The sequence below is a fragment of the Sorex araneus genome, chromosome 1 (genome assembly GCF_027595985.1).
Source record: "Sorex araneus isolate mSorAra2 chromosome 1, mSorAra2.pri, whole genome shotgun sequence".
In the NCBI taxonomy this organism is placed as follows: domain Eukaryota; kingdom Metazoa; phylum Chordata; class Mammalia; order Eulipotyphla; family Soricidae; genus Sorex; species Sorex araneus.
The window spans coordinates 398,345,807-398,489,985 of record NC_073302.1 but is presented as its reverse complement, the minus strand read 5'-3'; positions in this window follow the sequence as shown (position 1 = coordinate 398,489,985).

Genomic DNA, 144,179 nt, shown 5'->3' with positions numbered 1-144,179 from the left:
TTAATTCATCTACCAAATCCTTTATTTGTGGCATTTCCTTTTGTAGATTTTTTATTTCTGCTCTCATTTCTTCCTGTAATTTCTCAGCTGTCTGTTGTATCATTTCTGTCAGGTCCTCCTTTAACTTGTCAATCTTTCCATTGAGTTCATTGAACAGCTTCAGGATTTCACTTCTGAATTCTTTTTTGGAGTGCTCAAGTTTGTAGAAAACATCTGTTGAGGCATCTGGACTCCTTTCATCATCCTGTCTTTGTGGTGGGGATTTGCGCTGTTTCTTCATGTTGTTGTGGTGGTTTGGAACAGGGACCTTCAAGGTCTGTATCCCTGTTCCCTCTTGTTGTGAAAAAGGATTGTGGATGGGCTCGGTCAATGGTGCTTGCCTTTTTATTTTCCCCTTCTAGAACATGGCCTCCTACTCAGATGTTCCTCTAATCCTTATGTGAAGCATTGTGTTTTATTGTCCTACTGTTTATGGATAGCTAGGATGGTACTCTTGGACATTGTATAGGTAATGAAGGCTGAGATGAAACAATATATTGACGAGTTTTAGGAGAATCGGCCACCGGCCTGTGCCAGAAGAGACAACGGCTGCGGCGCTTGGGGCTGGCATGCCGGCCACTAGGGCAGGGCGGCAGTCCGGGGTGGGGGAGAGATGGCTGGGGTGCTCGGGGTCCAAGGTGCAGGCTGGGACTCGAGTAGTGCGGGTCGAGGGATGTCACACACCCTACAATATATAAGCAAGATTATTATAGTTTTCAAAATGGGCATTAAAGGAAATAAACATGTTGATAGAAATGCAGTCATAAAAATGGACTTAAGGACTTAACATTTGTGTGGAGAGCTACAAGATGACTCAACAGTAATGTGAAATTATGAGAGAATAGCACCCTGTGCTTAAATGGCAGCAAATTTCAAGAATTAAAAGAAATCCACATGTTTAAAACCTAGATAAAGACAACTGTGGAAGAATCAGCATGAGCAAGTACCAGACATAAAATAGTATGGCTAACAATGGAGTCATGGGCCAAAGACAATTTGTGCATAATTTTGCAAAGGATTTATGAAAGTAACGAAAGACCTTATGGAAAATAGTGGTGGGTTGTCAAAAACTTAGTGAAATTTTTTTAAGTTGTTTTGGTAGCCACTGAAATAAATATCTCATAAAACTCAAGTGGCACATTGTGCAGATTAAACACAGGATTTTGTAAATGCACAGTGTGTGTTCTCCTACTTCAGCCAAATTTCCACCTTTTTACTCAATTTTCACAAGCTACCAGCATATTTTCAATGTAAATGCTTTGGAATTGTGAAGTGCAACTTAAGTTAGTATGTTCTATAGACTCCACTCTAATGATTGTGTTGCTCGCATAATAGAACACCAGTAATTTATTTCCTGATTAGCATCAATGGAAATTCGTCCCACAAACAATATCCTGTGTAGATCAGTCTTTGTGGTTCTTATTATGACCATAGGATACTGTTTACCAAACCCCTCCAAAAAAGGGTGGAGGGGGAACCACTGAAAGAAACAAGCAGAAAAGAAAAACAAACCAGGGAATTTTGAGTATAAGATTTATTACTCAAGGTCTGGATATTTGGGCTGTACAAGTGTCTTATATCAAGGTTTGCAGATAGAAAATAAGGAGAATGTGGGACTTAATATGCATATTTTTCAGGCTCCAAAGGTATCTAAGACTTAGAAAACTCAGTTTTATTGGCTAATTTAAATTATTGGTGTAGGTGGGAGTTAGGCATCAGAAAGGAAAAGTGGGGTCATTTAGCAGCCAATTATCTGGGTTACACAATATTTGCTGAATGAGAGGATTTGTGTGAATGGAGGTAGCTTAACTTCTTATCCTGTTGTTTTGCTTGTACTTGTGTAAAATAGTAAGAAATAGGATTATTAATATTGATATCTTCTGAAATTGGATGCGTTGGCTTAATTTGAAAGTTTAATGTCAGGGTCTTACTCTACATGGAGTCATAGTACTAGACAGAATGATCTGAGAAAATGTAATTAAGTCTTTGAATGGGGAATCAATAAAATGATTTTGTTATGTACGAGATTTGGAGAAAGGGTAAACGCACTTCATAAGTTTTGACCTTGTGATACTAAAAAAAAGATTTGATATGAAGTGTGGAGAGCCTCCACAAGACCCTGCTTCATAAACAACACCTGTTTCTTGTTAATTGCACCGTGCTTCGAAAACAACTCCTAATAAGGAAACAGGATGTCCTGTCACGCCCACAAGGTGTAACTAGCCTATCAGCTGCAGACACTTGGGCATAAACAAGCAGCGAGAGGTATATAAGGGGGGAAGTCACCTAGCTAGAGGTTGTCCCTCTCTCCTCCTCCTTTCTCCTTGTTCCTGTGTTTTTTCCGTTTCATGGAAAGTCCCTGAGTAAATTGTGGCAAAAAGGATCTCCGAGTTGCGTGTTTCTTCTCTGGTCAAAGCAGCGCGCGACAATGAAGTAAATATTAAAGGCTATTTTGAGGGGGCTTTTTGTATAAGAGATATCTGATAGCATGTAATCAAATCTGGAATTCAGAAGAGAGGTGGAAGTTATAAAGGTAGAAATAATATGGAGATAAGTTGAAGACTTAAGAACAGTTTAGGCTTTTTAAATGCCAGACCCTTATGATACCTACATTTACCCATTTATAGTAGCATTGCACTGTCGTCTTATTGTTTATCAATTTGCTTGAGTGGGCACCAGTAACATCTCCATTATGAGACTTGTTGTTACTGTTTTTGGCAGATCGAATATGCCATGGGTATCTTGCCAGACTCTGCCACGCAGGCAGGAATCTCTCAGTAGCTCTCGGGCTCTCCAAGAGGGACAGAGGAATCAAACCCAGGTTGGCCACATGCAAGGCAAATGCCTTACCCCCTCTGCTATCACTCCAGTCCACCCATTTATGGTACCATATACAAAACACAAAAGGAGAAGTAGAACTCTTTTTCTTTCAGACTAATTTAAACAACAGTATTAATTTCTATTTAAACGATAATTATTTGGAAAGAGTAACTTAATTTGGACTTTGAAAAAGTTTTAAAAACATCCATAACAAAACTGTTTTAAACATTGAATAAGAAAGGAATGAAGGAAAATGGCCAAAATCAAAGCGCTGGTATGCAAAGAGCAATTTTAAGGTGGAAAGAATTCTGGAGAATATCTTAAACAATAGTCTTGTCAGTTATATATAAATGATGCAGAGGATGGAGTGAAAATGAAACCCCAAAGTTCATAAACGCTTTTAAATATAACTCAAAAAGATTGATTACTCCAGGTCTTTCAATTTTCTATATGTGAGATGAAAGAGAGGTGGTCACACTGTAAATGGACTTTTCAGTAGAAAATGACAGCACACTCAGGGGGAAATGTTTATGATATATTTTTTAAATAATTGATTTTGATTTCTGAAGTGCTTTCTAGATGTCACACCAGGCTATAGGAGATTTATTAAATAAACTCAAATTCAAAATAAGCATCAGCAAGGCGAAAATGAAAATAAATGAGATGGAGCTGGTTGAAATTTAGGGTACAAAATGCAGCCAAAGTATTATTATCCAGCAATTTTTTAAATGCAATTATTGACCTGTTTCCCTACTTCTATGATTTTTCAAGATTTCTGCTATGTGCACTTTGATTCACAATCGTTTTATCCCTGTCCAATCCTTTAAAATTAATATTATTTCTAGTCAGAAATATTTAGGGAGTTGGATGTCAGCGATTTAACATCATGCAAGCTTCTTCCTGTGTGTTCACAAAATATTTGAGTGTGCACCGCGTGAGTTCAGTAGCCATGAACCGAAAGGAGGGATCAGGGCCACCAGGCTGGTTGGTGATCAGTCGCTGTTTTTTCCAATCTCTGTTCCCATTACAGATTCACGCTCTGCTCATCTGAGTCTCACACACCCCATCCAGTTTAACTCTCTCCAGCCAGTTTCACTTGCTCATGCATTTTTACTCTCTCCCATTCCAGGAGTACTCTGCCCCCATCCCTGTCACCCAGTGTTAGTTAAGAGCCCAACCTCCAAGTTTGGGGGTAGCAAATACACATAGGTGAGATAGTGAAATCAACATAGCGAAGCCCTTTCTTCAGGGGACTCTTCTTCTGAGACAAAGATCTCATCCTGCTAAGAAATCTGCTCAGGGGCAGAATATCACTTAAGGGAGTATTTCTCCTTTCCTCAGTCCATATCCACTTAAACAATCATCTTAAATTTACTTTTTTATAATCTTTCTAGTCATTTTGTATGAACACAATAAGAGATATATTAAACTTAAAAGGTGGCTCTCGGGGCTGGAGCGATAGCACAGCGGGTAGGGCATTTGTCTTGCATGCAGCTGACCCAGGTTGGATTCCCAGCATCCCATATGGTCTCCTGAGCACTGCCAGGCATAATTCCTGAGTGCAGAGCCAGGAGTGACTCCTGTGCATAGATGGGTGTGACCCAAAAAGCTTTAAAAAAAAGTGGCTCTCCTGGGGACATCTCACTACATATCCCAGACATCAGTCCTCAGGCCAGATTAGTCCTTCCCAGCTCCAGCAGAGTCCTTGTCCAGTCACTTCTTTTTGGGTCATGACAGAATTTGTCCATGACCATGCTCTTAATTTATTATAAGTTTTATGGCACGTGGTCTGCCTCTTTTCAATGCTAGGCTAGATGACAGTGTGTCCTGGGTCCATTCAATCCTTTCATTAGTATGCTCCTTTTGAGGTGCTAGGAACTAAGGGCAACTGAAGCTTAAGTCAAGTATGAAAGATGCCCAGGAGTAAATATTATTTGGAGTCAATTGAGTCCCAAGTTACAAAAGCATATCATTCAGTTAATGTGTCTTTATCTTCCTGTGTCTACACAAAACATCATATTGCTCTAAAGTAAACTTCAAAGGACATAAAAGAAAGAGAAATACAATCTTTCACTTACAAATACAAAATCCAGAGAACTCTGAAGACTCTACAAGTTACAGGTTCTGATAAGGGGAAATGAGTGATTAACATATAGAGGAAGCAGAGCACAAAGGAGAAATTAGAGATGAATACCAAGGAAATGAGAGTGCTTCAGGAGCATCATGATGGGTGTTATTTACTCAGTGAACCTAAGCTCCTTGCTGCAGAGGAGAAAGGGCAGAGGAGAGAGGACGAGAATGGACAAACCAAGACTAAACCTGAAATGTTCAGAACTGTAATCCAACACTTGTATGTCTCTGATTGTACAAAGTTAGGATTGAGCACATACATTTTCACTGTTTTGCTTTGACTATGTTGAGTCTTGCTTTAGGAAACCAAACCCTGGGTCAGAAAAGAGTATAGGGGTTATGCAATTGCCTTGAATATGGTTGACTCCAGACTCCATGTCCAGCACTCAGCACAGAGCCTAAGCACTTTGGGTGTGACACAATACAACCCTCCAAAAGATAAAAGAAAAAGCTGACCTCATTATTGACATTCACTGATCATTTTGAATAGAAGTACTTTCCTATAGAATTTACTCCCCCACTAAAGTTATGGAAACATTGAATCTAAACCTAGTTCTCATGACTTAATATTGCCATCTCAGCTTAACATTTGTTAGGTAGTCCAGGTAATTTGGGTTCAGATAAATGGTTGGATTCTTTTTAGTCTAAAAACATTTAAAATATCCCATTCCACGTGATTTTTGTACTAAATGTTATTTGTTTCTTACTTGAAAATCAGATTTAGTTGGCGTTTTATACTTTTATTTGATAAATCTGGGATTCCCCAATGGAGATCTTTCTGGCACCAAAAGTCTGCTTTTATTCCAGCTTATAACCTGGAGCTCACTTACCAGGCCAGTCAAGTTATCCAATAATCCTTGAGTTGTCATCGGTGTCACTGTGCTATGTCAAGAGACGTTTCTACTGGGAAATTCTCTGTTCATCTTTCCACCATAGTTTTCAGCTCATTCATAGAATCTTGGGTAATAACAAGTTTATGCCAAAAAATTTAAATTGTGATAAAAACTAGTCATAATAGTCTTTCCAATGTCGGAGATTCCTCTTAAATCAATAATTTGTTAAGGAATTTATCTGAAAGAGAGGAAAATGCATATGAATCACTGTAAGCCATGACTTTGGCTAAATTTTGCCTCCATTCCTCTACCTCCCCCAGCATATATGACAGGAACAAGAGGCATCACATTAGAATTTAAGAAAGCTGTGTGTAATCAGCAAAACAGGAATGTTATGACTGGGGATACTGCTCAGTGATTGAGCACTTGCCTTGCATATGTGAAGCCTTGTGGTCTATATCTGGCATGACTTCTATTTAGCAGTGTCAGTGTTTTATCTTGTCCATACCTTTGACTAATGTTTGTAAAGCAATTCACCTTTTCAGAATTTCATTTGTATTAGAGTAGTAAAGAACAAGTCAGAGGTCAACATAGTAGAATTACATAGCAACCGAGTTGTCTCATTAGCAGAAACGCTCCCAAAGTTGACACCATATAAATTTGAGGGGCTCTAATAGTTTTAAAGTTGGAAATCAGTCCTGGAGAATTAAAGTTAAATACTATCTGCATGTGACATCCTAACTTACTTTCAGTTACATTTTGTGGGACAATGTCCAGTGCCGTTGCTAAAATTGAAAACCATGGCCTAATGAATTTGTGTCATAATACTCATGAAGAATAAATTAGACAGTATATTACCTGCACATGCAAGAGAAAAGTCATTATATTTTGTTATGAAGTGAAAAAGAAGTAAGGCTGTGATTAATTTGGAAGAATGTACTCCTAATCTAAGACTATGCTTCTACAGTCATGGCCCAGTACCAGACAATTTCCACATGTCATTATCTAATCAGAGAGTGTTAGAAAACATCATTAATCAAAAGATGCCAAAAATATTTTCACTTTACTTCCAAACCTTATGAGAATACCTCTAACTGGAGTAATCTGTCTCCAGAATCATAACTGTAAGAGATTATGGTAAATGAGATTTTCAGTTTGGCTCTAAAACAAGACAGGCATTCTGAAGAAGGGTAGCGTGTGTTAAAGTATTATTCATGTGTAGTGTTTATTAAAGTGTTATTTCGTGTCCGTTGGCCAAGACTGGTCATTAAACTAAGATGTGCAGAATTAGACTAAAGGCCATTTTAGTCATTGTTGCAGACACAGACTTTGGAAATTAAGTAGTTCATATTCCAAAAGCACCCCTTGGGTGCCAACTCTAAACCAACACCCCGTTACACAAGAAATGAAGCATTCACTCAGGAATCCAGGGTGTGTGTGTGTGTGTGAGAGAGAGAGAGAGAGAGAGAGAGAAAGAGAGAGAGAGAGAGAAAGAGAGAGAAAGGAAAGTATGAGATTGATGACATGCTGTATGAAAATATGCATTGCTTGTGAGTCTACGCAAATAGCGATAATATGAATAGAAATGTAATTTTCAATCTTTTAATTTAACATTATTTTTGGAGCTACACCTCCACAATAGTGCTCATTCTTGGTGATTTTCCACTAGCCAGATCATACTGTCAGGTGTGACCCAATAGCCCTCACCTTCCAAAAATATTCATATTTTATTTTATATTTCATATTTTATTACAGTGTACCCTGGCAAATAGAATATGTTGCACACAAAGATCTAGAATACTGTTAATTTAAAGAAAAGAGCTATGTTAGTGATTAAATTAAAAGGTAATGGTGACTGGATAAAGAGCAATCTACCTCTTAATAAATCAAGTATGTTAAGACAGTGTATCCAAACTCTAATGTGTCTAAGTAGTCTCGATGAGCTGGAGTTACAGGGAGAGAAATCATTACTGAGCTTGCTATAAATTGGCTGTTTTCACACTAACAACAAGAAAGTTGTATGCACATAAAGAGAACTGCAACATTTCACATAAAGCTCCCTTAGAGAATTTTGTGAAATAGAAATCATATATATGTATGGACACAGAGAACTACCATTAGAAAACATCCAGAAAGCAAATAAAATACTTAAATATTAAACTCATTAAAACTTCAGATCATGAAGAACAACATATAAAGTCTAACATATAATTTGCCTGAGAAGTAGAATTAACATGTTCAACAGTGAAAGCTATTAAGACCCAAAAAACAAAAATGAAAAACATCAGAAGTATAGTGCTAATTTACAACATTCTATTATAGTATAGTGCTTTCAACTTTCTATTTAAAGGAACATAATGGCCACTTAATACCTTCCTCCGCAAACCACAATACCCAAAAGGAGAGAGAGAGAAAAAGGCAATGCCCTGCCACAGAGGCAGGGTGGAGTGCGGGGTAGACAGGGTGGGGGTGGTGGGAGTGATGCTGGGATCATTGGTGGTGGAAAATGGGCACTGGTGAGGGATGGGCACTCCATTGTATGACTGCAATGCAAGCACGAAAGTTTGTAAGTCTGTAACTGTACCTCATGCTGATTCACTAATAAAATTTTGTATTTTTAAAAAAGGAACAGGACCTAAATATGTAACAATAAGCAAAATAATTATATTAAGCAAAATGTAATAGAAAATTTCTATACATGCATAGAAGTGTGACATAATCAACTGGTGGAAGGGGAATTTCATGGGAAATGGAACAAAAAAAATAACAGAAAATGTAATTGGAGACATAGATTTATAGTTTTAAATGATAATATTAATTTATAAGCTATTACACATTCAAGAATTTGAAGCAAAATGGGAAGATACCAAATTAGTTGGAAAACCTTACAAAAGAAGTAAAAACTATTTACAAAATGAATATATAGGGGTAAATATCTTCAATATAATATTCAATTGTGATCCCAACTCTGTTGGAAAAATTAATGAATTTGAAGACTTGAAATAGAAACTATTTAATTGACATTCAGATAAATACATTTGAAGGGGAAAAAAAAGATAAATATACTAGAAAACACCAAGTGAATAACTATGGGGGTAATAGAAGACAAGAAAGATAAAGAAAAAAATGTAACAACTATTTGTTGACTGTGTTCTAAATATGATAAAAATAAAGCCCCCAAATTAAAAAAAATAAAGCCCCCAAGTTTAAAAAAATAGTTAACTAAAATTTTTTTAAAAAAACAACATTTTTATTAGTGACTTGAGAAAGTCAAAGAAAATTTGTCTACCTTCGAGCAGCTGGAGTTAAAAAATATGATATATTATGAAATCAGAGATTACAGTCCTCTGGTTTCCCATGAAACTAATACAACCTAGAAGAATATTCAATCACATCATTAAGCCATAAGCCATTGGAGGAAAACATGCATATCCTTCAACTTATAAGACAAAACATTTTTTAGACAAATTGATTTATTGCCCAAGAATCTGCACAATAAATAAAGACTCTTAGAGGAAAAGAAAAATGATACCAGATAGAAATTTAGGACTCTAAAATAAAGAATGTTAGAATACACATATGAGTAAATAAATGTACTTTATATTTTCTCATTTGTTATATTTTTTTAAATTCTCCTGTTCTCTTTTGTAACTCTTTTAAATTGAAAAAATTACTAATACGCTGTGGAATTGTGATACATGTATAAGTAAATCTTTGTCATGAATGAAAGCTTGTGAGAAATGAAAATATATTGAAATTTGCTTAACTTGCTCATGGAATAATACAGTATCATTTAAAGATAAATAACAAGCATAGAATAAAAAGAAAATAAATTAGGGCTGTAGCAATAGCAGAGTGGGTAGGGCATTTACCTTGCACGCAGCTGACCCAGGTTCAATTCCCAGAATCCCATATGTTCTCCTGAGCACCGCCAGGGGTAATTCCTGAGTGCAGAGACAGGAGTAACTCCTGAGCATCTCTGGGTGTGACCCAAAAAGCAAAAAAAAAAAAAAAAAAAGAAGAAGAAATTACATAGTATGAAAAGAAAATAAATAAAGTATATATAAGCTGAAGTGGAAAATCAGATATATTCTAAATACTTTACTAATGTAAATAAGACAGAAAAAGAGCAAGTCTTGTTAGAGAATAAACATGTGTGGACCAAGGCTGAGGACGTAATACATCGTTACTGATTTCTGATACCATATGCTCCAGGTCTGATACCACCAGGTATAGCCAAACTATCATCCTGGCCCTGGAACTTCATCCCACTCTCAGTGACTCACAATGAACAGCCGAACTTGAGATTGGAGAACTGCTGGGAGTGGCCCTTGGATCTCCCTGAGTACCTTCCACTAAAAATCAAACAAACAAGAGCAAAAGGAGAATAATTTTTTTAGGTATATCAAATCCTTGGTGTATGTGATTGTTTATGTCTAAGTTCACTTAAGCCTTCACTTTTTTTCTGAATTCAAAAACTTGAAATAACTGTGATTTTTTTATGAAAATGCACTTTTCATGCTGTTATTTTTCTGTTGTTTCATTTCCCGATTCCTACTATAATCAGTTTTATGCTGGAATAGCTCATTATTTTACTAAAATAGTTATCACTGGACTTAGAAAACCATTCTTTCTCTGCGGTCATTGTGAAATAATTTTATTTTTATTAAACTCTTAAAGAATGTAAGAAAGGAATACAGGTCCCCGAATGATTTTCCAAGCCCCTAACTAACCCAGTTGCAGTTTCAACCTCCTTAATGGTGTAATCTTAAACCTATAAATCTGAGTTCCTTAATTAACACAGGTGATGCAATCTGCCTGCTAGGACCACCTTGCCTTCCCCTGAGGGAAGTTGGCTTTACCTGAAAAAGCCTTTCCTTTAGCTAATAACCTAGTCCCACCCTCTTTCTACCCACATCTTTCCATTCCTTATCATTCTTGGCAGTTCCTTTCACTTTGTTAGAAGCTCTACTTCTCAATTCATGAATCCTTTATTTGTGTGTTTACTTAATGAAGCCATACGTGCATTTATTTATTCTCCAAAACTGTAACCGTGGACGTTCTGCCAAGCACATAGTTCTGATTCTATAGACAATATTCAGATTGTTCTTTAGTAGAAGTTTTACTTTGTGAATTCTAATGTAAATTTTATCACTGATCTTTGTGTTTCCAAGGGAGATTATAGATACTTTGATACGTCTATGTAAGGGAAGAGAGGAAAAATCAAAAAGTGATTGGTTCTTAGAAAGACCCAATTGATAGTCCCTCCCTCTGTGTTCTTTTCAAGATACTTTAAAGTGACATAGTTCTGGAGCAGCAGTAAACCTTTAATAAAGTCTATTATACCTCTACATCTTTGCTTTTAAAAAAAAAAAGGAAACATCACCAACTGTATTTAAAGCATCTTATTTTCCTTAAATACATTTTGAGCACTTCTGATGTCAGTGGGCCCCACAGGTGGCTTATGTGAAGCAGGGAAGAGAAAGATGATCACTTTCTCCTCATCTGCCTCTGCCACCCAAACCCAAGGTTACTAGGTTCTTGTCTTGCCTTGCAGGAAAGAATTTCAGGAGTAGACAAGCAGTGAAGTAAAATGGATTTTATTTGGAGGTTTTGAAGGTGGGGGGCGGGAGGGAAGAGAAAGTGGGAGAGACTGGAGAGTAACACACTTAAGAGAGAACCCAGGCTCCTCCAAGGCAGAGAGAGCCCCTACACATGTCCCAGTATTAGATACGAAAGCATACAAGTACACGTCTCAAGAGGGGAAAGGCGGGCAACCTATGTGGTCAGACTCTACATGTGCTCCGCCATGTGGGAACAAGCAGCACCTGAGCTTGGGCAGCATATCTGTGCCCTCCCTTTGTTCAAGGTGGCTTTTATAGGGTTTTTCCAAGCCCCTATATGGGGCTTTCTAGCTAGATAAAAGTCCATTGCTAGGGTTGTTGCTAAGTGAGTAGAGTTGGGTGTGGTCATCTTTGAAACTCCTTTTCTCAACCTTTGTTCCTGCTGGATCTTCTCTCGGAAGGTGGGTCCAGCCTTCTCTGGTCTGAGCTATCTGAGGGTTAATCAGATTAAAAGAAGGAATTGAAAGTTCTCCAGTAATTTCCTTTAGTCCCTTTCTGTAGGGAGAGGTCCAGTCTCCTCAGGGTCTGCTCATGGAGAAGGTCTAAACAGGTCTTGCTTTCTGTATCTGCAAGGTGGGACAGACTTAAGACTGGTGGCTTTATTCACTATCGCTATCATCCTGTTGATCTTCAATTTGCTCAAGCAGGCCCAGTAACGTCCCCATTCATCCTAGCCCTGAGATTTTAGCAGCCTCTCTTTACTGGTCCTTATCAACGGTGCCGCATTAGAGGCTCTTTCAGGGTCAGGAGAATGAGACCCATCATTCTTACTGTATTTGGCATATGAATATGTCACGGGGAGCTTGCCAGGCTCTCCCATGAGGACAGGAAGCTCTTGGTAGCTTGCCAGGTTCTCCGAAATGAAGAACAGGCTATAAGAGGTTATGAGGCTGCAAATGCAGACATGCGTTTCCGGGAGCATTGTTTTATAGTCTCTGAGTGTTGGCCATTGGTGACATTACATGGCACCGGGGACAGTTTGTGGGTGTGGCAACCTAGCTACTGGAAAATGGGGAATCTGGGTGGAAGAGGCCTAGTCCCAATCTGAGCAGGCTCAGAGATCTCAGCCCTGGGTCCTGCACACCTGGGTTCTTCTGCCTATTCCTTCATGCCTGAGGTTCATAGTGGCCTTGAGCATAGCTGTGGTTGGGTTCCAGAGGTCTTTGGCTGCCAGGGCTCTGCTCGGGGTGGGGAGGGAAAGTCGACCCACACCTCTGAGAGGCCTTAGTGAAGACAGTCAGGAGAGGGGGCAAGAGATTCTGGCTTTATTATTTCCCAGAAATTTACTGCCATTGCCTTAGGAGGGGGTCTTCCCTATGTGCCTGCCTGCCTACATCACTACCATTTATCAGTCTGGAAATGTCTTTTAAGATGAACTTGCAGATTTACTTCTCCATTGAACATTTTCTGTTTGTTGATTTTGTTTTTGCCCCACATTGTATTTGGCTTAAATTGGGGACCCATTTCATTCCTAGATTTTTGAAGAAACCAAATTTTAGATATTGAGCTGAAAATAGGGCCCCAGCTGCAAAAAAAAAGAAACCAAAATGATGAATGCCATGGAGTTGCCAAATAAATTGTTCCCCTTTCTGCAGAAACTTGACGTTATATTATTAACTGTTCTGATCAAACAAGAATAAGCATAAACTTGCTTTGTCCATTGAAAGAGAGAGAAAATTTTTATTCGTAGGCCTATATCAAGGAATAAGAAACAAATATGGAGAAAAATAGAGAATAGAGATTTTCTGAGGATTGACCCTCCTAGAAGTTTATGCTGTATCCAGTAGGCAGCTGTCCTACTGGAAGATTTAAAACAAAATAACAGTTTAGATTTGTTAGGGTTTTTTTTTTTTTTTTTTTTTGCTGTATCACTGTGGTAGCAGACTAAGTAGTTCTGGCAGGTAGAAGTAGAAGAAAGTTACAAATTAAGGATATGTGCTTAAAGAGAGTTATAACATTCTAGTTAAATATACTAATAGAATATATTTTATGAAGGGAAGAGTTGGGGGGGTAAGAGGAAGATAGAAAGAGAGATAGAGGGGGGTGGGAGTTGGGGGAGGATTTCTTTTATTATATACCATTTCTTGTTTTCTTTCATTGATCAAGAATGTTTTTTTTGTTTTCTGATTTTTTTGCTACATTTAACAATTCTAAAATTGATCATATTGTTTTAATAATTAAGTTTACATATTAGCATATGATGTCAAAAACTGTTTTTAACTACTAAATAAGTTGCATGTATCAGAGCTTTAATAAAAACTGAAGAGTTAAAACACATTTAAATCTAGTTTTCCCAAGCAAATGACTTGACCCCACGATATCCTAGTAAAGACCCCAGATACTTTAGAGACCAGAATTGAAAACCTATCTATGTAAATGAGGATAGGCATTTTACTGTATTATTTAAATTTCCTTATTTACACAAGCTAATATAATATAGCAGTCATCACAGATTGACATTTATTTAACAATTTTCTGATGACTGCATTTGCAATTCCTCTAAGCTTTTTTTGACCAAGTAATATAAAATTAATTTGTTTTGTGCCTGCAAGGGGGAAGACAAGGAGCAGGGAAGGAAACTGGGGACACTGGTGGAGGGAAGGTCACACTGGTGCTGGGACTGGTGTTGAAACATTGAAGGCCTGAAACAGATGTATTATGATGAACTTTGTAGGTCATGATGTTTAATAAACACAAATTTATATGTATACATGCATATAAGCACTTATACAAATATAGGGCAGGTTATAAAAGATAATAATTTGCATAGATAAATAAAAAACACCATTTAGTGACTGATAAAATTAATGGTAATTCTGATCCTCATTGTTACTGTATTTTATAATTTATTGATTAGGTGCTATGAGTTCAATCTAAAATAAAGCAAATATGAACCTATATATAAAATAGTATACAAAAAGTTTTCAGATATAAGAAAAAAATCTTAGATTTGAAGAAAATTGTGGATGCACATCAAGCTGATATTGCTGACTTAATTTTATATACTTTGGCCGAAATGTGCAGTTAGGGTAAGAGTGTTGGGGAAAGGAGAAAGATCTTGGGAAAGCTAAGGCTCATAAAAGGGATAAAGTTGCAGAGATCTGCCATGCAGCCCATTTGATAATTTTAAAATACCAAAAAAGCAATACCTTCATTTTAATTATTGTATCACTGTCATCCCATTGCTCATAGATTTTTCTCTAGTGGGCACCAGTAACATCTCCATTGTGAGACTTGTTGTTACTGTTTTTGGCATATCCAATACGCCACGGGCAGCTTGTCAGCCTCTACCATTCGGGCGATATACCCTCGGTAGCTTGCCGGGCTCTCCAAGAGGGGTGGAGGAATTGAACCTGGGTTGGCCACGTGCAAGGCAAACACCTTACCTGCTGCACTATCGCTCCAGCCCTTCATTTTAACATTAATATAAAAGTTAATGTTGAGAATTAGCAAAATTACATTCTTTTGAATGATAGTTTAGAATCATGGTTTTGAAAGTAGGATGGCAAAGAATGTTTAAAGAGGCACTCCAGTTGAGAAATAGATTATTGATTTGATATAAAAATTAAAGTAAAAGTTAGAGATACAAATAAATTTCATTTAAAAATATTAATATAATTCTTGAGCATCTATGTGTGCTGTCTGTTTCATATATTGGTAGCATGGCAATAAACTAGATAAGTTTCTATCTTCAAAGGAAATTATTATAGTAATAAAGATTAATAAAAATAAACAGCAAATAAATAACTTTTTGTGGCTAAAAGTAAAGTTTGGTCAAGGGACAGAAGTTGTAGAGGATATAGGAATTATATTCAAAAGAAGATAGGGACTTATTGACAACATGACATCTGAACCCTGAGAGAAGTAAGGAAATGAACAGTATTTTAATGAACAATTATTTGTATAATCATATACCTATAATATATATACATAATTATATTTACATTCTGAACATTCGGACTGATTCCAATTTGTCTGCTTTTTGTTTTTGTTTATTCAATGCCAGTACAGAATCCAGTTTTTATGTATATTTAAGGCACATATTTGCAACCAAGCTATATCCCTGGCCACATCAATTTGTATGCCTTAATGATATTCCTTTCTTCTTTCCTTCTTTCCTCCCATTCTTTCTTCTTTCCCTCTGTCAACAGATACTTTTTAATCACTTCCTAATCCAAATTTTGAATCTGCTGTAGCTGGCAGGAGATCTTTTGTTTTCTGTTACAATATTGCTGTTAGCTTCATTTTCCAAACTTTGCATGCTGTTCTAGATATATTTATCTTAATCATGATTCCTAGACATGAATAATAATTTATTATATTCCAAGAATGTGAAGTCTCTAAACTATGATATCATGGTATCAGTCATTTCTCATCTCCTCCATTAATTAACACACAGATATGTTTACTTTATATTAAACCATAGAGATATTGCTAGTTTCTTTCTAAGGATGTTCAGATTTTCAAAAGCATCTTGTAAAATCTCAAAAAAATTTAAATTACTTTTGTATTATCATAATGTTAAGTATTTATGAAAGCTCTTTAATATTTGATGAAGTATATAATTAATTTAGTTATATACTAGAAGCTATGCTTCTTTCTATATGAGTTTTTACTACAGCTAAGCCAGAACTAAATGTGACCGGTTTCACTTTGATGATTGAATGAAAAGTTGAAAATAATACTAAGTGTATTGTATTTTTCTTCCATAATTAAATGCTTTTGTTTTCATTTATTTTAAATTTTCTTCATTTATTAAATAACTGTGATTTACAAAATTGCTAATGGTTGAGTTTAGACAAAATTCTTCCAGTCTATGAGGATGGGGAAAATGTTCATTTCTTATATCTTTCTCTATATATTTCAACATTTTCTTCATAGTGATGCATGACTATATATATGGTGAAAGAGTGGCTTCTAGACATTAAGTAGCCATTTAATTTATCTTCATAAAATGCCACGCCTCTATTCTGCTGGAACAGTGTTCCCCTCTCCACACTTAATTTCCACATTATAGTAAGTATCATTGCGTCATGATGTTTTTCTTCTCTTAAATTTTATTGGAATATTTTAATATCGTGAATTTTAATTTTCTGTCCGAGATATTTTTACAAGTGACATATAAGAAGTAAAAGAAAAAGTTACAAAATAAACAAAAGTATCGACCTCTTTAAAATAAAGACTAAAACTTAGAAGATTTTCAATAGTGCAATTAATTTTGCACTTAAAAAATATTAATAGCCCAGAGAGCTCAATGAGCTGGAAAACATACTTTGTATAATAGAGGTAATGATTTATTCCATGACATTTTTTGGATCCCCAGGTAACTCTCTGAGGGATCCTGCCAAGCACAGAACAGGAAGTAGCCCCTGAGCACCACTGAGTGTGGCCCCTCAAATAATATTGCATTACAATTAAATCAGAATTATACATAATGGTATATATGTCTAGGTAGTACATGTCATGGTAGTATATATTACTTAGGTATAATATTACAGTGAAAATATTAAAATATTCATCAGTTATTTTTAGAAAATCTAATTTTAAAAACATGCATAGACCACCTAGTCATACGTAAGTCTAGTAACTTAAATACCTTTTAGTAATTGTCAGAATTATCTTTTCATGATCTTAATAAATATTTTTTATTTCTAATAACTTTTTATTTCTATCAAAATTGTACTACAGTATATCCAGATGTGAGCATTATATTAAAATAGCAGAAATTGAGGCAAATAAAAGATAGTACAGGGATTAGGCCACTTCTTTTCACACAAATGAACCCTGGTTTGATTCCCTAATGCATTATGTAGTCTGAGCACTTTCAGGAGTAATCACGAAGCACAGATCCAGGATTAAGCCATGAACTCTGCCAATTTTGTCCTCAGTTTCCACCCACCTACCCAAAATAAAATAGTAGTAAGCTGCATTTTTTAATACTTGATCTTTTCAGGGAAGTATGTGTGTAATTGTAAAACAAAATAAATAAATAAAAAAAAAAAAAGAGAAAAGAACTGAACTGGAAACCAAGTTTCAGAACTCAACACACCATCCCAGTATTTTTGGTTGTGCAGTTACTCTGGCTTTTAAGTCCTTAACATGAACTGTTCTAGATGACTTTAAGAACCTTCTAATCCTAGTAGAGTCATTATTTTCACACTGGTTTTCCACTGACCTGCGTGCACATGTGCACGCACATGCACACACACGCACACATGCATTCACACACGCGCACACACACACACGTACACACACACTAGCGCCATGCATTTTTAAATTTTATTGAATCACCATGTGGAAAGTTACAAAGCTTTCAGGCTTAAGTCTCAGTTATACAATGCTCAAACACCCATCCCTTCACCAGTGCACATATTCCACCACCAAGAACCAGAGTAAACCTCCCCCTCACCCCCCCAGCCCTCCACCCCACCTGTGTAGCTGATAAGTATCAATTACTTTCTCTTTACTTTGATTTCATTCAATTTTTCAACAAAAAACTCACTATTTTTGTTTGGAGTTTGCCCCCCAAAGTCGGACCTCCTGAAAAAGAAGTATTTGATAATTGGTTTTCCATTGCTGAGAATGAAGAGATATGAGGTCGTGTGGCCACATTAGCGGCCGTGAGATTTTGGATTTCTGTATTTTAGTATTTTAGTAACTAAGTCCAGAGAAATTTCTGCCAGAATTTGCATCATTGCAACCTCTCTTCTACTTTGTATTCTACATATGAATGCATTCTTTCTATGTCTGTCTCTTTCTTTCTGACTCATTTCACTCAACATGATACTTTCCATGTTGATTCACTTATATGCAAATTTTATGACTCCATGTTTTCTAACAGCTGCATAGTATTCCATTGTGTATATGTACCAAAGTTTCTTTAACCAGTCATCTGTTTTTGGGGCACTCGGTTTTTTCCAGATTGTGGCTATTGTAAGCTCATTCAGCTTTATGAATTTAAATTTTTATTTATTCTCTAGATAACTCATTCAGTCTTTTGTTCACAAATATCTTAAAAATCTACAGTATACTTTCATAAAAAAGATATTGGGCATACTGTATAAGCAAAACATAGTCCCTTCCTTCACAACACAGGTTTCTTAAAAGTTTTTTTGAATACATATCTCCCAAATTTGCTTATAGTTTCTTACTGACAATACTTAGATTTGTTCATCACTGCAAATCTCTGGAACCCCTGGCCTCTGAACAATTCTTGTTCTAAGACTGTGATGCGCCTAATTTTTCCTTGTTTCTGGTGCTAAAATAGAGGATCTAGAGACCAAGGAGCTAGATAACAAACAAAAACTTGTTTTGTATATACCATGGCTGTTGCTCCTGTCTGCAGTGCCCTACTCATCCCTACAAGTATTTTTTGCATTAGCCTTGCACTAGTCATCCTCCTAATCTTGTTATTTAATTATAATATGCACTGTAGCACTGCTATCCTGTTGTTCATCTATTTGCTTGAGCAGGCACCAGTAAGGTCTCCACTGTGAGACTTCTTGGTACTGTTTTTAGCATATCAAATATGCACGGGTAGCTTGCCAGGCTCTGCCATGCAGGCGGGATACTCTCAATAGCTTACTGGGCTCTCTGAGAGGGATGGAGGAATCAAACCCGGGTCTGCCACGTGCAAGCAAGGCTAACAAACTCCCTACCCCACTGTGCTATCACTCCAGTCCATTATATTATGACTGAGGTGAATTTTCAAATATGACTTTCACTCAGGTGTATCACAGAAAAAAATTGTTTGTATCCCAACAACTATAGTTTCAGTAGTCTACCAAAATTGTATTATTCCACCCAAATTAACCTTTCTTAAATAGATGGCTAGACCTAGACAAATGTTCTCTAAACAATAGATGCTGATTCCAGTTAATTCTGAAAAGTAGAGTGTGATGATTTCTATAATCAAGCATGCCAGAGGCTTATCTCTGTACCAGACAAAAAAGCAAGAGTTTAGCACTTTACAAAACAGAAAATAATTCAATAAGGTGGAACATCTGGATTCAACTTGAACTGAACTTTCTAAACTTCAAACAAATGGCGTTTATGGCATTGTTCAACAGATTCCTAAATAAAATTAAACTTACTTGTTCTCCTGGGGATTGGTTATTTAAGATTCATATTTAAGATATTTTATGACTCAGAAGCAGTGATATTTGAAAATAATAGCAATATCATTTTATATGCGCATATGCACACATGATATTAGTTAGCACTCTGCTATAAGACTCAGTCGCAGGGCTTATCAATGTACTTTGAAACTGCTATTTATTTTTTTATTTTGCTCCTGAATTTTATCTAGATGGGGATAGGCAGGGACTGTAATTTTATTTTCATTCAATATTTTATCTCCACAGCTATTAATTCACAAAAATTTGCAGTCTACTTAAGCTAAATAAATATACAATCAGACTCAAAAATTTTGCTCCTAGGTATGCACCCAAACTAACTGCATGAATAATTGCATAGATTTATTGCATAGGCTGATATATTTGTACAAAAATGTTTCCAAGTAGACAATGTTCAATAAATAATTTTAGTGTGATTTAATGAACCCATATGTTTGATTAATGACAAAATACTAGCAGAAATGTTAAATTTGTGGATTTTTGAGTACTATTCAAAACTTTGCTGATAAAAATTACTGCCGTTTATTTAAAATTTTTGTTGGGTAGCCAAACCTCATCAACAGCTCAATGCTACAGCCTAAGGATATAGTTCTGCTTGTGTCCTATTGTGCCAAGGATTACCTTGACCACCTTGCCAAGTTTGGACCTCCAGGACCACACCCATTGGTGCACAGGGTCCACCAAAGCTGTATCTGCTGATACTCTAGTATGTATTTGTTGTTACTCTAGTATGTATTTGTTGTTAGAGACGGAACTGGGATTGGCAGTATTCAAGGCATGTGTCGTTATTGCTGTATCATCTATTTGGTCTAAACTTTAAAATTTTAATATAGAAAATTTGAGTATATCGAAATCCTCTGCAAGTTGTATTGTGGATTCATCACCAGGATCTCACCATTCTACAAGGAAGTGATCATTGATGTAAAGAGAGGGGTGTGGCAAGGTGATACCATTTCACCGAAACTCTTCAGTGCCGCCCTTGAGAACATCATGCAACAACTGGAATGAGAAGGAATAGGAGTGAAGATAGACGGTGGGCAATTACACCACCTCTGCTTCGCTGATGATATCATTCTCATAATGCCAAACATTAGCCAAGTGGCACAAATGCTGGCCGACTTCGACCTCGAGTGTGGAAAGGTCGGATTGCAGCTGAATCTCAACATGAAAATGTTCATGAAAAACGAACTGGTCCCTGAACCTCCATTTGCTCTCAATGGAATGAACATCTCCAAATGCAGCAGCTATGTGTACCTGGGTCGAGAAATCAACATGAGGAATGACTTGGTGCCAGAACTGCGCACGAGGAAGAGAGCAGCGTGGAATACATTCAGGAGCGTCGAAGAGGTGGTTAAGAGAACAAAGAACCTCCGACTCTGGGCACATCTTTTCTATTCCACCATTCTTCCTGCACTAACATATGCCTCAGAGACCTAGGCCCTACGCAAACAAGATGAGAATGCTATTAGAGTATCCCAAAGAGGAATTGAAAGAGCTATGCTGGGAATATCATGTCTCACTCAACTGAGAGAAGGAATCCGGAGTTCTGACCTCCATCGATGGTCAAAAATCAGGGATACTGTCTCATTTGCCAAGGCATCAAAAATCAGATGGGCCGATCATATAATGTGATTCAGAGAAAACCGCTGGACTAGGGCTGTTACTGAGTGGATTCCATGGGACGTCAGAAGACCTCGTGGCCGCCCTCCAACTAGATGGTCAAATTTCTTTGTCAAATCTCTGAATGAACAATTTGAGGCTCTTTCTGTTCCTGGAGCAAGCAGGTATCATTGGGCTACACTAGCTCGCGACAGGGACTAATGGAGATGTTACTGACGCCCGCTCGAGCAAATCGAAGATCAACGGGACTACAAGTGATACAAGTGAATATAGAAAATTTAATGAATTTGAAAGAATTTTTTGAATTTAATTTGAATATTTAGTCGTAATATGTCAATACTATAAATACAGACATATAATCTGTTATTTTAGGAAGATATTCAATCTTAACTCACTTTTGAAATAAAATTACTTGTTATTGCTCACCAGCTCAATACTTGTCTGTTAGCTCTTTTAATTAGAAAAGCAGAGTTCACCTAAAATATCATTTGTGTTGGACTGGAAAGATAATATAGGTAGGGCTTGCTTTGTATGCAGTCAACCTGGGTTTGAAACTCAGCATCTCATGTGGTCCCACAGGAGCTACTAAGTAATTCCTGAATACAGAGCCAGGAGCAACACCTGAGCTTTCCCTCTAAGAAAAAAAAAATTTTTAAATAACTTTTTGTGTGTCTTGGCTATCAGAATGAAAAAAAACTAGCATAATTAAAAGTAAAACAGTTAATAAAAAAAGTCTTGCTTTCAGCAGTAACCAATTATTTTCTTAAAATTTTCCTTAAATATTTCTAATTATGTTCCTACCTATATCTGTGCTTCAAACTATATTAGTGTTCACTCCTAGAATTTCTCTCTCATATTATGATTATATTAGTCAATTTTTATTTTGCTCATAAAATTATTTCTATTCTGAGATATCAATAGCTAGCGAATGCTAAGTAAGATTTATTTTAAGTTATGCAAAACTTATCTAAATAATTTCAGTGCAGAGGATTTTGTTAGCTTTACCAATCTCACTTTCATATCCCTTAGTTTTTATTTAGTGTACACTTGGGATATATTAATAGTGAAGTTGGTGGGCCCCCATGCATGACTTATGTGAGACAGTGAGGAGAGAGATGGTCATTTTCTCCTGATCCTCCTCTGTCACGCTAGGACAGGATGTGAAGGCTAGGACTGATAAAGTCTGTGATGAGCCCCTGCAAGGGACGAACCTGGAGCCCTGCCAACCTTACCAGCTGCTCGTCAAGCCACACCTGACATCTGCTTGGTCTTCTGGGCTAGGAGTTACTCCCCACCACCCGATTTCTTGTGGAGCCTCAGACTCAGACTGGAGTGAGGAATTGCTCTTTGTCCAAAGGGAAGTCAGTCCCAGGCCTTACCCAGGGTTTCCAGGTGCTTTGTCCTATCTCACAGAAAAGAATTTCTGTGAGGTAGAAGAAACAAGCTGTGAAGTAGAAGAGATTTTATTTGGAGGGTTTTCGGAAGCAGAAGGAGGGAGAGAGAGTAACGCACTCCAGAGTGAACGTGGCGGAGAGAGGAGCCATATACATCTCAAGAGATGGGATGCGGTTGACAGGTGCTCAGGTGCCACTTGTGCTAGGCCAAGTAGGCTCGGTGGCATATGCTCACCCTTCTTTTGTTCCAGGTGGCTTTCATAGGTTCTTCCCCAAGCTACCCCCTGTGGGGCTTCTAGCCAAGTTTTCATTGCTAGGGTGATTGTGAAGGAAGGTAGAGTTGGGATGACCTTCCTTGAAATTCCTTTTCCTGACCTTTCTTCCTGTTGGATCTTCTCTTGGAGGGGTGGGTTCAGCTTTCTCTATTCTGGGCTAGCTCCAGGTGAAGGTCTTATCTGGTACTTGTTGCTATAACCTCAGATGACAGCCTTAGGGCTAGGTGGTTTTACTACTCCCTAAGAATTCCATTGCCCTGGGGCGAGGGCGGGTGTGGGGCTTCCCTAATCTACCTGCTTACATCAGTAGGTGTTACTCTGTTGATAAAATAAACTAAACTAGGAACCAGGAATGTGACTCAGTAGTAGAGTGCCTACTGTGCATGAATTTGTTCTTCCAGATCCAGGCACACGGACCAGGACAACAAAGATAAGGGAAGTGGAAAGTAGATTTTTTTGAGAAAAAGCTATTATTTCATTGTTTTAAATTAAACACACATTGAAGACAAAGCATATACATAAAGCAAATCATAATTGAAAAATTGGTTAAGCTTTCAAAAGAAGAATAATCTGTCATTTGAATGCCAAACAAATCAAGAAATAAAATGTTAAGTCACACTCATCAAAGATTACAATTATCCTAACTAACCACAAAGTAGACATCTTGTTTTAAAATTTAAGATGAGTAGAATTATCCATGTAAGCCAGTAAGCTTTATTTTGTGTCTGGTTTACATATTTCAGCATTTTGAATTTCATCCCTTCTGGCATATATACAAACAATTTAATTACTTTAATAATTTATAGGATTCAGACTACATCAATGAAGATGTGTATATCAAATAAATGCATTACAGTATTATTAAATAATTCAATAAATTTAAACTTAAAGCTTTGTAAGTTATCATGGCATATTTATTAGATTGTTGAAAATAGAATTATCATATTGGGGGTTGGTATGAAGGTGGAGCATCTAACAATCTCACAAACTATTGGGACTTGAAATAGTATCACCACTTTGGAAAATATTTTGGCAAGTGCTTAATAATTGAGTATAAGTATGCCATTGGATGTAGTAATTCCAATATTAAAAATGTACCCAAGAGAAACTTATGTTCTTGAGAAAACATCTACAGTGTGATAGAAGATTTATTCATGTGAGTTCCCACTGATAGCAAATCAAATGCCCTTCAGAAATGAAGTGGGCAGACAAGTTTTGCTGCTGTGTTAGTAATCTACAAAGAAATTTTTAAAACTTATTTTACATTTGTTATCTACTATAAACTGGGAGCCTTAAATGCAAAAATTAAGACCAATGGAACAGGGCTGAATATCCTTACACACAGCCTCAAATATACGATCATCTAATCTTTGATAAGGGAGCAAGAAATGTGAAGTGGAGCAAGGAAAGTCTCTTTAACAAATGGTGCTGGCAGAACTGGACATCTGCATGCAAAAAAAATGGGCTCAGACCTCTACCTAACACCATGCAAAAAAGTCAGATCAAAACGGATTAAAGGGGCTAGAGCTATAGCACAGCAGGTAGGGTGTTTGCCTTGCATGCGGCCAACCCAGGTTCGATTCCCAGCATCCCATATGGTCCCCTGAGCACCATCAGGGGTCATTCCTTAGTACAGAGCCAGGAGTAACCCCTGAGCATAGCCAGGTGTGACCTCCCCCCAAAAATGGCTTAAAGACCTCAACATCAGACCAGAATCCATAAAGTACAATCCTGACAAGGTAGGCAAAACCCTCCACGACATTGAAGTTAAAGGTATCTCCAAAGGTGACACTTTACTGACCAAGCAAGTGGAAACAGAGATAAACAAATAAGACTATCTTAAACTAAGAATTTTATGCACCTCAAAAAATATAGTGACCAGAATACAAAAACAGTCTACAGAATGGGAAAGGATATTCACCAATTACCTATCTGATAAGGGGTCGATATCAAGGATGTACAATGCACTGGTTGAACTCTACATGAAGAAAACATCCAACTCCATCAGAAAATGGAGACATAAATTGAACAAAAACTTTCGCAAAGAAGAAATCCAAATGGCCAAAAAGGCACAAAATGGCCAAATAAGACTCTTCATCACTAATCATCAGGGAGATGCAGATCAAAACAATGAGATATCATCTCACACCACAGAGACTAGCCCACATCCAAAAAGAACAAAAGCAACTAGTGTAGGCGAGGATGTGGGAAGAAAGGGACTCTCCTTCACTTCTAGTGGGAATGCTGACTGGTTCAACCCTTTTGGAAAACAATATCGACACAACTCAAAAAATTAGAAATTGGGCTCCCATTTGACACAGCAATACCACTTCTGGGAATATACTCCAGAGATGCAATAATAGTAGAAATGACATCTGCATTTATATGTTCATTGCAACACTGTTTACAATAGCCAGAATCTGGATAAAACCCGAGTGCCCGAGACCAGATGACTGGTTTAACTGTAATGATTTTAATATAATGATTTAACTGTTATCCCGTTGCTCATCGATTTGTTCAAGCGGGCACCAGTAACGTCTTTCATTGTGAGACTTATTGTTACTGTTTTTGGCATATACACTACGCCACGGGTAGCTTGCCAGGCGATACTCTCGGTAGCTTGCTGGACTATGCTAGGGGGGCGGAGCAATCGAACAGGGGTCAGCCACGTGAAAGGCGAATGCCCTACCACTGTGCTATCACTCCAGACTGGTTAAAGAAAAAAAGAGAATGTGATTTTTCTTACCTTAACTTTAGATAAAGGAGAGCTAATGGATTTTTATTATTTTCTTATTGTAATGTGTATTTTCTGTTTTCCATTTACTTTCTTCATTTATTTCTCAATTGTTAGACTGATACTCCTTTGAACTAGAGGCAATAAAGGGACAGTGGTGAGGGGTCTTGTGCTCTTTGATAGTTGTGCAATGCAGTAACTTTTTACATCAGTACCGTAATCTTTAATGCTTTTAACACAATAGTTACTCTTGTAACTATGTTATACATACTACAATAAAATTAATTATAAACATTAGAAAATAAAAGTCATTGTGCCAGGATTCCTCCAATTTAACAAGTTAAATTTGATAACCTATAATATTGTTCCATGAGTTCATCTGATTACTTTATAGTAACCTGATTAGCAACTATTTATGATCAAGTGTTGAAACTATAAAGCTTTAGAAACATTATTCTACTAATTTTATTTTTATGCCCATACATTTCCAAGTGCTAATAAGTGATTGAGATGAACTTGGCTGAACAAGCCTCCTGAATTTTATTGATTCTTTGCCAAGTGGCAAAGCCAACTGACATGTATAAAACAGAGTTAACGGGAAATGGAAAAGTCAAGAAATGCCAAGAAAGGTTGATTCAGCTTCAAAAGCATTTTCTAAGAAAGCTGCAGAAGGAAAGTGGCAAAATTAAAACAAGAGTTTATTGCTTTAGAAATTTCAAAATACTGAGCTGAGAAAAGGATATGAAACTTAAGTTTAAATTAAGAAGTTGAAGTCATTTTGATCATTACTGTTGAAAAATAGAACATTTGTTTTCCTCTCTCTTCTCCAAAGGACTGGAGAAATTGCAGGAAACTTTAGGGTGACTCAACTTAATTTATTCTTTCCAAGAGTGATTTATAACACTTTTCCTCAGAATACTCTATATAACGTTCCTTTATAAGTTTAGGGGGAAATGATAAGAATATTCTTGAAAAAAATGCATTCTTTTCCATCTCATATCCCATTAGTTTGTTTTTGACTATAAAGAAGCATATAACTTCACTGTGTTTTTATATTGATAAATAATACATTTAACCACATTAATAGTATTGTATAATATTTATATATTCTTATTTACATATTCCATAACTTTCAACAAATATGCTAAATAGCATGGCTAGGATAAGCATTTTGACTGTACATTTTAGAAATATTAGTTGTTTCAAAAAAGAAATATCAGGAACTCTTGTAATTTTTAAAAGAGATCATTATGCAATTCATATAAAATATTACACATTTCTATTCATAGAAATGGGGTAAATATTTGGACATAAACGTTTTACTATAAAGCTATATTTATATTGAATTAAAATGCCAGTTCTGTACAGTATAGATTAAATTCTCTGCCACAAATATGGCTTTAAAATCAAGGTTTACTTCTTTGGAAAACAATAAAAAGAGAATTTGATGTAATTCCAAGCAGGTTTGCTGCTTAACTTTTCCAGATCTCAGAGCATTATAAATACATATTTGTGTCTCCAAATGGAGACAAGCCAGGAAGAGGTGAAATACTGTTTATGATTTTGGTTCCCATTGTCTCAAGATACACAAAACATTGGTTGGTTGATGAGGGAGTTTCACATTACTTGAAATTATTGTAGAATATATTTCTATGACAAAAACCACTCATAGTATTGTTCTCAGGAAATGCATTCCATCTGAAATGGAGAAAGAAACTACCTTTTTCATTCATCTGATATTCCAATATTACACTTGATACAAGTAATTATTTGAAAATATAAATTCTAGTTAATCATTCAGCATCAAAATAGCTGTCTCAAGTTTAAATCTGTTTTATTTTATTCTTAATGTTGCACTTATGTCAAGGCAACAAAATGAAAAATTTTTCAGTCAGAACATATTTGTTTCCACCTCCAGGAAACAATATTACATATTGTTACTTCAAAATGAATATTGAAATGGCTTATATAATTTATTGTGATATGAAATGTGAACTAACTCTTGGAAATGTTGAATGTTTTACTCTTTTACTACCATTTAAAGTATATTATTTGGGGGCTAGAATGATGGTACAGCCGATAGGGCGTTTGCCTTGCACGAGGCCAACCTGGGTTTGATTCCCAGCATCCCATATCGTACCCCACACACCGCCAGGAGTAATTCCTGAGTGTAAAGCCAGGAGTAACCCCTGTGCACTGCCGGGTGTGACCCAAAATAAATAATAAATAAATAAAGTATATTATTTCATGTCAGTTTTATACTACTGTTAGGTTAGAGTATTGTTTAATAAAACATTTTAATAAAATGTGCATATATTCCAGCACCAAGAATCATATTTAATTTTATTTCAAAGAAAATGTAGATAGTAGTACAATAGAGAGAATGGAATAGGGGAAGGATAGGAGAACTTCCTGGAGTCAACTATTTTTCTTGTTCATCTTTTTCTTTATCAAAATGATTATAGATTTGTATATATTTTGTGCTACTCATTTATACTCTCTATAGTTTAGAAACTATATGTTTGATCTTTTTTTTTATTAATTTATTTATTTTTAATTCGTGAATCACCCTGAGGGCACATTTACAGATTTATACACTTTTGTGCTTATGCTTCCCTCATACAAAGTTCGGGAACCCATCCCTTCACCAGTGCCCATTCTCCACCACCAGTAAACCCAGCATCCCTCCCACCCTCCCCAATCCCATCTCCCCCCACCCCACCCTGCCACTGTGGCAGGGCATTCCCTTCTGTTCTCTCTCTCTAATTAGCTGTTGTGGTTTGCAATAAAGGTGTTGAGTGGCCACTGTGCTCAGTCTCTAGCCCTCATTCAGCCCGCAACTCCCTTCCCCCATATGGCCTTCGACTACATTATAGTTGGTGATCCCTTCTCTGAGTTGCCCTTTCCCCAGAATGTGAGGCCAGCCTCCAAGCCATGGAGTCAACCTCCTAGTACTTATTTCTACAATTCTTGGGTGTTAGTCTCCCACTCTGTTATTCTATATACCCTAGATGAGTGCAATCTTTCTATGTCTGTCTCTCTCTTTCTGACTCATTTCACTCAGCATGAAACTTTTCATGCCCATCCACTTAAATACAAAATTTGTGACCTCCTTTTTTCTGACAGCTGCATAGTATTCCATTGTATAGATGTACCAAAGTTTCCTCAGCCAGTCATCCGTTCTAGGGCATTCGGGTTTTTTCCAGATTCTGGCTATTGTAAATAGTGCTGCGATGAACATACATGTGCAGATGTTGTTTCGATTATACTTTTTTGCCTCTCTGGGATATATTCCCAGCAGTGGTATTGCTGGGTCAAATGGGAGCTCAACCTCTAATTTTTTGAGAGTCGTCCATATTGTTTTCCAGAAGGGCTGAACCAGTCGGCATTCCCACCAGCAGTGTAGAAGGGTCCCTTTCTCCCCACATCCTCTCCAACAGCGGTTGCTTTTGTTCTTTTGGATGTGTGCTAGTCTCTGTGGTGTGAGGTGGTATCTCGTGGTTGTTTTGATCTGCATCTCTCTGATGATTAGTGATCTTTTAATTTAGTCAATACAATTATAAAAACCTGGTATACCCCCCCCAAAAAAAAAGGGGCTGGAGCAATAGCACAGTGGGTAGGGCGTTTGCCTTGCACGCGGCCGACCCGGGTTCGATTCCCAGCATCCCATATGGTCCCCTGAGCACCGCCAGGGGGTAATTCCTGAGTGCAGAGCCAGGAGTAACCCCTGTGCATCGCCAGGTGTGACCAAAAAAAAGAAAACAAAAACCTGGTATATACACATCTTAAGTATACTGTATGACAGCATATAGTGTCAGGTCTGAGAGACTATGACATGATGGATTGGACTTTTCTCCTTTGCTAGTTACCCATGTTCTGTCACTCCTTAGGAGTTATATTAAATGCTACAATAGAAGACTTGGGTTTGTTTTCCCTTGCAGTCAAGGAGCAAATATGAATCTCCCAATCTAGAAAACAGTATGACTGTATCATTGTCACTGTCACTGTCATCCCATTGTTTATCGATTTGCTCGAGCAGGTGCCAGTAACATCTTCATTCATCCCAGTCCTAGGATTTTAGCAGGCTCCCTTTACTTGTCCTTCTCAATGATGCCTCATTGAAAGCTCTTTTAGGGTCAGGGGAATGATACCCATCATTGTTACTGGTTTTGCCATATCGAATATGCCACAGGGAGCTTGCCAGACTCTACTGTGCAGGCAGGATACTCTCAGAGCTTGCCGGGTTCTCCGAGGTCGAACAGCCAAGAATGTGGCAGTGAGTTTCCAGGAGCTTTGTTTTTGAGTCTCTGGATCTTGGCTGTTGATGAGATTACATTGGGAGGGGGGCAAGTTTGTGGGTGTTACTTCCAAGCTACTGGAAAAAGGGGGATCTGGGTGGAGGAGTCCTAGTCCCCATCTGAGCAGGCTTCGAGATTTCAGGTCCTAGGTCCTGCACACCTGGGTTCCTTTGCCCGTTCCTTTATGCGTGAGGCTCATCTGAATGTGTGGAGAGGGGCTTGATCATGGTTGTAGCTGGGTTCCAGAGATCTTCAGCTGCCAGGGCTCTGCTCAGGGCAGGGAGGGAAACTCAACCCGCCCCACTCTGAGGGGCCCCGTGAAGATAGCCAGGCGGGGAGAGGGGGGGCAAGAGACTCTGTCTTTGGGCTTAGTCACTTTAATTGTCAACGGCAGACTATACTATACTTTTCCTTACAATTCATGTTTATTTGTTATATCTTTATCTAATGTTCCTTGAGATACACCCAGATGTTAGCAATTGGATATCATCAATTTTAGACTTGTCTGATTTCTCTCTTTGTAAAAGCTTCAGAAAAAGAAAAAATGTTTTAAAGTTAGAATTTTTAAGACTGCATTCATGTATCTCTTAAAAATATATGTAGAATGGCTTCAATTTCTATGGTTTGTTTTGTGTTCTTTTAGCTTAGATTTTTTTGTTGTTGAAACTGATATCTATTTCTATAATTCAGTAGTTTTTACTACAAGAAATTTATTTCATTTAATCAGTATTTCTATAAGCACAATGTCCTTTTCTGTCTCTATTTGTTATATTTCAAGTTTATTGCCCAAGTATCTTGCCATTCTTTTGACATGGCTTTTTTTCTGTTAGATTTTTATTTATTTATTTATTTATTTATTTATTTATTTATTTATTTATTTATTGAATCACCATGTGGAAAGTTACAAAGCTTTCAGGCTTAAGTCTCAGTTACTTGAATAATGCTTGAACACCCATCCCTTCACCAGTGCATATATTCCACCACCAAGAACCATGGTAAACCTCCCCCCCATCTCCCTGCCCCCCAAACCCCCACCCCGCCTGTGTAGCTGATAAATTTCACTTTACTTTCTCTTTACTTTGATTACATACAAAAAAAAAAACCTCACTATTATTGTTTGGAGTTTTCCCCCCCTAGAGTCAGACCTGCTGGATTTTAAATAGTCTCCCATATTTGTTTCCAGGATCAATAGCAGAGCAATAGGGCGTTCTCCTGTCACACGGCTGACCCATGTTCGATTCCTCCGCCCCTCTCAGAGAGCCCGGCAAGCTACCGAGAGTATCACGCCCGCATGGCAGAGCCTGGCAAGCTGACCATGGCATATTGGATATGCTAAAAACAGTAACAATAAGTCTCACAATAAAGTGTGTTACTGGTACCTGCTCAAACAAATCGATGAGCAACAGGATGACAGTGACAGTGACAGTGATCTTAGAGGTTAAAGTTTGGTGGGGAAAAGAAACAGTATCTTTCTCTTTTATTATATAATGAGTTTGTTGCATAGTTTTGACAAAAATATAGTGATCAAATACAGATTATTTAAATATTGAATAAATGCATATTGAAATGTAATTGCCCAACTGATGAACTGATGTATTGCCAAGTAATATATGTTTTTAAGTTTATAGTATATAATTTATAAATAATGTTTTCATAAACTTTTATTATGTGTCTATGTATATTGGAAGGTTTAATAATTTAACAGTAGTTATAATTAGAATAATGCTAATGTTATAAAATTATTCATTCCTTTAATTTGACTAAAGGATTTATATAGTTTTGTTTATTTGTTTCGGGGGCACATCTAGCTGTGTTCAGGGCTTACTCCTGGTTCTATGTTCAGGGATCACTTTTAGTGGTGCACAGTGGATTATACATTGTGCCAGGAACAAACCTAGGTCAGCCACGTGCAAGACAAATGCCTTGTGCAGTTGCTCTGGCCCTGGAATTATTTCTGGTTATCTAAATAATGTAGGCTCTTATATGGTAGATAGTTTAAAGATTTTTTTTCTAAACTTTTCTTTTAGTTGTACAAATCTCAACTCTTGTATTTATGTCTTAATGCATGATGAGTTGATTTTATTGCATTTTCTCTAAACCAAAGGTCCAATTTAATTTTTAAAAATATATGCATCTATCTTTTTTCTAGCATAATTTGTTTTAGAGATATTTGTCTCCACACTCTTTTCAAAGACCAGTTGATCATTTATGTGAGGCTTTATTCTTGGGCTCTCTAACTATAACAATGCCTTTAATGTCAGAACTGAGCTGCTTTCATTACACTTTGTAATTTTTTTTAGAGTCAGGTAATATAAGGCCTTTTGTTTTGTTTTTTTTCTTACGCTTGATCTGGCTATCTAGATCTTTTCCAGTTTTATTTAAATCGTGTTATTCTTTTGTCTATCTTCACAAAAAAGAAATCATTATTCACTTGATGGAAATAGCAATGAGTCTATTTCACAACAGGTAGTAGGCATATTTTCACAAATTAAGCCTTCCATTCCATATACACAGGAAGTCTTTGTGTTCATATCACCTTTTATTTCTTGCATAATATTTGAGTTGTTTTCAAGTGTATAATTATTTCATATCCCCTTTAAGTTTATTCTCTCAGTATTTTATTATTTTTATACTACAGTAGTGGTATCTTTTATCCCTCTTATTTTATATTTTTAAAATTTATTCAAATTGTTCATTTGTCTTAAGAATGATTTATTATTTATTGTCACCAAAAACAGACAACAAAAGCAAAAGGAAAAAGAAAATAGGAATATAGCAAACTGCAAAGCACCTGCACAGCGAAAGAAGCAATGCGTAGAATTAAAATGTAAATTATGGACAGAAGAAAACATATTCAATCATATATTTGTATATTTATTTTTTAATGTTCCTATCTCTCGGTTTGCTGTTTGCATTAATAATCTCCCCACCTCCTCCCCAATGCACATATCCTACACACACACACACACACACACACACACACACACACACACACACACACACACACACTCCTACTCTTTGTTAACTGGCAACTACTGGTTAGAAACTCACTCCAGAGCCATGTTAAAAGGCAGCTCTGTGCCCTCTTCCTGCTGTAACTCTAACTGCAGGCACCTTCCTCCATTGTAAAAATCATCTGCCAGGCGGCCAGTTGAGAGCCCTGGCGGCTCTCCCCGTTGGCCGGCTGGGGTTTGGGGGATGGGTCCTGGGCCACTCACCCTACTGGGGCGACCCAGACCATAGAGCAGATAAAAGAGGAAACGAGGGACAAGCTGGTTGATTGATCAGTTGTCGTTTTTTCCATTCTCTCTATGCGCCTGTTCCAGTTTCTCTGAGCTCCCCATTTTTCCTCTCTCCTTTGTCTCCCCCAGAACTCTTCCTCCCTAGCTCCTCATTCCTCCATCCCAGCTCTCTTAATTCTGCCCCTTTCCTTCACTAGTCTCCCCACTCCTACTTGACTCTCTCCACCTCACCCTCTGGGTCCATGCTGTACCCAGTCTGGTAGCAAAATCAACATAAGAAAGTCCTTCCTGAGGGCCCACCTGGTTCAAAGGAAACACCACTGGGGGTATTCCTCTACTCCTAGCATCTTAATTAACATCTTAATATTAGTTATTTTTGTATGAGCACAGTAAGAGATACATTGAGGCTTGTAGGGCAGCTCTCCTGGGAACATTTTGCCACAGACTCAGACTACTGTGCTCAGGCCATATTAATCATTCCTAACCCAAGCAGGGTCCAAATCTAGTTATTACTTTTTGAATCATGACAGCATTTGTCCATGACCAAACTCTTAACTTATAGTTAAGCTTTAGGGAGTTTGGCCAGCCCCACCTCAATGCCAGGGTAGCATATAACTCACCGCTTGCCCTGGTTCCGTCCCATCCCTCCTCAGGACACTATCTTTGGGGGTGCTAGGAAATAAGGGCAGCTGAGGCTTAGATCAAGAGAACAGATGCCCAGGAGGAAAATATCATGTAGAGTCAAATGACTCCCAGGTTTCAAAAGCATAGCATATACCACTGTCTTCCTGTGTGCATACAAAAGGACATGGCTCTGAATAAACTATGCAAAAGACTCAAGGAGAACAGAAAAACAATATTTACAAGTCAACAGAACACAAAGAAAGAAGTTACAAATAAGCACAGAGGAAAGGGAGCACTGTAATAGGAACAACCCAATAAACCTAAACTACCTGAGGCTATATTATCTTACACTCCAATCTTTTTTTTTCTTTTTGGGTCACACCAAGCAATGCACTGGCTCTGCAATCAGGAATTACCCCTGGTGGTGCTCGGGGAACCATATGGGATGCTGGGAATTTAACCCGAGTTGGCCACATGCAAGGCAAACGCCCTACCCACTTTGCTATTGCTCCAGCCCCTAAAATTTAGTTCTTTTCATAAAAATTTTAACTACCAACCTGTAGTTTTTTTTTCCCACATACATAAACACTTCCCTGTATTTTTTTCAGTAAGTTCACCTTCTTGATATTTTTCACTACACTACAACTACCTACCTTTTATTTATATATCCCACTCCTTATTTTATATACCCCATTGCTACCAGAGCGGGGAGAAAGGACGGCAAAGTTTAAATTTAAAAAAAGAACTCCCAGAATGACCACCAACTGGGAACTCTTTGGCACTATTGCTGCAATGTGGAAAGATGCTGTCATTGACAACATGGACGAGGAATATGATTGACTGGTTAAGCACCTCCATGACCTCAGGAGAAAGGCCTAGAGTAGTAAAGCACAAACAAACGCCTGTCTTCGGAAACTCTTGAGCTCATTCACCAACGTGGTTTGGCATGAGCCTCATGTAATCACAACTTAATGTCTGAGCTTGCAAAGCTGTGCAGAGAAGCCATAAAGGAAGACCTCAAAGAGAGAAGAGCAGCAGTGTTGGCCGATACAGCAGAAGCTGGGAAAAGTATCCGCAACACCCGTCTGTCCTTCGCTAACTACAAGACCAAGATGACTGCCCTCCGATGTCCTGATGGATCTATCACATCTTCCAGATGGGCAATGGAGAGGATTATTCATGACTTCTGCTCGACTCTCTTTGACAGCCACGTCCACCTGCCCAGATAACAAATTCCATAGGATGGACATGTCCTTCCCAACTTTCTCCCACTCTTCAGTGCCACCCTCGAGAACATCATGCAATGACTGGAATGGGAAGGAATGGGAGTGAAGATAGATGGTTGGCAACTACACCACCTACACTTTGCTGATGACATCGTTCTAATAACACCAAACATTAGCCAAACAGTACAAATGCTGGCCAACTTCGACTGCAAGTGTGGAAAGGTTGGCTTGCAGCTGAATCTCACCGACAATGTTCATGAAAACAAACTTGTCCCTGACATTACATTTGCACTCAATGGAACGAATATCTCCAAATGCAGCAATTATGTGTACCTGGGTCGAACTCTCAACAGGAGGAATGACTTGGCTCCAGAAGTGGGCAGGAGGAAGAGAGCAGTGTGGAACACCTTCAAGAGTGTCGAAGAAGTTGTTCAGAGGATGAAGAACCTCCGGCTCTGGGCACATCTTTTCAACTCCGCTGTTCTTCCTGCACTAACTTCCCTCAGAGACCTGGGCCCTACACAAACAGGATGAGAACCCTTTTTGGGTATCCCAAAGAGGAATTGAAAGAGCTCTGCTTGGAATATCACAGTTCACTCAAGTGAGAGAAGGAATCCAGCGTTCCAACCTCCAGCAATGAAGAATCAGGAATGCTGTCTTGTTTGCCAAGGCATCAAAAATCAGTTGCGATTTAGAGATGACTGCTGGACTAGAGCTGTTATCAACTAGATTCCATGGGATGTCAAAAGACTGTGTGGCCACCCACCTATGAGATGGTCAGACTTCTTAGTCATAACCCTGAATGAACAGTTTGAGACTCTTCGCATTCCTGGAGCTAACAGATACCATTGGACTACCTTAGCACGAAATAGGGACAAATGGAGACGTTACTGGTGCCTGCTCGAACAAATCGAAGATCAATGGGATGACAAGTGATACAAGTGATCCCACTCTAGAGAGGACCACATACGCCAAAATAACCTGTGGCATCTTTTTATCTGAATAGCAAGTCCCTTTGACTATTTGTTACCTGACTTTCAATACCTTTCAATACTGATTATTCCTGTTTTTGTCTTGAGTACTTCTTTTTTCCTGACTTCATTGCTATCTTAATTTTTACTTTTCTGACCACCTGTTGAGAAGTTCCTTCTTAATTTCCTGTATACTCTATTTCAACTTAACATCATTTGAAATTGTACGTGTTCACTTTAAAGTTCCCCCTATGCTTTGAGGTATCATTTATAGACCCTACTGTTAGGTTTCCCCTGGAAAACTGCCTAAACAACTGTTTTTATTTCTATACTGGGCATACAGGTAACTTTTATACTCCAGAAGGCAGCCTGTCCAACACTGAACACAGCTTTCCAATGAGCAAACATCAGTGACAGCCAATAAAGAGAACCTGCATTTAAATTGTTGTCCAGGTTTAGCACCTTGGTACCAACTTTTTTCCTTCTCTTTTCTTTACTACAAAATTAATTCAATAAACTACTGTTTTTTGTAATCAAAAGACTAATATCTCAAAAATATCTAAAATAAACCAAATTTTTCTATTCGTAGTGAACACATTATCTAGGTAGTCTCTTTGCTTCTAGCTTTTTGTAACTATTGCTTATGTTTGCTTCTATTTTTATTACTCACTTCCCCAAAATGAGAGATGATTTAGCTTAATAACTGTCTATTTGAATTGTGTATGAATCTAAGAAAAATGCTTTAAATTTTCTTTTTGTCAAGATTAAGAACAACGTTCATATTAGAGTTTATAGGTTAATAACTACCTATTTGTATTATAAATTTTCAGATTTATGAAGTTTCCCAATTGTTCAACAGTATTTCAATACCTCATTTTACATCAAATTTATGTCATACTTCCATGTACCTAGTAATTCCTTTTGTACAAATTACCTCAATCATCTCAAATTGTCCTTAATTTATTAATATTTAATATTTTTGTTTTAGCTATAAATAATTTCCTCTAGGATAACTACATTTTCTTTGCAAATTTTAATTTATTACTTTTTATTCCCTTACTAATATGTTACTGAGCTTCACAATTATCTTCTGAATCCTGTTTTATCTTCTTTATGCTTCTTAAATTTGGATATGAGCTATATAGCACAATCAAGTAATTAGCACATCAGAATAAAACTCCTTTAAATCCCTTCAGAATGCTCCCCACACATTGGTATAAAACTCCATGTTCAAAAATCTTTGAATCATCTTTGAGTTCTCCTTCTCTTTCACTATCCATCAGTGGTGACGATGTCTTTATATTATTTTCAATAAATATATATGGTAGCTTTCAGGCCTAGTTTCCTGGTCCAAGTCACAAGGAATAATGATTTGTTGTCTTTGTGTGGATGACTGAAAACATAGTCAGCCTCTTCCCTACTTCTGCCCTTGTACCTGGCACACATTCCTCAACATAGTAAATAGAATTGTGCTTTAAAATCCAAGTCAGGGATTAGATCAATAGTACAGCAGGAAAGTATTTTGCCTTGGACATGGCCACCTGGGTTCAATTCCAGCACTCTCACATGGTCCCCCCAGCTCATGAGGAGCGATCCTTGAGTATAGAACCAGAAGTAAGCTCTGAGCACTACCAGGTTTGGTCCAAAAATAACAACAAAAATCCGAGTCATAATAGGACAGACTACTCTCCAGTACTTTCTCATTGATAATTTGACCTTGTATCTCTCTTTCTCTGTCTGTCTGTCTGTCCCTTTCTTTTATCCTCTCTGCCACCCCCCTCTAGTCCCCACCCACTTCGAACTCACACCTTTGATCCCATTTACTTGCTTTTCTATCTGACAAAAAAGCACTCCTTCCAACTGTCTTCATTGACTTTTTTAACCTTCAGGATTTGATCTAAGTTTCACTATTTTCTGTGTGACTTTTACTCACAATTATATTTAAAATGGCACTAGCTTAATTTTTGACTGCCTATTAACCTTTCTACATGCTATTTTCCTGCTTAGTACTTAGCACTTTTTTCACTAGTCTACATTCTACTCTTTATTTCTCTCCTCTCACAAGACTCTAAAGTCTAGGAAGAAAATGGATTGTGCCAGATTTGGGGACTCTTTTTCCTGGTGGGGGATGGGGGAGTGAAAGACTTTATTTAACAATAATATGAAATCAGTAAACATTAATGACAAGAATAACATATTATACAAGTACAAATATACTTAATTATATATTACTATATTACCTACCATGTAGGCACTTCAGATAAAAATAGAAAAAAAAATTAAGAGGTTTATTTTAATAATTAGGTGGATGGAGATGCTGAACCAGTTGATCATATTCCTTGTCTATGTTGTCAAGGACGGCATCTTCCCATGTTGCTGCAATAGTGCCAAAGAGCTCCCAGTTATGGTTATTCTGGGAGTTGTCTTCTTAGACTTAAATTTTGAAGACTTTTCTTTCTGCTCTGTGAAGTAGAATCTTGCATGAAGGAGATGGTGGTTCGATCCCATTTGGAATTTGGGGACAAGAGCAACAGTGGTCAGGCAAAACCTTCAGTTGAATATGATGTGATCAATTTCATTGTGAAACTGTCCACTGGGAGACTCCCATGTCCAGTGTTTAGATTCGGCCTTCTGGAACTGTGAGTTACCATGGATGGTCTTGGTCGACATGATGAATTCAGATAGTCTCTCAGCCTGATTGTTCCATTCTAGGCCATGTGTCCCAATGTGAAGTTCTTTGGGCGACCTTCTCGGACCTATCTTGGCAGTAAAATCACCAACAATGATCTTGTAGAAGGTGTGGCCTTCTTTATAGAACTTCTCCAGTTCCATGTAGAACCTCTCAATTTCTTTTTCATCGTAGTTGGCAGTTGGTGTGTAGATGATGAAGATAGAAACTGCAGGCAGTGAGCCACATCTATTCAAGCGTAATCGTCCGATTTGGGTTGTTAGGCCTTTGAATGAATCGATGGTCATGGCCAAGTTTGTGTTGACAAGGACATCAACACCACCAACGCCTCTGTTATCGCATGTTCAGAGGAATAATTCTCCAGTGTCGAAAATGGCGTGATGAGATTGATGTCTCCTCATTTCGGTCAGACCAATGATGTCATACTTGATCTTCTGCGCTTGCACCATCAGGTCCTCGATTGATGCTTCTGATGCCAGTGACCCTGCGTTGAAAATACAGACAATCATCTTAGTCTTTCTTCGTTTTGGCAGTCTAGTTCGTCCCCAAGATTGTTTCAGCCTCTCTTTGCTCATCTTTCTTAACACTGCCATATTGGGGGCTCTTTCGGTGACAGGTGAATGAGGCCAATGGTTGTTACTGTTGTTGGCATATCGAATATGAGACGGGTAGCTTGCTAGGCTCTGCTGTTCGGGCTCAATACTCTCGGTAGCTTGCTGGGCTATCTGAGAGGGAAGGAGGCTTTTAGGGCGGCCTCCAATCGCACTTAGAGGTGTTACCATGGTTCACACTAAATTTGAACCCTATCAAATATTGTATGTAAATAATAGGAATTAAGTGTTTTATGGTGTGTCCCGTGGCCTCCATGTCCATGTGAAGAATGCCGAGAGTGAGAAAGCCACAAATAGACGCCTGTCTTCGGAAACTCTCGAGCTAATTTGTCGCGAGCCTCGGGCAATCACAAACTAATGTTCTAGCTCACAAAGCTGTGCAGAGATGTGATAAAGGAAGACCTCAAAGAGAGAAGGGCAGCAGTGTTGGCCAGTGCAGCAGAAGCTTGGAAAAGTATTCACAACGCTCACCTGTCCTTCACCAACTACAAGACCAAGATGACTGCCCTCTGACGTCCCGATGGATCTATCGCATCCTCCAGAAGGGCAATGGAGAAAATTATTCACAATTTCTACTCGGATCTCTTTGACAGCCATGTCCACCTGCCCACATACCAAATTCCGCAGGATGGATATGTCGTTCCTAAAGTTCTCCCTTCTGAAATCCAACACACCATTTCGCTGGTAAAGAACAGCACCTGGTCCAGACAAGGTCAGACCCGTACACCTGAAGAATCTGCCACCAGTACTCATCAATACACTGGCCCGACTCTTCACACGCTACCTGTCTGAATGCAAGGTTCCATCCCAGTGGAAAACCAGTAGGACCGTTCTGTTGTACAAGAAGGGAGACATCCACGACATCTGCAATTATCACCAATCTGCCTGTAGTCTGTTGTCTACAAGCTGTTCACTTGTGTCATCCTGAATAGAATAGGCAGAACACTAGACGAAGGACAACCATGTGAGAAAGCCGGGTTCTGTAGAGGACTCAGCATGATAGACCATATCTACACAGTGACCAAATTCATTGAAGTTTTGCGAGAGTTCAAGATGCTGCTCTCTCTAACGTTCATCAACTTAAAGAAGGCCTTCGATTCTGTTGAGACTGAGGCGGTCATCGAAGCCCTGGCCAAACAGGGCGTTCAAACTTAGTATATTGAAATCCTCCGCAAGCTGTATTGTGGATTCACTACCAGGATCTCATCATTCTACAAGGAAGTGATCATTGATATAAAGAGAGGGGTGCGGCAAGGTCAAAAATCAGGGTTGCTGTCTCGTTTGCCAAGGCATCAAAAATCAGATGGGCTGGTCATGTAATGCGATTCAGAGACGACCATTGGACTAGAGCTGTTACCTACTGGATCCCACAGAATATCAGAAGACCTCGTGGCCGCCCACCAACTAGATGGTCAGATTTTTCCGTCAAATCTCTGAGTGAATGATTTGAGGCTCTTTCTGTTCCTAGAGCGAACAGGTATCATTGGGCTACACTAGCTCACGACAGGAACAAATGGAGATATTACTGGTGCCCGCTCGAGCAAATCAAAGATCAACGGGACTACAAGTGATACAAGTGTGATACAAGTGAATTAGGTGGATAATAAGGTATGTAAGAAGGCACTACACCCAAAATCTGAAAGACATATGACTTTCATGTATATATAAATATATATAAAATAATATATATTAATATATATGCATCAATATACACACATATATTATCACTAACTAAATAAGTCTTTCCTCTATAATAAGGAGGAAAGCACATAAATAAAATTTAAGATTCACATGCAGATACACAAAAGAAGGATCAAAAAATGTTGCCAAAAAGAGGGAGAGAAAATGAACAGGCAATTCTCTAATGTAAAAAACTAAAGCACGCCAAGAGGCGTGTGCACTCTCGGGCTCTCCAGCTGGCTCTGTCTCACCACCCGCGTTCGGTGTCCTGGAACCGCTGTGTATGGGCTGGATCGGGACGGTTGTTGGCCACGGACAGGTGAAGGAAGAACAGGACCAAGCTGGTTACTGATTAGTTACCGTTTATTCAATCTTCCCTCTTTCTCATCCAGCACTCCCAGCTCTGTCCTCTCTCTGGATTTACTCCAGCCTCTCTCTCTATCTCTCTCCTCCCCTTTTCCTCTCTTGCCCTTGCCCCTAGGTTACACACTGCCAGGTAGCAAAATCAACATAACAAAGCCCTTCCTGAGGGCTGTCAGGTTCAAAGGGAATACAACCTAGGGGCATTCCAAAGTCCTTCCTGACTGCCAGTAGGCAAGATACCTCTTAAGGGTTTTTTTTTTTCCCTCTCCTTCTTCCAAACACTCATTAAAATCTCAGTATTCGTTATTTTGTATGGACATAGCAAGAGACACATTGAAGCTTGCAAGGCAGCTCTCCTGGCAACATCTTGCCACAGACTCAGACCACAGCACTCAGGCCAGATTAATCATTCCTCACACTAGAAGGGTCCAAATCTAGTTATCACTGTTTGGATCATGATAACATTTGTCCATGATCAAGCTCTTAACTTATTAAGTATTAGGCACTTTGGCCAGGCCCATCTCGAAGCCAGGGTAGCACACAACTCACTGCTTGCCCTGGGTCTGTCTTGTCCCTCAATGGGGCCCTGCTTTTGGGGGTGCTAGGAAGTAAGGGCAACTGAGGCTTAGGTCGAGAGAACAGATGCCCAGGAGGAAAATACCATGTAGAGTCAAATGACTCCCAGGTTACAAAAGCATGGCATTTGCTATGTCTTCCTGTGTCCATACAAAAAGGAAATGGCTCTGAATAAACTATGCAAAAGACTCAAGGAGAAGAGAAAAACAATATTTAAAAATCAACAGAACACTAAGAAAGAAGCTACAAATAATCACAGAGGAATGGGAGCACTGTGACGGGAGTAACCCAATAAACCTAAACTACCTGAGGCTATGTTATCCTACACTCTAAGAAAGACATACAGCTGATCAAAAGACACATGAAAATTTGTTCATCATTTGGAGAAATCCAAATCAAGATAATGAAAAGATACCATCTCGGGCAAAGGAGAATTGCATATATCAAAAATAATGGAAACAATCTGTGATGGTGGAAGTCTAGTGCAAAAGGGAATCACATCCACTGCTGGTATGGATGTTTTCTGGTTCAGCCCCTATGGAAATATTATGGTGATTTCTCAGTAACCTAAGAATTGAGCTAAAATAAGACTTAGAAATCCCAATTTTTTGTCTTCCCTCAGGAAACAAAAACATCCATTCAAAAGCACGTATGCACACCATTATTCATTACAACACATAGTACAATGGCTTAGGTATGGAATCAACCTATGTGCCAAATGTTAGAGAGTGGATTATGAAGATGTGGTATACATACACAACAAAATGTTAAGAAACTGCAAGGAAAGATGAGATCATAACTGGTAATGGATTGAAATGGTAGTCTCATGTAAGTGAACTGAGTCAGAAGACGGTGAAACAAGACTACCTGGATGCGGGAATGCAATCAGTAATAAGGAAATGCCTAGATCAGTCTTGTTCCCAGAATATAAAGAGGAGAAGGATAGAAATGGAAAGAAATTGTGTGTTTGTGTGTGGTGGGGGGCGGGGTTTAGGAGAGGGGAAGAACAAAAAGAGATGGATAGAAAGTAACAGGGAACATGGGTCAAAGGAACTGAGTATATTGTGGTGTTGAGCTATAAATCCAAACCACAAAGACAACCACTGAAAGCATAAGATTCAAATTTCAAAAAGCAAACTTGGAAAAAAAATGCACCTGCCAAAGTGTCTGGGGGGGAATGGGTAGGCGTTTACCTGTGGACGGGTGGAGGGTTGTTTTCGCTGGTGGTGGGATTGGTGCTAGAACATCACATGCCTAAAACTCAACTATGAATAACTTTTTATATGTGTTTTAATACATTTTTAAGAAAATATTTGAGATTTATTTATGTTTTATATAAATTTTATTGGGTCACCGTGAGATACAGTTACAAACTTCCATAATTACATTTCAGTCATACAATGCTCGAGCACCCATTCTTTCACCAGTGCACATTTTCCACTGGGACATTGTTCCCAATGTCCCTCCTGCCACCCCCATCTCATCCCATCCCCTGCCTCTGTGACAGGTACATTCCTTCTCTCTCTAATTTTGTGCTCTATGATTTGCAATATAAATACTAAGAGGTCATCATGTTTGGTCCTTAGTCTATTTTTAGCACATATCTTCCATCCCAAGAGATCCCTCCAATCATCATTTTCTTAGTGGTCTCTTCTCCATCCAACTGCCTTTTCCCCTAGCACGTGAGGGATCCTCTTGGCCCTTAGAAAGATTTGAGATTTAGAGGTGAGAAATTATACAGTGTCCTTGAGTTGGCTTTATTTTTTTTAAGAAGAAGTCAAAGCATTGTTTGATGAAATATTTAAGGAACATTGCAATGATAAAAAAACATTTGATCAATATTCTATTAATGAAAATAATCAGGTTGTAAAGAACATGGGGCAAGCAGTAATAAAAATATCGATAATTTTCCAATATAGGGGAAATATGAAAATAAGTGTCATGCATAAATAATACAAAAAATGTTATGGCTACTCAGACCATGAACATTTAGAAATAAATGCTATTTTAAGGATTCAAGATGAAATCATAAGTATACAAAATTCTGACTTCACATACTAATGCTGCATAGCGATATTGAGTGCTTTGAGAAGAAATAAGCTTTAGATTGTTTAGGACACCCAGTCACACTTGCTTAATGCCCAGTGTGCTAGGCAGTGAGATTGTTTTTTCAATATATCCTTCCTTGTAAGGATATATAAGATATATCGATAGCCAAACTAAATAACGTAGCTTGCCAGGCTCTGCCGTGCAGGTGAAATACTCTCTGTAACTTGCCAGGCTGTCTGAAAGGGACAGAGGTATCAGACCCAGGTTGACCTCATGCAAGACAAGTGCCCTGCCCACTGTATAAAATTACTGGTATTGTATTACAAAGAGTTACAAAATGGGAACATTTCTTCCCCTAAGCATTGACACCTAATGCAATTAGGTGTAATGGATGAATCCAACCTGTAATTTGAGGAAAACTTGAATATAGCCAATTCAGTAAGAGCTTAATGAAGGATGAAAGGAAGACTGAAAATGCAGTTAATAGAAAATTAAGTTGAAATTTTTAAGTCAATTATATAATATTATTTTATAAATATAAAAATGAAAAGGACCCTCTTTATTTATTTGTAATAAAATACCTTGTAAATTATGTGAAGTCAATAGAATATGCTGATATTAGTTAAAAGTCTCCTTTAAAAACTTTGTGGCACATGCATTTTAACTTTAGCATATCTTTCTGATAACTAAAATCATGTGAATTTAATCTATATTAATGTAAAGATTAAAATCTATGAACATTGAGTGTTTTCTATCAGATAAATTGTTATTTTCATTAATCTTATTTTGTTTTTCTCCATAAGTCTCAATAAAGCACCTGGAATAATTTGGTAGCATTTTCTTTAAAACATGTACGGTTACATAGGATACTGTATCAAATGGAAGGGCCATTTAAAATGTAATATGCAAATATTTAAGAAGCTTTGCTTTTTAAAATAAAAATATACACATTCATAATATGAGACAGTTGCTAATAAGACAGTTCTAGTAACAATTTATACTCCACACATGAAATCTTTCAGTGGCAACTGGCAAAGTCTTGTTTCATTCTTATTATAAGATGTGCTCTGCCAACTTTCTTCTGTACCAGCTGCTGTACAATGTTGTCAACCACATGCTCTTAGAGCTGCAATATGTCTTTAGGACACAGAGTCGTAAGGCTGATATTGTATCTGTGAAATCTCAATTTTAGTCTCCATTGCTAATTTCTTGTCCTGGCAGAAGTAAAGGTAGCTGCAGATAAACCAGTGTAAATAAAGTTATTTAACAATGACTTTAAAACAATATCAAATATTGTATTAAACAATGAGTGCTTCATTATTAATGGAATCAGAAAGGTGTGGCAAGACATTAAAGGGAGGTATAAAATGAATGTGCTTTCATTTGGTTTTTAGCATAGCAGGTAAGGTGTTTGCCTTGCATATGGCTGACCAGGGTTTGATTGCTTCATCCCTCTTTGAGAGCCCGGCAAATTAACGAGAGTATCCCGCCTGCACAGCAGAGGCTGGCAAGCTTCCTGTGGTGTATTCAATATGCTAAAAACAGTAACAACAAGTCTCACAATAGTGACATTACTGGTGCCCACTTGAGCAAATCAATGAACAATAGGAAGACAGTGCTACAGTGCTACAGTGTTATGCATATGAAAGAGCAATCACTTTCATCTTCCTTCTCATCCATAGTACAGAGAAGTACATACAGATAGTGCATATGTCATTCAGTTGGCTCTACATCATATAAGTTTAAAGAACAAGTAGCATTAGTGTAAGATAAGCACAAAGGTATTGGCACCTCAGTATGGAAATATGATCTTATATTAACCTAGGTCTTTAAAAAACTTTGTGTTTTACATCTGATCCTTTGTCAAATAGCCATGAAAATATTATGTGTGACAAGTATATTTTTTCATGCCTTTTAACTTTATTTTTATTGAAGTCACATTGGTGTACAAGATTGCAGATGTTTTAGGACCACAATTTCACAGCTCTTAAAAATGTGCGTTTCTGGGGGCTGGAGCGATAGCACAGCTGGGAGGGCGTTTGCCTTGCATGTGGCCGAACCTGGTTCGATTCCCAGCATCCCATATGGTACCCTGAGGACCGCCAGGAGTAATTCCTAAGTGCAGAGCCAGGAGTAACCACTGTGCATCACCAGGTGTGACCCAAAAAGAAAAAAAAAATGTGCGTTTCTATTCCATGACACCCTCCTCCATATTCCCAACCATTGAATCCACTCTGCCTAAAGAAAATTTGCTTCAAATAATCTAAAAAGTTAAAAATAAATTGTCAAGTAATATGCAAATAAAAATTATTGTAAGAAAGAACTCAGTACCAGCATGGTATTAACTGAAATTTATTGATTCTTTTATTTAGACTTATTTATTTATTTAGGGCAGTCCTCCTGGTGCTTAAGGAACTGTGCAATGTGTGGGATTGACCTCGGGATTCTAGGCTGCTAAGCATGCTGTCCAGCCCCTCAAGCCCTCTTGCAGGCCCTGAGATGCACTTTCAGTACAAAAGCCTAGATGTGTTTAAATGCATTTTCTGTGACAATATTAACGAAAAGTAAATGCTAGTAGAGAGTCTGGCTGGAGCGATAGCACAGCGGGTAGGGCGTTTGCCTTGCACTCAGCAGACCTGGGTTCGATTCCTCCACCCTGGGAGAGCCCAGCAAGCTACCAAGTGTATCTCACCCACAAGGCAGAGCCTGGCAAGCTACCCATGGAGTATTGGATATGATGAAAACAGTAACAAAAAGTCTCACAATGGAGATGTTACTGGCGCCCGCTTGAGCAAATTGATGAGCAACGGGGATGATAGTGACAATGATACAGGGATACAGTAGACAGTCCACATGACATTTATGGATATTATTTCTCTATAAATAATGAAAATCTTATGTTAAATTCCAACCCTGAAAATGGTATGTATGACCCTGAAGCCTGTCATGGAGGCAAAGCAGTGGAATAGCAGTAAGAAGCTGCTTTTCTTTCTTTCTTTCTTTCTTTCTTTATTTATTTCTTTCCTTCTTTCTTTCTTTCTTTCCTTCTTTCTTTCTTTCTTTCTTTCTTTTTTCTTTTTTTTAGGGCTAAAAAATTTTAATTCTCTTAGTATAATAGCATGAAGATAACAAGGAAAGAATTGATAAACTTCAAAATAAGGAGTCCCATATATATTTATACACACATACATATATATATGTATATATATATATACACACATATATATCTTGCTTCTTTTAAGGGACTTTTCTTTTCTTTTTATAGAGGTTGTTTAAATATTTCTTTCAATGCCCATTTAGTGGAGATTAATTCTTTTAATTGGTAAAAAAGCTCCCTTTTTCCTCCAAATCTCAGTGATAACCTAGTTGGGTAGAATCTTCTTTATTGAGGTCTTTTCCATTCGGCACTTCATATACATCATCACACTCCCTTCTGACCTGTGCAGTTTCTGCTGCCCGCATTCTGTTCACTTTTTTCCCCCTCACAAATCTGCTGTAAGTCTTATGAGGAGATTAATATATGAATCTTGGCTTTTCTTTTACTACTCTTAGAAATATGTCTTTATTTGCCATTTTAAATATAATGTACTTGGTAATTAGTTCTGTTTTGGATTATTTCATTTGGAACAATGAAATTCCTGACTCTGAGTGTCTAATTCCTTCTTATTCTGGAACATTTGAAGCTACTTCAATTACAAATTCTGTCCCTTTATTCCTCTAAGATACAACGTTGTTTACCCTGATGCTACCCTGTAGAGTTCTTTTTTTTTTTTGTATTTTTTATTTTTTAATTAGTAAGTCACAGTGAGGGTACAGTTACAGATTCAAACATTTTGTGCTTGTTTTTCCCTCATTCAGTGTAAGAAGCTGCTTTTCAAATTAACGTTTTCTGCTCTGAATCTTTTGTCTATACAGGAAAAAGAAATATTTGTGTGTGTGTGTGTGCACTGTGTCAATAAGGCTTAAAACAACCAAATGACACAACAAAATAAACTCATTCATATCTGATCCACTAAAAACAAGATGGAGTAAAGAATATCATGTTAAGTATGGAAAATATTACCACAAACTGGATAAATTCCTGAAAACCAGGCCATTTTCTCATCTGGCTCAATGGTCAGAAAACTGTTCCAAGTGTAGCACTCAATCCTCCTAGCCCACCAACTTCTTATAAACCACGCTTTATAAATAGGTCTCATGAATGAGAGAAGAACCAGACTTTTTGTCAATGCGTTTGCCATCAGGACAACTTCAATTCTTTTTAGTTATTTATAATTTCAGCTTGTTTCAAATATCTCTCTGCCCACATTCTGTTCACTTTTTTCCCCCTCACAAAATTATTAAAATACTTCATTATGCTGGCAGCTCACTTTTAAACTGAGAACTTTCTAACAATGGTTTTATAAAAATTTGGCCAGACTTTCCAGTTTCACTGACTTAGTTCATGTAAACATATTTCTCTGTCTCTGTCTCTCTCTCTTTTTAAAGTAATCATGGTCATGTCAATTACATTGGGATTTATTTATAATTATAGTACCTCTATGTATATTTTATTACTTTTTTGTTCTTTTAAAGATATACTAAAAACAAACAAACAAAAACATGTCAACAACTAAATTTTCTCTGGTTGTTGATGATTAGTTAAGGAATGGACTAATATAATGAAACATTTAGTAACATTGATTTTAAACAACATATATAGCCAATTTGTTGACTAAGACTACTATTAAATCTCATTTTCCTTTGTTTTTGGACCCTTTAAAAATACAAAAGTTGGAAAGAAATGGGGGCCAATGATAAAAACATTTTAGAGCTGACAGTTGCATGCCATATGCCATGATTCTCTTACAAATGGAACAGTATTTAGATTTAAAGTCAGTTGAAGACTGCAATTTTTTAACACAGACATTCAAGTAGTAGCTTATGCATGTTGGAGAAAAATAAGTCTAAAATAGAGTGTATTTGACGTATGTAAACTCGAACCAAAATTACTTTTTTTGCCGTGAGTCCTAACATGATGGGAATAATCATGGCAATTAAAGTCAAAAGCAAAGTATTTATATTCCTTCTTCTACCTACTAGGCCATTAGATAAATTCCTGTCTTATATCTACTTACTTTCTAAACATTTTTCAGTGCATCCTTAGAATCAGTTTAGGACCTCAATGTTTTTTCTTATAAGCATTCCCTATAGGACTGTGCATCTTTCAATCCCTGAGAATGGTACCCTAGGGCTGGTCAGGTACAACCTAGACAGACATATGCAATATGTCTCTATTCTTATTTAATCTATTCCCCAATAGTCCTCTGATCACTCATTATAGTTAATTTTTAAGTAAAAATTATGTTATATGTATATAAATATAGTATGTATTTTAGTATACATAATATATATTTTTGCATATGTATTATACTAGTGCTGATATATTTTATTAAATATTATATATCTAATAATAGATACTATATTGTAGGATAACATGGGAGTTGTCCTTTTAGCCTTGCCACAGGGAACTTGGTATACCTTAAAGCAATGTCCTTTCTGTGTGGACACAGGAAGACTGTTAATATTATGCTTTGTAACTTGGGAGCTGAATGACTCCAATAATATTTACTCCTGGGCATATGCTTTCTCGACTCAGTTGCCCTTAGTTCCTAGCACCCCAAAAGCAGGGTCCCAACAAGGGACAGAATTAACCCAGGGCAAGCTGTGAGCTACCCTGGCATCGAAATAGGCCAGGCTAAAGCGCCACAATATTCAAATATAAGTTGAGAACATGGTCATAGACAAATGCTGTCACGATCCAAAAGTAACGATGAGACTAGGACCCTGCTGGGGTTAGGAAAACTAACCTGATCTGAGGACTGTGGTCTAGAAAACACAGTGAGATGTCTTCAGAAAGAACCAAATTTTAAATTTGATACATCTCTCATTGTTCTCATACATAATAACATTGCTAGAAATATTTGGAGTTGATTTACTACAACTATTTAAGTGGATTACTAGCTGAGGAAGGAAAAGGGGACATACCCTGACACACCCTTGTTTGGACCCCATCCTTGAGCAGATTTCCTAGTATCTGGAGTAATCTCTTTAGATGAGATTTTGTCTTTGAGGAGTGATCTTAGCTCTCTGTGTTGATTTGCTAATGTCAACCCACCTTTGAGTCACTGCCCTATGTGATTGCTACATAAAGTAAGACTGTGAGGGGAAAGGGACAGAGAAGGAGACAGCAGAGACAGAAGAGGAGACAGCAGAGACAGAAGAAGATACAGAAGATGCAAGAGAAGGAGCCAGAAGAGACAGAAGAAGAGGCAGCAGGACACAGACAGAAGAAGACACAAAAAGGTGAAGACACAGAAGTCAGGGAGAAAGACAGAGGCAGAAGCAGCTGAGAAGACACAGAAGCAGAGAGAGAAGACACAGAAGCAAGAGAGAAGACACAGAAGCAGAGACGAAGAGAGATCGAAAGATACCAGAGGAGAAACTACAGAGACAGAAACAGAGACAGAGAGAAAGACAGAAGAGAGCACAACGACACACACAGAAGCAGAGCACAAGGAGGAGCCATCCTGATCCAGTCTATACACAGCAGTTCGAGAACACTGAACGCTAGCAGCGCACGCACACTCGAAAGAGAACTGCCCTGAGATCCCGCGAACAACAGAACACAACACACACATCTCCCCCTCTCCCGCTTGTGAGCCTTTGTAATTTCTTACACTATATATCGTTATATATACATAGACATATAAAATATATATCTAATATAAAATATTGTCCTTATACAATATAGTTCTTATTACTTCCTATTGGCTAGTTAATCCCATCTACAGGACACATTTTATTCTCTGAGCTTAGCAAACCACTTTGAATCTCTAAATATATTTTTAGCCTTAATAGTCCATTTCACACCATGTAAAATGTCAGTTGTACTCTTGTCCACCCCAAAAATATATTTTTTGTTCAAAACTTTAGTTTTCATCTTATGATATACCTTTATTTTCCTTACCCAACACTAAAGGTGATCACTCAATCTCTTTTTTCAATTTTTTAATTTTTCAATTTTTTAATTTTTTAAATGAATCACTGTGAAGTACAATTACAACTTACAAGCTTTCGTGCTTACATTTCAGTCATACAATAATCAAGTATCTATCCCTTCACCAGTGCCCATTCTCCATCACCAATGATCCCAGTATCCCTCCCAACACCCCCACCCCATCCCTCACCTCACCCCGCCTCTGTGGCAAGACATTCCCTTTTGATCTCTTTCTCTCCTTATGGGTGTTGTGGTTTGCAATAGATGTATTGAGAGGCCATCATTCGGTCTATAATCTACTTTTAGCACACATCTCCCATTCTGAGCGTGCCTTCCAAGAACCCCATACTTGGTGGTCCCTTCTCTATCTGAGCTTCCCTCTCCCCCAGCATATAAGGCTGGCTTTCGTTGTGTAGATGTACCACAGTTTCTTTAACCAGTCATCTGTTCTCGGGTACTTGGGTATTTTCCAGATTCTGGCTATTGTAAACAGTCCTGCAATGAACAAACAAGTGCAAGTGTCATTTCTACTATACCTTTTTTGCATCTCCGAGGTATATTCCCAGAAGTGGTATTGCTGGGTCAAATGGGAGCTCAATTTCTAATTTTTTGAGAATTGTCTATACTGTTTTCCAAACAGGTTGAACTAGTTGACATTCCCACTAACATTGAAGGAGAATCCCTTTCTCCTCAAATCCTTGCCAATATTGGTTGTTTTAGTTCTTTTGGAAATGTACCAGTCTCTGTGGTTTGAGATGATATCTTATTGTGGTTTTGATCTGCATCTCCCTGATGATTAGTAATGAGGAGCATTTTCTCATGTGCCTTTTGGCCATTTGGATTTCTTCTTTGAGAAAGTTTCTGTTCATTTCATCGCCCCATTTTCTGATGGGGTTGGGTGTTTTCTTCTTGTAGAGTTCAACCAGTACATTGTATATCCTTGATATCAACCACTTATCAGATGGGTATGGCTGACATATCCCTTCCCATTCTGTAGATTGTTTTTGTATTTTGGTCACTGTATCGTATCTTTAGCCTACTTCTCCCTCTAGGAGAAACTGGCAATCTTCTGCGAGTTTCCTGCCCACATGGGACAGCCTTGCAAGCTCCCCATGGTGTATTCATATGCAAAGTCCAATAACAAGCTGGATCTCATTCCCCTGACCCTGAAGAGCCCCCAGTGCAACATCCTTAGGAGGGCCAAGTTGAAATAGACTTCTAAGATCTCAGGGAAAAGACGAAATGAGATGTTACTGAGCCCACCCAAGAAATCGGTGATTAACGGGAGATTGTGATTGTGATTGTGTGTGTGTGATTGTATCTTTTGAGGTGCAGAAGCTTCTTAGTTTAAGACAGTTACATTTGTTTATCTCTGTTTCCACTTGCTTAGTCAGCTGACTGTTATCTTTGAAGATACCTTTAGCTTCAATGTCATGGACGGTTTTGCCAACCTTGTCTTGAATGGATTCTGGTCTGATGTTGAGGTCTTTAATCCGTTTTGATCTGACTTTTGTGCATGTTGTTAGTAGAGATATGAGGCATTTTTTTGCTTGTAGCTGTCCAGTTTTTCCAGCACCATTTGTTAAAGAGGCTTTCCTTGCTCCACTTCACATTTCTTGCTCCCTTATCAAAGATTAGATGATCATATTTTTGTGGGTTTGTTATCACTACTCTTTGCTGTATTCCTATAATGCTCCTTCTTCAGCACACTATCATAAACACTCCCACTGTGCTTTATTGAATACATTTTTCCTGCTAAAGGGTGAGTTTCTTGAAGCAGAGTAAGTATATTTCATCTTCAGATTTTTTTTATATTAAAGAATCATCCATATATATAATAGTCTTATAATATAATTTTGCTTGAAGGGTTTTTATTTGTAAAGCTATATAACTGAGTTTTTATTCATAATATCTATTCCAACACCAAGGAAGATTTGTTTATATTAAATGAACACAAATTTATATTAAATGATCTTATTTTGCCATTTAGTAATATTAATAAATTTTTGCTTCTTGAAACAGTTTCCCATTATACTTTATTAGATAAATGATTTATAATGTATATCTTTCTGTGTAAAAGATAAAACCTTCATTGAAGATAATAGTTTTCAAAGTTATTGTACTCATTTATCCAATTGATGAATAATTTCTTAAATCTGAAATGTTTAAATCTAAATTGAAAGTTGATTTAATCGTTTATGATTCTATAACTTTTATACTACACTTTGATGTGAATATAACAAATTACCTTTAGGGCTTTATGGGTAAAGCCAAAAGAGTCTCTTGCCCTCGAGCCTGGCTGTCTTCCCCAGGGCCCCTTGGAGGGGGTGGGCCTCAGCTTTCCTCCCCACCCCGAACAGAGCTCCCTCGGCTGAAGACCTCCAGGGCCTAGCCACAGCCATGCTCAAGACCCCTGTCCACATATTTGGACGAGCCTCATGCATGAGGGAATCGGCAGAAGAATCCAGGTGTGTGGGACCCGAGACTGAGACCTCCAAGCCTGCTCGGATCGGTACTGGGCCTTTTCTGCCCAGATTCCCCATTTTCCAGTAACTAGGTGGTCACACCCAGGAACTGTCCCCAGTGCCACGTAATCCCACCAATGGCCAACATCCAGAGATCATAACACTAAACTCCCGGAAGCACATGCAACATCTTTTAACCTAGTTGTCCCTCTAGGAGAACCTGGCAAGCTACTGTGATTGTCCTGTCCACATGGGAGAGCCTCAAAAACTCCCTGTGACATATTTATATGCCAAAACCAGTACCAATGATGGATCTCATTCCCCTGACCCTGAAAAAGCCTCCAATTCGGCACCATTGGAAAGGATGTGTAAAGAGAGACTTTTAAAATCTCAGGGCTAGGACGAATGAAGAGGTTACTGAGACCGCTCAAGAAATTCAATGATCAACGGGATGATGATGATGATGATGATGATGATGATGATGATGATGATGATGATAACAAATTACCACAACTATTTGTCTTTAACAACAAATATTTGTTGTCTAACAGTTCTTGAAGCTACAATCCAAGATCAGGGTATCAGCAGAATAGGTTTTTTGTGAAGGCCTTTAGAGACAATCTGTTCCATGTCTCTTCACACATCTAGTAGTTTACTGGTTGCCTATGATGCTACTTGACTTGTAGGAAAAAACCTATCTCTGTATTCATATTCAAATGGTATTCTCCCTGTATGTATATCTGTAGATTCTCCCCTTTTTACAAGTGCAATGGTTTATTTGGGTTAGAGCCTGCCTACTTTGATGACCTCATTTTAGCTGAATCATCTCTATAGAGATCTTGTCACTAGATAAGATCTCAACACTGAGACAGGAGGGCATTAATATATCAACTTTGAATTGGGGAGGACCCAATTCTACCCAGAAAGTCATTGGTTAGTAAAAAATTTTGAAGTATTTGAAGTAGAAGACAATGAATGACAACAAAACATTTTTACCTTAAGAAGCAATTCATTTTCCAGGAAAGAATATGTGTTTGACAAATCCCAGGTGAGTATCTTTGGGTTATTTTTCTACAACTTTTCCAAATGGTACCCACCTATAAGTACTAATTGCATTTTCTATATTGCAAAATTATTTGATAATATGCAAACTAGCATTTCACAAATAACTATCATTTGTATCACTTGTCATCCTGTTGCTCATCGATTTGCTCGAGCGGGCACCAGTTACAAATAACTTTAACTACATATAAATTTTAAGTAGTATGGTAAAGACAATTAAAAGGTAGAATGACAAGGTCTCATCAGTTTTTGATTAAAGGTTTTGTTATACAATAAACAGTTATTTTAATTTTATACAAATTAAAGCATATTTATCAATATATGCATATTAACCAAATCCTTATTTTCCATTGGAGATAATTAGCATTTCAAATATTTGACAAAATGAAATGTTCCATAATTTTGTTTTTCTCTTATACTTCTATTATCTTTATCCCATGTTTGTATTAAACTATTATTTTCAAAATCAATATTTTCTCATTTACATGCTAATTGGGATATAGAATAATATTCCTCTAATTTCAAAAGTAGAATAATTTGATATAGTTTTAAAGTCATATCAAATTAATTCTAAAAAACACATGAAAAGAACAATTTCAATGAGATTAAAACATGTATCAAAACATACATTTTTATCTCTATGTGTGCAAGTATTTTGTATTTCTTTTGGTTATGTTGCTTAACATTCAGTGAAAAATAAAACTTGAGGATGAGTATGGAAAGCCATGAAAATTATCAGCATTAATTTAACTTATGTTTATTTGTAAGGATTAATATATACATGTGAAAACTGACACATTTTAAGTAGAAGTAAGAGTCTCCTATCTATAGATCCTAGCATATGCTTGGATTAGACATATATTTAGAATATAAATGCTGTAGACTCTAAGGTACATCTCAAAACTATGTGTAGTAAGAAAAGAACAGTTTTGAAATATTACATTTAAAATAGACTCATTCTTCATGTTATTCATAGCTCTGCATATATGATTAAAAGTTACTTAATACTTATGGTTTCAAGGGTAGCCAGGCTGAAGACAAAAGAAAAGGGGGAAATTAGTAATGCTTCTCTTGTCTTCATTTAATTTTCTAAGAGATTTAATCTCAGAATTTGGGCATTATTCTTTATTTTTTAAATACTTCTCCAAAATATTCTTTATTTTGACTATTGGGAGTTTATTTTGTTCTCAGATGGTGTTACCCTTCAATCCTGTGTGCTTACATTAATTCATATTTTCTGTTGAATTTTTGCGTATCATAATATTTTTAATTTTAAAACTAGTTTTTTTAAAAAGTGTCTTGCTTCTGTTTGCACATATAAACATAAAGACATATTCCTTGTTTTTTTTTATGAAGTGCTAAACCACCAATTCACACAGTAAATTACTTATTTACTTCTTTCTATCTCTGTCTCTGTCTGTCTGTCTCTATCTCTGTCTCTCTCTCTGTCTCTCTGTCTCTGTCTGCCTCTCTGCCTCTCTGTCTCTGTCTGCCTCTGTCTGTCTGTCTGTCTCTCTGTCTTTCTCTCTCCCTCCCAGTTTTGGGGCATTATAGTTTGTAATTCAGGTACTGAGAGGTTATCATATTTGTTTCTTTACCTGTTTTCAGCATGCAGTTCTTTATTCAGAGTGATCATTTCCAACTATCTTTGTCAGAAGGTGGTCCCTTCTCTATCCCAACTGCCTTCTTCCCCAGCATTTGAGGTAGACTTTCAACAGTGGGCCAATCCTCCTGACCCTTGTTTCCACTGTCCTTGTGTATTGGTCTCATGTTAAGTACTTTTTCTATCCCACAAATGAGTGTAATGATTCTATATCTATCCTTATCCTCCTGACTCATTTCATTCAGCATGATATTCTCTTTGTCCATCCAAGTAGGAAAGTGCCAGCCATAGAGACAGGTTGAGGGAAGAGTGGCAGTAGGAAAAATAGGGATATTGTTGGTGGGAAATATACACTGGTGGAGGGATGGGTTTGGAAAACACTGTATGACTAAAAGCTGACCATGATTAGCTTTACAATTTTTTATCTCACAGTGACTAAATAAAAAATATTAAAAAAAAATAAAACAAGGATTAATTATGGAAAAAATAGATATTTACTGTGAAGGTGGACAGTTTAAATTAATTCATTTCACTTTCATTTTTTGTGGTCTACTTATTTATATAAAAACTTTTAGAAAGACCATGAAGCCATCCTGATATCTGTATCAATTTTAACTGTGAAATATTCATAAAGTTGTTTTAGGAAAAAGCGGCTATAGTATTTTGAACAGAATGTGTCTGGATTTATGTGTTAAATTTATAGACCATATGCCTACAACATAGGCTTTTTTAATTAGGTAGATTTTTCCTCCTTTGATGAAGTTTGGGACATATACAGTAGGAAAATATTTTATTAATTTGGATTTCATGTGTTTCTGGTGTGACTCTGAATTGTTTACTTACCAGCATTTAGCAACATTTGGAAGAGCCTTTCTTTATGCCTTAGCTGGAAGTCATCTGGGGGCGCGGGGGATGGGAAAGCTCAAGTGATCATATGTCTGCCTGAGAGGATATTTATCCTTATCTAATTGCCATGTGCTGTTTTCTCTACTTGGCATTCCTGCAAAAGACTGCACTGGCATCAAAAGGCAATTATTTCTTAGTGCTAGGGTTTTAGGAGATTTCCACTGCCACATCACAAAGAGACACACAACCCCCCAGTCAGCACAATGTTTCACAGCACTAAGTGGACTAATATGGTAGCCTGCAGGACTCCTGGCCCTTGGCATCAGGAGAGTTTCCAATATTTTGAAAAGCAATTTACAAATATCACTACCTCTAGTCTTGAATTTCTGTTTTGAAAAAATCCTTTAAAATATCACTCAAATTCTGCTTTAAATGTTACGAATGTCCATGCTGTTTTATATTCTATGAAGCTTTAAGATTTAAAAAAAGCCAATTAAGCCACCTATTTTACTTTCCATTGCATTGTATATGTCATATTTTGACTCATAGAACCAGAACTTAGTAAATAAAGGCATATGTGTACATATAATCTTAATAATAGTATTTATTTTGTAGAAGAAACAAAAGCATCAAAAACTAAAAAATTTATTCTGTTGGTCATATCCAGTCACGACAAATAGCATTAAAACTGATATTTCCTGTCTGTTAACTGTAAAGCTGTTATCGATGAATAAATATCCTGGGTACTTGAACAATTTCAGTGTAACTTCATTAAAGATGAAAAATGATCAAGAGGAGCCAGATTAATAGGACAGTGTGGAGGGCATTTGCCTTGAATGTGGCTGACACAGTTCCAATTCCTGGCACTCCGTATGGTCCCTTGAGCCTCACCACAAGTGAGTCCCTGAGCTCAGAGCCAGGAGAAAGTCCCGAGGGCAGTCAGATGTGGCCCCCCATAAAAAACAAAGGTGCCTAACAGGATGTTTTAATTAAAACATGTTTTGTTTTCCATAATGGCAGACTTGTGTGTTTAGTTTATAGATAGATAATATGCATATAATATAGACCTTCCAATTGTGAAGGTTTTTGCAATGAAGTGAGTGTTGTCCTCCTTTGTCAAATTTTCAATCAATTTTATTCATAACTTAAAGTGCTTTTAAAATAAAAAACACAAGTTATACTACTGTTCATTATAGCTTTTTATACATGCATCATTCCAGTACCACACCCATCACTACATACCCACTTCCATTTACCAGAGTCCTAAGCGCCCCTCCCAGACATCCTTCCTCACATGAAAGCTCAGTTCTGTGGACAAAAATCTCCAGTTTCAATTGCAGGGCCATTTGTTTTCCCCTATATTTCTTTATATCCTTCATATGAGAGATCAAGAGACATTGTGTGTGTATGTGGTGGAAGGGACAGGGTGTTGACACCTACACAGATAAGGATGAATATAGTTAAACTGGATTCACATCAAATTTTAAATCAATGATAAGTTGATCATTTTTTTCTAAATTCTATTTCTTTTACAATGGGTATATAATTTTAAAGAATTAATAGTATAAAAAATTCTATTCTGATGAAATGAAACACAGGCAAATAGGATTGTAGAAGACTGAGAAAAAGCCCTTCACAGTAGGTAATCAGACTGACCATTTCAGTTTCTCCTAAAAGATTAACTGTATAACCTATTGTCTGAAATTTACATAACTAAGTTTTCAATTCTGGCATCTAAAACATTACGGTAAATTTTTTTTTATACTTGAATCTTATTGTGATAATCATCATATCTTTCCTGTCATAAATGACAGGTTTGCTTTATTCTTTGTCCTCTTGATGAGCATATAAGAAATTTACTTTATATTACATGGTCTAAATAATAGAAGAATGACAAATAGAATTATTAGAAAATAAATCTGTAAAAGTCAATTTGTTAAAATTAATTTCTATGTTTTTAACCTTTTATAAGGTCAACCATATGCACCATTAGTGGGTACTACATTCAATGCCACATGATGGGAAGTTTCTCACGTTCCTGTTTTTATTTTATTTATTTATTTATTTTTGCTTTTTGGGTCACACTCAGTGATTCACAGGTGTTACTCCTGGCTTTGCACCAGGCAGTGCTCAGGGGACCATATAGGATGCTGGGAATTGATCCCAGATTGGCTGCGTGCAAGGCAAATGCCCTACCCGCTGTACTATCACTCCAGCTCCTCTCTCTCCCACTCCTATCAGGTCCTTTAAAGAAGCTCTTTTAACACTTCTTGAGGAACTGGTTTCAAGGCTAGGAATTCCTTGATGTTGCCTATCCATGAGTCTCTGTGCAGTTCCTTCAAATCTGAATGATAATCTAGCTGGATAGAATATTCTTGGTGAGTGTTCAGTATCTGTTGATATACTTTCTCAACAAATTACATTTTGCTCACACTCTGTGAGGACAGGAGAGAATACAGAGAGCAATATCCAGCTAATTCTTCACCCCTTCCCAGGTAATTTACTATAAAAACTCAACTCCAGCACAAGAACCCTAGAAAAACAATGGGAAAAACAGGTAGAAAAGGACCAAACTCGATGAGTGAAAACAGTACCATTGAAGACATATGTAATACGTAATGAGGCAATTCTCAGACAGTATCTTTAATGACACTAGGTTGAGAATATTCAATAAGTTCAAAGAAATGATAGCACAGAAAAGCACAAGAAAGTATTAGAGTCGAAATGATAGGAATTTGTAGAAATAATAAACATGATAGGTGATATGAAAAAAGTAAATAGAAGCTCTTAACAGCAGAGTAACAGAAGCTGAACAAAAGATTGAGAAGCTCCAAGATATGATGGAGAAAAATGGGAAAGAGTCTGAAAAGTTATAAATATCTTACTAGACAACTATGGGATGAGTTCAAGAGGAACATCCTAAGTGTCGCTGGGGTGCTTGAAGAACAGGAAGGCAAATGTGAAGAAAAGAGTTAAAGGAATCATTAATAAGAACTTCCTAGAATTGAGGATTACAGGCATCAATCTCCAAGAGGCCAGATGGGTCCCATGAAAACTGCAGGACACATTATACACAAAACAACAAATTCTAAAGATAAAAACAGAATATTGAAAGCATGAAGATAAAAAATGGAGCTTACATACAAAAGAAAGCCCAGAAGACATAGAGCGGATCTATCAAATGAGACTCTACATGCAAGAATTTTGAATTACTTTCTCTCTTTTTGAATACTTAACTTTGTGACCACTCCCTTACTATTTCATTACCCCTCAGGAAGTTGTTAGTCTCATTGATTCTTCCTCCCCAATTGGTTTATATGTTGCTGTTTATTGCTCTCATACCACAACTGGTATAGTATCCATATAATCAACAAAGCCCTTGTATCATCAGATTAATTTTTTATTTGACCTAAGTAGGTTCTCCTTTTTTCCCATCATCCCATACTTTTTTGGCAGACTACTCAAATGTGGCAGCTTGTCAGTCCTTTGCCAAAACCTTCATTGTTCTTTCAATGCTAACTGGGTACTCTTATAGTGAATACAAGGTTTTACCTCAAACTATGTGTCTTAGTGTATATACAACTAATACTGACCACACTGGTAATTTCAGTGACAACAATTTATATTCAGTTTCTTCATATGTAACTTGAATTTTCATCATACTTCAGTTTGAAATGAAGTTTCTCACTCTGACCAATAATATAAAAACTGAGTCATCAAGCATACTGAGAAGTCTTCTTAGACAGTCTTCCATCCACTGTCTTCTAACTTAAAAAGAATTCATGTCATATAACATTGATTTAGCAAATATTATCATTTTAATCTAGGTATACAATCAGCATTTATATTAAAATTTAAGAACCCAATTTTCAAATCTTTATTTGAAAAATTATTTGAAAAATTATCTATAAGACTTTATTCGTGCTGACTTAAAATTAGTAATTTTAAGTAATATAAGTAGTCATTTTAAAATTACAAAAAACTTGGTGATATTTGAAATCTTTCTGCGGCAATTTCTTCATCAGAGAATTACTAGAAAAAAATTACATAAGTGCTTACCAACCTGAATCTTCAAAGTAATTTATGCTCAGCAAATGTTGGAGTTATTGCTATTGTCATTACTATTATGTTGATGTTAACACATTTTTTTACATTTTTTATTAGTGAATAACTATGAGGTACAGTTACAGACTTACAACTTTTCATGCTTGTGTTTCAATTATAGAATGCTCGAGTACCCATCCCTCCACCAGTGCCCATTATCCACCACTGATGATCCCAGTATTCCTCCCACCCCCACATGTTCTTTTTATAAGTTAAATTTTAATGATTTCCATTAGCCTTGTGGAGTTCAATAAAAACTTAGAAAATGGTCAAACATAAATGTTACATATTATGAAATTTTATTAATTGAGCTTATTTTAAAATAGTATTTAATTTTTTAATTTAGCATTTAACATAGAGCACATTATTGCATAAGTACATTGATATTGTAAGACGTACATAGTTCATGTCAAAAAGCATAATATGAGCAGGTATAAGATATCCCTCTGCCCTTCAATCTTCTTTTATAATTTAGTCATTATCTTTCCACAGATTTAAATAGGAAATGTTTGTGATCCCTTATGTCTTTATCTTTCATCTACTTCCTTCCCTGTAACCCTTTGCAAATCACATTTATCATTCAAATAATCATCACTCTGTAAAATCGAAGACCTGAGATATATAGGGAAAGTGACTCATATTTATTCCCATTGTTTCTCTACTCTGTCCACCTAGACTTTGATTGCCTTTTAGCTTTCCTCCCAGATACTTAGAAACCACTAAAATAACTTACATATTATTCTTTTAAATTGTTTGCATTTAATAAAATCTTAATGCATAATTAATATATACTTAAAACATACTTAATACATAATTTACAATAAAATATATGAATTACTTTTAATTATGTTACCAGAAATTTCTATAGTCCATATAGTACTCTTGCAAAAATTATAAATATACCCTTCTTCAAGTAAAAGTAAATAAATATAGAAAAACATATTTAAAATCACTGTATCACTGTCATCCCATTGTTCATCGATGTGCTTGAGCTGGTGCCAGTAACATCTACATTCTTTCTAGCCCTGAGATTTTAGCAGCCTCTCTTTACTTGTCCTTCCCAATGGTGCCACATTGAAGGCTTTTTCGGGGCCAGGGGAATGAGACCCATCATTGTTACTGTTTTTGGCATGTGGAATATGCCATAGGGAGCTTGCCAGGCTCTGCCATGCAGGCAGGATACTCTCAGTAGCTTGCCAGTTCCTCTGAGAAGGAGAACTAAACAATGAGAGTTAAAGTAAGATAACTTAATTCAAAACAATATCAAGCAACATAATATGTTTATACCAAAAGCTTTCTAGAGCTCATATATGATCAGACATGCCAATACACAATACCCCAAGTACTGCACACACATCTTATTTACTCTTACTATATGAAATAAATATCATGTTTATTTACATGGTATGAAGCAGAAGTGACTTTAGGTATGTTCAGAGTATGGCACAGTCAGTGATGTGATCTAATCTAATTGTGCTGGTGAATCTTTGGTCTCATGTTCTACGGAGTTTACATTTGATTATGGATACAACATGGAATTACAAGGTAGTTTTCAACATCTCATTTGTAAGTTTTGAGATTATTCACAAGAACTTGAGTTCTTACACCATTTGAATAAATCTAGGATGTGAAGAGACTTGGTACAATATCATCATCCTCATAGCTGTAATGCTATTGTATAGGGAATATCATAAATACTCAATAGGAAGAACTTTTATATTACTCTTCTATATCTATACGATATCAGGACAAAATTTAAACAATTTGTGGTATTTGAACTCTTACTTGATGGTTTGATCCCTGTGTATATCCACACCCTCACCCCTGCAACCCTTACATACCAAGAAAGTTCCAGTCATCAGGCATTTTGCAGATTACAAGGATTGATATAAAACAGTGTGGTAAGATGATACTGTATCGATAAAATCCCATCTCTGTCATATACTTGCTATGTGACTTTAATCACTTAACTTAAGTTTTGTTTTAGTTTAATTTCACGGAATTCATTATAGTTCTTATGCTTGTTTAAATTCAGCATATTTCTTCTTGTTAGAATATAAATTATATCCTTTGCCTAGTTGAAAATTCCTTATATTGAATATTGTATGTTGTATGAATACTGATAATGCAATATGAAAAATAGTGAGGACCCATAAAACAATCTCACTTTAAATATGGTGGTAGTTCAAAGAAGTGAAGGTGATAAAAGATAGATATTTAATTGAAACGTATCCTAGAAGGCAGTAGATGCTGAAGTAAATAACCATGTAACAAGAGCTTTCTTGTTATATAAAAATATACAGAAATGGATAACTATAGGACTCATAAAGAGAAAGAGATGATTATTTTTCACTCAATCAAATATGAAGAAATAATTGAAAACATTAATTACATAAAAGCTGAAGTTTCTAGTTTAACATTTTCTGACTTCATTCTGTGGATGGGTAGTATAGTTTATTTTTTTGTGATTTTTATACATTTTATTTTCATACAGATAATATTCAAACACCCACACCACCAGTGAGCATCTTCCTACCACAACAAGAGGGAAGTGTGTGAAGGTTGTTGTATTTCATTCTGGGGCCATTTAAGCCCATATATAAGAGAATACAAACAAGTATGTTAAAACCAAACACATGTGTGCTACTTTAGGTACAACAGTGGGCTAGAGTATAAGAGGTCACTTGGACACGAATGCGGCTACGCAAAGAGCACTACATGGCTCTCTTTCCGGAGCTTTATTTTATAGTCTCTGGGTTTTGGCCATTGATGAGATTACATGGTGCTGTCAGGGGGCAGTTCATGGGTGTTACTGCCAAACTACTGGAAAACAGGGGATCTAGGTGGAGGAGGCCCAGTCCCCATTTGAGCAGGCTGTAGATCTCAGTTACGGGTCCCACATACCTGGATTCCTCAGCTGGTTCCTTCATGGGTGAGGCTTGTCTGAGCATGTGGACAGTGGCCTTGAGTATGGCTGCGGCTGGGTTCTAGAGGTTTTTGGTTGCCAGGCTCTGCTTAAGGCTGGGAGGGAAACTCAACCCAACACCCCCTCCAAGGTGCCCTAGTGAAGACAGCCTGGCACGGGGGCAGGACATTCTGCTGGTCATATAGTTTCATATGAAAAAGATAGGCATGACCAGAATTGTACTTGAGTAAATTATATATGTGGTAGTGATAAGTAAAATAAATGAAAATGCCACCTAACCTGCCTACTTAAAAATTTTCTTCAGGAGAATGCTGTGACTTTGTTAGTATCACAGTCCCATCTGTCATACAGAGAGAGAGATAGAGAGACAGAGACAGAGACAAAGAGAAAGAGAGAATTGCCAATTCTATAAATAAGCTATTTTAGGTAGTGTCTCTTTTAATGTTAATTATATTAGCATTAAAAATTAATAAATTAATATTTGCTTAATTGACACAATTATTAGTAAATATTCATTATCATTATTGTTATACATCATAGTTCTCTATTTTCTTCCCTAATTTTACTATCACTGACTTTCTTTAGTTTCTTGTGCCTTTAGAGGGACTGGTGTACTAACTTCCTTACCAATTTCCTTCAGAGTTCCATTTATCCTTCATCAGATTTTAAGGCCAATAAGTTGATGCTATCTTTGTATTCTCTTTATTTTTATGTCTCCACATTCTATTTGACAGATGTTTTTCTTATCTTCCCTCCAAAACATCACTATCACTATCACTATTATCCCATTGATCATCGATTTGCTCTAGCAGGCCCAGTAATGTCTCCGTTTGTCCTAGCCCTAAGATTTTAGCAGCCTCTCTTTACTTGTCCTTTCCAACACTGGCGCATTAGAGGCTCTTTTAGGGTCAGGAGAATGAGACCCATCATTGTTACTGTATTTGGCATATGAATACGCCACAGGGAGCTTGCCAGGGTCTCCAGTGTGGGCAGGAAGCTATCGGTAGCTTGCCAGTTTCTCCGAGAGGGAGAACTAAGCTTGGTTTTATAGTTTCTGAATGTTGGCCATTGATGGGATTACACAATGGGCAGTTTGTGGATGTGACTACCTAGCTACTGGAAAATGAGGGATCTGGGCATAAGAGGCCCAGTCCCAATCCGAGCAGGCTTGGAGATCTCAGCCTCGAATCCCGCACACCTGGTTTCCTCTGCCCATTCCTTCATGCGTGAGGCTCGTCCAAGCATGTGGAGAGTGGCCTGGAGCACTGTTGCGGCTGGGTTCCTGAGGTCTTTGGCTGCCAGGACTCTTCTCAGGGCAGTGAGGGAGACTCAACCCACCCACTCCGAGGGGTCCTGGTGAAGACAGCCAGGCGTGAGGGCAAGAGACTCTGTGTCACTCTCTTCTGGGAGTTTGTTTTTACAGTCTCTGGATGTTAGTTGTTGATGGGATTACACAGAGCCAGGGGTAACCCCATCAGCAACTGGGTGTGTTTACCAAGCTACTGGAAAATGGGGGCCCTGAGCAAAAGAGGCCCAGTCCCGATCTGAGCAGGCTTGGAGATCTCAGCCCCAGGTCCCACACACCTGGGCTCCTCTGTCGGTTCCATCGTGTGTGAGGCTCGTCCAAGCTTGTGGAGAGTGGCCTTGAGTATGGCTGTGGTTGGGTTCCAAGGTCTTCGGCTGCCAAAACATATCTGTAATTATTGCTTATCTCACAACTTCCTTCAGGACCTATTTAACTTGCTCCTAAATCATCTCTGTTTTATCTCTGTTTTATGTTCTCAACACAAAAGCCATCGTATTTTTGTAAGTCACAAATAAGATCACATTATGACTGTGCAAGTGCAAATGTTTCACAGTTACTCACAATAAAGTACTTACAATGGGCAACAGCATCTGCTAATACCCTAGTCATTTCCACCCCAAACAACTTGTTTGCCACCCTTCCTTACCCCTCCTTAGAGCATCTGTACTTACAATAACCTCCTTGTTTCTCAACTGTAGAACAAGGTTTTCCCCCTCATCTGAAGGCCCATGTTTTGACAGTTCTCTCTGCCACGAATGATACTAAATTTGTTTCTATTTCTTTTTTGCCATTTTGAAAATATTAAAATTTCAACCAAATCTGACTGTAACTACTGTGTAAACTCATCTTCTACATATCACATTTTTATATACTCTGAAATCTGTTTACTTCACATAGTTAATTTAATTATCTCTTCATATAAAGTCATGATAAGAATTTTTCTTATTTTGATCATTTATAAATTCTAAATCCTAAGGGATACCCTAGCACAAAGTAGGATCTTAGATAAATAAACTTTTATTAAGTTAACCGCTAATTTAGGGATTTTTCCCCCATGCTTTACAGTGATAAGAGTAAGAGATTTTTTTAGGAAGTAATAGATTCCCATTATAGGAAATTCAACCTGGCATATCATTAATGGTTGAATAAATTTATTTATTTTTGCAAGTCTAATATCAAAAAGATAATTGGGAACTAGAGAAATAGTATAGCTGGCAAGACACTTGCCTTGCCTGTGGCCAACCTGAGTTCAATCCCTGGCACTCTGTATACTTCCTAATGGAAAAAAGGAATGAAAGTAGAAAGAGCCAACTATGAACAAATATCTAGCAAATAAATGGACTGATCCTCAAAGAGAATGACCAAGGTCAAGATATAGAGCATGGCATGAGGTCAGAAGAGAGGCTAGATTCAGGCTGTGGAAATCACTCTAGACATTGCTTTATTTCAAGTGATTTTTGTTTCATGAAAACAAATCTTTAGTTTTACTTGGGTATAAATATGTTTTATTTTGAAACAGGTATACTTATTTTTCTTGTTAGAATATCTTCTGACATTTTCTTAACTTCTGAAGCCAATATACTTTAAATAGTTCTTCGTTAGCTAAATTCACTTTTCTATATCAGAATATGTCAGATACAATTCTTTATCTGATATTTTCTGCCCATATATAGTATAAAATATTTTACTCTGTATGGCTACTTTTCTGAGGTTGCAAAAGACGAATAATTCCTTAAAAGTGTGTTTGTAAAACTTCTAGAAGTAAAATGGAAAACCACAGAAAATTTTGAAGGTTGAGTTGAAAAGAAAATATAGTAGCTTGTTGAAAGGCAGTTAGCAAAATGATGAGGTGAAATGTATAAAAACAAAACAAAACCAAGAATTCTTTTCAGACCCAGAAAGTTGTAGTAGTTAAGATCTCATCAGCTGTAACTTAAAGAGGGAATAATTCAGTTAAGGTAAAATAAATAGTTATAAAAATAAAAGGAAAATTGTAAGTCTCTTCAATCATTTACTTTCAAAGCATATTGACCTTTTGTCTCTTGTTCTTTTCAAATATAACTCAATCAAGTGCTTTTAAACACACTTTGAAATGAGCTTTCATTCTCAATATCATTAACTATAAAAGATGAATACAATTTTAAAAAATATTGCAATGAAGACTTTATTTTCTAGAAACATCTTAAATTTTAGAATGCTTATATCCAGTTATTTTTAAATCTGTGACTTATTTCTTTAAAAATAAAGTTAATGGGGGGCTGGAGTGATAGCACAGCGGGTAGGGCATTTGCCTTGTACTCGGCCGACCCAGGTTTGATTCCCAGCATCCCTTATGGTCCCCTGAGCAGCGCCAGGGGTAATTCCTGAGTGCAGAGCCAGGAGTGACCCCTGTGCACCGCTGGGTGTGACCCAAAAAGCAAAAAAATTAAAAAAAATAAAAAATAAATAAAATTAATGGAGCCAGAGTGATAGAAGGTGGAGCACTTGCCTTGCACACAGCTGATCCAGATCCAATCCCCAGTATCCCATATGGTCCCCAGGCATCTCCAGGAGTGATCCCTGAGTGCAGAGCCACAAATAAGCCCTGAACACTGCTGGGTGTGACTCAAAAAATAAAAATAGAAAAAAAAAGCTTATATCTTTTAGATTTTGCTATAAAGTTTTTAAGAAAAGTTCCTGTTCCTATTTTTCATTAAATATTTCTTGATGGCATCCAAGAAAGAAAAGAATAGACAAACTACAAGAATTCAGATAAAATGTCTACTATTCTCACTAGTTTTTCTAAGATGCACATATACTTCAGCACAACTAGAATAATATACAAATTATACATATATACGCACATACACATATATGTTTATATAACAAAATACCTAGACATATTTAGAAAGTAAAGATAAATCTACAAAACATACCTTGAAATCTATTATGGTAATCTTTATTCTGTTAGTTTAGATGTATTTCTTTACTACATTAAAAGAAAATTTTTGATTTAATATCTTTCACATTTTTCTTGAATTCTAAAACTAAAACTACTTTTACTCATGTTTGACAAAATGTGAGTTTGTGTGTATGTGTGTGTATGCTTGTGTGTGTGTGTGTGTGTGTGTGTGTGTATGAGGGGCGGGGTGCTGCTGTGGCCTCAAACATATAAGGGAAGTGTCCTGAGGATGAACCACATCCCCAACCCCAAAGTCCTAATGGTAACAATAGTTTAGTGTTAAGGAGTTAAGGAAGGGGAATAGTTAGATAGTGGAGTGACTTCACCATTTATTGAATTACTTTACCCCTTATGTCGTTGATTGATTGATGTTTCTAATGTGTATTAATTTGTTACCTTAAATATCACTGTATCACTGTCATCCTGTTTGTTGATTTACCAGTAACATCTCTATTCCTCCCAGCCCTGATATTTTAGCAGCTTCTCCTCAGGGTCAGGGGAATGAGACCTATTGTTAATGATTTTGGCATATTGGATATGCCACAGGCAGCTTACCAGGCTCTGCCCATGCGGGCAGGATACTCTCAGTAGCTTGCCGGGTTCTCCGAGAGGTATGTATGAACTCCATCAAATATGGTGTGATGATTATGGAAAATGGGTAGGAAGTGTCTTATAATGTGGCTTTGTGGCCACACGGTCTGGAAAGTGGCCTGGAGCGTGGTGGCAGTTGGGTAGTGGAGGTTGGCTACCGGGACTGGGTCCCTTGGGGCAGGGAGGGTTCTCACTCACCCCCCTCTGGGGTGCCCCAAGTGATAACAGCTTGGCTCGGAGTCTGTTGGCATGGCTATGGGGCCTCATTTTATGCTCCCTTCTGGAAGGAGCAGCCGTAGAGATCTGGAGGGTGGCCGATGAGGAGATTATCTGGTGCCAGCAGGGTGTGGCTTATGTGTGTGATTCCTGGATCACTGGAGATTGGTGGGATAGCAGGCAGAGGATCTCTGCTTCTGGGTCCTGTTGATTCCGGACTCCAAAGTCACAAAGTTCCACGTTATCTGGGTTCTGTGGGTCCTCATTTATGCTTGAGACTCGGTCAAAGCATCTAGAGAGTGGCCTGGAGCTGGCAGCTGTTGGATAGTGGAGGTCGGCTGCCGGGACTGGGTCCCTTGGAGCGGGAAGCGTTCTCACCAGCCCCCCTCTGGGGTGGCCCAAGTGAAAACAGCCTGGTGCGGAGTTCCTTAATATAAGTAAAGTTATTCACTATACAAAATATATGCACTTTTATAGCATATTCATTTTTAATTGTGAAAATCTAGAAGCAACCAATATGTCCTTTGGTATTTATATGAGTGGATAATTAGCTATTATATTTATTATTCTGTTTTAAATACATTTTATCTATCAAACCATGTGAAGATATGGAGAACATTTGCATGAATATTACCAAGTAAAAGAAGCAAAGAAGCAATCTTCAAATATCACATTTTGTATGATTCAATTATGGTAGTCTGAAGGGCAAAAATATAAACATTATTAAAGTATTCAGTAGTTTCTAGATCTTATTGTGGACATAGTGAACAAACAGAGGATTTTTAGTACAATGAAACTATTCACACATATGATACTTCATTGAAAGATATATGCCAGTTCTATTTCTTTAAACCCACAAAAGCAGTAACCCACCAAGAGGGAACCCTAGATTAACGATGGATTATGGATTCATGTAGGTTCATTATCTATAGCAAATATATCAATGTGGATGTTTAGGAAAAGGAGGCTATAAATGACAGGGAGGGGTTGTATAGAAATTTATGCAAGTTGCTTTCAATGAGGTATGAACCTAATACTGTTCTTTCAAATAGTCATTAGGTACCTGAGAAATACCACAGTAGGTAAGGAACTTGGCTTTCATGTGGCTGGATCCAATTCAGTTCTTTACAACACGTATGATTTTTCAGTACTGCTGGGAGTGATACAAGAGCACAGAGTCAGGAATAAGCCCTAAAAGTACTGCTGGATGGGGCCCCAACACCACTGAATAAAATTAAAATAAAATAGTCTTTAAGTGAGAAAACAAAACATCTTTTGATATTAATGTGATGTAAAGATATTTAATCTTTTGCTGAATATAAAACCATCATTAAAGATATGAATTTAAAGATAAAAAAAAGCAGTCTGAGGAAAAATTATAATTTACAGTTTCTTAAAATGGCATCAACAATGGCATACATGTTTGTCAGTCTACGCAATGATTAAATCCCCAAAGAAAGAAACCTCTTTACTGGGGTTGATTCTTGTTGGAATGTGTGGAAATACATTATAAAGACTTCATGGGGATTTTATGACAATAATAATGGGATAATCAAATGAAATTCAAGATTGTTCCAATAAACACACAGTAGATCTGGCCTCTGTACAGAAAATAAATGTTTCTGGCATCTACAATTAGATTTTTTTAACATAGAATTTTACTTTGACATATAACCATGACTGATCAGATAAATGTAGACTTTTTTTGCAGTTATAAAAAATATGTCATAATTTATACATTGGATTAGAAGAAGCTTAATATTTTTTTGTATTCTATGCTTATATTCTGCTGTAATTCTCATCCTGAGTAACATTCCAGAGAGCCTTAAAACTTTTAGCAACTGAAAGCTTTCCATTTCAATTTTACCTTTTTCCACTATGAAGTGAAAGACTGAAAATTATTTCATTGTAATTAGTGCTCTGGTTATACATAATTTTTATCATTTTCTGATGTTAAGCAAATGTGGGTTAGTATCAGTGTTCCAAATCTTGCCCAGTTATATCCCTGTAATAGTGAGTTTTACTAGGTGATGTAATGTATACTAATCCTATTTACTCATACTTCACCATGTCATAAAACACTGAAGTTAAGAATTTTCTAAGTATAAATGTTGACCACTCCTTAGAGACTTCCTGTGTGGGGTTTGAAATCTGTTTTCTCTTCAGAGGACAATTAATGCTCTTCTTGTTACTGGTATTCTCTCTAACCCTTTAGCTCTACTGTCTCTTCTTTGAAGATACACTAATTTGTTTAGACTGGTTTTTAGAAAGAAAGCCTGGGTTCATGTGTGAGCAAATTTTCAACCTCCTGGTTACTCTTGAAATCAAGGCAAGTTTTATCTTAAAAGTTTCCACAAACAAGGGGTATACTTCTAAAAATGCCTGTACTGGAAGAGAGGTGCTTCAGATAAAATAATTTTTCATTATAATTCAGGGACAAAGTTACAATATTATTTAAGTTTATAACATTGGTATACAAAGGAGGGAAAAAAAGAGAGAGAAAACATGAATTCTGTTGAAAACAAAAGCTACAGGAAAAAAAATAAAGAGAAAATAAATATTGAAATCTGTTGAATACATATACTCTCTTTAAGGGCTACCTTAAATAATGGGAATTAGTTATGAGTGTATTTTTATCTCACCAGGTAAGAAGGGGCAAATTTGAATGACTGTTACGATTGTGCACATAAGGAAGCATATAAACTTAAGTAGGAACACTTTTATGAGAACTAGTTAGTTTTCAGTCAGTTAAAGTCACTGAACAAGTGTCAGTTAAAGTTAATGAACAAATATAGTTACTAAACTTGGGTAGTATCTATGTATTTTATACCTGTGAGCAAATATTCCATCATTAAGTAAATATGTGTTGAACTTCCTTAACAAGGAGGATAAGCAAACAAGGATTTTAGAGTCTGTAACTACTATAAAACTATGTTAATTTGTCATTTTAATCAAATCACTGTTACATTTAGCTCATTCATTTGTAAAATCCCTTGTAGCATCTTCTGTTCATTAATAAAGGAATCCCTTAAAATAATCTTATTTTTAAAATAAGAAAATCCAGAGTGGAATTCTTTGAAATAGGGAAATCCAGAGTGGAAGTCTTCTACCACATCTACATGGATTAATTTTGTGGGAGGCACTGTTAGAAAGGCAGGAACTATGACTTGTGAGCACTTGAGTAATCCTGAGTAATTTCCTCACCTGCAAATCAAAGAGGTATAATGAATCTGAGTTACTGACATATCTCTCACTTTGTGATTTGTTAGCAGCATGGTAGCCCATTCTTATTCCTGAGATATATTCTCACAGAGGCATTAGGATTGTATTTTAAAATCCCTTAGTATTTCAAATTGTATTCACTTTTATACAAATATTCATTCCCGAGTCACTTCTGGTCAGTCCCATTTTTTCAAAGCTTGTGACATGGTAGAGAAAAAATAAATAAGCAACTAATTTCTAACTTCACAAAAATATATTTTACTCTATAATTTTGTGATTTAAACAAGATTTTTTTTGCAAGCTGACCAACCTTCACTTAATCTTAGTTTTTCGTAAGACTCTCCTGATCTAAAAACTATCTTTTTCATTGGCAATATTTTTTTTGGACTTTGAATTTATCTACATGACAATATTGGAAACAAGCTATCAAATTCAACAAAATGTTGAGTATAATAGAAGAGAGTTTATTTGCTCTTATCCATGAAGCTGGTGTACAACTCAAAACCGAAACCGATAAGCAGGTTAAAGGGTCCAACAATTAACTTTTCATTTAGTTTTAGTGTGGTCAGATTTGCAATTCTCCGGCCCCTTCCTTTCTCTTTATTGTTGCTGCACAATGTTTGGGTTCACACATTTGGTTGTGAAGTTTGCACAATTAATCGCAAGGTTCACATGTAAAAATTGCACCTATTAGCTTATGATGCAAACATACTCTTAGTTGCACAGAGCCAAAGTAGGGGAGTGCCTGAGATAAAAATTCAAGCCTCATCCCTGGGCCCCAGAAACTTATCAATAGTTATTTTGTATTTCAAACCTTTAATCTGATCCTTTCATAAGAAGCTTTCACATTAACATAGCTGACATTCTTATCTAAAATCCAGGAAGCCCTTGGGAGAGTAAAGGCTAAGTAAAACCATGTTAAGGAAACTACATCTTCCTCTTGAACATAACCAAACATCTAAAGAATTTTATTTAAATAACCTGCTCAAAATCTCATCTATTTGAAGTTTGATTTTGTTGGTTTTTAACCCAAGCTCAAAGTTATATATTTGATATATTTGATTGCTCAAAGTTGCTATCAAATTCTTTTGTCTGTTTTAATTTACTATTTTACCTTTAGTTTTCTAAGTACCCACAATACATTCAATTTTCAAGACTCTTCATTTTGAACAAATGGATGTACAAAGACTAGCATAGTAAATGTACTTGCATTTAATAGAAGTTGGTTCTTGATGATCTCTTTGCAAATATGTAGTTGGCAGTCCTCCAAGAAAGAGAGATAATTCTAAATTGTGTTGTGCTTTATATTTCAATGTGTCTTCTAATTAGATCTAATTAGCCAAAAGGCTCCAAATTTTAAGATGTCTCCAAGCTGAATGAATAAAACATTTTCAAGATAGATATCTATGATATGAATTCACTACAGCAAGACCTGGTAGTGGAGCTTATTTTAAAGCTTCCAACGAGTTATGTTTAAAGTGAGCTTTAAAATAGCTACAGCCATTCTATAACATATTACTTAGAAGCTTTTAGTATTTATTCTTTTAGAAAACGTTGTGAATGCTACCAAAAAAAAAAAAAAAAGAAAATGGGATGAAAATCAACATCATATGCTTGCAAGTGATTAACATAAATACCTGGCCCAGAAAAGTAAGACATATTTAAAGTTTCTGAAGTAGATGTCACTAGGTCCTATTTTTCAAGAAGACTGTGATTCATAAAGTTATTGCTTCCCCTACTCAGGGAATATAAAATATATATGTAAAATGCTCGACAGGTAATCTTCCCCCTACCCCCAACCCCCAATGCAAACTGGAAATTAAATGGAAATTAGATAGAAAAAAAATAGTTTTGGACACCTGCATAGCATTTCTACATCTGAAGACGATGTGAATTTCAGTTGCTTTCAAAACTATGTCATTCTTTTTGTTATGATATAAGTTATAAAGACACTGAACATGTTAAAATAACTTTTTTTTCCGGTTTTTTTTTTTTTTTTTTTTGGCCACACCTGAGAGTGCTCCTGGCTCTGCACTCAAGGATTACTTCTGGAGGTGTTTGGGAAACAAAATGGGATCCCAGGGATTGAACCTGAGTCAGCCACACGCAAGGCAACCATCCTACCCTACCCACAGTACTACTTCTCTGGTTCCAGAATGTTAAAATAACTTCAAATAATATAATTTGAATCAACAGTTTTTGAAAGCTGCTTGTAAGAAAGTCTCATGGATTTTTGAATAACTAAATCTACTTCCATATTTTTAGGAGGAGGAAATAATCTGAAATGCAGATTTGTATACAAAAATATGTTATAGTAATACATTATAATATCCTGTTGAGCATGTTGTTTTTCTATAGGTTTTAAGTGGCTTAGTGTAAACAGTATTCAGAGGCTGATTACTGCTTCGCTCTACCCCTATTTTAAAAACAGGAGCAATCTCAGCAGTGCTGGTGTTTGGGGATAGCAGGATCTGACTACCCGAGCAATGCTCCTACACGTGATGAGAGCCTGGTAATTCAGGGCTCATGCTAGCAGTGCTCATAGGAGACAGGGGCCACTGGAGTCACCTCAGTACTTCTCAGGGCCATTTGGTCAAGGGGATCAAATTGTTTCATTCCATGGGCTATTGTTTCTTTTGAGGTGCAGAATCTTCTTAGTTTAATGTAATTCCATTTGTTTATCTTTGTTTCCACTTTCCTACTAAGTGGTGTTTCATCTTTGAAGACGCCCTTAGCCCCAATATCATGGAGGTTCTACCTATGTTTTCCCCCTTATGGACTCAGGTCTGATATTGAGGTCTTTAATTCATTTTCATCTGACTTTTATGGATGTGGGGAGAAAGGGACTCTCATTCATTGTTGCTGGTAATGCCAACTGGACTGGCCTGTTTAGAAAAGAATATGGGCATTCCTCAAAATACTAGAAGTGAGCTTCCATATAACCCAGCAATACCACTCTGGTCTGTCTGCAGCCATCAGGAAAAATGAAGTCCTAAAATTTGCTTATACACGGATGGACATGGAGAAGCCAAGTTAAATGAGTCAGAATGAGAAGGACAGACATAGAATAATTGCACTCATTTGTGGGGTATACAAAACACAGTATGAGACTATTACTCACGGACAATAGAAGTGAAAGCCAGGAGAACTGGACCATGGTTGGGAGCTTGTCAGAAGTGGGGGGGAAGGGGAGAGGGCAGTTAGGATAGAAAATGGATCACTATGACAATGACAATTGGAAAAGATTATTCTGGACAAGAATTGAGTGCTAAAAGTAAGCAAAGGGATACGCACGATAACCTAATAGTACCTGTACCACAAACCATAGTGACCAAAAGGAAAGAGAGAGAAAGAGAAGAAAATTGTCTGCCATAAGAGGCAGACTAGGGTTGGGGAGGGCTGAAGGAGGGAAATTGGGGACATTGGTGGTGGGAACTGTACACGGGTGAGGAGATGGGTGTTGATACACTGTATGAGTGAAACTCAGTCATGGACAACTTTGTTTATCTCACAGGGATTTAATTAAGAAAGAAATTTTAGGTGGGGGTCGAATCAAACTTAAAGGCTTGATACATCCAAGCAGGTGTTCCACCACTTGAGCTTGCTATTTTTAGAAAACATACAAACATACAGAGCAAAACCTAATGTCTACCACTATTAATACCTCACGTCAATTTTGAATAGTAATCAGGGGGGCCGAGATATGAATCCAGTTCAACCTACATTTATGCATTTAAGGGTGAGATTTCAGAATATGGTTTATATAAGTGGAAAACCAGAGGCAGTTTACATGCCCAGTAATAAAAGAAAGTTTAAGTATCACGTAACTACAAATATAAGGTCGATGATAAGAAAGAAAAACACTTAAAAATAGTAATATAGTTAAGTGCCATGGAAAGATAATATAAATTTAGGGATATTGAAGCAAACTCAACATAATATATATGCATATATATGCATAATATAAGAATAATTTGATATATAGCTTTGACAGATTTTGCCAAGGGTTAATAAAAATTAGCTTGCAATTTGTTTTAATTATTCCCAATATATTACTAGTCCAAAAATATTATTTTGATATTCTGAAAATAAAGATAAACCATTTGGCCATTTTTTGTCATTGCTATTTATTGATTTAAGAATTCTTCACCTTTTATCCAAGCTGCTTAAAACTGAATATGTGAGCAGAGCACGCCTCCTAGTGGCCACCATGGTTAGTAAATTCTCTGTCTTTTTTCCCCATGAGGAACCTTAATGACTTTTATTTGCTCTTTAATGGTTATGGGAAGGAATTAGGTGTCAGTATGGCAGGTTGGGTAACAAGTTTTTAATTAGTATTTGAATTTTTAGGAACCAATACCCTTCAGGGGAGCAATTTTAAATGAAATCAATTCACTTAATTATGAATGTTTAGCCATAATCTAAACTCTAGTTCCTATCTTTGACTGTGATTTAATACAATTGCATTGTTTCTGAAACCCAGTCTGTCTTTGAAAATCAAAATTATAAATATAATTATGAAAGCCAAGAAATGAAACAGAAAGTTATTCTTTTAAAACAATATAACTGGTTAATAAATTCTTACATATTTTGAATAAAATTACAAAACCTTAATGTTTGCCCTTATATTCTACTATATTAGACATTATTGAAGTAAGGAGAGACATATAGATAGCACACTTGTAGTTAGAAAAATAGAACATTTTAAAAATACAAATGCTTTACAGATTTGAATTAAAATATACTATAGCACTGCACTGTTGCACTATCGTCCCGTTGTTCATCGATTTGCTTGAACAGGCGACAGTAATGTCTCCATGGTGAGACTTGTTGTTACTGTTGTTGGCATATCGAATATGCCACAGGTACAGGCTCTTCTCTGGGGCCAGGATACTCTCAGTAGCTTGACAGGGTCTCTGAGAAGGATGGAAGAATCAAACCCGGGTCGGCTGTGTACAAGGCAAATGCCCTACCCACTGTGCTATTGCTCCAGTCCAAAATATACAAAATATTATATTATATAATATAATAATCCATTAGGAGTCAATAATCTTTGGGAGTTTTGAAGTCTGATTTCAGGTGTTAGTCCTAACATCAAGTTGGTCGATAATTTAACCAATAATACCTGTCTTGAGTTTAACAATTTTTGTTTTTATTAGTGACTGTTTATTTCAGGGAGTTAGATTTAACTGATGCCAAGAACACAATACAAAAGGGAAAATTGATAACTGTTAGTAAAATATTTTTATTTTACTCCATTTCTATTTCATTTACTCCATTTCCACTTACATTCTAACAAAGCTATTTGTGTTTTTCAAATTAATAGTAATATCTAGATGAAGAACACTAAATGTCTTTTCTAAAATGAGTTTTTGAACCTTTAGGGTAAATGCCAAGAAGTGGAATTTCTGGGTAAATTGGAAGTGACTTGCACTTCAAAAAACTAGAACTGAAGGTTCATCTCACAGTTTTCTGAACATTTATTTTGTTTTCCCAAAATGGCTGGACCATCAACATCAGTGAAATAAGAGTCCCTTTTTCTCCACAGTCATGCCAGCACTGGTTCTTACTGTTTGATGTGATGTGTGGCAGTTTCACTGATGTGAGATGATATCTTATCATTGTTTTGATTTGCATTTTTCTGATGAATACTGATGCAGAAATTTTTTTTGTATGTCTTTTTGACATTTGTCTGTAAGGAAGTTTTGTTCATCTCTTTCTTAATTTTTAACAGTTATTTTTTTTGTAAAGTTCTACCAAAGCTAATATATCATAGACAACAATTTCTAATCAGATGAGTGATGGGCAAATGTTCTCTTCCAGTTTGTGGACTTTTTGTTCTGCACAACATTTCTTTTGTGGTGCAGAATCTTCTTAATTTTTTATAGTGTCACATGTTTTTGTTTTTGTTTTCTGTTTGCTTGGTTGACACAGAATCTTCTGCCTCTTTGCCAGACTTTCTCCACCCAGACTCCTCGGAGGGGGGTGGGTTGAGTTTCGCTCTCCACACATTCGTTCAGACAAGCCTCACACATGAAGGAACTGGCAGAGGAACTCAGCTGTGCGGGACCCAGGGCTGAGATCTCCAAGCCTGCTCAGATTGGAACTAGGCCTTCTTCACCCAGACCCCCCATTTTCCAGTAGTTTGGCAGCCACACCCACAAACTGCCCCCAGTGCCATGTAATTCCACCAACGGCCAAAATCCAGAGACTCTTAAGACCAAGCTCCCGGAAGCTCGGACATCTAATAGCCTTGTTCTCCTTCTTAGAGAATCTGATAAGCTACCAAGAGTTTATTGCCTGCATGGGAAAGCTTTGCAAGCTCTTCATGGTGCAATCATATCCAAAATACAGTAAAAGATGTATACATACCTCTTGAAGAGCCTGGCAAGCTTCCAAGAGTATCCGGCCTGCACAGGAGAGCCTGGCAAGTTTCCAGGCTGGTGTATTCAATATGCCAAAAACAGTAACAATAGGTCTCATTTCCCTGACCCTGAAAGAGCCTCCAATCGTTGGGAGAGACAAGGAAGGAGAAGCTGTAAAATCCCAGGACTGAATGTAATAGAGACATTACTGGTGCCCGCTCAAGTAAATCGATGAACAACGGGATGACAGTGACAGTGTGATACAGTTTTCTTGGTCAATGGCATAGAATTATTGAAGATATCTCTAGATTTATTGTCATGAATGGGCTGGAACGATAGCACATCGGGTAGGGCGTTTGCCTTGCACACAGCTGACCTGAGTTTGATTCCTCCGCCCCTCTTGGAGAGCCCGGCAGCTACTGAGAGTATCTCACCTGCATGGCGGAGCCTGGCAAGCTACCCATAGTGTATTCAATATGCCAAACACAGTAACAACTAGTCTCACAATGGAGACATTACTGGTGCCTGCTAGAGTGAATCGATGAGCTGACAGTGACAGTGACAGTGATTGTCATGAACTGCTCCATATTTTCCTCGATCTAATTTATGGATTCAGGTCTCATATCATGGTCTCTAATCCATTTTGACTTAACTTATGTGCATAGTGTTAGAAAGGTATAAGAATTTATTTATTTATTCTGGATTGTGATGACTAGTTTTCTTAACACCCCTTATTGAATATTCTTTTCTTGCTCTTTTTACTAAATATTTTCTGCCCATGTACCAAATGATCTGTCTCTGGACTCAGTTCCATTCCAGTGGTCTGAAAGACTGTCCTTATTCCAGTACCGCATTGTTTTGATCATTGCATCTTTCCAGCATAGTTTTAAATTGGGGGAAAATAAGCCTTCCATCTACATTGGCCTTTGGCCTTTGGCCGCTTGGGCTGTTACTGCTGAATATCAATATCAGTAACATTTGATCTTTGTCCTATTCTTATTGAATTTTGAATCTTGCTGTTTAAGAAGAAAGATACCACAAGTAAAAGAGAGGAGTGACATTATTAAAAAGTTTATATCTTATTTTGAGAAATAATGCCTGGAATATGAAAACAGAAGAAAGTATTCCATGCAAAGGGAATTAATTATGCAATATATCAAACTATGGATTATGATGTCTGTAAGTAAATAAGATCAGCTAAATCTTCATGTTGGTGCAAGAAAGCATACTGGGGGTGGGATGTGATCAGGGGTGAAGAAACAAAGTGTCCAAAGACTTACATTTTTATGTGTAAAAACTGGGGCTGGAGAAATAGCATAGAAGGTATGGTGTTTGCCTTGCAACAGTTAGCCCAGGTTCAATTACCAGCACCCATCACCCATATAGTTCATCAAACCCTACCAGGAGTGACCTCAGCACTACCAGGTGTGACCCAAAAAGCATAACGTTAAATAAATAAGTAGAAGTGATTCATCAAAAATTTCAGATACAGCAGTGGATTAAAATTATATTGTATTCTTAGTACTATTTTTGAAGGAATTGGTCCAATTACTTGGTCAATAAGATGGAAAAAGACAGAATTATAGAATTAGAATGGGATTATGAGGAACAACGATCAAGAAAACGTTCAGGAAATTAAATGTGCACGTCGATGTAAAGGAAGAAACTAAATTCAGAAGTGACAGAGTGATATACTTAAGTGGAAAATAACTTTAGGGAGTAAACTTCATTCAGAATTTTCTTGGGATAAAAGAAAATACTAAGTGCTGGGTAGATAGTTTGCCAGGTAAGGCACTTAGCTTGAGTGTGTCTGACTCAAGTTTGATTCCAGCACCATGCCTGCCAGGAGTGATCCCTGAGTGCAGAGCCAGGAGTAAGCTCTGAGCAGAGCACATGTAGTCGTAGTCTTAAAACAAAAATAAATAAAATGATAAGAAAAATATGTTTTGAGAAGAAGCATTATAGATGCTGCTAAAAACCAGAGGAAAGAATAAGAAACATGTGAAATAACAAAGATATTAATGATTTTTTTTCAGAGTATAGGACTGACATATTCTCTGAGACTAACCTATATTGCCAGTAATAGGCATTTTTTTCTCCTCCTTCTATCCTTCTTCCTTCCCACCTTACTTTCCTTTTCCTCCCTTCCTTTCTCCCTCCCTCCCTTCCTCCCTTCCTTTCTCCCTTCCTCCCTTCCTCACTTCCTTTTTTCCATACTTCCCTGCAGTGTAAGATAAGAGCATGACACTCTGGAAAAGAGGAAACAAGGATCTTTTTTGTGGGGTGGGGGGTCACACCCAACATTGCACAGGGGTTACTCCTGGCTCATGCACTCAGGAATTACTCCTGGTGGTGCTTGGGGGACGATATGAAATGCTGGAAATAGAACCCGGATTGGCCGCATCCAAGGCAAACGCCCTACCCGCCGTGCTATGGCTCCAAGGGTTCTCTTTTCTTCACATACACACCAGAAATTTATTATTTCTTGTCATCTTTCTTATGGCCATTCTACCCAGTGTGGGACAGTATTGCGTTATGGTTTTAATTTGAATTTCCTTAATGACTACTGATGCTGTGCATCTTTTCATGAACCTGTTGGCCTTGGTTGTATCTTTTTTGGAATAATAACTATTCAGGTCTTTTTACCCATTTAAAACTTTCATTAGTTATTTTCTATTCAGCTATACATTTAAATATATTCAGTTATATTTTTAAATTTAAATTTTGAATTTTGTAATACATTTAGGCTGCACTACCTCATATATATAGTACTTTTTTTCTATTACAAAGGTTGTTTCTTCATTTTGTTAAAAGACCATTTTGAAGGGCAGAATAATTTTGCTTATGGTTCCAAATGTTCGCTTTTTATTTTGTTCTATTTCTTTCAGGTGCCATGTCAAAAATATTATTACTGACATCCATATCAAAGAGCTTTATTCCTATGCTCTCTTCCCAGAGTTAATAGTTTGAGCTTTTATATTTAATTAAACTTATTTTGAGTTCATTTTTGTGATTGATGTAAATTATTGGTCTATTTTCATTTTTTGTATGTGAATATTTTATTATCTGAGCACTAGTAGGAGAAAAATCTGCAATTTCTCCATTGAGTATACTTGGCTCCCTTGTCAAATATAATGTTTTCTTTGGTTTATTTCTGGAATTTGTTCCATTTATTATAATATGGCCTATACCATATTATCCTTATGAATATCATTCTATAATATATAAATTTATAATTTATAACTTTGAATTCTGTCATTCACTTTGTCTCTGTCATCCTGTTGCTCATCGATTTGTTTGAGTGGGCACCCGTAACATCTCCATTTTGAGACTTGTTGTTACTGTTTTTGGCATATTGAATACGCTACGGATAGCTTGCCAGGCTCTGCTGTGTGGGCGAGATACTTTCGGTAGCTTGCTAGGCTCTCCGAGAGGGGAGAGGGGCAGAGGAATTGAACCCGGGTCAGCTGCATACAAGGCAAATGCACTAGCGCTGTGCTATTACTCCAGACTCAAGAAAATACTAGGCAAAGCATATAAAGTATCTAATATCACAGCCGAATAAAATACATTCCTTTTATTCATAGATTTTTATCTGCTCTACATATGAGATATAGAGAATCATAAAGCCAAATATTCCAAATGAAATGTGAGTTTTAAAAAGGAACTATACATAATTTCAACATCTTTTAAATTCCATCAATAAATAAGTTCTTTGGGCAATATTTACCTTAAAAAATGTATTAGGTCATTACATACCTTTGAACTATATTGAGAGCATCTTTATTTAATCCATCATACTATTTCAGAGCCTGGATATTGAAAATATGTGCATAATAAATTAAATATGACTAAGATGTTAAGCATTTATTCTTTAAAAAGTGATCTAACACATGCATTGTAAGAGGAGTCTGCTGGTCTTAATTCTTCCTGAGTCCTCTTCTGTTGAAATCCTTTCTGTCAAAATGAAGATATACAACTGTATATAGCTAGAAAAATTGTGTTATGGAAGCAGTTTTTGATTAGCATCATAACTTCGAAAAAACTTTCTTACATAATCCAACCTGAGACAATAGTCTACTCTTGAACCAAAGATTATTAATACTGACAAAATTTCTTATTAAGCCCATCAGCCCCATATGATCATCAATGTGCTCAAACTCCATATCCTTTTTTAACCTTTAGCTCTCATTACAGCGCTGTTGACTTTTTTTTAATCTTTAAAAAAAAATTTTTTTAAAGATAATATTTTAAAGATAATATTTTTATCTTTAAATTTTTAAAAAAGAAAATCACTTTCCATGATTGCAGCTGTTCTCTAGAGTCAGTCCATCAATAAGATATCATATAATGAAGAAGAAGGCAATTCAGTTTTAAGTCTGATTGAAATCTTCCTTGTATTTCAATCTGTAACATTACATTTGGATTTAATTACTTAATAGTTTAACGAGCTTGAAGGATTCCTCAACTAAGTCGGATGCTCTGTAAAGGATGTTCAGAAAAGGTTGCTAACTTCTCCTTTTGCCTTTCTACTCTCTCCTTTTTTGGTTCTCCACTCTGTATGAATTCTAGCCAGGGACAAACTCCTTAGATTTAAAACTCTCTTTTCTTTAATTCAGGCTTTGTTTAGTTTCTTCCTCTGGCACTGGGAGCTGAAATTCCAGAGAGCTTCGAGGATGTAGGGCTGCCCTTGTGCGCCTCACTCCCCTCAGGCATCAGTGTCCCTACTGCCTGTTTGTTCATTGTGTCAGGCCACAGTCGTATGATATATTTTGTCTCATTCTTCTGTATTTTAAAGCTGGAAAGTAAAAACCAGCCTTGGCTACTCCATTGTGAACAGCAATAAATTGAAAACAGACATGGTTTTACTCTAGTAACTAGCTTAATGTCACCAGTGATTCTAAGACAGCACAGATTGTACATATTACAAACTCTGACTATGTGTAAATATTAAATAAAGGAAAGAAAACAAAAGTAATATTCCAAGGCTATTTCCCTTATGTTTTATTGCAAGTGTTAAACCTTAAATAATATACAATAAATAAAGGCTGTAAGGATAAACAAAAAATCAGTCTAACTAGCAGAAATTGAAAAGTAGAGAGGAAGGAGATGACAGAAAGTAAAACATATAGATTTCTTCATTGCTCATTGTAGGGATTCAACCAATATTGTGTAAATAGTTGAAACTTGAGTCCACTATATCATCTAGTGATTAATTTAACAGTTCTTATGTATGGGGTTGCACACCAACTGAAAGTGCTCAGGGCTTAAGCCTGGTGAATATAGTTGCTCAGGGATTACTCTTAATACAGTGCTGGGGGACCATGTGCATTATCAGGGATTGAACTGGAATTGGTCCCTTATCAGCAAGAGCCTAAACCCCTGTATTATCTCTCTAATTTATTCACTGTATCAATGTATCACTGTCATCCTATTGTTCATCGATTTGCTCGAGCGGATGCCAGTAACATCTTCATTTGTCCTGGTCTTGTGACAGGGTCAGAAACATACTCAGATATTCGGGGTGATATGCTAATTTATTTAAGTCTTTAGTGGATACTCTAGTAAAACTCAGTTTTAAAATCGTACCCTGGGAATTCAAAGAAAAGACAAAGTCAACTGAAGTTTTATATTTATTATGCATTATTAAGTATGAATTTATATTATTGTCATAATGTAATATTATTTCCTAGAAATCAAATATTAACACAATTCATACTCCTTCTGAATAAACTTAAGTTTAGCTCCCAATTTCAGTTACTTGACCCTCTAACACAGATGAATTCTCAGGAGAGTTTTTAAACAACCAACCTAATATCAGTGTTAAAGAAGTCCTCAGTAGCTACAGAAGATAAGACTTATTGGAGTTCAATCTTAATCTCTATTTGAAAGAAGTTCTCATTTTCCTTGCATTACTTCATGTGTGAGTGTGTGTGTGTGTGTGTGTAACATAACATCCCTCTTTTCACAATCTTTCATAATATTTGCTAACTTATCTCCAGTGAGGCTGGTATTAAGAATTTCCACATGCATAAACTTTACAGTTTTCAGATAATTTAAACAATGGCTACAGGAAATAGTGTGAAAAAATAGGTCACTCATCTATGAAAATAATTTAATGAGCTAATAATTTAAAAAGCCATTCTTTTTTTTTTTTTTGCTTTTTTTGGGTCACACCTGGAAATGCACAGGGGTTATTCCTGGCTCTACACCCAGGAATCACTCCTGGCAGTGCTCAGGGGACCATACGGGATGCTGGGGATCGAACCTGGGTTGGCCACGTGCAAGGCAAACACCCTACCGGATGTGTTAGCCCTCCAGGCCCTAACTAGCTATTCTTATCATTTGTTCTTACTTTTAATCACTAGTCAACATCATCCTTAAAACATGGTGGTCACCAAGAGGTCAAATAAATAGGGTTCTTCAAACTCTTCAAATCTTCAGCACTATCAAGTGCTGTGACTAACTGAATGAATTCTTTCTCATAGTTAAAACAGTCATGTTACATTGTAGTATTGTAGAATAGAAAACATCTAATTAATTTCTGCTCTCTTCTTAGGAGGCCTTAGAAATAGGAAAGATTTATGGAACCACCTTGTAACTTAAATGAATCTTCTCATATTCAGACTTTGGTTTTGAATTAATTTTTTTTTCCGTGTGCAGAAGTCAGTTGGATGATTTTTTTTAAAAAAGGATTTATGTATTGATTTTAAGAAATGTTTAATAATTCTCCAGCAGCTTTGTTTAATTCAGCACAACATACATATGAAAAATAGATCTTGCATTTAGATGACAGTAATTTGTAAATAAGAATGTCATATTCAGGGTACAGAGAGATAGCCTGTGTCGCATGACTGACATGCATGGATCCTGGATTTAGTCCCAGCGCCCAGCAGCGCTGGGGGTCACCTTAGAGCCACAGTAGGGGTCTGTGTCCCAGGAGAGAAGGGATGAAATTTCATACTTATATTTTGAATAATTGCCACATATATCCATCACTTTTATTCAAAATAAATATTTCATTTATCTTTTTTTTTTCTTTTTAGTTTTTTGGTTATTTTTTTGTGGGCACATCTGGCAGTGCTTAGGCTTTAAGCTTCTGGCTCTGAGTTTAGGAGTTATTCTTAGTGCAACTCATTCTGGGGGACCATATTTGGTGCCAGAGATTAAAATAAGGTTGGTTGTATGCAAGGCAAAGTACCTTACCCTGTAGTATATCTTCAGTCCTGTTCTTTAGATCTTTTTATATAATTGCTGAGAATATAACTTGGAATATAACTTGGAAGCATTTTTTAAATGAATCTTTATTTTTATTTATTCATTTATTTTGGGTTTGGGGCCACACCATGCCGTGCTCAGGTCTTATCCCTGCCTCTGTTCTCTGGAATCACTCCTGTTGGGTTCAAGGGACCATATGGGATGCCAGAGATCAAACCCAAGTCAGCTATATGCAAGGCAAATGCCTTACCTTACCTGATGCACTACTTTTTTCTAAACCAAAATGTAAGTTTCCCAAAAGAAAAAAGGGTGTGATGGGCCTGCACAGGCAGGATACTTGAACATTCAGTGGCTGAGAGCCGCTTCCCCAGCCGGTCCACGGTGGCAGTTGATGACCGGAGGACTGGGGGAATGGAGAAACAGGAATCTGACTGGGGGCTGGTGGGTAGTTGGTTTATTTCTCTTTCTTCCCTGGCATAGTCTGATCTCTCTCCTCATGGTGCAGCCATAGTCATCATTTTGATTGTAGTCCCAGTTATCAGAGTTCCATCATCCTAGTCTCCTCATAGACCTCAAAGTCCTCTCCTTCCTTATATCCTCTTCCTCATCTCAACATAGTCTCTTAGTCCTCTACTTCCAGTCACTGTTGTCATCTGGTTCTCCTTCAGGTCTCAAAGTCTCCAAAGTCTCAGTTCTCCTCCTTGTCTTTGACGTCTTGTCTTTGACCTTCTCGTCATCCTCAATGTCTAGTCCTTAGCATCTAGTCTTCAGCATCTAGTCGCCAATGTCTTCAACATCTCGGACACCTCTTACCCCTTACAGCATAGTTATATAGAAATCATGAAGGGTGGGGATACAAAGGTGGAATTGAACATCATCATAACAAAGAGATGTAGGCGGAGGTGTTCCCGGCGCACCTTCCGCCCAGAGATGAACCGAGAGCCGCGGCACGAGAAGCAGAGCCTCCGCGCCTACTAACTGTGATCCTGAGGTCTCCTAACCCATTTTGGCACCAGAGCTGATGCTTGAGCCATGCATTTTGACTGTGAACTGAACTACAACCTCGTGCAGCCCGGGGAGGGATTTTTTTCCCTCTCCACCCCATTTTTCTGAGCGAAAATGTCGGCAGCGGCAGCAGCCACGCGGTGAGAGCCACCCTCTAAGACCCCTCCACCAGGAGGTAGGACTTTCTTTAGTGACGTAGCCTGTAGGTGGTCCTGGGAGGGGAGGTGTTCCCGGCGCGCCTTCCGCCCAGAGATGAACCAAGAGCCGCGGCACGAGAAGCAGAGCCTCCGCGCCTACTGACTGTGATTCTGAGGTCTCCTAACCCATTTTGGCACCAGAGCGGATTCTTGCAGCCATCCATTTTGACTGTGAACTGAGCTAAAATATTAGAAACCCAAAACCGCGCGGCCGCTATTGCGGCCGCGTGGACTCAAGGTCTTCACTTTTACCAAGGAAGAGAAATTATTAGATGATGCCTATTCAGCAGGCCTGATTGTTGGGGAAAATTTCCAATCAACAATAGTGAGTTCTGTATGGAAATATGAAATGTACTCAATATATAGAGAGAATAATGGGAATATCATTAGCTACTTAGATGGGGGGTGGGGTGGGAGGGGGGTGTATTTGGGTTCTTGGTGTTGGAACGGGTGCACTGGTGAAGGGATGGTGGTTTAATCAGTATTTGACTGTGACTTAAACCTGAAAGCTTTGTATTTTTTTTCTTGTTTTCACGGTGGTTCAATAAAATATTTCTTTAAAAAAAATAAAAAAAAAAAGAAAAAAAAAGAGATGTAAATCCTCTCCTTTAGGATATTAACTCAAGGACAAAATCTCATCTGAGGATTCAGCACCCCAGATTACTAGGAGATCCACTTGAAGTAGGGATTCCATCCAGTGTGTATTGCTCTCTTCTTTCCTCGACTAGTAATCCATTTAAACAGTCATAGTAAATTTACTTCTTATAATATTTCTGGCAACGTCATTTTGTTTGAACACAGTAAAAGACATATTAAGCTTAAAGGTTAGCTCTTCCTGTGGACATCTCTCTATATATTCCAGACCACAGCCCTTGAGTCCAAGACCCTCCTAAACCCATCAGGGTTCTTATTCAGTTGTTTCTTTTTGGGTCATGATAGAGGTTTTCCATAATCATCCTCTTAAGTATTATGGCACTTGGCTGGCCCATTTTGATGCCAGAGTAGCTCACAGCTTGCACTGGGTCCATCCAGTTCCTTGTTAGGATGCTACTATTAGAGTGCTAGGAACTAAGGGCAAGTATTGGGGAACAGTTTTTTCCCACCTTGCCCAGACACATTGCGCACTGGATCTGGGCAGACATGGGGCAAAGGATGATGGATGCGGGGGAAAAAACCTCTCTGGGAGACAACTGATGACCGCTCACTTTATTGCCAAGTACACACATATTTTATAGAGGCTTACGAGGATGGTCCAATCACATAAAGTTTACCGTTATTGACCTATCACCTTTCCAACTCTGCTTTACCATGCTCCACAGGCAACTGAGACTTAAGTCTAGTAAATATGGATGCCCAGGAATAAATTATTTTGGAGTCAATTGACTTCCATGTTAAAAAGCATAGCATGAACTGTCTCCCTGTGTTTATACAAAAATGACATTGCTAATAAACCATTCAAATGACATAGAGGAAAGAGAAAAGCAATATAGGATTATTAGTTGTGCCTCAGTTGCTCTATTGTAGAAGTGGCTCAATAGACCTTAAGCTCCCTGCTGGAGGAGCAAGGACAACACAATTTTATCCAACACCAAAGAATCATTATAGCCGTTTTAGACACACAGACATCTTTTTAAAAATAGCACAGAACTTACTATTTAAATAGCACAGAACATTTCCTTAAAAGAATTTGTCAGCTGTTACTATTCTATTTTTTTCAGTGTCTATTAAAATAGAATTTTTATGCATTTGTTAAGAAATGCATTGCAGCATATTGAAAATGTCTTTTTTAGTATTTGAAAGGTGCATAGTGTCAGAATTGATATAAATTATTGGTGTTGCGATGCCAGCAGCTTAGCTTGCAGTGATTATTGGGGTGGGGGGGTCACATGCATTCATATAGAGCTTGAGTACACTTAAATGAAATTCACTAACTGGAGGTCTCACACTTGTTTGCAGAAGCAGTGGTCAGTTAGAATGGTCCTGGGAATTAGTTGACAATGTGGGTTGATACCTCAATTGAATGGGATTCCTCACACCTGCATGGTAGAGTAAGCACTCTGAGCCCATTTCCTGCACCCCAGAATTTATATAAATGTGCTTTTAGATATTTAATTCCATTTAATTATTTTAATTCCTTACCCCTTCTGTCCATCCTCATCGATAATGTTGTGATGATGGGATCACACATGGGCACACACACACCTGCAGTGTGGTTCATACTTTGTCTCAACTGTGGTGTTACTCTGGGATCACACATCAGCTTGTCCTGGTTTTATTTGGTTTTGTTTCCCTTCCAAACCTGTGACCAGATTAAAACCTAAAGCTTGCAATATTTAAATATTTTGTTGATTTAACACAGTTTACGTGCATGAGGCTCGTCTGAACATGTGGAGAGGGGCCTTGAGCATGGCTGTGGCTAAGGCTCCGGAGGTCTTCGGTTGAGGGAGCTCTGCTCAGGGCGGGGAGGGAAGCTGGAGCCCATCCCCTCCGAGGGGCCCCGGGGAAGACAGCCAGGCACTCGGGCCAGAGACTCTCTGCGTTGCTCTCTTCCAGGAGCTTGCTTTTAAGTCTCTGGATGTTGGCTGTTGGTGGGATTACAGGGCACCAGGGGTAGTCCCTGGGTGTGACCGCCTAGCTACTGGAAAATGGGAAATCTGGGCGAAAGAGGCCCAGCCCTGATCTGAGCAGGCTTGGAGGTCTCAGCACAGTGTTCCACACACCTGGATTCCTCTGCTCGTACCTTCATGCGTGAGGCTCATCCGAACATGTGGAGAGGGGCCTTGAGCATGGCTGTGGCTAAGGTTCCGGAGGTCTTCAGCCTCGGGAGCTGTGCTCGGGCGGGGGAGGAAAGCTGGAGCCCATCCCCTCCGAGGAGGCCCCAGAAAAGAGAGCAAGGTATGTGTGCCAGAGACTTTCTGCATGAGGTTACCGGCAGAGGAACCCAGGTGTGTGGGACCCGGGGCTGAGACCTCTAAGCCTGCTCAGATCGGGACTGGGCCTCTTCTGCCCAGATTTCCCATTTTCCAGTAGCTAGGCGGTCACACCCAGGGACTGCCTCTGGCGCCCTGTAATCCCACCAATGGCCAACATCCAGAGATTTAAAAGCAAGCTCCTGGAACTGCTCGGCTTCAAGGCTATGTGACATCTTATAGCCTACTTCTCCCTCTGGGAGAACCAGAAGGCTATTGAGAGTTTCCTGCCCACATGGGAGAGCCTTGCAAACTCCCCATAGTGTTTCATATGCCAAACTTGCCATAGTTCATATGCCAAATCCAGTAACAATGCTGGGTCTCATTCCCCTGACATTGAAAGAGCCTCCAATGCGGCATCATTGGGAGAGGCTTCTAAAATCTCAGGGATAGGATGAATGGAGACGTTACTGAGACTGCTCAAGAAATTCGACAATCAAAGGGATGATGATGATGATGATGATGATGATGATGATGATGATGATGATGATGTACATAGTTCACATGACTGTATGTTTTAGTGGTTGAATTCCATGACTCAATGTAAATCTTACAATACCACAACAACCACCAGTATTGTAAATCCTCCAGCACAGTACATTGCACCTTCTTCCCCTAGTATCCCCTTATTTTAAAAAATCCATTGGCCCCCAAATAACATCTGGATGTGACCTCTATTTAGAAAACATTTTTGATGATACAAATTCATCTGATATTTTTATTCCTTTTAAACCATATATTTGTTCATTGCCATATTTCAAATAAAATTTGATGATTGTGAAAAATTCATATGGTTTTTTATTTTTCAAATAAAATTTGATGATTATGAAAAATTTATATGTAACTTAAATGTTATAGAAAGTTTTTACTTAGAGGCATCATATGAGAGTCTTTACTCATAATCCTACTCAAAAAGACATTTTTCTTAAAATAAATATTGTAAACTTAATATGCTTTAAATTAACATTTAAATAATTTCAAATGTTTCTAGACATTGTGGTTGCTCATTTTTAAACTCCCCATTTATATTTTTCATCCACTTATCTAATGTGATACTAGGATTTAGAATACTAATTTGAACTGGTTGTAAATAAAGTATTAATATCTTTATCTCTATTTTGCATTTGTGTTCCAATAAATTCAGCAGTTTGGATACATGAAACATTGAGATGTCTATCTGCTCACAAGGTTAAAAAGTATCCATCGGTCAAGTCTATCTTGTTTCATTATTTTCTCTGCTGGCTCTGAGAGGCAGTCTATCAAGGCCTCAAGTTTCCTCTAATTCTTTCAGATATAGTAAGAACATTAACTTTGACCATTCTGTATTCTTGTCTTTCTCTAGGTTCTACTGCAGCCAACAATTTCAAGTGATAAACGATGCACCCCAAACAAAATTTAGTATTATGTTATGCTGTACTTTTAAAGATCAGTGGATTTCTCTTCCTCTGTGTTCCTCACCTACAATGAACAGTACCCTCTGCACCACCACCACCACAATAAGAGTTGGGATGAAGAAGAAGTCATGAGTGACCTATGCAAATAAGATCATGGCACTACTTGCTTGCTTGTAGAAGTGTTTTTGTCTTTCATCTAGTTTTTGTCAACAGAATGATAAGACTCTTTGACAAGGTTGTAGTGCTGACAGTCTAACTTTCTTGCAGCTGTAGAAGCACCATAGGTAGACTAGATTCAGGAGTTTGAGAAAATTTCAGAATGAAATAATATGTTTATGACAAAGACATGTGTGAGATGGGAGAATCAGGCCCCCTACTGTCCTTCATACAACATGGGTCAGAGAAGCAAATATGTAGAACTGACCCAAATTGCTTAGATGTCTCATTCTCCAGAAGCTGAGGAACAAGCAGAGGAGGCAGAGAGAGACAAGGCAAGTGAGAAAACAGGAGTATAAATGGGTCGGGGACAGAAGGACAAAGAAAAGGGGTGCTCTCAGAATAAGGAGGCTGAAAGAAACTCTGTAGCTGAAATAAATGATATCAACAAAAAGGATAAAAATTCTAACTGTACTGAAACCGTTAAAGATTAAGTATGACAAATCAAATATAATCCCATTGAAATTGAAAGTAAATGTGGTCCAGTTTACTTGAGGAAGTTACTTGCTCTTTCCACACAGATATACTTCCCTCTTTCCCATTTATCATGACCAAAACTGCTTTCAGAAAAAAGATACTGAGGGCTGGAGTGATAGCTCAGCGGGTAGGGCATTTGCCTCACATGCAGCTGACCCAGGTTGGATTCCCAGCATCCCATATGGTCCCCTGAGGACTGCCAGGAGTAATTGCTGAGTGCAAAACCAGGATTAACTCCTGTGTATTACCAGGTGCGACCCAAAAAGCAAAAATAATAATAATAATAATAATAAAGATACTGAGAATGCTGCTGGCATGGGGAGGGAAAAGACTCAAAGACTTTAGAAGATTTGCTAAAAACTTGGACCCAAGTTACATTTTACCTAGTTACAGATGGGACTGATATGCACTGTGGGGGGAGGGGGAGTATGGAGATGAAGCATCAAGAAATGCAAAAAGATGCTGTAGGAGGAGCAGGTGTGAAGAGGGACCTGAGGTGTGTTTTCTCTTTAGACTCGAAGAGAATGTGAGAGAAGGAAATGTTGAATCAAAAGTATGAACAATTCGGTTGTTCATATCCCTGGAGGTCAAAACCAAATCTTTCTGACCATCCCTGCCCACATTCAGTTCCTTTAGGACCAGGATTCTGTACTTGGCCTCTTTCCATCTGAAATGACTCATCTCCTAGTGGCAATAACCTCTAACAAATATATTAAAGCCTTTGGTTTTCATTCTTTTTTTTTTTTGCTTTTTGGGTCACACAGGGGTTACTTCTGGCTCTGCACTCAGGAATTACTCCTGGCGGTGCTCAGGGGACCATATGGGATGCTGGGAATCAAACCCGGGTCGGCTGCATGCAAGGAAAATGCCCTACCCCCTGTGCTATTGCTCCAGTCCCTGGTTTTCATTCTTGAGGAGGTAAAAACACTTGTATTTAACCCAGAGGGTTTATGCAAATTATTATGGAGAAGGGAAATTTAAATGAAGAGAGTTTAAACAATTGTTGGGTACCATGTCTTTAGACTTATTCAAGGAACTGTTCCAGTTTCTACTATTGCTTATGTAGTCAAAAATTATGTATCATATGCTTGTACTGTAATTGCTAACAAAGTCAAAAATGAATTCTTCCACTGGCATTCTGCTCCACTAAAGTGAGGAGAGAGAGCTGTCTGCCCCTGTGTGTACTCCAGTAAGAATAATAGAGAGTCCAAGAACAAAAAAGTGGAAAACACAGCCTTAGCAATAATTTAGAGGACAATAAATGCTGGAACACTAGGAGAGGCAATTTTCCAATTCAAAGATGTTGTAAGTTGCCTGCTGAAACAAATAAATTCTTTCTAAATGGGCTCAGAATGTCTGCATGTGGGTGGATTTGCAAGGGCACCTAGTGCTAGCCTTAATTATTGCCAATGACAGAAAAGATCAGTAGGTTCCTTGCTGGTGTCCATGTGGTGACACATCTTTTAATCCTTATACTTTGTCTCTTACGTTTCACACCATAAACCTTATTATTTTATGGATTTAAATTTTGACATATTCTCAAGTCTTAGCAGATAAAGTACTTTTATCTTTTTTATGACTTATATGTATTGCTGCTAGAAAATTAATTCAAACATCTTAGTTTAACATTTTATTTTCTTCTACTATGATATAACCCTTCTGCTAAATTAAATTTGGGAACTGTAGTAAATCTCAATTATGAAGAACTGCTGAGCACAATTCACGATTTTTTTTTTATAATGGTATGAGTTTTCTGTTTATAGTACACTGGCCAGTTCAAAACAACAACACAAAGAATGTTTTCCTGGAAGGCTATAATTGTTTTGAAGAAGAAGAGTCTTTATAATACACCATCTGTTTAAAGTGGAGTTACAATAAGGATCGAGGCCCATAGGAACAGGATAGCACTGAGAATTAAATCTGCAGAAGCACAACTTTAGATGCGAAGCCTTGAGCCAACAGTGGAAATATGAACTTACTCGATACTCTTTGCAGCATAAAAATATTCAGTAAGAAATATAACCTTAGATAAACTTGTTCAGAATATGATTAAAACAATAAATGTTTCTTTGTTGCTTATTGAAGGGTCAGAAGTAGGTGCATGAACCCAGGCCACACTAGGTCAGAGCTGTCGAATAGTAAAATAATTTACTAGGAGCAAGAGAGTTTAGTCAGAACAAAGTCAGTTTATTTAAAGAAAGTGTACTGGTCAGACTGACATAGCAGAGGACTCAGAAGAAAGACCCATCTAGCATTCTGAGGGGACACTTTTATCTGGGCTACTTTAAGTACAAAACTTCTACTCTCTCTAGATTAGTGCTGGGAGAAGTTGAGCAGGACACATATAACCAATTTGGGGGATGAAAGTAAATTTTGTATTAAATATTCTAAGTCAATCACACAGCTACGTATGATAATTTAGATTAACTACAAAAAACTACCAATCACAAAAATATAATAAAATATACATAAAATAATTTTACCCTATCCCAGAAAGAGAGTAGTGTGGCCAATTCTAAAAATCTTGATAGCACAGGCATAGAATGTATATCTTGCTGAGTCAAATTGATAAGGCAGGGGTATCTGTGCCATTTCAAGGAGCTCTGGGGACAGAACAGAGCAATGGAAGGTTCTGGAGTCTACCAGGCACAGCTGCTTATCTTCACTGTGCCCAGGAGGCACTAGACTTGCCTGACCTTTGAGCTTGAGACTTAAACTAGAGATCTTTCTAGGGGACTTCTGCTAAAAACTTAACTTACCTTTAAGAAAGAAATTCAGAGAATGTTTAAAATTTAAATGAAATAAACTGTATCACTTGTATCACTTGTCATCCCATTGCTCATCGATTTGCTCTTTCAGGTGCCAGTAATGTCTCCATTCATCCTTGTTGCATGCTAGTGTAGCCCAATGGCATCTGCTCACTCCAGGAATACGAAGTGCCTCAAACCATTAATTCAGGGTCTTGACAAAGAAGTCTGATCATCTCATAGGTGGGTGGCCATATGGTCTTTTGACATCCTGTGGAATCCAGTCAGTAACAGGTCTAGTCCAGCAGTCATCTCTAAATCTCAGTACATGTCTGGCCCATCTGATTTTTTGACACCTTGGCAAACGAAACAGCATCCCTGATTCTTGATCATCAATGGAGTTCATAGCTCCGGATTCCTCTCTCACTTGAGTGAAACATGATATTCCAAGCATAGGTCTTTTGAATTCTCTTTGGGATATTCTAATAGCATTCTCATCCTGTTTTCATAGGGCCCAGGTCTCTGAGGCATATGTTAGTGCAGGAAAAAATGGTGGGTGAAGTTGAAAAGATGTGCCCGGAGTCAGAGATTCTCCATCCTCTTAACCACTTCTTCAATGCTCTTGAAGGCATCCACGCCTCTCTCTTCCTCCTGGGCATTTCAGGTGCCAGGTCATTTGTCATGCTGAGTTCTCGACCTAGGTACACATAACTGCTGCATTCAGAGATGTTCATTTTCTGTTGAGAGCAAATAGAACATCAGGAACTAATTTGTTTCTCATGAACATTGTCTTCATGAGGTTTAGCTGCAGTCTGACCTTTCCACACTCACGGTCGAAGTCGGCCAGCATTTGTGTTGCTTGGCTAATGTTTGGTGCTTTTTTGTTTTGTTTTGTTTTGTTTTGTTTTGTTTTCCTTTCCTTTCTTTTCTCTTTTGGGTCATACCCGGCAATGCAAAGGGGTTAACTCCTGGCTCTGCACTCAGGAAACACTCCTGGCGGTCTTTGGGGGACCATGTGGGATGTTGGGAATCGAACCCGGGTGGGCCTCATGCAAGGCAAATTTCCTACCCACTGTGCTATTGCTCCAGCCCCTAATGTTTGGTGTTATTAGAACGATGTCATCAGTGACGCGGAGGTGGTGTAGTTGCCGACTCTGTATCTTCACTCCCATTCCTTCCCATTCCAGTCATCATATGATGTTCTCGAGGGGGGTATTGAAGTGTTTTTTGAAATGGTATCGCCCTGCCGAACACCTCTCTTTGAGTTGATGATCATTTCCTTGCAGAATAGTGAGATCCTGGTGGTGAATCCATAATACAGCTCACAGAGGATCCTGATGTACTGAGTTTGATTGCCCTGTTTGGTTAGGGCTTCAATAACCACTTCAGTCTCAACAGAATCAAAGGCCTTATTTAAATCAATGAACATTATACAGAGCGGCATCTTGAACTCTCTCGAACCCCAATAAGCTTAGTTGTAATGTGGATATGGTCGACTGTGCTGAATCCTTTTCAGAACCCGGCTTTCTTGCATGGTTGTCCTTCATTCTATTCAGGATGACTCGAGTGAAACTTTTAGACAATGGACAACAGGCAGATCGGGCAATAGTTGCCGATTTTGTGGATGTTTTGTACAACAGAATGGTCCTGCTCGTTTTCCACTGGGACAAAACCGTGCATTCAGACAGGTAGCATGTGAAGAGCCAAACCAGTGTATTGACAAGTACTGGTGGCAGATTCTTCAGGTGTTCAGGTCTGATGTTGTGCTGTATGCTTCTTTGCTGATGAAATGGTGTGTTGGATTTTGGAAGGGAGAACACTGGGAATGACAAATCCATCCTGCGGAGTTCGGTATGTGCCTAGTGAAGAGATCCGAGTAGAAGTCATGGATAACCTTCTCCATTGCCCTCTGGAAGATGTGATAAATCCATTAGGACGTCTGAGGGAAGTCATCTTGTTCTTGTAGTTAGTGAAGGACAGTCGGGCATTGCCAATACTTTTCCTAGCTTCTGCTGCATTGGCAAACACTACTGCTCTTCTCTCTCTGAGGTCTTCCTTTATGGATTCTCTGCACAGCTTTGTGAGCTTGGACATTAGCTTGTGATTGCCTGAGGCTCTCACCAACCACGTTGGTGAATGAACTCAAGAGTTTCTGAAGACAGGCTTCTTTTTTGTGGATTTCTCTCTCTCTCTCTCTGCATTCCTTGAACAATCATGAAGGTGCTGAACCAGTCGATCATATTCCTCATCAATGTTGTCAATGACAGCATCTTCCCATATTGCTGCAATAGTGCCAAAGAGCTCCCAGTTGGTAGTCGTTCTGGGAGTTCTCTTCTTAAACTTTGCAGCCCTTTCTCTCCACTCTGTGAAGTAGAATTTTGCATGAATGAGATGGTAGTCTGATCCTGTTTGGAATTTTAGAATAACAGCGACATTGGTCAGGCAAAACCATTGACTGAATATGATGCGGTCAATTTTTTTGTGGAACTGTCCACCTGGAAACTCCGATGTCCAACGTTTACATTCTGCTTTCTGGAACTGCGAGTTATTATGGTCTTGGTCAATGTGATGAACTCAGTTTCTTACTCTGTTCGTTTCATTCTAGGCTGTGGGTCCAGATGTGGAGTTCTTCGGATGACATTCTAGGTCCTATCTTGGCATTAAAATCACGGACAATGACTTTGTAGAAGGTGTGATCTTCTTTCTAGAACTTTTCCAAGTCCAAGTAGAATGTCTCAAAGTCTTCATCGTAGTTGGATGTTGGTACATAGATGATGAAGATAGAAACTGCCAGCAATGAGTCACATCTATTCAAATGTAAGAATCCGATTCAGGTTGTTGGGCATTTGAACAAATCAATGCTAATGTCCAAGTTCATGTTGACAAGGACATCGACACTACACACTGTCGCATGTTCTAAGGAACACTTCTTTGCCAGTGTCGAAAACGGCGTGATGTGTCCCATGCCTTCTCATCTCAGTCAATCCAATGACATCATACTTGATCTTCTGCACTTGCACCATCAGGTCATTGATGGATGCTTCCAATGCCAGCGTATGTGTATGCTGTCATATACCCATGACTCTTTTCAAGCTGACAATTGCAATGCTTATGAACTGGCAAATGATGTTATATGTTAACTAGATTAAACAGCCTTCTTTCTATTTTTATTTTTATTATAGTAATATTGAAATGTAACATCATATTAGTTCAGATATATATGATTGCAACTCTAACATATGGGGCCAGGCATTTGTCATAAGTTGGAAGAACATGGGTGGTATGTGCAAGGCTGGAGCTATATTCTCAGTATTATATACCTTTGCCTTCCATAGAACTCCTGGGGGGCTCCAATCATTGATGGGCCCACACACTAAGCCATCAGACACACAATACTGGACTGAGTATTACTGAAGTTGCCCTAAATTCCTATAAAAATCAAATCAAATAAAAAATGTACTATTGATAATACTATTGAACAATATGCTATGAACATAAAGTATTTATGTTGAACATATACTAAAATGAGTTCATTACTAAAACAACCTAATTCTATTTTTTACATAAAACTAACTCCTGTAACTCAATTTACCCACTCCCCTTCCCATTCCTCGCAGGCTCAAGGTTGCAATGCAAAGGCCCTTCTTGCTATATTATCTCTGCCCACCACACACTTCTCATTCCCTTATTGATCTGATGAGCCAACCACTAATTGGCCTTATGAGCTAAAAGGTCACCTTAATTTTATTTAAAAGTTCAGTTTTTGTTTGTTTCTCAATATGCTACATATGAGTTAGACCATGAACTTTTCCTTAATTTTTTTTTTCTCATTCTAAGATCATCTATATTGTTGCAAACGGCAGAACTTCAGTTCTGTACCTTGGTATTGTCCCAATATATTAATGTTGATATTCCTAAAGGATTTATTTTGGTCTCATCGTGTTTCTTACATTTTAATATCTTCTTCTTTTACGACAAATTTCTTCTCTAAGGTGCTATCATGGAGCTTACAAATTTACTTTTCCATTCGGCCTATTAGTTTTCCATAACTTTCTGTTTCATTCTTGACCTCATTTACTGATTTCTTCACAGCTTATATATCTGGTATCTGATTTAAAGCTTCTATCTCTGCCTCCTGCTCAATAATTTTATTTCTGAGCTCAGTAATTTGTTTTTCTGAGTTCTGTTCAGCTTTGATCCAATTTTATGAGTCCTCTTTTATCACTCTGGCTTGCTTTTCTGTAATTCCCTTTACCTCTTTAATTTTCTTATGATAGGCACTTTGAACTCTATCACATGAGATGTAATTTTCTGTGCCTTTGAGGTTGGATTCTGGGAACTTATTCTCTGCTCTTCATGTCATTTCCCTTGAGTTCTCTAGTTGTCAAGTGTTATATATTTTTTGTGTATCCAATCTGTTATTATAAATTTCCCCTAAGGTTTTTTTTGTTGTTGTAATTTAAACTGTAAAGCAATTTAAAAATTTTACTGTTTTTACTGTTCTGGCAGGTGACATTTTTTTTAATACTTTCTCGCTTCCTTGGATACTCAAGCATGTATTAAGGATGGCTAGATGGCTCTGTCAGCAGTTTGGAAAGAAGAGTAAAGAGCAGTTGATGTTCCACATATTTTGGGAGGACATGTTCATATTCATAGACCTAGTGGTGGTTATCCTTTCTGCCATAACATTGGAGAGACTTGTCAGTCTATTTGCTATTGTAACTTTATTATATAAGTAAAGTACCAGAATGGTGAGGCAAAGGAATCGCATTTCAGGAAACTATATCTGTCTTAATGCATGTTTGGATTTTAGCCACTGAGGAACATCTACTCCTTCCATGATGGGCTTCTTGAGCCAAGGATAAGTGCTTGCACAATGTCTCCATCCTCTTCTTTTCAAGACCTGGATGGGTTGGAAATACTGCTTCTTTTCCTTCTGCTCCACACGGTATCCAATGATGAATAATTCTTTTCCAGCACAATGAGTGTTGGTGGTCTGACACTCTGCTGTGAGATTCTCTTAGTGGCATAATTTTTTTCTCTATGTGTGTATTGTTCTTAATGGGAATGAAAAAACTTCCTCTGTTCCATCATTTTTATTAAATGTAGAAGTACTACTATTTCTTCAGCCATTGATTAAGCTGATTAAATTGGGCACGAATTCCACATTACTTTTTTTTATTCAGAATGTTAATTTTACTTTATTTTTTAAATTATTTTTTAACCACCAGTTACAAGGCTTTCCTATTTGAGTTTCAGTCATACAATGATCACTCAACCCTCCACCAGTGCACATCTTCCACCACCAAGTTTCCTGGTATACCCCCATCCCTGCCTCTGTGTCAATTTCCCCTGTACTCTCTTTTGTATTGCTTATGGATAGCATAAGATGTCACACAGCCCTGAGAGCAACCATGTGCTCCTGGAATTCTAAAATGTTAGAAAATTAGCGTCTGGAGAAATCTCTGCAACAAGCTGTTCTGTTCTGAGACTCTTTTATGTGTCTCTGGATTATGTCCATTGAGGAGCTTAAGTAGCAGCTAGAGGCAGTTTGTGGGCATGATCTCCAGGCCCCTGTGAAAACAGGGGATGAGAAGGACCAGCCCATCTCCTATCCCTTGAGGCCTGGAGTTTGTTACTGAACCCACGTACCTGCACTTCTCATTGGGTTCTGGAAGTTGGCGGCTGCCGGGGTTTTTTAGGAAGTAGGTGGAGGGATGACGTCTGCCCCTGTCTAAGGCACCCCAGTGAAGTCCGCCTTGCTTAAAGTCTGGAGGCATCTCTGCAGCTAACTCTCGGTTTGGAGATTCTTTTGTGTGTCTCTGGATCACGGCCCTTGTTCCCATTTTTTCCAGACAAGTAAAACTATTAGCATATGTCCTGCAGGGTGCACCCACTCACCTGCAGCATGCTGTGCCGCTGGCCCTAACTGGGCCTTTGAGATTTATGGGTCTCTGAAATAAGGTTAATAAATGAGCTTGTGTAGCTGAGCCGGAGGTGGTTTGTGGGTGTGGCTCCCATATATCTAACTTTTGACCATTTAATTTTTTGGCAAATTTTGCCCCAAGTTGCTGGGGTCCAGCCAAAGGCACAATGGCAATTTTGGGGTATCAGGAAGTCTGAAGGCAACTTCAGGCTGCTGGTGCACTCACCCAACAGGTATGGGTTGACCTGTTGTAGGTAGCATAGCCCCACCTCTGTCCCATCTTGGTCCTGTGACTTTCCCAGTCTTTCAACAAGGCACTTTCTTCTTTGGCATTGTTTGCTTAATTCTGTTTAGATATTCCTATTTTATTATTTAATCTCATTAACTGAGTCTTTTACATCTTATATCTTATATTTGTTATTTTCTGTTATTATATCTGTTATTTTATCATTTAATGTTTAAGTTTTTACCTGCTTGCTAATTTTGTTCTGAAATCACTAGTTTCTTTTACTGTAACTTGTTGCATCTCCATGGTAAACTTTTCTGAAATCTCTTTTATCATTTAGCTTTTCTGTTTTAGCTTTTCTATTGAGTTTTTCTTTACATATTTAAATTACCTTATTATATTCATTTTGAATCCTTTATCTGTAGAGAGATATAATTGTACATATATTTAAGATACATTCTGGATAGTATTTTTCCTATTTTTGTGAATTTCTTTATGATAACAAAAGGCCATTATGAAAAAAAGACACAATTTTTAATTTCATTAGCAACAAAATTAAAAATAATGACTCAGCTTTTAATTATACTGATAGGATTATATATTTAAAACACCAATATATAAAATTTTGTTTTATTTAAAGAAAAAATTTAATATTAAATATTTTTATTAAAAAAAAGAAAAACTATTGATGAATTTGAACAATTATATTTTGATCAGATTACGAAAGTGGAACATAATTTAATATAATTTATCATTTCAAAGATCGTAACTTAAATAAGAAAGATAAATATGAATGCATAGTAATAATCTTTTGGTATGTTTACATTTCATACAGAAATAATCTTCTGATCCTACTGGAAACATATTTTTAAAATCATTTGCAAGGCCTTTTTATAAGTATTGCATACAACAAATAAACAATTCCAACCTTGTAGTTATTCAAACTTTATACATTGATCTTTTAGTATATGGGCTATAAAAGTTATTTGCCATTTTTTATGACAATACTGATTTAGGAAAATTGTTTTGCAAAATTATAATAAAAAGCTTAAAGCTTTCAAAGTTACAGGTATAAATTTTATTAATAGTGTTATGTCATTAAAATATATTCATGCATTTGAAAAGTCAGAAATGTAATTTGTTCAGTACACATTAACTGAGCACTTAGTGTTTGTCAGATATTTTTTATGTACATTTTCTCATTAAATTATTTTGGCAATTTAATGAGTTTCAAAAGTTAAGCTTAAATAACTAATGAGGACTTCAAATCTAGATAAATATTTCAAGAAAATAATTTGCTTCAGCACTGTACACTCAAAACAAGATTTACCAAAAGCCAATTAGTTGCTTAAATTTTAAAGCCCTTTGTAGAATTCACATCTTCCATTTTGTACCTAATTTTAAACTCAAAATGTGGATCTCTTTCTTGAAGAGATCTCCTAAAGTTAGTTACTTGGCTTTGAACTTGTATTTAAATATAAACACAGGAGGTTTTTTTTATGTAACATTTTAATATAAGCCATGCTATCGTGTAGTAATTTGCAGAAGATGACTGTGCGGCATTTTTTTCTGAAGGTGGATTAAAAACTGGTTTGTGTTTTGATTTTATTCCAAGTGTGTTCATAAATGAAACTTGAATTGTAGAAACCACGAGTGGAAGCTAAGTTTCTCTGTAACGAGATATGGAAAAAATCACAATGGGAGCACTGTCCTTGGGGAGAGAGAAAATAACATTGCTAGAGGGTAAGGGGAAGTTGAGAAATCATACAGAGAACTTTCTATTTAAAATTATGAAAATGAAGTATGATAATGCTTCACTTCAGATTAAGATAATACCTCCTAGTGTAACATGGAAATGTCGGTAATTTAATGTTTTTACTGTTCTACACTTTTTGTAAAGATATTTAGTGGAAATAGAAAGAACATCTATTCTATTATAATGATTGCTGCACTGTTTTGCATAAAGTAAGCCAGCCTGTTTACTTGAAAGAACTCAATAACTTTTGTTTAACAATTATTATATATATATATATACATATATATTTAACATAAGAATTAAAGTAGCTGAAGTCTAAAATCTCTGACATTCTGATTCTGGACATCTATAATCTTATTGTACTATTGAGACAGAACTATAAATAAGTGATCAAAAGCTATGTGAAGTAAAGATGCAGATTAAAAAGAGGACCCTTGTGTGGCCGGAAGTCATAGTCAATGTGGGATGTTTAGTTCTGGGAAGAGCCTAAGAGCAGAGAGAGTGCTGTGTGGCACAAGACAGGGCTCAGGGAAAGGATGCTTTCAGTACAAGAGATTGACACCTTCTTATTTCATTGGGAATAAGCAATTTCAATAGGTGCATTTCACAAACTGAACCACAGATATAGCACAGGAAAATAATTAAGGTTAGAATATGGTGACATGATTTCTCTGAGGTTCTATCTAAATTTGTACAAATTTAGTAATGCTAGTTTATGTCTCAAGTTTTATTTTCTTTTTTGTAAACCAACCACAACAAACAGTAAAAATTACCCACTTCCCAACATTGTTGAAAAAATCAAATAATAGCTATAAAGAACTTTTACCAAGGCCACTGGCATTTTGTCAATATTAAGTAAGGTTTCATGTAAGGATAAAAGTATGTCTGAGATTTTACTTCAGATTTCAAGACAAAACAATTTATGGATCAGAATGATAGCTCAGTGCACTAGAATGCATGCTTTGCATGAAAGAAGCCCGGGCACGCTAGAAGATCAAGTTAAATTTCTAGCACTGCTTGGTCCCTTGTAGTAGCTACCCCAGATCACTGAACTCTGAGTAGTCCCTGAACACTTAAAGGCATGATCCCAAATATAAAACAAAAATGCCAGAGACACCTCAAGTCTTTCACAGCTGTGCAAGAAGTCTGGATTCAGTACCCAGATATGCACTGACCCCTGAGGATCACCAGAAGCAACCCCAAGTTCAGAGCCAGGAGTAACCCCTTAGCACTTCCAGGTGTGGCCCCAAACAAAGACAAACGAATAAATTCATACTTTGGTTAATGTTGTTATTTGCAGAAGTTTTGTATATATATATGTAAGGTTATATATAATATTATACAAAATACATTATATATATGTATGTATATATATATATATATATATATATATATATATATATAAAAATACCTGTCTAGAAGTGTTATCTCAAATGAGGCAAGGCACTCCTGGAATACAGTGAGGCAGTGACTGCAGGAGTGCTGAATTTATTTTGAAAAAAAAAAAAAAGGCCAGAAAAACTGGGGAAAAAAACTAGAAAACTAGGAAAAGACTACAGTAGCACAGGATTTATGAAGCAAATTACTATTACACGTTAGTGTTGTTTACCCTGTGGAGGACTAGAAGCAGGATAAAACATACCTTGGGGCCAGAGAAATTACACTTGGGATAGGGTGTTTGCCTTGCATATGCAGACCCTGGTTTGATTCCCTCACAAGCACCTATGTCTCCCCTAAGCCCTGCCAGGAGTAACCCAGGCGTGCAAAGCCAGCAGTAAACCCTAATCACCACTGTGTGTACTCCAGAAAATAAACATGTACCCCCAAATTATTTTAGTCATGGTCGACGGACCTGGATGTCTATTTCTGATTTCCTGTGGTCACAGGAGAGCTTGTTTTGATAGAGATGAAATTCTTCACTGAAGCACTGTTTACAATAGCCAAAATCTGGAAAAAAACGGAGTGCCCAAAAACAGATGACTGGTTAAAAAACTTTGGTACATCTACACAACGGAATATTATGCAGCTGTTAGAAAAGATGAAGTCATGAAATTTGCATATAAGTGGATCAACATGAAAGTATCATGCTAAGTGAAAATGAGTCATAAAGAGAGGGACAGACAGATCACACTCATCTGTGGAATATAAAGTAACAGAATGGGAGACTAACACCCAAGAGTAGTAGAGATAAGGACCAGGAGGCTTGGAAACCGACCTCACATTCTGGGGGAAAAGGCAGCTGACACAGAGAAGGGAACACCAAGTAAAGGGTGTTTGGAGGATCCACTCGGGATGGGAAATGTGTGCTGAAAGTAGATTATAGACTGAACACAATGGCCACTCAATGCCTCTATTGCAAAGAACAACACCCAAAAGCAGAGAGAACAAAAGGGAATGCCCTGCCGCAGAAGCAGGGTGGGGTGGTGGGGGATGGAGTAGGGGTGGTGGAAGGGTTACTGGGAACATTGGTGGAGGAGAATGGGCACTGGTGGAGGGATGGGTAAACGATCAACATATTTCTAAAATGTAAACATGAAATCTTGTACGTTTGTTACTACTATACCTCACAATGATTCATTAATAAAAAAAGTTAAATAAACTCAACTATCAAAAAAATCCTTAATTACTATGTGGCAATAACACAAGCTAGAAACACAAAAATAGTATACAGAAACCTGCATACTATACAAAACCCTACACACACGAATATAGTCAGACACATAGTGGTGCTGTCCGTAGAAACTGGGGCGGTTCACTCTGGAAGGGGAAGGACAAGGAAATCTGGACGAGCAACAGCAGCTTCTGTCCAAAAAGGCTCATTCATGCCAGGGTGGAAAACTTTACTCAGGTAGATCCATGTGCTGTTATATAACCAGTGAAGACAATATTTTTTTTTTGTTTTTGGTGTGTGTGTATATGTGTGTGTGTGTGTGTGTGTGTTTTGGGTCACACCTGCCTGTGCTCAGGGCTTCTGGCTCTGCACGTAAAGGACCATGTGGGCTTTCAGGGATCAAACACAGGTCAGTTGGCTGCAGAGCAAGCACCTTACCCACTTTACTATCTTTCCAGCTGCTCATTTCACATTTTCAAGGATATTTTATAATTAAATCAAGCATGTATTTGCAATTTTATGTTGTAATGAAATTTTCCATATTGGCACTGACCTTTTATAAAGAATGGAAATAAGTGCTTATTAAAGGTTTCAGATGCACAACTGGTTTCCAGTTACGCATGTAACTTGAAGCTTGGACTTAACTCTGTACAAAAAAGTCACGGCTATAAACAGACTGAAAATGAGGAGGGCACAGAACAAGCCACTGCCTGGAATGTGCAGAGATAGTATACACAGTGTCACACTTTACCAGAGTCCAAATTCGTGAGTGGGAGCCCTTGTGATAATCAGTGCCAGGGGAGCGGAACCTCACCTGTATCTGACAGATGTCTGGGAACAGATTCTCATGGTAAAATATCAAAGAAAAATATCTCTTCATGCTTTTAGCAGAGACTAGAGAAGAGGGATAGGAATTATTTTTTTTAAATGCCAAAACATTCTGTTCTACTTTTGAAAAACAGTGCCCTGAGGAGAAGCTAGTGAACCAGAAACCAACCTCTGAGGTATTCTTGGGCCAGACTAATCTTAGGGAAGGAAAATAAATGCCCAACTGCAAAGAGCATTGTTCTCACACAGGACAGAGGGAAATAACCAATCCATGCCCACTCGTGCCATCCTTTCCCTTTTCATTTAGAAAGTCCGGCTGAAAAGCTGATAAACAATGGTGAAGGTGAGGTGACAGTTCAGAGGTTCACAAGGTGACTATGTTCCAGTCACAGACTCAGTCTCAGACTCAGTCACAGTGTTTCTCCTCCTGTGTATCTCCACCCACCGCATTACTAACGGCCTGTTTCTAGCATGCTTACTATTCCATGTCGATACCAGGAATATGCCTTAAAGTAAAACAAGAACATAATTTAAAGGGGCAAAGGAAAAAAAAAACAAAATCAGGCATGTTAGGAATGTTGGGATTATCAGACTAAGAATTTTAATTTGAGACTCCAGAATACAAGGGATTCTTGTAATAGGAAGGCTTGCTATACCTTCCTAAATCAAAATAATATAGTGGGGCTGGAGTAATAGCTCAATGGGTAGGGCATTTGCCTTGCACGCGACCTACCTGGGTTTCATCCCCGGCCCCCTATGTGGTCCTCTGAGCACCACCAGGGGTAATTCCTGAGCACAGAGCCAGGGGTATCCCCTGAGCATCACTAGGTGTGACCCAAAAAGCAAAAAATAAATAAATAAACAAATAAATAAATAAAATAATGTACTTGTTGCCTATCCAGAGTCTCTAATCCATGTATAATATGAATAATTTTGATTTTTGAATGTCATCATTGTCATCGTTTTCATTATCTCTTGCCATTACCGATCTTAATTGGAGTCTTGTTTTCACATTCAACACCCAACACATAAGAAACAATAAGAAAGAAGAAAGGTTGGCTGTTGCGAAGGCTGATCCCATGTGCTCTTCCAGATGGCAGGCGAAGGATGGGTGACAGGTAGACTCCCCGGCATCATCCAATCTCTCCCTTTATGTCACAGTTGTAGTCATCCTTACAGCCGTAGTCTCTGTTATCAGAGTTCCATCATCCTAGCCTCCTTGCAGACCTCAAATTCTCCAAAGTCTCAGTTTTCCTCCTCGTCTTCTTTTTGTCTTCTCTTCGTTGGTGTGCTCTCTTTCTATCTTCCTTTGTGCTCTGCTTCTGTGTGTGCCATTGTGCTCCTTTCTATCTGTCTCTCTAGTCTCTAGTCTGCTCCCATTGTCTTCTTCTTGAGTCTCTGATCTCTTATTCTCCTGACCTCTTCTAACCCTGTGACCCTGGCAACCTCCTAACCTCCCCAGCCCCTTACAGCATAGTTTATATAGAAATCATGTAGGGTGGGGATATAAACATGGGGTTGATCATTAACAAATCAACAAAGAGTTGTAAGGCCACTCGTCCAGGAGACAAAATCTCATCTAAGGAGATTACTCCAGATTACTAGGAGACCCACCCAAGGGCAGGATTCCATTCAAGGTGTGTTGCTTTCTTCTTTACTCAGCTAGTAATCCACTTAAATAGTCATAGCAAATTTACATCTAATATTTCTAGCAATGGCATTTTGTATGAGCATACTAAGAGATATATCAAGTTTAAAGTTTGGTTCTTCCTTCGGGACATCTCACCTATATTCCAGACCACAGTCCTCAAACTAGGTTAGTCTTCCTAACCCTAGCAGGGTCCTTATTAAGTTACCTCTTTGGAGTGATGACAGAGTTTGTCCATGAACGTTCTCTTAACTTATAGTTAAGTATGGCACTTGGTCTGGTCCATTCGATACCAGGGTAGCTCACAGCTTGCTCTGGGTCCATCAGTCCCTCGTAGGGACCTTGCTCTTGGAGTGCCAGGAACTAGGGACAACTGAGGCTTAAGTCAAGTAAATATGAATGCCCAGGAGTAAATATTATTTTGGAGTCAATTAACTCCCATGTTACATAGCATAGCATCAATTGTCTTTCTGTGTATATACAAAAAGGACATTGCTAAATAACCCTTACCAATGACATAAAGGAAAGAGAAAAGCAATATAGGATTATTAGTTGTGTCTCAGTTGCTCTGTTGTAGGAGTGGCTCAATAGGCCTTAAGCTCCCTGCAGGAGCAGCAAAAACAACCCAGTGTTATCCAACATATTATATCTTGACAACCAAGAAATATAGCTTCAAAAACTCTCCCAAATCCATTCATTTCCAAACAATTTCTCTTTCTTTACTTTTTCATCTCCTATGAAGTACAATCTTGGGTTTAAGTTTTACTTGATTAGAAGATCAGTTCTATTCGTGAATGTTCAAGCTTCAGAGATATTGTCAGTAAAGTGTAATTTTCTGCTTATAACTTTTTAAAAATGAATAAAAGTTATGTTTTTCATTAAAAAATCTTAGGGTTCAACTAACTAAAATAAAATACAATATTGCCTGTGTGTGAAGGGGAGGAAGTAAACTTTATTTTTCCAAATTTATGCTACGGGAAGCCCAGAGGAAATAGCAGAGAGACAGAGACAGAAAGAGACAGAGACAGGCAGAGACAGAGAGACAGAGAGAGAGAGAGGAAGAGAATGAGAGAGAGTTCTGAAGAGCTGCTTCCCCAACCACACCTTGGAGGGAATCTCACTTATAAGCACTTAAACCGGTGAACTTTTCTCAATAAGGATAAAGAAATATATTAAAGCCAAGTCATCATCTGGGCCAGAGCAATAGTGTAGCGGGTAGGAAGTTTGTCTAGCATATGGTGCCCCAAGCACTGCCGGGAGTAATTCCTGAATTCAGAGCTAGGAGTAAGCCCTGAGCATCACTGGGTGTGACCTAAACAGCAAAAAAAAAGCCATGTCATCTGTCTTTGATAGACATAAGACAATTTCCAACATCTTGTAAAAGGCTGCAAGAACATTAGGGACTCCATATTAGCCATTGTCCCACATTGTATAATTTAATGCTAAGCAGGCATATTGGACAAGATATCTGGGTTTATCTTTAACCTACCTAACACAGTCACTGGCATAAGGTCTGGGAAAGCAGAAGAAAAGGTAAAGGTGAAGGACTATAAAAGGAAAAGCAGCAGGTTATAGCCTAAAAAGAGGAAAGGTAGTCAAATTGGGTAATCGAGTAAGCAGGTGAGGGCAGAAGGAAGGGATAAGCCAATCAAGAAGAGTCCTGGGAGGGAGCCAACCCCAGACAGGAAGATCCGAACTCAAGTAAAGGGATAATAGGGGATGCTTGCAGGGAGACAGGGTCGCCTCTGTGCAGGGGACCCTGGTAGACCAGTATTTGTGCTTGGCACGAATAAAGAACTTTGCTCTTGCTTTTGATTCTTTCTCGTTCCTGGATCACAGATACTCACACCTGGCTAAATGAGAAAAATAAATGTTTTGAATTTGATGGCATAAGTCAATTTCTAACATCCTGGCTAAATCAGAAAGTGCATATTTTGAATTTGAGATCATTATCTCAGGCAGGAAACATTCTAGATGTGAGGAAATACAAATTAAGAGATAACACTTTCTCATAAGATTTTTGCTCCCATGGATATTTGACGCTGGCCTGTACAGCCGAGCTGTGGTCACCCAGTCTCTTTAGGCAGGAAGTCTCAGTAAGGGGAAGGAATGTAGATAGGCTTGTCACACCTTAAATAGAAAAACTTCTTTCTATATGACTGACTTGGAAATCTTATGCAAATTCATCTCTTCTGTGTCTAATTTTTATTTGACAGTTCTGACAGTTCAAATGTTTAAAATGGACAGCAAGAATGAGCCAGTGTATGCAGAAAAATCCAAAGTATAAGATATAACAAGCCAAATGATAGAGATCAAATAAAGAACATTTTTAAAAATTTTTTTTATTGAATCACCATGTGGAAAGTTACAAAGTTCTCGGGCTTATGTCTCAGTTATACAATATTCAAACACCCATCCCTTCACCAGTGCCCATATTCCACCACCAAAAACCCCAGTATACCTCCCACCCCCCGCCGCCCACCCCCCATCCCTGCCTGCTTAGTTGATAAATTTCACTTCATTTTCACTTTACCTTGATTACATTCCATATTTTAACACAAAACTCACTATTGTTGTTGGAGTTCCCCCCCAAGAAAGACAGCCCTACTACCAAGGAAGCATTTGATAATTAGTTTTCCATTGCTTAGAATGAAGAGATATGTAGCCCCACTGCTTCAAGTACATAACTCTTTTTTTCTTTTTCCTTTTCCTTTTTTTTTTCCTCATCCCCCCGCTTCCTGAGCATCATAGTATAATGGAAGCCACACCGCATTTCTCCCCAAAAATGGGAAACAACTGGGGCTGGAGCGATAGCACAGCGGGTAGGGCGTTTGCCTTGCACGCAGCCGACCCGGGTTCTAATCCCAGCATCCCATATGGTCCCCTGAGCACCGCCAGGGGTAATTCCTGAGTGAAGAGCCAGGAGTAACCCCTGTGCATCGCCGGATGTGACCCAAAAACCAAAAAAAAAAAATGGGAAACAACTGGGAAAGAGGGATATTTCCTCTTCTCGGCCGGCGTGGGGCTATTGCTTAGTTCACAGTCTAGAGAAATGGCTGCTATTTTGATTACCTTCAATATTTCAACAAAAAACTCACTGTTATTGTTTGGAGTTTCCCCCCAAAGTCAGACCTGCTAAAAAGGAACCGTTTCACATTGCTGACAATTAAGAGATGTTAAGTCACACGCCGTAGCAGTAGCCGCTCGGTTTTGAAATTCTGCAAAAAAGTCCAGGGAAAATTCTGCCAGAAATTGCATAGCCCAGCTCACAGTCCAAGTGCATTGCTGTAAGGAGCTTCTCTGGATGCCAAAATGGGTTAGAAGGCCTCTGGAATCAAAGTCTTTAGAAGCAGAGTGTCCCTAAATAATATTTTTGATGGGTTAATTAGTAACCTAGGCAGAACTGAACAAAGTATTTCAGAACTTGAATTAACATTCAAAAGAGTGAAAAAAATAGATGAACATTATTGAATAAAAATACAAAATAGCAAATGACTGTGAGATCCCTATGAATGGTATAGCAATTTTTGAATTTTTTTTTATTTTTTTGCTTTTCGGGTCACACCCAGCGATGCACAGGGGTTACTCCTGGCTCTACACTTAGGAATTACTCCTGTCGGTGCTGGGGGACCATATGGGATGCTGGGAATCAAACTGGGTCGGCCGCGTGCAAGGCAAATGCCCTACCTGCTCTGCTATCATTCCAGCCCCCAAGGTATAGCAATTTTTAAAGGAAATACAATTTTTTTAAAAAAGGGAAGAAGGAAATAGAAAACTTGAAACAATAAAGACTTAAAATCCCCCCAAATTATTGTTGTTTACCAAACAAGAGACCATTGAGCCTCAAATAACAAAATTAAATAAGCTAAATGCTAAATAAAATTAATTTATAAATTAAATTTATGCTAGGTATATCATATTTTATTACAGAAAATCAGAGATGCGAGAAACCTCAAAACAAATATAAAGGAAAAAACTTACCTACATAGGAATGAAGATAAGTATTATATCCAACTCATAAAAATACCCTTCAAAAAGAAGGAAGAAATAATTTTTCATATAAACATGAGGGCATTTGTTGCTCATATGTTCGCAATGTCACTATATCACTGTCATCCCACTGTTCATTGATTTACTCAAGCGGGCACCAGTAATGTCTCTATTACACTCAGCCCTGAGATTTTAGCAGCTTCTCCTTACTCGTCTTTCCCAACGACTGGAGGCTCTTTCAGGTTAGGGGAATGAGACCTATTGTTACTGTTTTTGGCATATCAAATGTGCCATGGGAAACTTGCCAGTCTCTACTGTTCGGACAGGATACTCTCAGTAGCTGCCGGGCTCTCCAAGAGGTATGTATACATACTGTATTTTGGATATGATTGAACCATGGGGAGCTTGCAAGGCTTTCCCGTGCGGGCAATAAACTCTTGGTAGCTTGTCAAGTTCTCTAAGAAGAACAAGGCTATTAGATGTCCAAGCTTCCGGGAGCTTGGTCTTATAGTCTCTGGATATTGGCCGTTGGTGGGATTACATGGCACTGGGGGCAGTTTGTGGGTGTGGCTGCCAAGCTACTGGAAAATTGGGGGTCTGGGTGGAGAAGGCCTAGTCCCAATCCGAGCAGGCTTGGAGATCTCAGCCCCGAGTCCTGCATACCGGGTTCCTCTGCCAGTCCCTTCATGTGTGAGGCTCGACCGAACATGTGGAGAGCGAAACTCAACCCATTCCCCTCCGAGGAGTCCGGGTGGAGACAGCCTGGCAAAGAGGCAGGAGATTCTTTGTCGTCGCTCTCTTCTGGAGGCTTTGATTTCGAGTTTCTGGATCTTGGCCGTTGATGGGTGCCATGTAATCCCATCAACGGCCAAGATCTCATCACTTTACAAACTTCGCAACTTGGTAAGTCCCTTGCCTTCCACACAGCTGAACAGGGTCCTATTTCCAGCACCATAAACCCCAACCCCCACAAAAAAAGGAAAGAGAAATTTGGGTACAAACATACGTTGATTTTCATTATATTTCAGTAAAACAAGTTTCACAGTATCAAAGACAAATCTTATCAAAAAATTCTTATATTAGGGCTGGAGTGATAGCACAGCAGATAGGGCATTTGTCTTGCATGTGACCAACCCAGGTTCGATTCACAGCATCCCATATGGTTCCCTGAGCACACCAGGGGTAATTCCTGAGTGCATGAGCAAGGAATAATCCCTGTGCATCACAGTATGTGACTCGAAAAGCAAAAATAACCTTATAATTAATGCTGCATATTTTTAATAAACGTCACTTTTTTATGAGTTTGTGCTATTACATTATTTTGGGAAGACAGATGACGCTTCAGTAAATATATATTTCACCTATCCACCTACACACCAAAAACCTAGTCCCACCAGTGCTTTTTTATATCTTAAAAAGGCATCTTGAAAAATAAAAATAAAATTAATAGGAAATTAATTTTATGAATTGAATATTGTTCCTCAAAAAGATATGCTTGAGTCTAATCCTCAGAATATTACCTAACTTAGATTAAAATCTATCACATAATTAAGTAAAAATCTAGTCATTACTTAGAGGTGTTTGTACTGATTTGACTCCTTATACAAAATACCCAAAACCAAATGGAAACATCAAAAAAATTGTTATGTGTGGAAAGAAAATGTCAAAATAAAATAAAATGACAAGAAGTAGTTTGGAGAAAATATTTGCATAGCCTGCATCAAATACTGGGCTAATATATAAGATATATAAAGGACTCACAAAGGAACCAACAGAGGAACTAGCAGAAGAACCCTGGTATGCAGGACCTGGGACTGAGATCTCCAAGCCTGCTCGGATAGGGACTGGACCTCTTCCATACATATCCCTCATTTTCTAGTAGCCTGACAAACTGCCCCCAGGCCATGTAATGCTGTCAACAGCCCAAATTCAGAGACTATAAAACAAAGCTCCCAGAAAAGGATGACGCAGAATCTCCTGCCCCCACACCAGACTGTCTCCACTGGAGCCCCTTGGAGGGGGCGAGTTGAGTTTCCCTCCCTGCTCCAAGCAGAGCCCCAGTAGCCGAAAACCTCCAGAACCCAGCCACAGTCATTCTCAAGGCCACTCTCCGCATGCTTGGACGAGCTTCATGCATGAAGGAACCTGCAGAGGAACCCAGGTATGCAGGACCCATGGCTGAGATCTCCAACCCTGTTCAGATCGGGACTGGGCCTCCTCCACCCAGATCCCCCATTTTCCAATAGTTGGCAGTCACACCCACAAACTGCCCCCAGCACCATGTAATCTCATCAACGGCCAAAATCCAAAGATTATTAAAAGCTCCCAGAGGCAAGCATGTGGCCACATTTGCGGCCATGCGACCTCTTATAGTCTAGCTCACTGATGTACCTAAAGCAGCACACATGGTTTTAACATACTTGTTTATCCATTCTTCGTCACTCTTGGAGAACCCAGCAAGCTACTGAGAGCATCCTGGCTGCATGGCAGAGACTGGCAAGCTCCCTGTGGTGTATTTGATATGCCAAAAACAGTAATAACAATGGGTCTCATTCCCCTGACCCTTAAAGAGCCTCCAATATGTCAGCATTGGGAAGGACTAGTAAGGAGAGGCTGCTAAATTCTCAGGGCTGGGATGAATGGAGACGGTATTGGTGCCCACTGGAGCAAATGGATGAACAACGGGATGATACTGATGACAGTGATACAGTGAAACAGTGATTGTCTGTTATGAAGAACTGCTGAACATGCTTACAAAAAAGTGTTCATATAGGAAACAGTGTGAAAATTGTTCTATTTTGACAGGAGTCATTAAGACATTCTATAAGATATCACTAACATGTTAAAGTTTGGATGATGTGAGCTTTGGTACATATATTTGAAAATATGTATATATGCATATATATGTATATATATATATATATATTTCCCTCTATGATTTAATGCCTACTATCTGAACCCCATCAAATGTGGTGTAGTAATTATGGTGAATGGGTAGGGAGTGTTTTATGATGTTTTGCACTGCCACAAAAGTGGTCCAGGAGTATGTTTACTCGTATGTGATGCTCAGCTTGAGCACATGGGGAGCTGCCTTGAGTGGTGGTCGGGTTGAGATGGTTTTTGGCTGTCAAAGCTGGATCCCTTGGGGCGGGGAGGGCTCTCACCCGCCCCCCCCCCCCCGGGGCATCCTGCGTGAAACAGCCTGGCGTGGAGTGGTGGCATGGCTATGGGGGCCTCATATTATGATCCCTTTTGGAAGAAGTAGCCTTGTGATCTGGACGGTGGCCGATGGCAAGATTATCTGGCACCAGCAAGGGGTAGCTTATGGGTGTGGCCCCTGGGTAGCCAAGACTGGGGAAAGCAGGCAGAGGATCTCTGCTCCTGGTTTTGTTGATCCCACAGTCCAAGGACAAGTGACATTTTAAATTAAAAATTAAACTAACACATATGTAAGTGTCCATTTTTCCCAATTTGGCATAGAGGTACAATGCAATCTCAATAATTGTTATAGAATGTTAATTTATGAAGATCAATAAACTGAGTCTATAGTTTATGTAGAAGCTGGAGAGGGAGTACAAGAGGTTAAGGTGATTGCTTTGCATCCCACCAACCTTGGTTTGAATCCTCAGTAACACATTCAATATCCTGAGAACCTCCAGTAGTGACCTCTGAGCACAAAGGCAGCAATAGCCACTGAGCAATACACAGTAGCCCCAATCCAATGTATGAATAAATTAATGCATTTTAATTATTTTTTGTGGCAGAGAATAATTGGCACATATTGAAGCAGAACAACAAAGTCGTAGGACTATCCCTCTTCACCCGCAAGACCATTACAAAGCCACAACGTGCTGTTGGCAAAAAGAAATCGACAAATAGATCAATATAAAATGAAACAGAACCTTGAAATAGGTTCAAAAAATTTAATTCAATGATCTCTGACAAAACAGTAAAGGAAATACAATGAATGCCACAAAAAATAGTGGTTTTCTTTTAAGTATGGGCACCATTGTTGGATATCATTGGTTTGTCCTTTCCCCCTTGCCACTAGGAGCTTAGGTTTATCAGTCACACCCATCAAAGTGCTCCCAAGTCACTCCCATTCCTTTGTTCATCTGTAACCATTTCTATCAGCTTATCGGCTCTTCCCTTAATCAAACTCTGTTAATTGGTAAGGTCAGAACTTTCTAGGACACTGAATATTATAACATTGCCTTTCTCTCCTCTTTATGCCTTTTGAATAATTTACTTTTTTTTTTAAAGATATTTTATTTTATTTATTTATTTATTTATTTTTTTGCTTTTTGGGTCACACCTGGCGATGCACAGGGGTTACTCCTGGCTCTGCACTCAGGAATTACCCCTGGCCATGCTCAGGGGACCATATGGGATGCTGGGATTTGAACCCGGGTCGGCCACGTGCAAGGCAAACGCCCTACCCGCTGTGCTATCTCTCCAGCCCCATTGAATAATTTACTTTAAAGCTATGTCTTTTGTATAGACACAAGAAGACAATATTATGTTTTTATAACTTAAGACTTAATTGGCCTCGATATTCCCTCCTGGGCATCTGCTTTCTCCACTTAAGCCTCAGTTGCCCTCAGTTCCTAGCACCCCAAAGTAGGGTCCCCGACGTGGGACGGGAAGGATCCAGGGCAAGCGGTGAGTTATGTGCTACCCTGGCATCGAGATGGGCCTGGCCAAAGTGCCTAATTCTTAACTATAAGTTAAGAGCTTGATCATAGACAAATGCTGTCATGATCCAATAGTAATTATGAGACTGGGACCCTGCCAGGGATAGGAAAGACTGATCTGGCCTGAGCACTGTAGTCTGAGATTGAGATGGCCCCAGGAGAGCAATTCTATAAGATTTAATGCATCTCTTATTGTGTCCATACAAAATAATTAATATTATGAATTCTTATATGTTTGCTGGCTGAGGAGAAGAGAAACACATTCATGGGACTCCGCCCTTGGGTGGATCCTCTGCTGATAGAGAATTAAGTCCTAGGAGAAGCATCCCCTGAGGGAAAAGAACCTTACCCTATTGCTGACCACACCTATGTGTATGCCCCAACCCCCTGATGCTGTGGAGATTTAACTAGGCTGTAAGAGTGGGTTGGGGGCCAGAGCCAGATCCACGGCGCCAGACCCACCGGGGCCAGATCCACGGGGCCAGATCCACAGATCGAGAGAGAGACCGAGAGCCGGGAGAGAGGCAGAGAGAGAGAGAATGAAGTAGGATGGGGGAGAAAGAAGCAGGAGGAGAATCAGAGGAGAATGGAGATGGACATGAAATAAACCGATCGAGCAACCAGTTTGGCCTTCTTCCTTCCTTCGCCTGCCTCGCCGCCTGCGCGCCCTTTCTTTTCTTTTTATTTTTACACACACCATGATTTAATTATTGTTAATAGTTGGGTTGTATGCCTTCAATGTTCCAACATCACATCCTTCACTGAAGTGTCTACTTCCCTCCACCACTCTCTGAAGTGAAGAGAGGCCATTCACTCCCCTGCCACTCCACCCCCACCAGCATTTGGTAAGCACCATTCTTTAAACCAGTTCTCAGGTTCTATTGCCTTTGACTCTGTTATTTCCTTGCTATGTTTATTTAAATCTCACATATTAAACAGATCATTCTATATTTGTACCTTTCCTTCTCCTAAGTAACATCACTCACCATGATATTCTCCAGTTCCAGTGCATAGTTTTATCTTTTCTTACAGCCAAGTAGTATTCCACTATATGTATGTACTATAGAACTTGAACCCATTTTTTTAAAATAAGCTTGATTTCTTCTGCTGAGTATTAATAGTCCTTAGTACATACCAGACAACAGGTTTTTTGAATCAAATGTTTCACAGATGTTCCGTCAGTTTGGTTTTCTTTCAAATTCTTATGATCTTTTGTAAATCAGAAAGTTGTTTATCTTAACAAATCCCATTGTTCAAATACTTTCTGTCTGCAAAGCACATCATCTGATATAACTTCATCTAATTATGCAGGTTCTGAGGCACAACAGAATATAATTCATACTTTTTTTCCAATTCTAATGTTAAGTGAGTCAATAGAAAATTAGCCTACCTCTAGGTACCCATTAAACTGCAGTTGCAATTTCTTTAGTGCTACTACTTAGATATGCCTTAAAGGAGTTGTTAAAATTTTATTAACAAATAATGTTTCTTTTAGCTTTGGTTTAGGTACAGTGCTTCTGGAACAGGGAGATACTGCCCCCCAGGAAGCTGGAACAATGGGGAGGGGCCAGAAATCTGTCATGCTGCAGGTCACTTTCTGTTTGTTCACTTAACAGGGCCAAATTTCCCAAGGTCACTATATATATGTATATATATATATACACACATATTTATATGTATATATATTATACATACATGTGTGTATATATATATATATATATATATATATCCCCCCTTTCGAAAAAGAGACTGTAACAGGCTTGATACTCTTGAGAGTTGTGTTGGGAGATATAACTCATCTATATTTGCCCTTCCTCTACAGAGGGGACTTTGTTGTTACAGAGTAAGAAACTAACAAGGTGAAAGCTAGAATCCTTCTATTCCCTGAGGCCCTTTCTGTTAGAGCACACAAATAGTTTCTGAGGCTTCTATTTTGTCATGTAAAGTCCTTATCATAAATAGGAGGTACAGAAATACATGATTGATGCTTTCATTCAAAGGTGTGATACAAGCAGACAATTGAAGCAATTGCACCCGTTGAAAGAAAAGAATGATGTGATGTAAACATCCAAGAAAATTAAATGTGAAATGTTTTTAATTTTCTGGTTTTAGAAGATAGAGCCATAGTGTTGGAACTGATTTAGTTCATTTTTTCCTAAATGCAATATTTCAAAACAAATTATTGTATCAGTATGAAAGTGCATTTATTTTAGTGCCTTTGGAAGAAAAAAACTTTAGATAATCCTGTGGCTGAGTTATGTGTGGAAAAATAAAATTCAAGCTTAAGTGGATTACATTATGATTTAATGACAGTGTAACTTTAAACTTATTATGTTTTATGCATGTAACCAGTACTTTATAAGAGGTTTTGGAAAATAAAAGCTGTAAGACTTTATTTCAAAAGACTTTTTCCCCCCACTGGGTATCATAAAGCTTCACGAAAATAAATTGAGAAGTGTAGAGCAGAAAGAAACTGCACTAATTTATCAAATTTGTGTAAGTGAGGCTTGTTTTGCCACTAGATGGCATATTTTAGCTGCAAGTTTCACTTAAGTATAAAAAATGTTCAACAGAACCTGAAAACTGATTTACAGAACTGAGATTCCCAAACAAGCAGGGGTACTGGGAGGGAACCTTGAGACGGGGGTGGAGAAAAGCAAACACAAGTAAAGAGGGTTGTGTTGGAACTTTATATGCATGAAGCAGTGTCAGTAATAATACTGTAAATTATGGTGCTTTACAACAACAAATGATATTAATAATTCTTATTACTATGAGATTATAACAAAGCTTGTTTTACAAAGCTTAAAGAAAAGTGTTATTCACTGGGTAAAGAAAATTCCTAGCAAGTTTACTTATAGGTCCTTTATTGTGTAACCAAAAAATGAATACAAGGGGCTTGAGTGATAACACAGCAGGTAGTGCATTTGCCTTGCATGCGGCCGACCCGGGTTCGATTCCCAGCATTCCATATGGTCCCCTGAGCACGGCCAGGAGTAATTCCTGAGGGCATTATCCAGGAGTAACCCCTGTACATCGCCAGGTGTGACCACAAAACCAAAAAAAAAAAAAAATTCAAAGCCACAGGGCTCTATCTCTCTGTCTGCATTTGGTGGTCTCGGGCAGCTTTCCCACCTAGGATGGCCCATGGCAATGGACGGATGAAGAAGGAAACGAGGGCCAGGCTGGTTGATGATCAGTTGCAGTTTATTCCAATCTTATCTGCCTCTGCCTCCTTTCAGTTTCAATCACTTTGTATTCCTCCCGTATTCCTCTCAATTCTCCTCCTTCTCCTTCATCCCCTTCTATTCTCTTCTTTTCCTACTCTTACAGTCTTAGTTCTACTCCCAAATCATGAGGGGTTGTGGTAGCAATTACACATAGGTGTTGTCATGCAATCAACAGATGTAAAGTCCTTCCCTCAGGGGAAGCTTCTTCTAGGACAAATACTTATCCAGCAAGATGACCCGCCTAAGGGCCAAATACCATGTGGGGCTGCATTTCCTTAGTCCAACAACCATTTAAACATTCATCTTAATTCCACTCCTTAATAATATTAGTTATTTTATATGGCCACAGTAAGCTTATAGGATGGCTCTCCTGGGGACATCTCGATCTCAGACTACAGTGCTCAGGCCAAATTAGTTTTTCCTAACCCTAACAGGGTCCTAATACAGTTGTTCCTCTTTGGATAATGACAGAATTTGTCTGTGACCATTCTCTTAACATATATTTAAGTATTATGGCACTTGGCCTGGCCCATTTCGATGCCAGGGTAGCTCACAGCTTGCCCTGGGTCTATCCAGTTCCTCGTAAGGACCCTGCTTTTGGGGTGCTAGGAACTAAGGGGAACTGAGGCTTAAATTGTGAAAACAGATGTCCAGGAGTGAATGTTATTTGGAGTCAATTAACTCCCAAGTTACAAAACCATAGCACTGTCTTCCTGTGTCTATATAAAAAGGACATTGTTTTAATGTAACTATGCAAAGGACATAAGGAGAAGAGGAAAACAATATTTCATTTGCAAATACAAATCCAGAGTTCTTAAAAAGATCTGACCTTACAAGTCAACAGAGTCTGATTTGGGGATAAAGGTGATTGACTGGTTGAAGCAGAGGACAGGTAAGAAATTACAGATAAACACAGAGGAATGGGAGTGCCTTGGGACTACTGTGATGGGTGTAACCCAATAAACCTAAGCTCCCTGTGGCCAGGGAGAAAGGACAAACCAATGTTATCCTACAATTTATGATCAACTTTATACTTTCTTTTTCACCACCAAAGTAAGGTCAAGTCAAAAGGTGATCATCCTCTGGGAAATGTTGATTCCAACAGGGAACAAAAATGACCATGAAAGAGAAAAGCTTAGTACATTCAGTATGCTATAGTAAAAGGTTGTAAATTAGCATGCAGACAACAAAATTTGTTCTATATTGTTTGTTTTTTCACTACACCCTGTGGTACTCAGGAATCACTTCTGAAAGTACTCAGTGAACCATACGTGGTGCAAGGGGTTGAAGTGGGGTCAGATTTGTGCAAGGCAAGTGTCTTAAGTCCTGTATTATCTCTTCAGCCCCCCCCCCCGCCTTCACACCAAAACTTATATCTCACAGCTCAGCAGGCAAGGAAATACAAGATCAATATGACAAGATTTTTTTTTAATGTCTTCTTTCTTCAGGGGCATAGATGGTGTTTCAAGTTGTAACATTCTAGTTGTAAACACCATGCAAAAATAGACTTAGAGAACTCTGAACTATTTTTTAGAACAGCATTAGTGCCACTCATAACAAGTTCTACCTTTATGATCCAACGACTTTTAACTCCTAATATGGCATTATTCTTCAAGCTAAGAATTTTTGAGGGACAAAAATACTTAAGACCTAACTAACATCCTGCATAGCATAAATATAGGGATACTAAATACTGAAGGTGTGGTTTGTGGAATTGTGGACGTAACAGTTGATGGAGAAAGATTTTTGTGACAGTGATAGTAAACGTCAGAATGTTCTAATCTCCAAAAAGAGGGAACAAACTGGAAGCAGTGTTAGTATTGACGTAAATTAGGCAGACGCAGCAGTGGCAGACCTCTGTGTTCACTCCTGCTTCCCAGGTTGTTCAATATTTTCAAGAACGAAAACATTGAATATTGAATAATAAAGATGCTCAGACTCAGAGTTGGAAAGTAGAAAAGTATATTGAAAAGCAGGAGAGAAAAGAAAAGGAGCTTCCCAAGTGATGAGGAACTTAGTATAAAACTAAGTAAAAAAAACAAGGGGGGTAAGCCTTCTAAAAGGCTCTCTGATAAACAATTTTTTTGGTAATTGGCAAATGCTACAAAAGATGCAAAGAAGTTACAAGAAAAAGCTCTTCCTGTAGAAATTTTCAGGTGGAAATCAGGATCTTGATATTTCTAATCAATTGACAAATGTTAGAGGATGTAAGGAAGTTACTGGTTTGTCTGTCTAGCCATTTGCCTCAGGGTTTGTGGACTCCCTGTGAGCCTAAGCTCCAGGGCAGAATTTTATGACCCTGGGAAATTCTTGGAAAGTTAAGACAGGACCTTGCCAATGCGGGTTTGATTCATCCATCCCTCTTGGAGAGCCTGGCAAGGTATGGAGAGTATTCTGCCCACACAGCAGAGCCTGGCAAGCTACCCATGGCATATTTGATATGCCATACACAGTAACAACATGTCTTGCAATGGAGACGTCATTGGTGCCCGCTTGAGCAAGTCAATGAACAATGGGGATGACAGTGCTACATCTATAAGCCATTGCTGATAGCATGAGTTTTTGTTAGATAATTAAACATTGCAAATGCAATGGAGATAGAAGACAAAATACTAAAATGGGAAGAAGTGTGCAATTAGGAATAAAAGACAAACCAAGAAACATTGATGCAGGTGAGGCAGAAGTGGTGGCCGCAGTTCTCTCTGTCGGTCATAATGCCCAGGTTCTTCAAATCACTTGTCAGTTGAAATCCCATTGATCTTCGATTTACTTGGGCGGGTAACAGTAATGTCTTCATTTGTCCCTGTCACATGCTAGTGTAGCCCAATGGTATCTGCTTGCCCCAGGAACACAAAGAGCCTCAAACCATTCATTTAGGGTTTTAACAAAGAAATCTGACCATCTCGTAGGTTGGCAGCCATCTGGTCTTTTGACATCCTGTAACATCTCTAGTCCAGTGGTAATCTCTAAATCACATTACGTGTGATTTTCGATGTCTTGGCAAATGAGACAGCTTCCCTGATTCTTGATCCATAGACATTAGAACTCCGGATTCCTTCTCTCACTTAAGTGAAATGTGATATTCCAAGCAGAGCTCTTTTGATTCCTTTTTGGGATACCTGAATAACGTTCTCTTCCTATTTTCGAAAAGCCCAGGTCTCTGAGGTATATGTTAGTGCAGGAAGAACAGTGGAGTCAAAAAGATGTGCCTGGAGCCGGAGGTTCTTCATCCTCTTAACAACTTCTTTGATGCTCTTGAAGGCATCCCACGCTGCTCTTTTCTGCACAGTTCTGGTGCCAAGTCATTCCATGTTGAGTTCGCGACGCAGGTACACATAGCTGCTGCATTCAGAGATGTTCATTCCATTGAGAGCAAATGGAACATCAGGGACTAGTTCATTTTTCATGAACATTGTCTTGGTGAGATTCAGCAGCAGTCCAATATTGCCACACATGTGGTCGAAGTTGGCCAGCATTTGTGCTGCTTGGCTAATGTTTGGTGTTATTAGAATGATGTCATCAGTGAAGCAGAGGTGGTATAGTAGCTGATTGTCTATCTTTGCTCCCATTCCTTCCCATTGCAATTGTTGCATGACGTTCTTGAGAATGGCACTGAAGAGTATTGGTGAAATGTTATCAACTTGCCAAACCCCTCTCTTTACATCGATGATCACTTCCTTGTAGAATGGTGAAATCCTGGTGGTGAATCCATAATACAGCTTGCAGAGGATCCTGATGTACTGAGTTTGAATGCCCTGTTTGGCTAGGGCTTCCATGACCACTTCAGCCTCAACAGAATTAAAGGCCTTCTTTAAATTGATGGAACATTAGACAGAGCGGCATCTTGAATTCCCACGAAACTTCAATGAGTTTGGTCACCATGTGGATATGGTCAGTCATGCTGAATTCTTTTTGGAACCCAGATTGCTCGCATAGTTTTCCTTCGTCTAGTGTTCTGCCTATTCTATTCAGGATGACTCGAGTGAACAACTTGTAGATGATGGAAAACAGGCAGGTTGTTCAATAGTTGCCGATGTTGTGGATGTCTCCCTTCTTGTACAACAGAGCGGTCCTGCTGGTTTGCCATTGGAACGGAACCTTGCATTTGGACAGATAGCATGTGAAAAGCTAAGCCAATGTATTGACGAGTACTGGCGGCAGATTCTTCAGGTGTTTGGGTCTGACCTTGTCTGGACCAGGTACTGTAAGTATCTTTACTCATGGTGTGTCATATTTCAGAAGGCAGAACACATATGCATCCTGCAGAATTTTGTATGTGGGCAGGTAGACATGGCTATCAAAGAGATTCAAGTAAAAGTCACGAATAATCCTCTCTATTGCCCTTCTCGAATATGTGATAGATCCATCGGGATGTCAGAGGGCAATCATCTTAGTCTTGTACTTGGCGAAGGACAGGTGAGTATTGCAAATACTTTTCTTGGCTTCTGCCACATAGGCCAACACTGCTGCTCTTCTCTCTTTGAGGTCTTCCTTTATTGCTTCTCTGCATAGCTTTGCGAGCCTGAATGTTAGCTTGTGATTGCCTGAGGTTCATGCCAAACCAAGTTGGCGAATGAGCTCATGTGTTTTGGAAGACAGGCGTCTGTTTGTGGCTTTCTCAATCTCGGCATTCCTTGCACAGTCATGGAGGTGCTGAACCAGTCAATAGTATTCCTCGTCGATGTTGTCAATGACGGCATCTTCCCACGTTGCCAAAATAGTGCCAAAGAGCTCCCAGTTGGTGGTCATTCTGGGAGTTTTCTTCTTAAACTTAAACTTTGCAGTTCTTTCTCCCCGCACTGTGAAGTACAATTTTGCACAAAGGAGATGGTGGTTCGATCCCATTTGGAATTTTGGAACAACAGCAACATTAGTCTGGCAAAACCGTCAATTGAATATGATGTGGTCAATTTCATTGTGGAACTGTCCACCAGGAGACTCCCATGTCCAACATTTAGATTCAGCCTTCTGGAACTGTGAGTTACCATGGATGGTCTTGGTCGACATGATGAACTCAGACAGTCTCTCATCCTGTTCTTTCCATTCCAGGCCATGGGTCCTGATGTGCAGTCTTTCGGGCAACCTTCTTGGTCCTATCTCAGCATTAAAATCACTGACAATGATCTTGTAGAAAGTGTGCTCTTCTTTCTAGAACTTCACCAGCTCCATGTAGAAATTCTCAATTTCTTCTTCATCGTAGTTGAACGTTAATGCATAGATGACAAAGATAGAAACTGCCGGCAGTGAGCCACATCTATTCAAGCATAATCTGCCGATTCAGGTTGTTAGGCTTTCGAATGAATCAATGTTTATGGCCAACTTCGTGTTGACAAAGGCACCAACACCACCAACGCCTCTATTGTCTCATGTCCTGAGGAACAGTTCTTCTCCAGTGTTGAAAATGGCATGATGTGATCGATGCCTTCTCATCTCGGTCAGACGAATGATGTTGTACTTGATCTTCTGCACTTGCAATAACAGGTCCTCAATGAATGCTTTTGATGCCAGTGTATGTGCATTGAAAGTACAGACAGTCATTTTAGTCCTTCTTCTTTTTGGTAGTCTAGTTCGTCCCTGAGATTTTATCAGCCTCTCCTTGCTCATCCTTCTTAATGCTGCCATATTGGGGGCTCTTTCAGTGTCAGGGGAATGAGGCCCATTGTTGTTATTGTTTTTGGCATATCAAATACACCACAGGTAGCTTGCCAGGCTCTGCCTTGCAGGTGGGGTATTCTCGGTAGCTTGCCAGGCTCTCCGAGAGGAATGGAGGCTTTCAGGGTGGCCTCTCATTACCTTTATAGGTGTTTCCATGGTTCACACCATATTGAGCCCTATCAAATATGGTGCAGTAATTATGGAAAATGGGTACACATCTTATGACATGTCACGTCTTATGATGTGATGGGGACACATCTTATGATGTGTCACATGACTGCTTTGTGGCTGTGTGGTCTGGAAAGTGGCCTGGAGCGTGCCAGTGCCTGGGTAGTAGAGGAGTAGAGGTCGGCTGATGGGATATTTTTGGCGCCAGTAGGGTAGGTGGTCTGGGTGTGATCCCTTCGTTGGCAGAGATTGGGGTAAGCAGGCAGAGGATCTATGTTTCCAGGTCCCGTTGAGCCTGGAGTCCAAGGTCACAAAGTTCCACTTTACCCTGGTTCTGTGGAGCTTCACTCATGCATGAGGCTCGGCCCGAGTGTCCGGAAAGCAGCCTGGAATGTGATGGTGGCTGGGTAGTGGAGGTAGTAGAGGTTGGCTGATGAGGTATTTCAAATGAGGTTCTTCAAATATTGAATTATAAAGATACTCAGACTCAAGATTTTGAAAGTAGAAATAAACTTTTCTACTTGGAAAGTATAAGAGAAATGAAAAGAAGCTCCCCAAGTGGGGAGGAACTTATTATAGGACTAAGTTAAACGTAAAAGTTTTATGTAAGCCTCTTTACAGGCTCATTGCATCATCACAGAGAATGTGAGGAATCTATAGGATGGTCTAGTTGGTTTCTCTTTCTGATCACCTGCCTCAAGTGTTGTCATTTATCTTAGTTTCTCTGTGAGCTTAAGCACTGGGAAAGAATTTCTATGATGAACAATTGTTAACTCCCTGTTTATTGAAAATGTCCAGGAATTTGCAGGGAGTAAAAGAATGTAGGATGGGTCAGCCAAAAGCAGGATTGCTTACAGCAGCTGGCAAGGGTAAACTGAGGCTTCCTCTTTCATTATAATAAGCAACAAGTTGTGAATAGCAGCTGCAATTTCCGGTCCACAGAAAATTATGTTATGGTTACTAGGACATGTTATTGTGTGTACAAGAGAGGTGGATTGCCAGTTAGGATATTTCACAATTTGTACAACTGAAATAGTCAAAGATCTTTGATCTTGGGTTTCAAGAAAAATTATGAACCCACGTGCAGTTTGCAGAGTTCAGATATTTGTAATATTAACTGAAGGAACAGCTGGGTTCCTGTGCATGAGGAAAATCCACTAATGTTACAGCAGGTGTACTTGGCACTAATCCCCCAGTTGGTCTTTCTCCAAGAGAAATTTAGGTCATTTTCTTCTGTAGTTAATCATTGTAAAAAGAGAAATACCAGGCACTTTATATTAGTAAATACAAACTTCAAGTTAAAACTGATTTCTAGGATTGAAAGCATGGCATTGACTTCAGATTTAAGGCTCATGGAGGCCAGGAAATATAATAAATAGAATCCGAACTTAAGTCCCCATCATTTTTGAGCCACTAAACTCACACCCTTGCCCTATATCATGACACTTCAGAGATATAATGGGAATGGATTATATACTGCTTGTTGGAGGAACAATAATAGCCTTGGCCTGCTGCAAAGGCCATATGTCTCTGAATCTGCCTCCCTCTCTAGCAAAGATCATTAATCACAAAGACCATAATAATCTAGGAGCGAATGGGCACTATATGGATTATAGCTATTGCTTCAAGTTATGAAAGATGCTGTTGGTCCCCATGCAAGCTTCAGTCAATTCACAAGCCCTTCCTTTAAAAATTAGATGGCTTCTGAGGCTAAAGAGAGAGTACTGCTTGCATTCAACTAGCCAGGTTCAATTGCCAGCATCACAGACAGTATCTTAAGCACGACTAGGAATAATCCTCATAAACCCTGAGTATCCAGGATAACACTGTAGCACTGTCTTCCCGTTGTTCATTGATTTTCTTGAGCGGGAACCAGTAATGTCTCCATTGTGAGACTTGTTGCTACTGTTTTTGACATATCGAATATGCCATGGGTAGCTTGCCAGGCCCTGCCATGCAGGGCAGGATACTCTCGGTAGTTCACCAGCCTCTCCGAGAGGGATGGGAGAATCAAACCCGGGTAGGCAGCATGGAAGGCAAATGCCCTACCCACTGTGCTATCTCTCCACCCTGACAAATCCAGGAGTAAACCCTAAGTATTTAGGTGTGGTGGAAACACCCCCACCCCCACCGCTGAAAATAAATGGATTTTTTGTGTGTATATGAGAGGAAACTAACAAAATCTTTGAGAAGTTAGCCCCAATTTAAGCTGCTGCAACTAAATATAGTAACTCTACTAGAATAAAACAATGTAGCCTCAGGTGAATTACAGAAAAGATTGATGTGGTTACTTGTATGTAGATAACAAATTAGACTACATTTATAGAATTGGCAGTGATATAAATTTGTGATCTTTTTCAAGTTTAGATTCTCTCACTTTCTGACAAATCCCAAATTGTTCAAAATTGTCTGGCTATAATATCATAATGCTTTACTATATTTGTGACTTATTCATCTCATCGATGGGTAAGAAGTGGTAAGAAATTGGAAGTAACTGATAGCACACACGCTAGCCAGAGGATGGCGATACATTCCTTCAGTGATGCAGGCTATTATCACCAAAGTACTGTTTTTAGACGCCCTCTGGTTTGAGACTAAATATTCCTGAAATATTCCTTCTACAGTAAAAGTTTTCACTCCGGACTTCCCATTCCTTAGAATGGAAACAAAACACCTGAAAATATATACTAATATAAACTAATAAATACCCAATAATTTTTGAGTGGAATTCGGAGCATGAATAATCGGAATGGATTGTATACTCTTTGTTGGAAGAACAGTACAGGAGAAACTACCTCTGGAACATTTATTACTTATTTGGTTTGGGTTTTGCTTTTCTGAGACACACCTATTGGTGCTCATGGATTACTCCTGGCTCTGTGTTCAGGGATCTCTCCTGACAGTGCCCAAGGAACCATATGGAATGCTGGGGTTTGAATCCAGGTCGGTCACTTGAAAAGCAAGTGCTCTACAACTGTGCTATAATTCTGTCCCTGCTTCTGGACCATTTGATTTAGTAAGGATCTATATCACTGTATCACTGTATCACTGTCATCCCGTTGCTCATCGATTTGCTCAGCAGCCACCAGTAATGCCTCCATTGTTACTGTTTTTAGCATATCGAATATACCACGGGTAGCTTGCAGGGTCTGCAGTAGGGGGTGAGATATTCTCGGTAGCTTGTCGGGCTCTCCGAAAAAGGCGGAGGAATCAAACCTGGGTCTTCCACGTGCAAGGCAAGTGCCCTACCTGCTGTGCTATGACTCCAGTCCTTCTGGTGTGCTAGAAAAATAAAAAAAAATTATCTGGTCATGGAATACTAAGTGAGCACATGATTATATGATGGGTACTAAGCAGGTCTTGAGTCACTGAATTCTACCAGACCAAACGGTTCAAGAGCTGGTAGATTGATCAACTCCTTTGAATGGATAAGTGCTCCGGGATCAGATCTTTGCCACACTGGAAGGTACACAAGTGAGCTGCGTGATCGGAGCCTCCCAGGTGCCATGGTTTTCTCTACTGATGCACATTGACACCACCCTCAGCACACATTAGTTCCACACGAGGTTGGAGGAGACAAAAAAAGGTTGAATTTACTTAGATTCATGTCACACTAGGCTAAAACCTCTGTCACAACTACCTCACAGTTATACTTTACCCAAATCTTGGCTGCTTAGGTGTTGATTTCCAGAGCATTGCCAGAGCAAACAAAGTCCTTGCTTGAAATTTTGGTTTTGGTTTTTGAGCCACACCGTGCTGGTACCAAAGTCATTTGCCTCAGATAATTCTAATATTCGATATTGAGAAACACTGCAGTATACAGAGAATGATACCCACAATTTCTTTCTTAAGTGCTGACAACTGGACTATGGCTGGATTAGTTAAACACCATGAGGAGGTACAAGCGAAAGCATGGAATTCTTTACATTGAAGGCAAAAGAAACAAAGTGGGCAAGAGTTTTCCCCTGAGAATATTTTTCAGGGTCACTGTCACTGTCACTGTCATCCCGTTGCTCATTGATTTGCTTTAGTGGGCACCAGTAACATCTCCAAGTGAGTTGAAGTCTAACATATGATAGATTCATAAAAAGTCTAAGAAACCTCAAGTTTGCTCCTTTTTTCCCTTTTAGTATTACCACATTCATAAAATTCTACTACCAAACTTGTAGTAGAATTGTAAAGTTTTAAAATATGTTAGTATTTGGAATTAAGTTAGCGTATGGGTCAGTCTCAATACTTAGACAATTCATTGAGATAAAAGGTAACTTTAGATAAGTTGATATCACTTATCTAAGTGCTAACAGATATTTGCCATTTAAATATATGATAATTTTCCCTGAAAAAAATCAAATCCAGTTTATAAGTGTTCATAAATTCAATCTTATTTTATTTTTAATTCAAAATTATTTCATATATAATTTTAATCATTTCATATTTTATTTAATTAGATATTTAAATACAATCACAGTATGTATACAGTTGTAAGCCTCAATTATTTTCTATTAACTCATCATTTATCATTGTAAACTTTTTAGCAAAAAATAAGCTTCTCTACAGAATATAAGCATTAGCATAATTGCAGCAGTAAAAAACAAGACTGAAAATACATGACACATTACAAAGAAGTACCAGCTCTATTGAAAAAAAGAAATCTTATTGTATTGTTAAGAGCTGACATCAAAAAGACCTTTTCAAATATACTAACAGCATAAAAGCATGGTGACCTTTATATTGGTTAAAGTCAAATGTCTTCCACTAATATCAGTTCCTCTTCTTAATTGTTCAACCTCTTGACTTCACCTGTCTGACTGTTGAACAGATATTGCATTCCTGTCACTGAAGAAAATTGGCAAAAAGACTTGGTTAAATGACTTATAAAAACTTGAATGTAGGTATGAATATTTTAAGAATTCTTAAATGCTAATATTTTATGTATTATAACTTTGACTAATAATTGGATATATTTTACAATGGTAATAATTGAAGGAGATAATTTATAATCAGTAATTAATTCAGCATCTGTATATACTTTCAAATAAAGTTAATGGATTCTAGTTTTCACCATTATTCTGATAAAAGTCAGAATCTACTTCTTGAACTAATCATTCTATCACCATATCACTGTCATCCCATTGCTCATCGATTTGCTGGACTATGCAGCTGATCCGGATTCGGTTTCTTTGTCCTTCTCAGAGCCCGGCAAGCTACTGAGAGTATCCTGCCCACACAGCAGAGCCTGGCAAGCTCCCTGTGGCATATTCGATGAGCCAAAAACAGTAACAACAAGTCTCACAATGGAGACGTTACTGGTGCCCCCTCATCTTGAACCAAATTCACTGAAAATAAATAGTATCTCAAATTTTGTATAACGTATGGCCAAGAAAAGATGATGGAGATTAGCATTGAATAAGGCAAGTACTCTACCCACTGTACTTCTGGCTGGCTCCAAGACAGTAGTAAAATCTAATATAGCCAAATAAACATTCCCCCACCCCCACTCTAGTCCATGCACAAAAAGAAAAAAAAGTTGTTCTTTTTTTTAATAACCTATTTCCACGCATTGATTCAACAAACACTTCTGGAATACTATCTCAAAGAGATTAGGATTCCAAACTGAGAGCACTGTAGCACTGTCATCCCATTGTTCATCTATTTGCTTGAGCGGAAACCACCAAAATTTGAATCCTATCTCCATCATTTACTATCCACATAACATACAAGTTACTTGGTGTTCTGATTAATATTCTTATATGAAAAATGTAACTGTAGCACTGCACTGTAGCTCTGTCATCCCCTTGTTCATCGATTTGCTCGAGCGGGCACCAGTACCATCTCCATTGTGTGACTTGTTACTGTTTTTGGCATGTAGAATACACCATGGGGAGCTTGCCAGGCTCTGCCATGCAGGTGGGATACTCTCAATAGCTTGCCAGGCTCTCCGAGAGGGACAGAGGAATCAAAACTGGGCCAGCCACATGCAAGGCAAATGCCCTACTCACTGTGCTATCACTCCAGTCCGAAAAATGTAACTAGTAAATATAATATCTACTTCCTATGATTGATGTAAATGTTAAAATAATTTAGGTATATTTCTGGTACATAAAAAGTACTCAATAGCCTGGCCTGGATTTTTGTTTTTGTTTGGTTTGGAGGCAACAGCCTGTGGTATTCAGGGACTGCCCCTGTTTTAGAGCTCTAGGATCTCACTGGGCAATGTGCCACATGGTGGTGGGGATTGATCCAAGCTAGCAATGCAAAACAATGGCCTCCAAGACTGGGGCACACCACACAGGGTGGACAAGAAAACTCAGTGACTGAAGAAACTATATCAGATGTTAAATTATTTTTCCTAATTTTAAAAGCTATCTTTTGACTATTTTTTTTTTATTGAATCACCGTGAGATAGTTACAAGCTTTCATGTTTGGGTTACAATCTCACAATGATCAAACACCCATCCCTCCATCAGTGCGCATTCCCCACCACCAATATCCCAGGTATACCCCCCATCCCACCCTCCCCCTGACTCTATGGCAGACAATATTCCCCATACTATCTCTCTACTTTTGGGCATTATGGCTTGCAACACAGACACTGAGAGGTCATCATGTTTGGTCCATTATATACTTTCGGCATGCATCTCCCATCCCAACTGGTTGCTCCAGCCATCATTTTCTTAGTGATCCCTTCTCTATTCCATCTAAGGTATATCGAGTATAATATCTCACACACAAAAACTGAGTGTAATGTGTGAAAGAAATGTTTATTTTAGTAAGTGATCAAAAATTATTTTTAATAGGGCTCTATAATGAAAATACATTTGAAGATTAATAATATAACACATAAAGTGATAAACTTGCATATTATCTGGATCTACAAATCACAGTATCACTGTCACCCTCATCCTATTGTTCATCGATTTGCTCTAGTGAGCACCAGGAATGTCTCCATTGTGCGACTTGTTGTTACTGTTTTTGGCATATTGAATACGCCACGGAAAGCTTGCCAGGTTCTGCCATGGGGGCAAGATACTCTTGGTAGCTTGCCTAGCTCTCTGAGAGGGGCGGAGGAATTGAACACAGGTCGAACGCAGGCAGGGCAAACACCTTACCCACTGTGCTATCACTCCAGCCCCCACAGTATAAGCACTTTCTAGTTTCTTAACTTTTGAATCAGATTTTGATTGCCCCACTAAGCTGAATTTTTTTTTTTTAGCAGTGGGCTACTATGGGATAAAGCAGAAACCAGAAGGCAACGTTTTTCATTGTAAACTTTTACATATTGTTTAATTTTTTTCACGTTCACGGTAACATAAACTTCAAGGAAAACCACATTATTTTTTCTTCTTTAAATTGATTTTATTCATTTCTTTCATTTTTGGTTTTGGTGTGCCACCCACAGTTTTACATACAACATACTAAAACACAAACGGAGCAAAAGAGGAAAACCTACCATATCCTAGAAACACACACACACACACACACACTCACTCACGCACACACGCACATGTACACGCACACACACAAGCACACAGAGAGAAACCTACCCTATTCTAGGACAAAAATATTTAATAGCTATCCATTGAAGCATTTATTGTGTGTTACTATTCCATGGATTTGCCTTTTGGTAGAAAATCTTTTAAAATGGTTCCACTTGATTACTTATTTCCATGGAGTCATTAATCCCATGTAAAGTGATATTTATTTTTTTTAAAGGTTACAGGAACCAAACTTCTCCTAACAATACATGAACTAATTATCTAGTGAAAGAGTAAAAAAAGCCACAAAACAGAAAGATAATGTAAACAGAATATATACAAGGGTCAGAAAGAACATAATTATTTTTATTTGCTAAAGATTTGAAATTTTGGCAACATAAAGTTTCCCCCAAGTCTTGTTATATATAAGCAAATATAGTAAAAATTATTACCTTCTTCCTGATTACTTTATGAAAGTCACATATTGTGGCTTTTTTGCAAAACAGTTCTGGCACATAGTACATATCCACACCGTGTTATCTATTAATACTTATATACTATAAAGAATAATAATATTATACTATGTATTATGTCTATAATACATAGCATATAATGTGTTATAGTCATTATGCAGTAGCAATAGATGAAGTATTTGAAACTGCTGAGGAAAATGTGGCTTAAAAATGTGAGGCTTATTAGGAGTCAGTTGTCTACAGGAAAAAAGTAATTAAGTCTCTTTATGTATTAATGGAGATTAATGGGGAAATAACGTAAGGTATTTGAATCTACTTTAGAGAGGGGCTGTGAATTTTCAGAATATAGGTTTTAAGAAATGGTATCTCAGAAGTTCATGAATCATTGTAATTAAGAAAAATTAAATGATAAATTTTAATAGAAAAACAATTAGTTACGATGATGTAGTTAGACTTAAAGCAAAAGTAAGCATTTTTAATTCCATTAATGCATAACCATAGTTTGCATAATTAAAACTTGACAATAATTAATTAATCACAACAGTACTGCTTTTAGAACACATTAAACAAAGGAATATTGATAAACTACTGATGGCTGGAAAAAATAATTTTCAATTATTCTAAAATAGATTAATGTACCCATTAACCTGAATTGACATTGTCAATGGCTTTTAATTTCTGATTTAATTACTATCCATAATAGGGTTATTTATACAATAAGAAAACTGACAACTTATTCAAATTACTGTCTTTTTTATTTCTATCATTTATGTGGTAAGTAAATAAAATATATTAGAAGCTTCCGTCTTATTCCTTTTAATTTATTTGTTGATATTTAAGTTGTACCAAGCTGTATCCAAGATCTGGTCTCTGGTTTGCCATTACAGTGGCAGCTAGAATTATGTATGCATGCCATATTTCTGTTGACTCCTTAGCAATAGGTTTAGCAAAATCACCATTAGTCCTTATCCTTCTCAAATTGTAGATCACGGGAGCCATGGATGAAGGCTGTTTTAATGGAATGTTGAAGAAGAGCTCCCCTTTGAAGTAAGTGACTTAGTAGATGTTTGTTTGGAGGTTAGAAATTGTAGAGGCAGACTATATAATTTATTTAAGGTATTATCATGAAATATAAAAATTGAGTAGCTATGGAAGAGGTTAGTTATTTTTTTCAAGTAGCATATTCAAAGTCATGCCAGAGAATGTGAATAATCTAATAAGGAAAGAGACAAAGAAAGAAAACTTTTTTTTCCTATTAGAATGCCGAACCATAAGTACAGAAGGGATTATCTTAGATAGAATAATCAGGGATACTTCTGGAATTAGGAAGGTGGTCAGGACATATATTAGTGGTGAAGGAAGGTTTACTGAATTGTTCCAAGGAGTTTGAAATGTTAAATGAAATGATGTCTGTCTATGACTTTTCAAGAGGTATTAAGATTTAGAGTGAGAAGAAATAGCATTTTTGGAGATTGAGAAAATAAGAAATCTGAAATTTACATCATTGAAAAGGTAAAGTGAATTTATAAAGTGTTTATATCTATCTATCTATCTTTCTATGTATCTATGTATCTATCTATCTAGATACAGTGCTACAATGCTACCATTAATATATATATGTATATATATATATATATAATGCTACCAATTGAGGTAGAACTGTAGCACTGTCATCCCATTGTTCATCAATTTGCTCTAGTGGGCACCAGTAACATTTCATTGTGAGACTTGTTGTCACTGTTTTTGGCATATCAAATATGCCATGGGTAGCTTGTCAGGCTCTGCCATGTGGGCGGGGTACTCTTGGTAGCTTCCCGGGATTTCCAAGAGGGAACCAATTAAGTTATGGTTGTATATATAAATTGAGCTCAGAGTGCAGGACTGTTATTTTTAACAGGTATATATGTGACTTCGATAAAGTCACAGAGCAGGTGATAAGTGAGTTGGAACAGGATTGAACCCCAGTGTATTTTTTTACATTAAAAAATGTGCTGTGTGTGTGATTCAGAAGATCTTTGTATTTGGCTTTAATGTGTTAAATACAATTTGAAATTGATCCTATGCTAAGTAATTAAAAATGACAAACAGCTATAAGACAATTTGTCACCAGGCATCTGTTTGTTAATATCCGGTAATTAAAAATATGTTGAATCATGGACATCCTTTGCCATACCTCCACTAGATTATCTACAAAATATAATTTATTGGGTTTATAGCCCAGCCCACTGATTCAGGAACTACCAGGATTGCATTTAGCACTGGGAGAAGGAAAGGATATGGTGGTAGTTGAAACTCTGGACATCACAGATACAGCTCTGCCACTTGAGTATATCCCCTGTACTTAGGGAATTATAATATCACACTTTTTTACAGATATCAAAAAGGGAAAAAAGAAATTATGGAATATGAACACCACCTTATAAATATACACCATACTTTATACTTGTATAGATGTATAACCTTCGATTATTATCTTCTTAATTTTCAATGTTAAAAATCTAAAATTAAATATTTCCTTTTAGTCTTAATTTCTGCTTCCTAGTAACATACATAAATGTTCTCATTCTTAGTTACTACTCACTGTAATTTTTTGCAGTTTTTTACTATCAAGGCATTGAAAAAAAGTTAGTAAATAAATAATATCTATGATTTATTTTTCTTCATTGTCTTACCTGATAATTTCCAGGTATCAAGTTAGGTTTTGTATTTAATTTGGAATCGCCTTTCATTATGTCTCCATGCCTATAAAAACATTTTAAAAGATGGAAAGATTTATTGAACCTTTATATCAAAATTTTGTATTAGAGTCTATTTGCATAAAAGTATGGTTTCACTTTAAAAAATAAGTAAAAGAAAATACCATATAATACTCTATTAAATTTCTTTTTGATAATAATCATATGTATTTAGTTTTATAAGTGCATATTAATAAAGCATTTTATTATTAATAGTGGTCCCTGATAATATTTTTTAAATAAATATTAGATTATGATGCTACTCTGAGTTCAAAATTTAAATATTTTGTCATAGAGTCTTGGATAAAAAGCTCATTTGGGGCTGTAGTGATAGCACAGCGGGTAGAGCGTTTGCCTTGCACTCGACCGACCCGGGTTCGATTTCCAGCAACCCATATGGTCCCCCAGCACCGCCAGGAGTAATTCCTGAGTGTAAAGCCAGGAGTAACCCCTGTGCATCGCTGGGTGTGACCTGCAAAGCAAAAAAAAAAAAAAAAGCACATTTGGTCTTATTTCTGCAGTATTCATAAGAACATAAGCTAACTCACATAAAATAGTAACAGTTTTACTATTGTTAATTAATAACAACTGTTTGGGTGATTTTTTTTCTTTGTGTCCCTATGAGCAGATTAGGTTTAAGTGAACAATACACATTCTTGAATGAGTATAGGACTACTTATAAATTATTCTGGTAAAAATAATGAATTTGTATTTAGTTTGGAATCTCTTTAATTTTATTTAGAATGAAATTAAATGAAATTAAACCTTTTAAAATGCTGATAAACTTGCTATGTTTCTAGAGTTTATTCAAAAAGTAAAAACCAAATCTTAGAGCCTAAATGTCTTTCTTTAAACCATTAGTGATATTTTTACCTTGATACATGTTCATACACTTCAGTCGTGAGATTTGGTTGATTTTGCTGATACTTTTGACAGTGGGGAAAGAATCTTGAACAGACAGAGACACTACAGATCAAAGGGGAAAAGAATCCAGAAGTAGAAAATTTTAAAAATGTCAAAATTGATCACATTGTCAAAAACATCAAATCTTTTGCTTACTTTGCTTTAACCAAATACATTGATGTCTCCAGTTTAGTACTCTCCACACACAATAATAAAATATTCCATACAAAATGACAAAATAAATTTTTGTGTTTGATAATGGAATCATACTCGAGGCCATTTTAATAACATTTCAATAAAATACACTTCCTAATATTCTAGATATTTCAGATTATTCTGTCATTTCTGTTCTCATGGTAGATGGCATTAAAATACTTGAGAGATTTCTATTTTAACACTGTAGCAATTGTGTTGTAGCAATATATTTCCATTACATAGTACATTCCTTTTGGTAGTACCTCCACTCTCTATGTTCCATGTTTATTATTTCAGATAAGATTGATCATTAATAGTGGTAAATTAGTGTTATGTAAACTTTTAAATCTACTAATTTCACACTCAGTTCACTATATTTTTTCAAACTTATGGTTTTTGGTTTTGCTCCTTGGATTTATTGGTATAAAAAGAACATTAGTTATGAAAGTGAACTATTCTAGATCCACATCTAACACAATAATGCTATTACTTATTATTTTTTGGTACTAATCAGTAAAGGTAACATATATAAAGCACTAAAAATAGTAAGTGCTTGATAATTTCCTCAGCCTCTTCTTGCCAGTTCCATCAGTGCCTTGTAAAGGCATTCATACTGGACAATCAGCAGTGGAACTATCAGAAGTAGCAATTTAAAACTTACTCTTTGAATAGGCACCAGGCAACAGCATAGAGACACATCACAAAAAGAACTCCCATTAGAGTTAGGACTGCAGGAAACCAGTTATCCGGGCTCCAATAATATGAAATCTTTACTAGTACAGCGGTAGTAATCTAGAAATTAATGTTTACTTATTATAGTTCAGTTTGACAAAAATACATTGAACAATGTATGAGTGGCTATAAGTATATTTTACTTTGTTTCTCTTTTTTCTACTAAAGATACATGTTTTCAAGTAGGTAGATAGAATTAGAAACTTACTATATTGTAGAATTATTGCAGACAATACAAGTATGATGAACAGTAAGGGCTTGATATGTGGTTCAATCAATAGACTTTGGTACTTAATACTACCCACCTCATCCTGGCACCACCTTCTACTCCAGCACTGTGGGGATGAACACTGCTGGTTGTGACCGCCACAAAACATTTTAAAGAAAATTTATTAAATTGGGACTGGGACAATAGTACAGGGGATAAGGCACTTACCTTGCACACTCTCAGCCAGGGTTTGATTTCTACCACTGCATGTGGACCCCTAAGTTCCTCCAGGAGTGATCCCTGAACTCATTGGCAGGAGGAAACCCTGAACACTGCTGGGGTGACCCCCAAACACAAAACATAACAAAACAAAACAAAAAAACCTGCAAAAAACTGGAGGATACATTGGGAGGTGACACTCTTAGGCAGTGGTGTAAATGGTGAATGGAAGGAGATACTTTGGTGAAGGGTATGGTATTGGAATATTGTGTGCACAAAAACCTAGCAGTATTTAAATCATGGTCTCATTTTTTGAACTTAAATTTAAGAAAAATTTCAACAAAGTTAAACCTCAAAGACATATATATACTTCCAAATGTGTAGGTAGTGCAATATGTGTATACTATATATACACACATGCATATATGTATATGCATATAATAAATACACATATATGTGCATATCACTGTCACTGTTACTGTCATCACTGTCATCCCATTGTTTGTCGATTTACTCGAGCAGGCACCAGTAACGTCTCTATTCCTCTCAACCTTAAGATTTTAGCAGCCTCGGGGCTGGAGCAATAGCACAGCGGGTAGAGCGTTTGCCTTGCACGCGGCTGACCCCCGGGTTCGATTCCCAGATTCCCAGCATCCCATATGGTCCCCTGAGCACCGCCAGGGGTAATTCCTGAGTGCAGAGCCAGGAGCAACCCCTGTGCATCGCCGGGTGTGACCCAAAAAGCAAAAAAAAAAAAAAAAAAAAAAAGATTTTAGCAGCCTCTCCTTACTCATTTTTCCCAATGATTGGAGTCTCTTTCAGGAGCATGGGAACGGGACCTATTATTACTGGTTTTGGCATATCAAATACACCATGGAAAGCTTCCAGGCTCTGCCATTTGGGCAGGATACTGTTGGTAGCTTGCCGGGCTCTCTGAGAGGTCTCTATATACTGTCATCCCGTTGATTAAGTTAGAACTTAGTAGGATAAAACGAAGACACATAATGGGGATATGGGAAGCCCTCCACATCAATTATTTTTAGGAGAATGCGAATTCAAACAGTAATACACATGTCCCATGGAGAAAGGTAAAAAGATTTGAAGCAATAAGTGTTGGCTAGGATGAGGATAAAAAGACCTGTGCTCAGGGATTCTATATCTTCATTTAGTTTGGAAATTCCTTTTAAAAATCCTTCTCAAAACTTCTCTTACCAAAACAATTAATACATATTAATTTAGTCAACCATAGAAGTAGATATAGAAGTATTGCCATAATGGCCCATTATGGAGAATATATTTTACTCACTTCTATAGCACTGCACTGTCATTCCGTTGTTCATTGATTTGCTAGAGCGGGCGCCAGCAACGTCTCCATTGTGAGACTTGTTACTGTTTTTGGCAAATGAAACACACCACAGGGAGCCTACCAGGCTCTGTCATGCAGGCAGGACACTCTCGGTAGCTTGCTGGGCTCTCTGAGAGGGACGGAGGAATCAAACCCGGGTCAGCCACATGCAAGGCAAATGCCCTACCTGCTGTGCTATGGATTAATCTACAGAGCGACTGAAATCTCAATGAGCAAAGCTCTCAAAGTGGACAAAAGGGGAGCATAGCACCAAACATCAAGAAGAGACAGAGCTCCAACTTTGTATTCAAGAACAAAACTCTAGGCTGGAAGGGACCTCAGCAATAATATAGTGGATGGGGTTTTTGCCTTCCATGAGGCCTTCCTGGCTCACTGTATATATATATATATATATATATATATATATATATATATATATGTATATGTATGTATATATATATGTATGTGTATATAATATACATATGTATATGCATATATATTATATTACTGGAGAGATTGCCCAGCAGGTAGGGCATTTGCCTTGCATGCAGCAGACCCGGGTTTGATTCCTCTGTTTCTCTCGGAGGGCCCAGCAAGCTACCAAGAGTATCCTGCCGACATGGCAGAGCCTGGCAAGCTACCTGTGGCATATTTGATATGCTAAAATCAGTAACAACAAGTCTCACAAGGAGTTGTTACTCGTGCCCGCTTGAGCAAAATCGATGAACAATGGGAAGACAGTGCTACATATATTATATTGTTTTTAATACTGGTAAAATTGTACTTCTGTGAATTAATGCCAGTGATGCCTAATCCTACAATGGCAAAATGACAATCATACTGCAATATAAACTCAGAACCAAAGCCATGAGTTATATGCTTAAAAATTTGTATTTTATGTTATGATGACACCTGTTCTATTTTTCCTAATTTTTTTTGCAAGACTTACCTATAGATGGAAATCATCACATCTCCTGGTTTATATTTCTACTTTAATATCTAGGACAATTTACCACTTTTATTTTTTGAGTTATGAGTAGTCTACTATAAAATAAATTCTGACTAAACCGGAGTCCTACTTTACTCTTTTATGTGGTATGAAGAATACATTAATAAACAATGGCTAAATGATAGATTGAGTGAAATCAATGAATTTTTTCCAGGGAAAAATACTATTTCCAAAATAACTCACTTCTAATGGGACTGGGCCTCCTCCCCCACAGCTCTCCAGTTTTCCAGTAGCTTGGCAGTCACATCCACAAACTGCCCCTGGTGCATATAATCTCATCAGTGGCCAAGATCCAGAGATGATGAAATAAGGCTTCCAGAAAAAGTGAATGCGGCCACATGGCCTTTTATACTCTAGCTCACTGAAGTACCCAAAATAACACACATTTGTTTGAGTTTAACATGCATGCTTGTAATCTCTTATACAAGGGGTTAAGTGGCTCCAGCATGAAATACAACAATCTTCACACACTTTCCTCTTTTTTTTTTTTTTTGCTTTTTGGGTCACACCCAGCGATGCTCAGGGGTTACTCCTGGCTTTGCACTCAGGAATTTATCCTGGCGGTGCTTGGGGGATCATATGGGATGCCGGGGATTGAACACCGGGTCGGCCACGTGCAAGGCAAACGCTCTACCCGCTGTGCTATCGCTTCGGCCCCACACACTTTCCTCTTATGGTGGTGGGAACTTGCAGGGTGGTGGGATTGGTGTTTGAATATTATCTGTAATGAATTATTGTGAACAACTTCATAAAAATAAAATTAAATTAAAAAAAAGAAGAAACAATGAAGTTCAATGTAGATTTGATTTAATTTCTGTTCGTAAGTGACATTTTAATTCCAGCAGATGGCAGCAGAGGCCAGAACAAGTTTTTCGAACATAGGCATTAACTTAGGTGTCATTTCTTAAGACATTGTAAGTCAAAGATCAGTTTCACGGTAATAAAAAGGGGAAAAAGGAGAGCTTTGCAAATAAGGAATCAATTTGCAAGAGCGGTAACAGAAATAGCTCTACTTATATAATTTAGTGAGTGGTATCCTGAGTGCTTTGTTGAAGTTGGTCAATTATTAAGATTAAGTTTTATATGACTAAAGATTCTAGTTTATACTAAGTAGTCAGGGCATGTCTGGACAAAGAAAGATCAGGAAATCAGATTTTGTTGCAGCAGTGTCAGTTGAAATACTATGATCTTATTTTCTTAAATAAATAATATATTGTATTTCCAAATAATAGATCAAGAGGATGGCAAGTTTAGTTTATGACTCTTATCACCTAGTCTAATTTTGGCTCTTTAAGACATTGTATTTCCACCAACTATACTTGAGAAAAATAACACTACACATATATATATATACATATATATATATATTCCTGATAAATTTGCCCGCTCCACTTTTAACATCTCTCTCCCTTCCCCACTTCTCTATTCACTTTTTTTCTCTCATTACTTCTTCTCTTTCCTGTTTTCTCTCAACAAATATCACTTAATGTTTAACTGTCCCAGGAACTGTACATCAGAATCCCCATATAAAGAACATATAAAATCTGCCCCTCTCGGGGAGCCCGGCAAACTACCGAGAGTATTGAGCCCCCACAGCAGAGCCTGGCAAGCTACCTGTGGCATATTGGATATGCCCAAAACAGTAACAATAAGTCTCACAATGAGATATGTTACTGGTGCCCGCTCGAACAAATTGATGAGCAATGGGATGACAGTGACAGTGACAGTGATAAAACCTAAACATTAAATATGACAGTGGTAGCAGATATCATTTACATGACTGTCATTGGAGTGCCATGATCAACACGGAGACTTTTACCCCCTGTCATTATTTCAGTTTCCTCTAATGAAAATCTTAAAGGAGAGTTGTTCACTGCTTCCAATTTGCAAAAAGAATACTGAGGCTAAGAGGATTCTGTCTGTAGTTTATATGTAGAAGCCCATGCTTCAAAAGACCATACTCTATAGGTCAGGCAATGCTAGTTAGTTCCCAAGGAAAGGAGTACACTTGAATATTTTAAGAAAAAACAATCCAACTCTTAAAACATCAAGACATTATTCATGTACAGGTACTTATAATTTTTCATGAGAATTCAGTTGAATTGGTCAAATTCAAGATACTTGAAATTTTCTTATAGTTTATATGAAAAAAATCAACCCTACTCTGTTCTTTGTTCATCCTGAAAACAAGTGTAGAAACCTGAGGTTTTTTATTCTCTGCCCCTATTTTTTTCATTCATTTCCTCATGCCACACGCATCAACAACATCTAGAGTTTATGAAAATCAGTTGCATTTTAAAAATATTTCAAAGCCTAATATAAGTTGGAATATTGCTATTTTGTTTCATGAATTATGGAAAAAAGCAGAAGCTCTCAACAGGGATTAAATATAATATTAATGACTTGTATTTATAACATGCATATTACAACATCTTACATGTCTCTTGTTTCATTTGTTCTTTACAACATGCTTTGTACAATAGATATAGCAACACTAATCTCTTTAGTAATCCATGTACACAAAATAAATATTTAAGCATGTATTATTTGCAGGCTTGGCTCTCTCAATTATGTATGCTTTCAATTGGTGATTCAAGGCACTTTTAAATAAACCAATTTAGGAGTTAGCTTTTGATACTCTCATTTCTTTTACACTTACTATGTGTTATTCCCGTATGTTTTAATGATCAAAGTGAATAATAATTTGAAGGCCAAGTACATTCATGATTACCATCTTTTTTGCAATAGCAACCTAACTGGTCTTGCTATCTTCAACCTTCTCTTCTATTCCCCACTCTTCAGCTTTAGGTCTTTGTTTCGTTTTACCCTCCTCTCCCTGCTCCACTAGTTTTAACTCTAAAACTGTTCATTTACTTTACCCAGAAATTTAAATTAACTTTATATGGTCTGTAAAGAAAGTCTAATATCCTTAACATTAATTCTAGATGGACATCCATTTCATAAGTTACTCCTTGGAGTTTGTCCTTGGCTGACCCACATCACATATTCTAGACACACTTTCTGTTTTTTCAAAAGCCATATACGATCACACTTGTATTTCTCAGTTTCCCCCATTTCTAAGGGTAGTCTTTTTTCTTTTTTTAATCTACCCATCTGTAGGATAACATAGCCTCAGTAGTTTAGGTTTATTGGGTTACTCCCGTTACAGTGCTCCTATTCCTCTTTGTTTATTTGTAGCTTCTTTCTTAGTGTTCTGTTGACTTGTAAATAATGTTTTTCTCTTCTCCTTGAGTCCTTTGCATAGTTTATCCAGAGCAAGTCCTTTTTGTATGGACACAGGAAGACTTAAC